This window comes from Chiroxiphia lanceolata, chromosome W (assembly GCF_009829145.1).
Source record: "Chiroxiphia lanceolata isolate bChiLan1 chromosome W, bChiLan1.pri, whole genome shotgun sequence".
Lineage (NCBI taxonomy): Eukaryota > Metazoa > Chordata > Aves > Passeriformes > Pipridae > Chiroxiphia > Chiroxiphia lanceolata.
In genome coordinates, this window is record NC_045670.1 from 13512344 (window position 1) to 13656522 (window position 144179).

Consider the following 144179-nt stretch of genomic DNA (forward strand, 5'->3'; position numbering starts at 1 on the left):
CTTGCGAGGGAGAGAGTGGTTGGTGTCCCTGTGTTTTCCTCATTGTTTCAGGCATCTTGCCAGGAAGTGATTGAAAGGCAAGGAGCACTGTCTGCCCCACTTTCCCACTGGAGGGGAGAAACTCTTTGTATTAGGGTGGATGGGTTAATAACACATTCTTCTGGAGACAAGATGTTCAGAGGGTAGGTATGCTTAAGGAAATATTTACCTTTTTTAGGTTTTACACCTTCTTTTTGTTTTTTAATAAAAGAAATAAAAATAAAGTCACCTCCCTGCCTGCCTTTAAAATAGGCTTTTAGAGATTCCAAGTCTTTATCAGACTTCCAAATGGGAGTCAAGCATTTGGCCAAGGCAATGGTGTTGTCAATGTAGGGTTGACTTTGGGTGGGGTATTAATGTGGGTGGCTCGTCTCAGGGACAGTTGCATAAGGGACTTGTTTAAGGTCACAGAGCAATCAGTGGATGCAGGAACAGAGCCCCAGCAACCCTATACCCCCAAATTAGAATCATGGAATGGTTTGGGTTGGAAGAGACCTTTGAAGGTGTATTGGTCTGGCTGAGCTGGAGTTCATTTCCCCATACTTTGCATTGGTAGCTAGAAGGGTGTTGATAACACATTGGTGTTTTGGCTACTGCTGAGCACAGCATCAGCACTGTAACATTTCTTCCTCAATCGAGGGCAAGATCCTGGGAGGGGACACAAGTAGGCCAGCTGACCCAAACTAACCAAAGGGATGTTCCATACCATATGATGTGAGTTCAGATATAAAAGCTAAGACAAGGAGCAGGAAGGCAGGCATTCATTGTCTCCAATGGTTGCCTGCTGAGGAACCATTACGTGTGCTGAAGCCCTGCTTCTTAGAAGTGGTCGACCATCACTGCTCATGGAAAGTAGAGAATAAACCTTGTTATCTTTCACTTCTCTTTTGCACATGCAAGCTTTCACCTAGATTCTGCTTCAATAAACTGCCTTATCCACACCAACGAGTTGTTTTCCATCTTTCTCTCTTGTCCAGCTGGGCATATCGGATCTGCAGAGATATAAAACTTTAGTAGACACTGGCGCACAGTGCACTTTAATGCCATCAAGCCATAAAAGCACAGAGCCCATCTGGATTTCTGGAGTGACAGGAGGATGTCAAGAATTATCAGTGCTAGAGGTTGAAGTGAGTTTAACGGGGGACAAATGGAAAAAGCACCCCATTGTGACTGGTCCAGAGGACCCTTGCATCCTTGGCACTGATTACCTCAGGAGAGGATACTTCAAAGATCCAAAGGGGTATTGATGGGTTTTTGGTGTAGCCACAGTGGTTACAGAGAAATTTAGACAATTATCTACTCTGCTTGGCCTCTCAGAAGATCCTTCCATTGTGGGATTGCTGCAAGTCAAGGATCAACAAGTGCCGACAACCACTACAACAGTATATAGACAATAATACTGAACGAACCTGTCCTAGGATAAAAAGTGTTTTTCCCCTGGAGTTAGAAAGTGGTTAACCCTGGGGGGTGGTGTTCCTGATGTGCCAGGGTAAATCAGAAGTTACATTTCGCTACTGTAGAAACCAACACATTGCAACAGACCGGAAAAGAATGAGGATGACGTGGTTAGAAGAGAGGTAGCCATGGTCTGAGTCATGAGGAGGTAGGGGCCAGCGAGTCCCGCTGGGGTCCAAGGCCCCCAGCCCCCAGTTGAGACTACGGGAGACCCAGTATAGTGTTAAAGCTGGACCGGGTCCTGTAATCAAGGACTGTGGGAGTTTCTTTACTGTCAGCAGCAGCAGAAGACACTGAAAGCAGCGGCGGAGCAGCACTAAACAGAGAACTGTGGTCAAGAGCCAAAAAAGATAACAAGCAGCCGAGATGGCCTGGAACCAAGCTAAGAGACGCAGAGAATTCTGATGGAGAGACAGAGCACCAAAACTCAGCAAAACTGTTTTGAAGGTAAGGCTGAATTACTTTCCCAAAACCCTGAAACCTCCTAGAGAGGAGGGGTGGACTTCCAAACTCTTAGGGAGTCCTGAAATGCAGCAGCAGCTAGAGAGAGATAGAGAGAAGAGCTGAGAGCTTGGAGACATCCTGAGAGTTGGACCAGGATGGAATGCGGAGGAGGTGGTCTTGCCTCCCCGCTGCTGTTGCCACGCTGGCAAGCTGAGACAGGGCAAAGGAGCTCTGGTAGGACGCTTGGGGCAAAGACTGAACTGAGAGCTGCCCTAAATGTTCTAACTCAGGAGGAGTGAAAGTCTCCAAGGAAATCCACTGATGGCTCGGGCTCGAGGGATTGGAATTTTCACAAAGTAAGAACAGAAACATTCTGAATGCAATACTTAAATCTGTTGCCTTAAAAATTAAAGACACTAACTAATACCACAGAAACTGAAATGAAGGAACTGTGACCTGAGGAGTGACAGATGGATTTTTCTCTTCTCTTCTTGGACTCTTGTTGAAGAAAAAGAGAAATTTAATCTGATGTAAATATATTATTTCATCGTAGAAGAGATAGTTAAGTTGTTGCCTATATATATATGTATAAACCTTTGTAAGTATTTTCCCCTTCCCCCAATGCTTAGTAGTTGTGTTTTGTCTGAAAAACCTCTCACACTGTGGCAAATTGTAGGAGGGGAGTTTGAACTTGGAAATTGGATTTCTGAGGGTCTCAAACCACCACAGAACTGAGACGCTGTGATCCCCATCCATAAGATGATCCGAGAGCTGGAGAGCCAAGGAGTGGGCAGTAAGACCCACTCACTCTTCAATAGCCCCATCTGGCCTGTACATAAATCTGATGGAGGATGGAGACTGACTGTGGACTATCGTGGTTTGAATGAAGTTACCCTGCCATTGAGTGCCGCTGTGCCAGACATGTTGGAGCTCCAGTAAGAACTGGATTCCAAGGCAGTGAAGTGGTACGCCACCACTGATATTGCAAATGTGTTCTTCTCCATCCCCTTAGCAGCAGAGTGCAGGTCACAGTTTGCTTTTGCATGAAGGGGTGGGCAGTACACCTGCAACGGACTGCCCCAGGGGTGGAAACACAGTCCCACCATCTGCCATGGACTGATTCAGGCTACATTAGAGAAGGGCAAAGCTCCAGAACACATAAAATACATTGATGACATTATTGCATAGAGGGACACAGCAGAGGAATTTTTTGAAAAAGGAAAAGAAATCATCCAGATTCTCCTCAAAGTTGGTTTTGCCATCAAAAAGATATTCAATTCTTAGGGTTGAAATGGCAAGATGGATGCCGTCAAATTCCAACAGAAGTCATCAACAAGATCATAGCGAGGGTTCCACCGACTAACAAGAAGGAAACACAAGCTTTTCTGGGGGCCATAGGCTTTTGCAGAATGCATATCCCTGAATACAGCCAAATCATGAGACCTCTTTACTCAGTGACCCGTAAGAATTTCCAATGGGGTCCTGAACAACAGCAAGACTTTAAACAGATTAAGTAGGAGATTGCACATGCCGTAGCCCTCAGACCAGTCAGGACAGAACCAAACGTGAAAAACGTGCTTTATTCTGCAGCCGGGGATAATGGTCCCTCCTGGAGTCTCTGGCAAAAGGTGCCTGGTGAGACCCGAGGCCAACCACTCGGTTTCTGGAGTCGAAGCTACAGAGGATCTGAAGCCAACTATACCCCCATGGAGAAGGAAATCCTAGCCGCTTATGAAGGAATACAAGCAGCCTCAGAGGTGATTGGCACAGAAGAACAGCTTCTCCTGACACCCCAACTACCGGTACTGAGCTGGATGTTCAAGGCAAAGGTGCCCTCTACACATCATGCCACTGATGCCACACGGAGTAAGTGGATTGCTTTGATTACACAACATGCCTGAATCGGAAACTCGAATCGCCCTGGAATCCTAGAAATCATCACAAATTGGCCTGAAGGCGGAAACTTCAGTTTGGCAGACGAGGAGGAAGAAGAACAAGTGGATCAGGCTGAGGAAGCTCCACCATACAATCAGTCACCTGAAGAAGACACACGTTATGCCCTTTTCACTGATGGTTCTTGTCGTATTGTAGGGAAGAATTGGAAGTGGAAAGCAGCTGTCTGGAGTCCCACCTGGCAAGTGGCAGAAGCTAATGAAGGAGAAGGTGAATTGAGTCAATTCACGGAACTCAAAGCTGTTCAGTTGGCCCTGGACAACACCAAATGAGAGAAATGGCCAAGGCTTTACCTCTACACTGACTCATGGATGATAGCCAGTGCTCTGTGGGGGTGGTTGGATTGGTGGAAGAAGATCAATTGGAAGCATAGAGGAAAACCTATCCGAGCTGTTGAATTATGGCAAGACATTGCCACTCGAATTGAGAAGCTGACTGTGAGAGTCCACCATGTAGATGCCCATGTACCCAACAATCGAGCTAATGAGGAACATCACAACAACAAACAAGCAGACTGAGTTGCACAAGTTAAGGTGTCACAGGTAGATCTAGATTGGTAGCATAAGGGAGAGTTGTTCCTAGCTCGATGGGCACATGATGCTTCAGGTCATCAGGGCAGAGTTGTCACTTATAGATGGGCATGAGACCGAGGGGTGGATCTAACCATGGACACTATTTCCCAGGTTATCCATGATTGTGAGACGTGCGTTGCCATTAAACAAGCAAAAAGAGTGAAGCCCCTATGGTATGGTGGACATTGGGATAAGTATAGATATGGGGGGGCTTGGCAAGTTGACTATATCACACTGCCACAGACCCCGCAAGGTAAGCGCTATGTGCTCACCATGGTGGAAGCAACCATTGGATGGTTGGAGACTTATCCAGTGCCTCATGCAACTGCTCGAAATGCCATTCTGGGTCTTGAAAAGCAAGTACTGTGGCAACATGGCACCCCAGAGTGAATTGAGTCAGACAATGGGACTCATTTCAAAAACAGTTTAGTTGCTACTTGGGCAAGGGAACATGGTATTGAATGGGTATATCACATCCCATATCATGCACCAGCCGCTGGAAAAGTTGAGCAATGTAATGGATTGCTGAAAACTACTCTGAAGGCATTGCGTGGGGGGAACTTTCAAAAATTGGGATCAACACCTAGCAAAGGCTACTTGGCTAGTCAACACTAGAGGCTCCGTCAATCGAGCCGGTCCTGCCCACTCAGAGTCCCTTCACACTGTGGATAGAGACAAAGTCCCAGTAATTCACTTGAGAGGTATGTTAGGTAAAACAGTTTGGGTTAACCCTCCCTCGAGCAAAGGCAAACCCATTCGTGGGATTGTCTTTGCTCAAGGACCCAGATATACTTGGTGGATAATGAGAGAAGATGGGGAAACCCAGTGTGTGCCTCAAGGAGATTTAACCTTGGGAGAAAACTAATTCATATTCTGAGTTGTATGTTGCAGGAAAAGTCACTAGACGAGGAAGACCCGAACTAAGCTGATGCTGGTGCTCAACAATGAGACAACCGTAGAAGACAAGACCTGTATAAGCGTGGGATATAGGCAAATATAAGATATGAGTGTGACGTAAAATAGTATGGAATAAGGGGTGGAGATTGTAATGGGTTTGTTATCCTCTCTGAGAGGGAATCTGAACTAGGATAGATCACCTGATGTATATTTTACCAGTAAGATATTCCATACTATGGTACGTCAGCTCAGATATAAAAGACGAGAAGGAAGTAAGGTCCTTCCTTCTCTTCCGGGTAACTGCGTGGTTGTGGATGGTCCACTTCTTTGGGGGAGAAGAGCATTTGTTGTAGGAAGTAGTCTTTGTTGTTAGTTTTTCTCTGTGTGTATAATGTTTATAATTTTTTTTCCTCTCTGCGTACACATAAAGCCACTTTTCTTGGCAGTTTCGATTTTCATAGGTTTTTTTCCCCTTCTTCTCCCCCTTCCCTCCTCCCCTTTCCCTCCGGAGGGAGCTTGGGTGCAGGCCCAGTGAATACCTGGTGTTCAGCCAAGGTAAACAATAACAAACATGAAGGGCCCTTGTGGAGTAATGGATAGGGTTAAAAGTTAAAGGAAAATAAGAATTACAGAAAAAGACCCAGCTGCAGCTTCTCAGAGAAAATAAGGTCATGATGCACCACAAAGGTTCCCCAAACCCTGATAAGCACCTGTATGGCAGATGTACCGAAGAAGAGAGGGGTGTGAAGACATCAAGGCCCCTTTTTGCAAACATCCTGCAGGAAGGGAACATGGTGACACTTTGACCGGCCGAATTTGTCTATCAAGAAAAAATAGATGCTAAGGACAATGACCCAGATTTAGCACTTATGACTAAATTCACTCAAACTCCACCCAAACCTAAAGAAATAGTATAAAAGGAAGTTGGAAATTGGGAGAAAATTGGAGGAAGATTACCATCAAAACTGCTGGGGTCAACTGACGGATTCAACCTGCTTTCCTTCCCCCACCAGGGACACCTGTGTTGGGTAAGAAATATAAGCTATGCACACTAATTACTGTTTTTAAGGACTAGAGCTTGCTTTTGCTTCATAATATATTAGCAGATTGTTTTGTTTTAGAGTTTGTGCTTGTGTCTTGCTTTATAGTATTATTACATTGTCTTAGTGTGTTTTTGTACCCAGACACTATGGCTGACAACCACAAACTTTTATTAACTTGTCACAAATTGCATTAATAAAGAGTGTTATTCTGTAAACTGTTAGAGTGAGTATTTAAAAAGGTGCTGACAGTTTTGTCGACAGCAAAATAACTCATAGAAGAGATCCACTGAGGGGTCCCCATGCTGTTGGGTTAGCCCCCCTGAACAGGGCAGTCGAATCACCCTCCGATCTTGTGAATCTGTCTGGTGAAGAGTCTCCTTACAGGATGCCAACAGACTGGTTGGACATAAGGCTTCCCTGGGGCACTAACAGACAAATAAATCTCTGTGGGTTAAGAAAATCTCCCCTCTCTAAGGGTCAGGCATATCCCCCCCTTTCATGTGACAGCCCGGATGGACAGGAAATTCTCTCTGAATGCTGTGAAACCTCCCCAAAGTAAGTGCTGTGCTGGCTGAATATTCTGTATCTGTTTCCAGGTACAACATGCCTGGAATACCTCCTTATCTTTCAAAAACATGATGGTAATCTGTTAGCAGCTCTGCATTGTCTGCAGCAGGGATCTTCTCCATTTTACTTTTGTGTTTATTTCATGACTGGCTTGAATCTCATTCTGATGGAACTGGGAGAAAATACAACAAAAATATGATTAAGCCACATGTCTGCTTCAAGCTGGGAAAATCCAAGCACAGACAAGGTAAGAAGGAAATTTCTGTGAGTCCACATCTATCATTCTGTCAGAAGGGCTAAATGATGGGAGAGGTGTCTCACCTGGCTCCTGGGAATACCAAGCCTGTTGAGATGGGATACATGCCCAAGACGCTAAATCATAACACCTATGGCACCAAGTGCAGAAACTGTTTCAATCTGGAAGAGGAGCATGTCTCTGGAAAGCCACCTGTTATGTCGGTGAGATGTGATCTCAGGTATAAAAGAAGTGGTCTGCAGCTGAGATATATGGAGGGGGGGAATAAGGAAAAGTATCAAAAAGTGGAAGTGGAAAAACAGACCATCTCCAACAGACTTACAGTAAAGCAGGAACAGACCTTTTCACCCAATGGAACCCCATTAAACTCCCATCTTGTGTCTTTCCACTCATGCTTTGGGGGACCTGCTGGACATCACTGCAAGGACCTCTACAGACAAAGCAGTGATGGGTTTCACAGGCCAACAGGTCCTTGGCCATGCAGTTGCAGGAAACAGGCTCTAATTTACTTGTGGTGAGCCTGGTCATTTACTTAGGTGCAGGAATTCAGTTATATTACATCATTACCACACCACAGGTGGTTAAAGCTGTGAAGAGTCTATTTCAAGGCAGCCACTAAAAAACCCCCAAAAAACAATATGAGGGGAAAACTGCTCTCTTAAGAGCCACTGAATATGAGGGGAGCAGCCCTGAGGCAGGTCCAGGCAGCAGCAGGCAGAGGGAGGCCAGGAAGGCTTCAGGGCTGCCTTATCTTAGCGCCACATGTTGGGAACTGTCAGGATTGCAGCAGCTCCACAGGGCCCATCCTAGCCTAGAACTAATATGCCATTGCAGGAGATGAAGCCTTGGGCAGTTGAAATCTGTTTAGAATCATTAAGGTTGGAAAAGACCTCTGAATCCAACCTTTAACCCAGCACTGCCAAGTCCACAACTAAACCATATCCCTAAGTGCCACATCTACGTCTTTTAAATCCCTCCAGGGATAGGGACTCCACCACTCCCTGGGCAGCCTGTTCCAATGCTTGACAATCCTTTTGGTAAAGAAATTTTTCCTAATGTCCAATCTAAACCTCCTCTGGCACAGCTTGGGGCAATTTACTCTTGTCCTGTCACTTGTTACTTGGGAGAAGAGGCTGACCCCCACCTGGCTACAACCTCCTTTCAGGTACTTGAGAGTGAGAAGGTCCCCTGAGCCTCCTTTTCTCCAGGCTAAACAATCCCAGCTCCCTCAGCCGCTCCTCAAAAGACTTGTGTTCCAGCCCCTTCCCCAAGCTCCATTGCCCTTCTCTGGATATGCTCCAGCACCTCAATATCTTTCTTGGAGTGAGGGCCCCAAAACTGAACACAAGATTTGAGGTGTGGCCTCACCAGTACAGGAGGATGATCACTGTCCTGGTCTTGCTGGCAACACTATTGCTAATACAAACCAGGGTGCCCTTGGCTTTCTTGGCAACCTGGGCACACTGCTGGCTCATGTTCAGCTGCTGTCGACCAAGAGGTTCAGGATGTGATCAGGGAAAAGGGGCCTGGTGAGGGCTGGGGAGCAGGCCATGATGCCCTCACAATAGCTGCAGGGACTGTGTAGTATTGCGCCCCTGAGGGGTCACCATGGCTCCCGTCCGCACCAGCACTCTGAGGGAAGAGGTTTTGCCCTCCCTTGTCCAATGAGCATTTAAACCTCGATTTAGTTATGGCTTTATTGGCTGCTCGAGGGCAGGAGGTCCGGGGGAGGAAGAGGGGTGTGTGGGTGTGTCCGTCCGTCCATCCGTCCGTCCCTTTTCAGGGCCCACCGCGGTCCCTGAGGTAATTTCTGACGGGAAGCAGCGCACTACTTTTTCTCAGCTCCCACCTGCGCCCGGTGCGGAAGGTTACGGCAGCAGACCGCGCTTTGTCCTCAGTACGGAACGCACCTGCGGCAACTCAAGCCTCCGCTCCCATTGTCCTTTCTTGATCAACCACCCCTAGCGGGCGCGTGGAACAAAGAGTGACCATGAAGCGCCGAGCCGAGCCGAGCCGTGCCGTGCCGTGCCGTGCCGAGCCGAGCCGAGCCGTGCCGTGCCGTGCCGTGCCGTGCCGCGCCGTACCGTGCCGTGCCGCGCCGCACCGCGCCGTCCCAACCCCGCCGTGCGGAGCACACCACTCCGCCAAGCTGGCAGCTGACTCCGCCTCTCTTCGCCTCGCGTCTTTTTTTTTATTTCTCTTTCTTTAGTTTTTTTCCTCCGTGTGCACTCGATTGGCGGCTCAATCCGCCAATCGGCGGCTCGGGCCGGGCCTCGGCAGGAGTTACCCAATTCTCGCTCGCTGTTTGTCAAGTGACGGATGACCAAGCCAATGCGGCGTCTCCCCGCCCACCGCTGGGGGCGGGGCAGGGCGGCAGCCAATGGGTCTGAGGAGGGCGGGCGGTTAGGTGAAAGCAGTGCTGAGGGAGCAGGGTGGCTAGGCTGCTTTCTGAGGAAGAGGTTGGTTTTGGGGTGGTTTCGGTGAGTGGCTCGGCTGCGCCGCGGGGAGGAGTGCCCCGCCGCGGGGAGGAGTGCCCCGCCGCGGGGAGGAGTGCCCCGCCGCGGGGAGGAGTGCCCCACCGCGGGGAGGAGTGCCCCGCCGGCGGTGTACGGGCTGGGGGGGCCTGGCTTGGCCTGGTCTGGCCTGGTCTGGTCCGGTCCCGCGGGGAACAGGGGTAGCTCCCTGCGCCCTCTTCCTCGCGCACCTTCTCCCCCTTTGTTGTGGTGGGGCGTTGCCGGCGCTGAGGGCGGCAAACGGGCGCGGTGGGCCCCGGCGGCGGCGGCCCGGGGATTGGGAGGCTGCCTTTCCTGGCGGGAGGAAACGACCACGGGGGGTGGGGGAAGTGGTTCCTACTGGCCGCTCGCAGGGTCTGCGTTAGAGGAAATAGGGACGGGAGGGGTGGGTGGGTGGGTCGCTATCACCCCCTCCACCCTTTACACACTAGAATAGCCCTCGATGCGGGATGTTGAAAGGGTTGGCCTGTGCCCCCAGTGTGTGTGTGTGTGTGTGGGGGGGGGGTGGGTGAGGGGAGCGGAGGAAAAAAAAAATTATGCTCTTCTTTCCTGTTCTCCTTCTTTGCCTGTTTTTTAGTTGGGTTTTTTTTTTTACAGAGGTTAGGTGTTCAAGACTTCGTGCTGATGTGGTAAAGTTAGCAAGTTGCAAAGAAGTGTTTAGGATTGCAAGGCTTCACTTCAGCCAGTGCTCTTTTGTCTGTTCGAGAGCCATGGTTGTGAAATATACACAGCCTACATTAGAGACATGTACATGCAAATTGATTAGTAGTTTTCTTCATGGCATTGATTTTAATGCTGTGGCTATCTATGCATTGTAAGATGTAAACAAACGTAATCTGTTAAGTGTGTCATCTACTTAGATAAGTACATGGGAGAAGTTGTGATAAATACAAGTAGTTGGTGTTACTGCAGAGTTGTAGAGTTCCTATTTGTAATTTTTTGTGGGGAGGGGAAGAGAAAAAGCGTGAAGTCTTTTAGTCTTCATTCTGGGGAAATAAAAGAAGGCTAAAAAGTAGGTGAGCAATGAGCTCTTGTGATAGTCTTGGAGAGCTGTTGAATTGAACAGCTGGGATTCGGACTGCAGCTTAGTCTCATGTCTCTTTGGTTTTTCGTCAGTTTTTTGACTAAAAAAACCTCAACAAGTGTGTTGTGCTCTTTTCAAATCCTTTACTAACAAGTGGATAGCATTAAGAAAAGGCTTTGCTTACTGGGTTTACCTTCAAGTATTTCTGAAAATGGTGCTAGTGAATGCTGCAATGTGTATATTTCGTGTAGGGCTCATGTTATCACTGTTCATGGTTATAAACTACTTGGATTCCTTTCCATATGTTGTTTATAGTAATAGCTTATTGGGAGACCACACATAACAGCAGGTTTGTCTTTTCTTGTGTTCCTCTCTTAGCCTGGAGAGCTCTACTTTGACTGATTCGTGACATTAATTCTGTGGGAACTGAACTCTAGTGAGAGACTGATTAGTCTTTGCTCTGTTCTCCAAACTGGAAAAAAAACCCCAACCAACAAAACCCCCTCTTGCTTAAGTGAAAGGCTTCTCTTAGAAGAACAAGGTTCCTGTCTAGACTTTCCTATGCTTTATCGCAGTGTTGGAGCTTGCGTGGTGTGTGAGTAGATTATTTGTGCATTTGTTCTGAGGCATATCTTTAAAACTTTAATGTTTACAAAATCTAGTGAATTAGAGGAGAATGAGAATGTAAGTAAAGGGGAGGTTTGTGAAGTCCCCCCAGTTTGTTTAGCGCTATCATGATGAAAGATAGCATTAGTTACAAATGCCTTTAAAAAGAGAAAGGGGAGGGTCTCATTTAAGGTGGTTTAAACTCAAAGATGAGTCTAAGCACATATTTAAGAGCATATTGGGATGTTTACTAGAATAACCTGGTACTTGCTTGTTGTTTTGCAGTTGTGTAGGTCAGACTTTGTCAACTTTCCTGCAGTTCTGTTTGATGATAAAAACACCACAATTGAAAAAATGAGGTTAAAAACATTGGTCTCTTAACCAATCTCTTCTTTTCTTCCACCCAGAGGCTAGATTCATGAACAAAATCAAATAAGTTTGAATTACACAGTGAATCTCCAAATGGAAGACCCTCCTGAGTCCTCCTCCATTTTCTTGTTCTACTTGATCTTTTGGAAGTGTTGAGCACCAGCTGATATAATTGAATTTATTTGAGCTCCAAAAAAAATCTCTGCTGCTACTAAGCTCAACTTTAAAAAACAAAACTTGTTTCCATGTCTCTAATCCCTTTCCCACAAAAGTATTGGGAGAACAGGCTTTGTAGTAGGTTCTGGATAACAATGACTGATCTCTGCTTGAGATTGAAGCGAATTCCTAGGTTTTCTTTGCATAAAGAACAGTGCACAAATTTTTTATTATTATAGAAATTATTCTAGGGCTTTCAAATGTATTCAACGCTGCCTTAATGATCGTGCATATAAATGCCCTGTAATTGAAAGCATCCATTTATGGGCCTGACTTGCTAAGTGAGCTGTAAATTCTGCTTTTCAGATTGGATTTAATGACTTTTATCATGAAGCCATAAACTGGTTGTGAACTGTGTTGAGAGACAAACAATACCTAAGCTTACTTTGCCAAAATTTTGTAATTGTTGATTTGTTAAACTGAATTGCTGCAGGTCATGTGATGGGATTAGATTTTTGTAATAGAATGGAGAGTACAGGCAGCCATGTGTTCAATATGCTCTAGGTTAGAAGAAATTGGCTACTGCAGAAAACCTTCCTAAACATTCCTCTCTGCTTTCAGTAGAGAAATTGTGGTACAAACAGTAAGGCTTCATTCCAGATGACTTTTTATTATGATGAGAGACAGCCATAATGTTAGTGTAAGCCATAAGTGTCAAGTAAGACCAAGAGGAGACTGAGAGAGCAGTTCCTGGGTCTCCTATCAGTTTAGTCTGGGACTCAAGCTAGATTTAATTACACTGGAGCAATACTAGCTTATGCAAAGTGAGCTCTGCTTATCAAGGGGGATTGTTTGAGGAACGATTTTGTTAGATCTGTATTGAAAGTGATCTTGCATTAACTAATTGTTTGGGGTTTAGTGGGGATGCTGCTAAGCTATACAGATTAAAAACTGAAACAGGTACCTAGGTACCTGATAATCAGTTCTGTGAATATTCCTGTCAAATTTAGCCCAGGAGTATTTATTTTCTAAAATAATGAAGCTGACGTTTGTCTGTTACACATTGAAAATTTTAGTCAAAATTAATGAGATGAGAAGGCCTTAAACTGCTGTAGTTTGGAGTGCTTCTTTGGTGCTTTTGTGGCCTTTTAGTTTTAAGGAGTCCTTAGTAATTAAAGAAAAACCCAGCCTCTGAAGATTTAATAACATCATGATTGTGCTTATTTTAGTTTTGTGTATGAGAAATATGAGTTTTCTCATTTGATTCATAATCAAACTTCATGAAGTGAGCAAGAGGGGAAAAAAGTCTACTTTCAAAGTAAAGCTATATAAAGGTAATAGTTATGCATAGTTTCAAGATGCATTGCAATATTAGAGCATAGTATATTTAAAAATTGTGTATGTCGAGTTTCTATTGTTTTTCAAAGTATGTATGTGGCAGTAAGTTTGAGCTTCTCCAGTATAACAAAACCAGATGTCTAATATTCATTTGTAGAGAAAGAATTAGCCCTTATGGAATTACAAAAGGCAGTTTTTGGCAGGATTGTGGGTGAAATGTTTTCTCGTCTGTTCCACTGAGTAATTTAAGTAGTGTGTTCTATCTGAAAGGGAAAAGACATGCTTTGAATTTAGTTTGAAGTTCATACAGAATTTGGGTTTCCTGCAAGTTGAGATCACTAACATGGAGGAGAACTTTCTCAGATTCCACTGAGAATAAACTGTCTCCTTGTATGGAATAACACAACCTGAAGGATCCAGAAGCAGACAATAAATTAGTTTTGTTTTTCTTCTGTTCAGTGCAAGATTGAATGCTTGTTTTATTGTTTTTCTAAGTCTTAATGACTTTGACAATATAGGAGACATGCAGTACTGCATAAGCTATGCCTTTTAAAACTTCAACTCCCAATATTGTTTAACCTAAGGTCTTGATGGTGCCTTAAGTAGATGTCTAAGTTTTATTTGGCTCCCCACCAAGTCCCCAAGATCCAGCACAAAACCTCTGGCAAAGAGCAAAAGAAAAAAAAAAACTATGAAAAGATTCAGACTAGCCGAACTATATTAAAATATATGTATTTACGTATATTACATTTATATACAGTTGAGATACTATATACAATCCCAAAAGGGAAAGTGAAGGGGGAAAAAAAAAGGACAAAACCAAAACATACACAATCAAAAACTCAGGATCTAGCAAACTAAAGAATTAGCAAAAGAATATTTTACTACTTTCCTTGAGACAGCAGAAATCGCGCTGGATGACCGTCGGCACCCTCTGCCTCCCAAGGTCCACAAGGCCTCACCAGGCCTAACTCCCCCACACAGCAGAACCGACAGCAGGGAACCTGCACCTCCAGAACCACTGGAAGGGAAGAGAGGAAGAGGTTTCTCTCTCCGTCTATTTTATATGTTGGATTACGTAAAGGAATAGGATGGAATACTTCCTTCCTTCCTTCCTGGCAACCAGGAAGGAAGGCCTAAACTCAAAACCATTACAGTAGACTATGCTTCAATTAATGTCACCTTATTGTGAAGCCAGTAATATCATGGGCATATGTGAAGGGAAAGGGTGGATAGTCCCTCACCTTCTGAAAGATCTGAAACATTGTGCAGTTGGTGAAATTGATAAAGAATCTTGTCCAAGTTCCAGGAGTAATGAAAAAAATTGCCTTTTACAAAAAAAAAATCTCAAAAATGGGACTAAAATCAGGAGGAAATGAGCTTGTAGACTCTCAAATACCACAAATTATTTTCCTCTATCTTCTTTACTCAGGAACTTAACTTCTGTCCTCTTTATTCCAGAACAACTCTTGCAAGTTAAATTCCTCTAAGCCAGAATGCTTCTAGTAAAACTAGGAGAAATCAGATTTCTTTATTTTCAAGTTTAAGATGAATAAGCAGACTGATATGAAATATGCTGCCTAAGGTTTTAGAATAAATTAGCCGAAAAGCACTTGATATTTTTGGTAGCACCAGTGTGTTTATAGTATGTTCCAGACGCTCAGGAAAGAAAAATTGCTCTTGAAGATCTTAGTCTGCTAGCATGCTGCCCTTAAGGTTTACTTCGTATTTTATGCTTAGTTATTGCTGGGATAATGGACTCAATATTTAATACTTGTTCCAGAGAACCACAGTAAAATGGAATAATAGCTGACGACTGTGACTTTAGAAGCTGCCAACTATGACACTGTTTGACCAACTATAGAAACGTGTACATCAGGAAGCAGAGCTATACTATGGGGACAGAGATAAAATAAATATCACCAGATTTAGGCAGTTTGTAACTTTTCCAGTATTAATCTGTTGGGAATAACAGCATATGCTCCCTGTGTTCCAGCAATCTAAAGAAACCCTTGTATCTCTCTGGGCAACAGTGAGTACGCCTTGAGTATTCAAAGCTTCAGTTTTAAAGCACAATCCAAAGAATGTGGAAAGGGATAAAATAGTGGAAGTTTTCTGCTATGTATTGCACTGCTGCCTTGATACTAATAGTTCACCTATAGTTGAACTCAGAAAGAGATCCTAAAAATCTCCCTACGGTTACTCAGAGTCCCTGTATGTTGATGTGTTGTAGTGGAAATTGAAAATAGTACATGGGAAGAAAAAAATCAGATTTGGGCTGTAGTGTTGGGCCTCAGTAGAAGAGAGTGAGCAAAGGAAGAGACAGTGAAAAGAATAAGCGATTGTGAAGCACACTTAAAGTCCTTAAAAGCAAAGGCTGTAAATGAGTACTCAGTTTTTTTGAGATGGTTGGCTGTAGACTACGAGGAAATCACAAAAACCATATTGCAAGGAAGAGGGGATATTACATATTTAGCATGTATTTAAATTGCAACCATTTTAGCAATGTGGAAATGTTTCATGCAGTGTTGGCAAAGATTGTTTTCTGGGTGCATTTGGGGAAAAAGCATTTTATATTTCTTTGTGGATGAAGAAAATGTACAAGGCAAAAGACTAGAGGAATGTTTATAGCAAGAAGCTAGTGTCAACAGTAACAGTGTATGAGAGGATGATTCTTGAGGAACAAAGATCAAAACTTAGATTACTGTATCAATTTGAAGGCAAAAGTTACAGTTGATTAATTGAAATGGGATTTTCTGGTCAAAAATGAGCTGCAACAGTGGCTCCTAAACCCATTACTATAAACATGGTGTCTGAGACTGGGTGGATACAGTTAGAACCCAATGCAGGTGTAGGGCTCCTCATTTTTATTTGAGCTTCTGCCAGATGTTCAGCAGTAAACATGTGCACTCTGCCTTCTATGTCCAAATTGCTCATGAGATGTAGATTTCTGTCTTTATCCTTTTTATTTAAATTATAATGTTGAGAGCTTTAGGATAATATGACCAAAAATATAAGTGAGAAGATAATCATAGACTGATAGAATTTTTCTGTGATCTTTTGATCAGTCCTTAGGCAATGTCTTTCAGTACCTGTAATTTAATTGAAGTCGTAAAGCTTTCAGGCTTGACATCTTTCCAGAGGAGCATCCCAAACTGTATGAGCTGTGTTCAGATACTTTCTTTGTGAAAAAGGCTGATGATAGCCCTCTATTTGAGGGAGGGATGTGATTCAAATGTACATAATCATGAAGCTTGCAGGTGAGATGAATACAAACAGTTCTTCAGCAAAGCTTGCAGTGCTAGTGTTGTCCACAAAAATCGGATTTGTTACCTGGTGTGCAACAAACCAATAATTACACATTTGCGGGAGACATTGATTATTTCAGAGTTGCGCAAGCCTAGGTGCTCGGTGGTATTCCACAAATCAAGCACACCAATGATCAAAACTTGTTGCTATTTATACATTTTAGCAAACAAAGGCATTAATGTTCATTGGCTACAAGTTACATAGTTCTTATTAATTAGTATTCTATGTTCTATTGATTATTTATTCTCTCACTTCTCATGCTAATTAATCCACATGCTCAGTCTTTCTCTTCTTTTGAGTTGGTGGGTTTCTTGAGTTGGTGGTCTGTGAGTTGGTGGTCATGATCTCCCCCTGCCAGAATTACCTTTACCCAGTTGGAGCTGATTCAGCACAGTTGCTGAGTTATTAGTTTCTTCCTTATCTTGGGAGTTCTGCCAAATGTCCTTGTGGCCTGTAAATTCTGCATTCTTTGTGTCCACTATCAGTGGTACATACTTCTTCCCAAGCTTTGTTAACCTCCCCTAGTTCTGAGATCATTGAAACATGTCAAGCCCCAAACCTTAACAAGGTAATTCTACTGACAACTAATTTGTCTTTCTAACACCTGGACATCACTTAGAGCTTGTTAACTGCTGTCTGTTTCATGGATTCAATCTCCCTTCTAGTTGATTAGGCTTGAAAGTATACAAAGATCAAACATCAAAGAACATCCTTTCTTAAGAAAATTTTACATATTCCACATTTTGCAACAGTAGACCACGAGGCACTTTTTGAAACTAGGAAGATAAAGAAAATAGCTAAAAGTAGTTCTTTAAAACAGTAGGCAGTTAAATTCTGGTGCAGTCTGCCACATTGTGGAGGCAGGTTCAAAAAGTGGTTAGATGAATTTGTTGACAGTGGATCCATAAATGGCTGTTAAAGGGAAGAGGTAGGAATGTAGCGTTTCATTTCCTGCTGTATAAGTTTAAGATGCTGAAGAATTATGAGGAGAATGGGCTCAGAAAACAGGTTCTTGTGCTTTCCTTGAGTAGCGTGTCCTTTTGCCATCTTTGGAGATGGAGCACTAAGTTGGCCAGATGCACCAGTCCTGACAGAGTAGGGTATTTCTTATTAATTTCTTTATTGCTACTTTTTCCTTGCATAATTTGTATTTATCCAAATTGCTCATAATTCAACCTCACTGTGCTTTGCACTGTCTCTAGGCTTGGAGCAGAGTGCCACTCTCCTGTGAGTAGTCATCACAATCAGCTGAAGTATTAAGATGAATGAAGTCCTACTTGTGTCACATTCTCTCTGCTCACCCTTTGAAAGATATGGGGCCACTAATGGAATAACTTAGTGAAATTCTTATTGATACTCTTGGCAGTCATGTGGAGGGGGGGGCAGGGGAGGATTTGCCCGACCCTTAAAGAGGGGAGATTTTTCTCAACCCTCAGTGATTTATTTGTCTGTCAGTGCCCCAGGGAAACCAAAACCCTTTATGTCTGAATCAGTCTGTCAGGTGTCCCGTAAGGAAACTCTTCACTGAACAGATTCACAGGATTGGGGGGGTAATTCAATTGCCCTTTTTTGGGGAGTGTATCAGGGGTTAATTATGCTGATACTTTTGGTCTGTGTTTGACCCCGCCACCTGTGAAAGTTTTACTCTTTCCCTGCCAAGTTATGGGAAAACAAGCACTGATAAACAGGAAAGTTGTCCTTGAAGAGAGCTTCTTGTATAAACTGTTTTAACTGGTGTTCTGTGATTGGCTAATTGTCCTCCAAGGTCGCTTGAAGGAGAGATTGAGGAGGAGGAGGATGAAGTAGCGCCCCAGTCTCAATTAAGAAAGACCCCCAAAGCATACTGCGCATGCGTTAGGGGATTTCCAAAGTTCTCACGCATGCGCAGAAGAGATGCACTTACATAACTGGGAGGTGGGACTGAGGGCCTCTGGCTGGGCGGTGCTGACCACTCCTGGGAGGTTGTGGTCACTCAGTTAATTGTATAAAAGCAGATAATGCTTTCTTGGCAGGGAGCTAGCTTTACTTCAAGGACAATGTTGCCTTTTGGCAGGGACACCTGCCAGTTTGTGAACTTACTGACTCTCCAAGGATGCAGCTTCTGCTATGGGTAATTATAGGTATGCTAGGTCGGTAGGATAACTTTATGGGCAATAGCTGGGTAGCTGGGGAGGTCGTGCTGGGGGCTTATTTCTCTCCTCCTTCCTCCCTTTTGAGTTTGTTCATTTTTGTTGGCCACCTCTTGGTAATAAATATTGGTTTTTGTTAAGCTTTTAATGGTGTTTGAGTTTTCAAGCTTCAGTATGTCTCGAACCCTCCCTAATACAGGGGAGCTGAGCCAAAAGCGTAAGGGAGACCCCTCAGCAGGCCTTCCAATGTGTTATTCCGCTGCTAACAAACTGTCAACACCTTATAAAGGATTCACTCTAACAGTTTATGGAATAACACTTTATTAATACAAATTGTGACAAGTTAATAAGGTTCATAGGTTGTCGGTGATAGTGTCTGACTGCAAAAATGTATTTAAAACAATCTAATGACACTATAAAGTAAGCACAAACACGAACTCTAATACAAAGCAATCTATCAATATACTATAGAGCAAAGCACAAGCTCTAGTCCTGAAAGCAGCATTTAGCATGCATAGAGTAAGTTTCTCACCCAGTAGGCGTCCCTATGGGGGGGAAGACAGGTTCAGCCTGTCAGCTGATCCCAGCAGTTTCGAAGGAGTCTTTCTCTGATTTTTCCCTATTTCCAACTTACTTTTATATTATTTCTTTAGGTTTAGGTGGAGCTTGAGTGACTCTAGTCATAAGTACTTAATTGGGTAGTCATCCTTGGCATCTGTCTCCCTTGGTGGACAGATACAGCATGGTCTTTGAACTACAAAGTATCACCATGTTCCCCTTCCTGCAGGATGTTTATGGAGGGAGGCTACGGTGCCTTCACGCTACTCCCCTCTCCATTGCATTCCCTATAGCAGGTGCTTATCATTGTTAAGGGAACTTTCGTAGGGCATGTTGACCATGTTCCATCTGGGAAGCGGCAGCTGCATTTTCCCCTTTAATTCTTATTCTCCTTTAATTTTTAACCCTATCCATTATTCCACACTGGCAAATCCCTGACATGGCAAAACAATACCTAGAATGAAGAAGTTAGTTTAAGCCTCCCAAACTCAGTCTGCAGCTGTGGTGTATGTTGTGATGTTTTGGTTTTGTTTTTTTTTAATAGCTACTAAGTTGTAATATTCATTGTAATAAACAGCTCTTTAAGTGTATCCCTTTGTGGTTTATATTTTTTTAAAGCTACTTTTCACTGTGGTAGCAGATCAACTGGTGCTTTCTGACAACTAGAGAAGCTGAATTGAGCACATCTGTAAGGGAATTGGTTAAAACTAAGTTCATTCATTCATTCATTCATGGCTAGGCTTCGCAAACGAAGATTTGGGAAGGGCTCTACCCACGTTTGTTACAAGCGCGTTGGTGACTAAAAAGGCCAATACGAGATAGGCACGTCCGGTTGCAAAAGGTACAGCAGAAGGACTCATTAGGTGGTATATTCTGCAAGGCACGATTCTTTCTGCGTTGTCTTTTCTCCTCGAGAGTGATCCTGTGTGCTTTCTCAAAAGCATCAGCAGCATTAAAGATAGTGTGTCTCCAGACCTCCCGACTGGAGGCCCGAGTAGACCAGTTATGTTGATCAATATGGCCACAACTGACATGTTGTTTCAGAGAGTCCTTGTATCTTCTCTTTGGGACTCCTCTCTTGCGGCAGCTGACGGCAAGTTCACCATAAAGCATGATCTTAGGGAGGCAATGGTCCTTCATCCTTGAGACGTGTCCTGCCCAACGCAACTGTGTTCTCAGCAACGTGGCCTCAATACTTGTGACTGCTGCTTGTTCTAGAACAGACATATTAGTCACATAATCTGACCAGTGAATGTTTAGGATTGTACGGAGGCAGCGTTGATGGAAGCGTTCTAGGAGTCGCAGGTGGTGGCGGTAGATGACCCATGATTTGGATCCATATAAGAGAGTAGACAGTACAATGGCTTTGTAAACACTGATCTTTGTACTTTTCTTCAGGTGTTTATTTCGCCAAACTCTTTTATGAAGCTTTCCGAAGGCACTATATGCCTTTGCTAACCTGTTGTCTATCTCTCTGTCAATCTTACCATCTGAGGAGATGAGGCTACCTAGGTGTGGTAGTTTAGTCTAGACCTTCCTTGGTGACCAGTTTGTAACCAAGGAAGTGCCCGGATTTACTCAGTATTCCCTATGATTTTTACGTAAGCCAGGGTATAAGAAGAAAGGAGGAGAGACCTTTGCCTCTCTTTTCTTCCGATGGCTTTGGAGGTGCGGGTTTCCTTGCTGTTGAGTCTGTCGTGTTGGGGAGTGAGACCTGGTAAGGCCTTGCCGACCTTGGGAGATGGAGGTTGCCGGCGGTCGTTCCAGTGCGACTTTCTGTTGTCCCAAGGAGAGTAGTAAGATATTCTTTTGCTAATTCTTTTAGTTGCTAGATCTTGGGCTATTGATCGTGTATATTTTTTTTTTGTTTTATTCCTTTTTTCCCTTCTCCCTTCCATTTTCCTTTTGAAATTGTACATATATTTCAATTGTATATAAATGTAATATAACTGTAAATATATTTTTATATATTGCTTTAGCTGTCTCTCTCTCGGTTCTCTTGTTTTTTTTCTTTTCCCTTGGTTTGAGGGGGGAGCTCTTGTGGTGAGGTTTGGAGACTTGGCAGGGAGCCAACTTCAAACCACAATACTAGATAATTAAACTGTTGGACTGATTTGAGCTCTGATTCACCGATGGTGATATGGGGATGATGGAAGACTTCCTCAGGTGCAGGTTGATAGAGAATTTCTGTCTTCTTTAAGCTGACTTCCAGCTCGAAGAGCTCAGCAGCGTCTGCAAAGCAGAATGCTAAACGCTGCAGAGCTGCTTCTGTGTGGGCGACAAGGGTGGCATCATCAGCATAAAGCAGCTCCCAGACAAGATGATTTAAGGTCTTAGTATGGACCTCCAGTTGCCTTAGGTTGAATAGGCTTCCATCAGTACGTTATCGAATGTAGATACCATCCTGATCATTGAGGTCTACCATGGCCCTTTGGAGCATCATGCTGAAAAAGATTGTGAATAGGGTTGGTGCGAGAACGCAACCTTGTTTCACACCATTAGTTATTAGAAAGGACTCAGAAAGTGCATTGCCATATCTGACTTGCCCGTGCTGATCCTCATGGAGTGAGATGATCATTTTAAGGAACTTGGAGGGACAACCTAAACGTTCCAAAATCTACCATAGACCTTTTCTGCTCACAGTATCGAAAGCCTTGGTGAGATCAACAAAGGTTACATAGAGACCTTTGTTCTGTTCCCTACACTTGCAGTTGTCTGAGAACAAATACCATGTCTGTGGTACTCCTGTTTGCTCTGAAACCACATTGGCTTTCAGGTAGAATTCCTTCTGCAATAGCGGTTATTAGTCTGTTCAAGAGTTTTCTTGCCAGGATTTTGCCAGCAATGGAGAACAGAGTAATACCACGGTAATTTGAGCAGTCTGATTTAACTCCTTTCTTCTTATACAAAGTGATGATGGTCTGATGGTAGTTCACCTAGTTCCCAACAGCGCACCACAAACTCGTGAAATTTATCATGGAGTGCATGGCTCCCATGTTTCCAGACTTCAGGTGGAATTCCATCAATCCCAGCTGCCTTGCCAATTTTCACCTGCTGTATGGCTTTAAGGGTTTCTCCTAAAGTTAAAACTAAGTATAGTATCTGGAAATGTCTGATTAGTTAGGTCTGATCTTAGAGTCTTTTGGAAATGGGAAAAGAAAGATTTATATTTGTTTTTCCCTCCGAGTATGTCAAAATAGTATGAGAGTTCAAATATGAAGAAAAACCGAAATGTATGGGGCTTCTAAATTCTTTTCTGCTGCAAGACTTTAATTTCTCAAATGTGCATTTGAAGCAGAAAGGCAAATCTTGGTTTAAAACAAAAAAACACCAGAGAATACAGAAAATGATACATAGATCAGTCTTAAAGGAGAGAATACTGCAAAATTGGACACCTCATCACAAGGAGTATTGTAAAGCTGAAAAAATGTATAAAAGCATTGAGAATGTTTGGAGGGCCCGGAAGAATAGGCAATTTACCTTGGTGGTAAATGACACCCTACTGAAGTGTTTTATGAGACTGACACTCAAAGGAGTATTCTGGGGCATTGAAAGGTCAAATTTGAAGCTAAAACCCAGGAAATATGTATATTATGTGTCAGTGAACTCCATAAATGGGGAGAACTGGTGTGTCGATAAACAGTGATAGTGATACTTGGTTGCCCACATCTTTCAACACTGAATTTAATGTTCAAGTATTATATCATCAATTGCTAGTGTTTAAAATGGGATCTTTAAAGCGAAAGAGGCTATCTTCTTTGATTTGGTCTTTTTCAATTTCTTGCATATGCTTCTGAAGCATCTACTGTTGACCTTGCTCAAATGTTGAAGTCTTTTTATAAAGCTGAGTGACTGCTGTTCCCTGTTTCAGAAACCTAGTGAGTGTTTTGTAAAACAGCAGAGGCCATGCAAGCCTCCTGTTTCATCTCTGGAGTTAGTGTACTGCATTAGGGGTCTAATGTGTTTCACTTCCAAGCTTACAAACAGTTCAGAATGTGTGAAAAATGGAGTGTAAGACTGCTTAATTTGAAATGGATCAGTTTTTACTTGGTTATCTAACTGAGTCTTTGTGGAAAGGTATTGGCACTGGTGCTGGGGGTGTGGTGGTGTCACAGGGAAGAAAGGAAGGAGGGCTATGCTTCCTGCGGCTGGAAGCTGTTGTGTTGGCTTACCTCCCTATGAAACTGTACCCCGAGTGCCCTAGTCAGTGTTTAATTTGAAAATTTTTATGATTCTCTGGTTCAGGATAGATTATTTTGAATAGCTTGCATAAAGTTACCAGTGTTAATCTTGAGTCCCTGTTAATTGGAACCTCTGTCTCCTTGATCCCAGAAAACTACATAGGGCCATTATGTCCTCAAGCAATTTCTAACAGCTGTCTGCATGGTTGGTTTGGGGCTTATATTTTAATACCTAGAAGTAGCCTAGTAGAAGCTTCAAAAACAAGATTTTTTTTTCTAAATGGCTATAATTTTTCTTTTGAATGATTTGAAGTGCAAATTGCAGCAAATGTTAAACGTAGCCCAAATTTCAGCATCTCTTCTAATATTTCATTTTATATAAAACATCCTGATCAGGTAGTTGATACTAAAAGGCTATCAAAGTTGAAAACAAACAGTTCTACTACCCAGGTGCCTGCAAACTAAGATTTCAGCTATCCTTTAATGAATTTTGAAAGACGATGATTTTGAGCACTGCCAGTTGAGAAGATTGATTATCTGTAGACCATTGAACTCTAGATTGAAAGATGGGAATAAGCTTATTACCAACTTTATGAGTAAATTTCAAATTGGTGTCCACAGTAGAACAAAAATTGGTAATTTAAAGCATGATAAACAATGAGGAGAGGCTTGTGAAATGGAGGGCTGTTGGAAGAATTCTGTCAAGCTGTCATGACTAAATGACATTCCAAACTCAATTTTGCTTGCTAAATTAATTTGGATATGGGCAGAACATGCATATATGTGTATACAGTTTGTCAATCACTTGTGGAAAATTTTAATAAATGAATAGACCCAACCAACCTAGGTGCAAAACTAGACTAAAGTTAATTTGTGTATTTTTCTGGAGTTGATTTAGCCAGGAAAGACTCGAGGAAAAATTAAATGTCTAATCCAACAGTAACCTTAGTCTGTCCTAACTGTTAAAGAGTCTGCAGCAAACTTGCATATGAACTTAATTGGTTAAGTATCTAATCACGATGCAGACTTATCTGAACTATTATCTGACTTGTTTTAGGATGCAGTGTCCTATGGCATTTGGTTAATGAAAAGTCCTAAGAAGGTATTTGTTTCATGTGAAACCTCAGTGCTAATGTGTCTGTTTTGGTTTGTGTTTTTAGGGATCAGACAGGAATCTAATTTATTGCTTGCTGAGTGTTCTGTCTGGTGAAAGTCATGTCATCCATATTGCCATTCACTCCACCAGTTGTGAAGAGACTTCTGGGGTGGAAAAAATCTGCTGGTGGCTCTGGAGGGGCTGCTGGTAGTGAGCAGAATGGTCAGGATGAAAAGTGGTGTGAAAAAGCAGTGAAAAGCTTGGTCAAGAAGCTAAAGAAAACAGGACAGCTGGATGAACTTGAGAAGGCAATTACCACTCAGAATTGCAGTACAAAATGTGTGACCATACCAAGGTAAGCGCTGTTGTGTTTGAAATTGTTACAACCACTTAAAAATAACTAAATGGATGTTTAGGCTATCTGAACAAATTATTAAAAAATCAGTTGCATGCTCTGATTCTTTACAAAATCTTTAAAACCTATTTTTGTTTTATATAATGCTTGCTTACAACTGAATCACATGTAAGTTTGTAAAGTTACAATTTCATACGTTTTCATAACTACATAGATTCCAATTTGTATGTATTCTGGTGGTGCCTGGCACAGCTCTTCATTTGTAGCACTACCTTATGCTTTTATTTAATAACCATGTCTATAATCAGAGGGGCATACTTGAACCTACACTTTCACTTTAAAAATAAAAGACTAATTTTTCCTTCAGTCATCTAATTATTTTGTTGTAGTTTCATTTAAATTGTACAAGCTGCATCAGTTCTCCCTTTTGAAGTGAAGTTTTGTCTTTGGAGGCAGACTGTCTGAAGACCATTTTAATTATTTGTTACTGGTTAATGTAAATGCTTTTTTATTTAGTAACTTGGGGTATTTCTAGAACTGCTCTTCTGCTCCTGATATATATATACATATAGGTGAATGGCTTGCATTCTACCCCTTTGACTTTCTCAACTTAATTCATAGCAACTGCTGTGTGAGGGGCAAGGGTTATGTTTGTAAGTATAATGCAGGCTGTTTTCGGTTCATGTTGTACAGAAATCCCACTAAGGTGCCTGTGCAAGCTCATTATGTGCAACATAAGTATCAAATCGCTTCACAGGTATATTTTTCTATGAAAAGGGGGTCTGGTGGCATGGAAATATTTTGGGCACTTAGCGCCTTGACACTTAAAATAATTTTTAGGGGAGAGAAACTGTATCTGGTTTATGACCTTAATTTCTATATTAGCACATTCATCCCAACTACTTTTAAACTTTGTATTAATCATAGTGCAAACTAGATTTGACTGGTGTCAGTAATGATTTCCATGTATCAAATGTGTTATAACTGTTATCTGATAATGGTTTTAATGTTCTCTGTTTTAGATTTGACACAGCTGTCTGGGAAAATCATGAGTATGCTCTGAATAAATGACTACTTTGTGTTTTCTCTTTTCTATTCACCTTTTGTTTCTAATGTTGCCCTCTGCTTGTATTTTCTTCCCTAGAGCAGTCCCAAAATTCTCTGGGTTTCCCTTCTGCTTTCTTCCTTTTGCTGGCTGGAAAACAATCGGAAATAAAATATTAGCTCTTTCTTGTCTTAGTGTATATCAGTAGACTAAGATTGGAACCTGTAGGGGTATGTATTTCTTGACATAAGATGACTATATTTAGCAAGTCTTTATCATGACAAAGACGAAATGCTTAATTGGGAGGTGTTTCATATGACAGAAGCTAAATATGCCATATAGAGATTCACTTGATATAAAATGTGTATCTTCTAGAGCTCTCCTGCAAGGGTACTGGGGCAGTAAATATTGCTATTTCAGAAGAATAATTATCAAATATTTTTTAGAAGATACAAACAGTATGCTAATATATCACTGTTTTCCTAGTCTACTTTGGGTATGTCCTCCTGCTTGCATGACCTTTTGTGTGACATAGTAAATAATAACAGAATACGAAGCTCTGTGATACTCTGTAAAGTCTCCATGTTGTGACCAGCAGTTCTTGCTGGGCTATGATGCACTCACTGTTCTCCTCTATCTTCCAGTAAACTGTAAAAAGGACTGGACCTAGGTTTTACTTTTCTTGACTACCTTAGGAGCAAACCAGTAACAAGAGAGCTCTTGAAGTGATGTTGGCTATTGTACAAGGTTTAATTTTAAATTAAGAAATGGCTTTGGTATTAAGGGTATTAAGAGATGATATCAGTGTTGCCATAATTCTTGAGTTTCATAGTTGGCTTTTGGACTGTTGATATTATTTCACTTTGACAGCAGTAGTCTGGGTTCCCAAAAAATAACAAATGTTAACTCAGTACTGTAATGACTTCTGGAGATTCTTGTTCTTGGATTTAGTAAATTAACGAAACTGCTGCTTGAGACCCATTTAATGTCTTAAAGATCTGTAGATCAGCAAGGAAAAATAATAAAATGCTAAATTTGAATCTTTTTTCTTTCCTAGTCAGCAGGAAGTTTGAGGTGCCAAGATGCTGAGATGTAGTTTTGATGTGGTAGCTGGGCTAACTTTCCAAACCTTGTTCTGCTTGGGGAGGGTCTTTGTGTTTGGTTTTGTGTGATTTTTTTAACTTGCTTTAGATTTACTTACTAATACTCAGTGTAGATATTGACAGGTGATGTGGGATGCTTCTGTTTGCCACTGTTGCATTATTCCCTCAACAGAAGTTTCAGTTGTGGTTTCACAAATTTCTGGTCCTCTTGGAGATTTCCAGAGTTTGATACAGTACTTAACTCTAGTATACTTTTTTGTCATTGAAACCTAAAGCAACTAAACACCTACAAGCTTTTCTCAAAACTGAGAGCAGCTTGGACAACGGTTGTATTAAATTGCCTCTTCAGAAATCTGCATATTATATATTACTGTATGTCATTGATAATCCTGTTGAGTTAGGATTGCTCTATTTCTATGCTGTTTGTCAAGGTGACTACATACTAAGTGAGGCTGATACTGTGTGAGCTATGCAAAAGCTGCTCATGTAGTAATTAACAGAACTTCTGCAGACTAATAGAGGTTCTGAGAAAGCAGAAGCAAACAGATGGAGTGGGTGTTGGCATTGCACAGCAGGGGTGCTTAGCTCTTCATAAGTGGGTCAGTAATCTAGAGCAGAGACTAAATAAGTACAGAGGTCCTTTTGACACTAGCCCTCTAAGTAATTTGTAGTTATATTGCTGAATCCTCCCAGCAAGCCAGTGGGATTCTAATCACATAATCCCTCTGTATCTTGAAACTAAATGTTGGTATGTGAGTTCACTTTTCTAAAACACATAATGAATTTGGTAGAATTTAAGATCCTTTCTTTATGCTCTCCTTTGCAGTTTGACAAATGGGGCACAAGAAGCAGTCAGTGAAGTAACAGAGCATGAGCATCCATTTATGTCTTCTAATGGAGCAGTTTCTTATCATGGATTATTCTGTTGAAATAGAATTGCAGAATCATAGAACAGTTTGGGTTGGAAGGGACCTTAAAGATTATGTAGTTCCAACCTCCCTGCCATGGACAGGGACACCTTCCACTAACTAAACAAGGTTGCTCAAAGTCTTGTCCATTAATACTTTGTAACTAGTGGTAGCTAAAATCCAAACCTTTAACAAACCAAACCATGCCTCATAGTGAATAGTCAAATGGCATATTCATAATCTATCTTCATTATTTAAAAAGTTGTTTCAGTGGTGACAGTACATAGTATTGGAATCCAAAGCAGGGAAACAAATAACTAGTTTCCTCATCTCAGTATTTTGGTGTGATCAGCTGTGTGGTTTTTCTATCTTTAAAAGAGTATAGATATGCTTCATGCTTTCTTCTTACTTCTTTTAAATAAAACTTACCAAATGCAGTTACTTTTGTAAAATGCCTGATAATGTACAACTAATAACAGAGTTTAGTCGGGACAGGTTTGGGATAATGTTGACCTGGACTGTTGTCGCTTCTATATTTTTAAAAATGAAAAAAAGCTAGGGGAAGGGAAGCATTGAGTTTAGACTCCTTCATGATGTCCTGTTTTCCTCTAGAGCATACATATCTGAAACCTAATGCAGAACTGACTGTGTCCTTCCTGAGCTGTAACTGGGTACATCCATATCACAGGTTGATTTCTGCTTCCATGCAAATATTTGTGTAATGTGACAACTGTATTAAGGCTTTATTTTATATGAAGTATTACTACTAAAACTGCAGAATCTGATGAAAGTTCATCAAATTTGTGAAAGCAAGACTTTGACATGGTCAAAATTCTCTAAATAAAATATGAATTTCTCTATTATACTAATGTTATTCCTTTGCTTGCTTGTCCTGCAGCCCTTTTTTCATTCCCTGCAGTGAGTTAGCACTATGGGTAAGATAGGCAGCCTAGGCATACCTTATGGCACATGTTAAAATTGTTTTCTGAAGGCTGGCTCTCTTCGTTAGTTAATATGAACCTCCATACGTGGAAGTTTAGTGCTGATCACGGTGTCTACAAAGGAGTTAGCAGAAGTAAACTGGGCAAGGAAATGTCCTGTTTAAAGATGGGACAACTCGCTTGGAACTGCTGTTTGAGAACAAACAAACCTTAAAATTATGACATTTTGATGCCTTTTTCTTCACGCAACTGAGTAAAAAGTAATTTCTAATTTAGGTCTAAAGGACATAATTTTTCTTAAATACGACTTGTGCTACTAGTTAGCATGCTTTGTTGAATTCCTTGGGAATATTTGTCGGGAAAGTGATCACATAGCTGCATTCAATAACCTAGTTTTTAAGGATGCTCTCAATCACCAGTAGAGCAGAGTTGTCAAGCTAATGTGGCTTTTAGAATAGTTTGTTTTCAAGCTTTAAGATCTTTCCCCAGAATAGGTTACTTCAGAGTATATCAATACAGAAATTCCTTTGTTCCTTCTCAGGTTAAAGCCACAGGAAATTGGTGGTTTCAACAATTACACTGGGGATAGGGAAAGTTCCTCTGGAAACTGTTTTAGGAGAGTTCCCAACATCTGCTGCTAAACTATGAGTGAATTAGCTAAGAGGACAACAGCAGACAGTTGGATTGACACGGTAGATCCTAAATTAACATTGCTATTACAGACAGAGATGAAGTCTATTTTCCCAAAAGCAGAACTTGGTACTGTCTGCTAGTTTGTAGCTGAGCTGGGATAATTTACTATTCAAGTTGGGGATGGACATTGATTCTTAATCATAGCTCACAAGTTGAGAACTGCTATGTATAAAGAATGTCCTCATGGCATATGCCATATCTCAGTCTGTATGCATTCACTTAGCTGTCAATTGGTTCTATGAATGTTTGAAGACTATAGTTGAACATCTTGAGCTTTCTAAAATATAGATATTTAAACAGTGCATCAGAATACAGTAAAGTACTATTTTTATTGCTGAGGTTACAGGAAGAGTGTGCTTGTAAATTTTTTTGTTGATTTCTCATGACAGGATTATTGAAGATGAAGCAGAGACCCCTCTGATTTTTCTCTTGTTGGAATTTCAATTAAAATAATGCTTTAGAAGAAAGCCAGAGAGATCTTTCCTGGAAATATGGCAAGGCATAGTTGAGATTTTGGGGAGTGTTGGCCAAAATTAGCTTCAAAATCCCCTCATCCTCTTTGATAGCTGGTGCTGTGAAGACTTTGAATGTGTTAACTGGAAAGGTATAGCAGGAGAATCAAATTGCCCTTCCTCTTCTCAGTTCTGTAATTATGGTGGGAGTTGAATGTTGTCTCTACGTTCTCTGTAAAAGACTAAAGAAAGTTCTTGGTGCTTTCTAAGTGTGTCACGCCAGGCTCTAGCCTCCACAGGACAGTAAGAACAGAGTGATGGTGTGCTTTACAGTGGCTTCCTTTTGTGTGTGTGACATTCCTTCATCTTGGAGTTGGCCCTGTGTGTATGCACTACTCCAGCAGCTTACTGTATGACTTCCTCTTAGTAAATGGTGTGCAACCTGAATTTCCAGCCTAGAAAACAGCCAGGCAGCTGCTTGTCTGGTGAATAGTGTCCACCTGCATTGCCTGAACATAAAATGTGAAAAGATGATCCTGTGAGAGAAACAGTCTATTTCTGAAAGTGATGAGTGCGGAGCAACTGACTTCAGGGGTGTGTTTCTGATGCTTTACAGTGTCTTTTAATCTGTGTTGAGAGTTTCTTTCAATAACTTTACAATGACCGCTTTCAACTGGTTCTGTAGTGCTATATTGTGCAGTCTGGATTAGTGTGTAGAGAGAACAAGAATGCTCTGAGAGATTCTACCAATTTCCTTGGAGCCTTTCTCATAGTTAGGGTGGCAGAAGCTGGCACCTGGTTTTCCAAGACAATCTCCCTACAAAACTATCCTAAAAATCAATTTAGCTCATGTTTTATCACAAAATTAAACTTAAAAATGAGTTAAGTGGTGGTCACTCACAAATTTCTCTGTTTCTTTTAAGCTGGTGAAAGAAAAGTCTGTTTAGACAAACTAACCATCAGCTTGTCCAGCATTAATATTCCTGTTTTATATGATTTATTTTTTTTTAATGCTTACCTAGGGAAGGAACTGGATAACTGTATGATGTCTGTGGTGCTTGTCTTCAAAAACTGACTTGAAATAAATGACTTTTTGAAGCTTTTTGTGAAAGCAGTAATTTCTTAGTAAAAAGCATTTTTGAGTAAAAATGTTTTGTGAACTGGTCACTCTTGAGGTCCTTGCTAATTGAGAGGAACCATCATGGATGGGGTTGTGACAGTGTAGTGAATGGTCAAAGCAGAATAAGCTAACAAGTTAAATACTGTCGTTCCCTTAATCCTTTCTACATAACTTCCACATTATAGCCTAAAGTTAAATTGTTTACTTTCTCCTATTTGATTCATAGTGTCAGTGTATTTCATATGTAGAGTAGGATGGAGGATTTCTAATAGCATATTTTTCTTCTACCAACACTTCCTACTTGAATGGCTGATTAGAAGCAGGCTCCTATTCCTGGTGTATCCCCCTCTCTCTGGGGAGACATTATAGCTGCTTTCCAGTACCTAAATGGGCTACAAGAGAGCTGGAGAGGGACTTTGGACAAGCGCATGGAGTGATAGGACAAAGGGGAATGGCTTCAAACTGACAGAGGGCAGGTTTAGATATTAGGAAGAAATTCTTCATTGTGAAGGTGGTGAGGCACTGGCACAGGTTGCCCAGAGAAACTGTGTCTACCCCGTTCGTGGCAGCGTTCAATGCCAGGTTGGATGGGGCTTTGAGCAACCTGACCTAGTAGAAGGTGTTCCTGCCCATGGCAGGGGGGTTGGGACTGGATGGTCTTTAAGGTTCTTTTCAACCCAAACCATTCTGATATCTGTATACAGAAGAATGTATGTGCATCGGTAGGGCACTGACCAGACACTGTGTATTACAGCAGTTGGGGCCTTGCACGTCACTCATTCTTTAGAAGATGAATTTGAAGACTTGAAACTTTCTAGCCTTCTAACACAGTGTTGATTGAAATTAAGAATGTAATTGAATGAGTTTTAATTATAAATACTAAAATATAGCTGTTAACTTGGTTTCTTGCACAGCTAGTGTTGAGGACTGAATTGCTGTAACTAAGGTTAAGCTTTAGTGTAGGCATAGTTCAAGTTATGGTATCTTATAATAATGTCATCCTGAAAAAGGAAGTCTTAGAGTATTAAAGATACTTAGGGCTACCGGTTTTAAACTTGCACATTTCAGGAAACCATGTGACTTACCCACATAATTTGTTAGAGTTGGTATGCCAAGCAGAAAGTATTGGCATGTCATTTGAGATAGGTCAACAGGTAAAAATATAAATGTGCAAGATACTTAGCCAGTAGCAAAATGCTATGTAGTTCAAAGGAGCTTGTCTCTTGAGTCAGGAGGAAAAAACATTCAATTTTGGGGACTATATTGTATACTAACTGGAGCACTGGATAAAGGCTTGGGAAATGTGGATTCTGACCTTGTTTCAGCTGCTTTTTCTCAGGTAACTGTACAAGTTTTTAATTTACTGTCATTTTTCAGTCTCTAAATTGAGATGAATTTTTGTAAGGTGTATGATAATGCCACTTCTTCACCTCAGTGGTATAAGCTGTATTATTTGTTTAGGGAGTAAGTTTAAGGTATTGTTCCCATTGGAGTATCAGTGATGTGGAAAACAAATTTATGGGTGAAAAAATGTTCTTGGCACTTGTGCAAGTTCAAGTTACTGTTGCTCCTCATTAGGATTGCCTTAATGATAAGAAGCAGGAAGAGTCAGAATCAAAAATAAGTGTTAAAGCTTGCTTGATTTTTATATGCCATTTATTGTTTGTCGGGTAAACAACTGATGCTAGAGCTGTTGAGTTTTAAGCAAATGAAAAAGAGCTACTTGTGATTACTTTAGTGACTTACCTGCTTAGTGAATTCTGATACAAAGCTCTAACTAGGAAGAATAATATCTGTATCTGATGCTTCATGCTACCATTAAGACATATTAGTGGCTCAAGGAAAATGTTGACTGTGCTTTACTGTCAATACTGAGCCCCAAATTATCTCATAAATAGTACTTATTTTTCCCTCCAATAACGGAATTGAGGCTTTAGTTGGCTTCAGTCAATTCTAAATTATTCCCTGGCTTACTGTGGTAATTTGTCTTTATATCAGGCCAACTATTCAGTGTGATCAAGATTCTTCTCCTTATTACATTCTTCTTCTGTAGAAGTCAGCCAATTTAGTTTTCTTGGTACTGTAACAAAACACTTGAGTGCTCTTTTTACTAGTGTGGATGGTTTATGACAACCAGATCAATTTTACAGAAAAAAAAATCCTGATTGTCTTGCTCGGGCAGTTAGCCTACAAAGAATTTCTAGGATAAACAGCATACTGCAATTCTTTTACTGCTGCAGCTTTGAAAACAAATAGCTAGTTAATAGGCTCCCTACTGATTTAATCCTGTTTGTAATCTACACCTACTAATTTAATATGTCTTATTTACTACTTTTTTTTGTTCACTTACTCTGACTTGGTTGCAGTGCCAATTGGTGGAAAACTAAAATTTACTGTATAAAATTCTGTAGTCTTATCATGAACAACTTTCTTTGGCTTCTGTCATGCTGCATTATTTGAAGCTGACTGGCAGAATACAAGAGAACAATCTGGAGCTGGAGTAAGTTCACATCTTGCTGCATATGCTTCAAAATTGGCAGAACAATGAGGTTGGGAAAATCCCCTTGAGCAGCAAGTGCTGCACAGTAATCTGACTTCAGCATTTGTTCAGAAAAGATTCCCCAAATTGTGGCTTTTTATTCTGAAATGTACAAGCAAGTTTTAGTAGGTCAAGAATTGAAAGTTTTCGCTTAGAATATTTGCCCATAATTGTAGATAAACTGACCATTTCTTTGGATGCTTGGGTTATCTTTTCTTGGATACTGGATGGAGAAAAGCCTGATGCAAAAGAAGCATACTCTGAGTTTTGTTTATATGCAAAATTTCAAAGTTACTGTTTAGTTGAATTGGCAAGTTACATCTCAGAGCTGGTATTTACTTCCTCTTAGTTTTGTGGGAGGCTACAAGTCAGGTTCCTCTGACATTTGAAATAATTGTATCTCATGCTGTAGTTTTGCAATTTTGATCATGAAGAAAGGCTGATGACAATTGATATGGAATCTTGCAGCTTTGTGGCATGGAAAGTTGTGTTTGGAACAGTGTTTGACTCAGGTGTTTGGTTGAAGTCTTTTCCGTTTAATAGATAACTCAAATGTTGATTTCATGGGGTCCAACTACATTTTCCAAGATTGGCTTCTGAACCTTGCTGTGTTAGTGTAAGCCCACAGCAGTGCAACCTCAAATCACCAAAGCTTATTGATAGTTCTTTACTGTCTTTCTGTAATAAATATCCCCTTCTGTTATAGTGGGAGGAACTTAAATATAAACTTAACAACCATATCGGGGAAAGAATTCAAGTGTGTCCATACTGATGAATTCAACAAAATTAATAATGAAAATACCTTTTTAGTTCCTTTGTATTTAAATTTTGAGTGTCTAATGTTCTGCTTGTCCCATGTACTGGTCTTGCAGACTGATGTCTTGTTTAAGCACAGTTAGTAACCAAAAATCAATGTTTTGCTGTCACCTATACATCTCAATTAGGTGAATATAGTAAGAGAACAGAAGGCCTTGTACATGCTGCAAGCTGCATTGGTGGCGGCTATTTTAAAAATGCTGTAATAGTCTGTTAAATGCTAGGAAGAAATTTTTACTGGAGCCATGTCTTTCATCATGTAGGAAACGTTCAGTGTTTTGATCAACAACCACAGACATTCCAATAAGGATTTAAACAGCTCTCCTTCCAGCAAGAATCCACATAACTGTTCACTTGAATGCTAATGTTCCTCAAGCCTTTGAAACTCCCATCTTTTTGTCTGTAATAGGACAGAGAGAGAGCAGGGTAACTGTCACCTCAGCAGAGGGCATATGGTGGTAGAACATGGTTGACTCCTGGTAGGTGGAGTGAGGAAGAGAAACTGTTGGATGTCCTGGGAAACTGCTTTAACGGTTGAGCACTTTAACTTGCATGTGAGGCAAGAGCGCTTGTGGGTATCATCTTGAGATGCATGTACTGGGTGTGGATCGTGAGCAAGATGCTTGAAGGCTTCAGGACTTGTCTGTGATCTTAACGTGTCCTTTCTGTCTACCTCTAGGCAGTGAAGCTCAGGAAATAGATTTTGATTTTTGTTCTAAGGGTATCCCCTGCATACTCAGATTTTCTGTCAACAGTATCTAATATGGGATCCTGTGTTCTGTTCTGAGCCTGAGGAGAGCAGGGGCCTATAGTTAGACACCTTGGCTATTAAGTTGCTTTCTTGATTTTTGCTTTAGCATGTTTGCTGCGATATTATATTGCCTTATTTGTTTTTGCTAAGTTAATTTTAAAAATAAAATACTACTTTCTTGTATCAGAACAGTGAAACTCTTCAAGCCTTTTTATGGCTTCCTTGGTAGTTGTGAATTTTCTTTATTTCTCATAAAATATGGACATTGCTGTGAATGCTGGTAACATCATTGTCTGACTTAATTTTGTATTTAATTTTAGCAAAATGATATAACAGTGATGGCACCACTACCATTCAGTTCTCTTCCCCAGTATATTGCTTGGGAAAGCTTCCTCTATGGTTCAAACCTTAACTTCATTTGAAATACTTTATAGGAAACACTAAATGCCTTAAAGAAACTTGATGTTTCTTTAAATTTTCATATCCCTCATTTTTAGAGATAGTCCCTTGTTTAGAACACAGATCAAGTTCAATGTATTCTGTTTACCCATTTTCTGCTAGGTGTACATGGCTTGGGCTGCAGCAGGGATCATTCTGGTTGTAGTGCCATCCTGGGTTACTTGAGATGGGTGTATAATTTATAGGGGAAGCTGTCCAGAGGCAGCTTCAGCTTGAAATGAGGTATTGAAAGATCTTATAACTGTTGCTCCAAGAATAATCATTTTGCCAGTTAGCATATTTTTCAGAGAATGTGGACCAGGCAAATGTCTTGCAGAGCTAAAATATCACATATTTTTTTTCAACTGTCGATCAGTTGCAAAGCAGCACATGCATGTGGCAGCATTAGCTGCTCATCCACTTGGAGGATGACTTGAGTACTTGAGAAAAATTATTTGACTTAGTGTGTATTGGGTCTGGCTGAGATGGAGTTCATTTTCCCATAACAGCCCTCACAGTGCTGTGCTTTGCATTGGTAGCTAGAAAGGTGTTGATAACATACCAGTGTTTTGGCTACTGCTGAGTAGTGCTGTCATAGCATCAGCACTGTCTCTCCAATATTCCCCCCCTCATCATTATGCTGGAGATGGGCAAGATCCTGGGAAGGGACACAAGTAGGCCAGCTGACCCAAACTAACCAAAGGGATATTCCATACCATATGTTGTCAGCTCAGATATAAAAGCTGAGGAAATTGAAGAGGAAAGGGGACCATTCATTATTTGCAATCTTTGCCTTCCAGAGCAACCGCTCTGCATGCTGAAGCCCTGCTTCCTGGGAAGTGGCCAGACATCGCTTGCTGATGGGAAGTAAAGAATAAAATTATTTTTTTTTCCTCTTTGCTTGTGCGTACACAAACTTCTGCTTTTGCTTTAGTAAACTGCCTTATCTCCACCTACGAGTTATTTTCCATCTTGTTTCCTCTCCCCTGTCTGGCTGGGAAGGGGGAGTGATAGAGCAGCTTAGTGGAGACCTGGAATCCAGATGAGGTCAACCTACCACAGTCCTTTTTGGCACACAATGCGGGGCGAGACAAAGGCAGTTATATATATTGCATGCTATAGTAATAGTAGCCATCGAGTAGCAAGCTCCTGTGCGGAACACAGAGTGTCAGCTGCACTGCTTATCACTTTATTTTGCCAAGTTTAGGAACATACTAATATAAACAATGGCTCTGTGCTTTGCCCTTACGCTGATGGCCTTGTCATGCTGGGTGAGCTATCTTCTGGGGACGATGAGGGAATACATCTCCCTCTTCCTACCTGGGACTGATGTGGATGGTTTTATAATGCAGGTTCCCATGGTCCTTGTTCATCCTTATGTGAACTGTTTAATAATATGAATTAATACTGTTACCATACCATGGGGTTTGTGGAATCTGGTCTCATCCTGGTGTAAGAGAAAACAAACTTTAGGTGAGGAGATATTGAAATGTGCCCTGAGGCTTCCAGTTCCTGGATGGCAGGGTGTGTGGAGGGATTTGGACAGGTTCCAAGGGTGGCTAACACCTCCCATTACCTGAGACTTCACACCTGAACAGGTAATCAACCCTGGCAAACTGATGCATCACATGATGTAAGGGTGCCTTGCCTACCCCAGTGAAACCCAGCAACTTCTCACCCGTACTGGGGCCTGGCCTGTCCCTATTGAGCCACAGTTCAGTACTCTCAGAGGACTGTAGTGGAGGCAGGGACCCAAACTGCGTTGGAGGACACTGACTGAAATAGGGACTCAAACCACAACTACAGTAATTGCCCCAGTAGTAAAAAAGAAAAAATGGATAAGGCAAGCTACAGGTCCATATCATTGATTAGTAAGGGAGGAGGAAAAAGAAGGAGAATCAGGAGGGAAGGGGTCAGATCAAGAAGCCCATCCTTCAACAAAGACATTGAAAGGAGCAAGACAAATCAAACAGGAAACCAAAGTTACCCGGTCCCTGACCTCATCAGAACTCCGAGACTTGCAAAAAGATTACAACTGCCAACCAGGTGAGCAGATTTCTACCTGACTGCTTCAGTGCTGGGATAATGGGGCTGATAGTCAGCAAGTAGAAGGTCCTGGAGCCCAACAACTGGGATCCCTTGCTAGAGATCAGGAAAGTGAAAGAGGAATTGGAAAAGAGGCAGCAATTTGCAGTCTCTGGACATGGCTCCTCTCAAGCATGAGGGCGAGATATCCATTTAAGGAAGATTATGTGAACTCCCCAGGAAAGTGGACCACTGCAGATGAAGGTATCCAGTACTTGAGAGAATTAGAAGTGGTGGAAGTCATCTATAGCAATCTAAAAAGGGATAACATCCCTAAAGATTCAGAGGATGTTCCTTGCACAATGGCCATGTGGAGGAAGGTGGTTCAAAGCACCCCTGCATCATATTCCAGCAACTTGGTAGCATTGTGTTACCTGCAAATGGATACACCAACTGTAGAGATGGTGTCCTCCTCGTTTCAAAATGTAGAAGAAACTCTGGGTACTTCCACATCCCTATGGGTCAGCACCTCAGCTGTCAGGGACAGCCCAAGAGATCAGTCCTCTCCTGCCCCGGTCAGAGGGAAAGGAAGCCCCAAGCGCAGGCCACATGGCACACTCTGGTTCTGTGTTACCAGTGGGAAGACATGAGGAAGTGGAATGGTGAATCCACCTTTAAACTGAAAGCCTGTGTGTTTGAACTGGGAGGGAAGAGAGCTGTTAAGAAGTGGTCACCCAAGAAGACTGTCAGTGTAGTTGCCGCAGAGACCCAAGAAGGCAACCGGTGGTTTTCCAGACATAGAAGAGCTGAAATCACCTCCTCTGATCCTGGTGAGGGGACTTCTGATCTTGCATTGTAAAGGTCAGACAGTGAATACTCTGACCAGGAATAGAGGGTCGCTGCCTTCGACCAGGAGGAGGAAAGGGATGACTGGGCATACTGAACTGTGTGGATTTGATGGACTGGCACATCAGACCCACAGAGGTATAAAGCTTTAGTAGACACTGGTGCCATCAAGACACAGGAGTGTAGAACCCATTTGGATCTCTGGAGTGATAGGGAGATGCCAGGAGTTGTCCCCTGTTAAACTGACCTCAGCCTCTAATACAGACAAGTGGGAAAAGCACCCCACTGTGACTGGCCCACAGGCCCCTTGTATCCTTGGCTTCGACTACCTCAGGAGAGGGTACTTCAAGGATCCAAAGGGGTACCGATGAGCTTTTGGTGTAGCTGCTGTGAATACAGAGAAGATCAAACAATTGTCTATCCTGCCTGGCCTCTCAGAAGATCCCTTCATCATGGGATTGCTGTAAGTTGAAGACCAACAAGTGCCAATTGCTACCAGGACAGTGCACCAGCAGCAATATCGCAACAACTGAGACTCCCTGCCTCCCATCCATGAGCTGATTCATCAACTGGAGAGCCAAGGAGTGATCAGCATGACTCACTCGCCTCTTAATAGTCCCATATGGCCAGTGCAAAAGTATGATGGAGGGTGGAGGTTAACAGTAGACTATCATGGCCTGGATGAAGTAACGCCACCACTGAGTGCTGCTGTAACGGACAGGTTAGAGCTGTAATATGAACTGGAGTCGAAGGCAGGTAGGTGGTATGCTATAATTGACATTCCCCATGCATTTTTTTTTTCTCAATTTCTTTGGCCGCAGAGTGCAGACCACAGTTTGTTTTCACATGGAGGGGTGTCCAATACACCTGAAATTGACTGCCTTGGGGTTGGAAACAGAGCTCTACTATCGGTCATGGGCTAATTCAAACTGTACTGGAAATGGGTGATGCCCCTGAACATCTACAATATATTGATGATGTCATTGTGTGGGGCAAGACAGCAGAAGTGTTTGAGAAGGGGAAAAAGAATCATTCCGATTCTTCTGAAAGCTGGGTTTGCCATAAAGAAAAGCAAGGTCAAGGGACCTGCACGGGAGATTCAGTTCTTGGGAATAAAATGGCAGGATGGACACTTCATGTGCCTATGGATGTGGTTAATAAAATAGCAATGATGTCTCCACTGGTTAAGAAGAAGGAAACACAAGCTGTCCTAGGCTTTGTGGGTTTCTGGAGGATGCACATTCCAGGTTATAATCAGCTTGTGACCCCCCCTCTATCAAGTGACTCGGAAGAAGAACCATTGCGAGTGGGACCTTGAGCAACAGCAGGCCTTTGAGCAGATCAAACAGGAAATAGGTCGTGTGATATCTCTTGGGCCTGTTTGGATGGGACCAACCATGCAAAATATCCTCTACACTGCAACTGGGGAACATGGTCTCAGCTGGAACCTCTGGCAAAGAACATCAGGAGAAACCTGAGGTTGACCATCAGGGTTTTGGAGCCAGGGTTATCAAGGATCAGAAACCCACTAAACTCCAACTGAAAAAGACATATTAGCAGTCAATGAAGGGGTTTGAGCCGCCTCAGAAGTCATTGGGACAGAAGCATGTCTCCTCTTAGAATCATAGAATCATCAAGGTTGGAAGAGACCGATGAGATCATCCAGTCCAACTGTCTGCCTCCTAATATCCTATTATTGAGAGATGCCTCTGTCCAAATAAAGGTGCAAACGAGATCGTATGCCAAAGTCAATAATACAGATTTTATTTAACAATAAATGTGAGGTTGAGAGACAGAAAAGAGGAGAGATATCAAGCAGAAGATAGTTGCCACCCGTGGTTCCAGCCATTTCCCATTGGTCCTTCTTCACCCTGTGCTTCTTGGTGGTGGAGGTCCCAGAGTTGTTCTGGGGGTACCGCCTTTATACAGTCCAGGTTCTGGGTATCCACAGGGTGGTTGCAGATGCCCAATTGTCATTAGCTACTGCCCCCACACCATGAGTCTCAAGGATGGGAGTTTGGACATCAGCCAGGAATTTGGGCTAATTCCCTGAAGCCAATCTTTGGGTTGGAGTGATTGGAAAAGTTCTGATGTTTGATCAGAAAGACATATCTAATTCCCACCAATTCTGTGAAGCCGTTTTTGGCACTTCTTGGACTTGTAAGTTCTCTGAACACATACCTGGTCCATTTACTGGGGGCATGTACCTTCAACTAGGCTGTCTATCCGTACAAAATTTTCATGCAAAATACAAAAAAACCTCTCAAACACATCCTTTCATCAGGCCCATATTCTCTTTCTCCAGGGGATAGAGTACAGCTTTGTTGTAATTTAATCCTGACACAAAACAGAAACTGGCTTTACTGTTGGTGTCATAAGTCAAATTAATTTCCTTTCAAAAATGTAGTTGTTATCCCTGTTTGGGTTTTTTTGTTGCTTTTTTGGTTTGGGGTTGTTTTTTTTTTTAATTTCAGAGGGCAAACTGCCCTCATCACATTCCTTTACAATTTCTGACACAGTAAATTGCACCCACAACTGAGAAGCATCTGTGGTGCAGAATGTGCTATAGTTACCATACTGATTAGCATAAATAAAAGTGAGGTAAAGTTAAAAGCCCTTAGGACACATGGTAGAAAACTTAATAGCACATCAGACATGTTCACGTGAGAATACAAGTCTGATTTACTTAGGAAAAACTCACTCCTGACAGGAGAATCTCACTGTGCTACTGTCGCAGAGGGAATAGAAGTAACATTTTACAATGTTATGTAACATGTTTGGTTCCATAAGTGGTTTCAGGAAGAGTTACCTGGGAGCTGGCAAAAGGCTTTCTTATATTCTATCCATGTCCCATTTGTGGTCCATCGCTGTCCCTCCTTCTGGACTAGGAAGGGAAACTCAACCATTTTCCATGTAACATTTTTTTTTGTTTAGTTCACTTGTTAATAACTCCAAAACATTTAGCCAAGTCATCATAAATCTAAAGCCTTCTGAGGCAGAACTGGGAAGGTTAATACATATTCCTTGATTCCAAATATGCATAAATCCTTGTACCAACTCCCAGGCTAAATTTAGTCAAATTCCCTAATTCTCAAGTGGTTGAGACAAAGTTATACATCCATAAGATAAAAGTAAAAGCTTTTCCCACACCATTTTTTTTCCAGTAGAAAGGCAAAATAAACTTAGCAAAAAATCAAACTAACAATACATAAAATGGTCTGTTTTATATAATCCTACTAATATTTGGTCTCCTAACAAGTTACAATAAAAACACAAATCACAAAAAGTAATAAACTGGTAATGCAAACAATTGTGGGGGCAGTTAAAAGTTTCATCAGTTCCATGCAGCTCAATCTCATCTGTTAGCAGGTTCCTATAAAAAGAAAAGTGAAAATTTGGCCTATGGCAGACTAATTATTAAAAAGAAGGAACAATCCATCAAGTGTTGATTTGGTTCCTGTATCTTAACACAAAAGTAACCAAAAAGTTAAAAGGGCCTAAGGCAAAAGTGATTATTATATCTCCCTGGCTGTTTTCTGTGAGCCTTCTCATGTAAAGACACTGGCTGGTCCCCCCACTCTGAACTGGTTAAACCAACTAGTCTGGGTTCTGGAGGGGCTGAGGGGACCAAAGCCTTGGACTCCTGAGGGGAGTTGTCCCTAGGGGATGACTCACGTCCTTTGATCTTCAGTGAGGGTATGCTGGTATCATTCCTAGAAAAAGAAAACAATGCAAGTCTCGGAGGGGTTGGTCCAGACAGGTTACCCCTTAGTGGCTCAAGTTGTTTAACAGCTTGGACTTGATGTTTCTCAGGTGGAATCTCAACCTCTATTTCATGAAGTGCTTGCTCCACTGCTGTTGTTGCTTCCCCTACCTTTTCAAGGGAGTCTCCATTAATTTCACATCTGGAGGGGGTGAGACTGTTTATAAAACTTCAACAAGCACAGCATGTGCGATCATGGATGAATGTTTATACCCCTGTGTAGATCTGTTAAAGGTGTATTGCCCTCCCTTCCAGGGAAGCGCGAATTGAGCCTTGTCATGTTTCCGGCATGGAATCATAAAAGACATATCTTTTACATCTAGTGTTGCCATCCACAAGTGGGACGCTCTATGAATGTGAGTTACCAGTTCCACAAAATTTAGCACAGCAGTGGTTAAAGGTGCAGTATTGGCATTCAATTGCCTGTAATAAACTTTAAACCACGACTGTCTGTTCGGCTCTTTCACTAGCCAGATAGGAGAATTAGAAGGGGAGTGTGAAACCACCCTGTCAATGCTGAAGCATGTGGGTGCTTGTATTGTGGCTGTTAGGTTTGCAGTGTTGGGTACTGCAGCTGTTAGTGGAACCAAATCAGCTATAACTTCAGAAATTCCATTTCATGCTGCAACAACAATCTGGCACTGTGATACACTAGGAATCCTTGAATCAGGTAGTGCAGGTGCTGTGCAGAGCAAGTGCACTGCAGTCTCTTGATTTCTTTTAGAATTAAGGTTAGAAGACTTCTGCTTCTCACTCAGGAGCCATAAATTAACCTCAGCAGTTTGGCAGATAACACTTGCTCTGTTTACTCCAGTGATTTTAACTCTGCTGTCCGGGTCATATACCCAGCTTCTTGGCATCCCACTGCATTAATACTGAATGTTGCACTCCTGTACCTATTAGAAATTTTATTAATTGTTGATGAGAACCAACTGGAAGCCGAATGTATGGGATGCATTGATAGGATTCCACTTGCTGGATTTCAGTCTCACCTGATTTATGGCCAAACTTTGATATCTCAGTAGCCATATACGGCACTGTTTTAGTAGCAGTTTGCTGACCCTGACAATCATATGTGGTTTCAGTTTTAATTAGGGGTTGTAATGTTACTTCCCCATCATCAGATGTCAATGCAAACATTGTTTCGCTCTTTATCAGAACAACAGACCCGTTCACTGTCTCCCAACTCCTCCACTGTTCACTGTCTCTCAACTCCTCCACTGGACACAAAAAATCTGAGTTATGAAACTGTGTTTCTGAAAATGTTACAGGTTCTACATCCTGCAATTCTTCCCGTAAGATTCTCTCTCTCATGCGTATCCCAAAGCTCTGCTATCAGTGGAGGGGCATGGGACAGATAGCTCACAGGCCAATTTGGTCGGCAAAATGTTCGTTTATTACAAGAAGAACACTTATTATATACTGCTGCTACACCCGGGCGTGTGATTCTTCTTCACACAGCATTGGATACATAAGAGAAACATACTTTGTTGTCCACTGCTAATTGGACCACAACAGGTGTCCATATGAGCTGAGGGCACACGTTCACCCTCTTGAAACTCCACCTTAACTTTGGCAGGGAGCCTTCTTTGTTCTAACTTCAAAGGCTGAAACCATGTTAGCTACACAGTTCTTTTTACTGTCTGCACCCAGCCATGCCAAGGTAAGGTTCACAGAAATGCAGAGGAAATTGTTCACACACAATCTTTGTTCTCCCAACACTCCGCCTGAAGCTTTCCAACATGATTGTGCTCAACAGCAAGCAATGCCTCCACCTGCAACCTCTTTTTGAGCTGGGCAACAAGCAGCGCCTCTGCGTGAAACCTCTTCTCCTTTTCTACATTTAACTGATAGTGCAATTCTTTCACCGGATCTTGTAAAGATAGTATTATTTCATCTTCAGATTTCTGAGTAACTAATTGCTCCTTTTGTGCTGCCTTAAAGGCAGCACCCAAAAAGGCACATACAACTGATTTACCTTTTTCTGGTCATAACCCTCTTTTGGCTAGTGAACTAGTTATGCGGTCTGCTGTTGCCTGCTCATTATCCCAATTTTCTTGTGCCCACTTCACCCCTGGGGGAAAGGGGCAACTAAAGATATTTTCAAGGAAAGACAAGAAAATGTTTTCTTTACATTGACCACCCTGGACAGCTGATTTCCCTAAAAGTTCCCTCAGAGGGAACCAAAATTTCCCACAGAGGAACCCATGATTTCCCTCAGAGGGAATCCATGGCAACATTTCTAAAAGTTCCCACAGGGGGTACTACCAAATTTCCCTCAGAGAGATCTGTACTATTGTCAATCTGCACTTTGGGTCAGAGAACAGTATCCTGTCCATGACACCAATTTCATGTTAAGATCTGATTAGTGAGATGCCTCTGCCCAAATTAAGGTGCAAATGAGACCATATACTGAAGTCAATAATACGAATTTTATTTAACAATGAATGTGAGGTAGAGAGATAGAAAGAAATAGAAAAGAGGGGGGGGAGAGAGAGAGAGCAAGAGCAAGCAGAAAATAGTCACTACCTGTGGATCCAGTGGCATCCTGTTGGTCCTTCAGCACCCTGGGCTTCTTGGTGGTGGGGGTCCTGGAGTCATTCTTTTGAGGGTACCACCTTTATACAGTCCAAGTTCTGGGTATCCATGGGGTGTTTGCAGATGCCGTTCCCATAACTTGGGGTGATATGTGTATGAGCAGTTGCTTCCTTTTTTACAGTTTGCCACAATGGGAATTTTTGTCTGGATGTGTTGACCAGGATGTGCTAACTAGATCTTGCCTCTGCCAGGCCTGGAATTAGCGCCTTCCTGTCACGATCCCCTCCCTTCTGTGCTTATTTCAAGTTCCCGCTGCGGTGGTTTATGGCAAGTTTCTTCTGCAGCCTTGACAGGCAACTGTGCTCTTTAAGTCCTTACACCACCTAGCACTACCACTGTAACCACTAAACCATATCATCCAGTGCCAGATCCAGACACCCCTTGAACACCTCCAGGGATGGTGACTCCACCACCTCGCCAGGCAATCTATTCCAATGTCTGACCACCCTAACAGTGAAAATTTTTTTCTAATATCTAATCTCAATCTCCCCTGTCTCAGCTTAAGGTCATTTCCTCTAGTCCTCTCACTATAGACATGGCAGAAGAAACCAGTTCCCACCTCTTTACAACCTCCTTTCAGGTAATTGTAGAGAGCAATGAGGTCCCCCCCGAGCCTCCTCTTCTCTAAACTAAACAAACCCAGCTCCCTCAGCTGTTCGACGTTTTCTAGATCCTTCATGAGCCTTGTTGCCCTTCTCTGGACAGGCTTCAGCACCTCAACATCCTTTTTGAAGTGAGAGGCCCAAAACTGAATGCAGTACTCAAGGTGCAGCCTCACCAGTGCCGAGTACGGGGGACGATCACTTCCCTAGTCCTCCTGGCTACACTATTCTTGATACAGACCAAGATGCCATTGGTCTTCTTGGCCACCTGGGCACACTGTTGGCTCATATTGAGCCAGCTGTCAAACAGCACCATCAAGTCCCTTTCTGCTGAACAACTCTCAGACCACTCCTCCCCAAGCCTGTATTGTTGATGGGGTTCCTGCAACCCAAGTGCAGGACCCGGCACTTCGCCTTATTGAGCCTCATGCAGTTGTCCTTAGCCCATTGGTCAAGTTGGACCAGGTCTCTCTGTAGAGCCTTCCTACCCTTAAGCAGATCAACACTTCTACCCAACTTGTTGTCGTCTGCAAATTTACTGAGGATGCACTCGATCCCCTTGTCCAGATCATCAATAAAGATGTTAAACAGGACCAGCCCCAAAGCTGAGCCCTGGGGAACACCGCTAGCAACTGGCCACCAACTGGATTTAGCTCCATTCACCACAACTCTCTGGGCCAGACCATCTAGCCAGTTTTTGTATAATGTGGGCTTTGACTAGCATGATGCCATTTGTATTTCAGGTTTTATTTGCCATCTTTCTAGTGCTACCACTTCAGTAAAGGGGAGGCTATGGACTGAACTCAGTGCCTTTTAACTCCTTTACAAGTTGTTCTGCTTTGAAGAAGAAAGTGGAACTGCAGTTATGTGTGAATTGTGACAATATTTAGCAACTTCTGTATAGAGTTTCTGGTACTTCATATGTAAATATCTTTAAAATGGTTCTGATGATGTGCCACTCACAAACCTGGGAATTGTGTGGGAGAACAGTAATTGACATGGCCCAGTGATGGGGAATGTTCTAGCTGCTTTCTAGCATAAATGATCATGTTCCAGGGCATGGGAATGTTTCTGGACAAAACTTATGAGTACAGATGTTAATCCTCGATTCTCCTAAATTCTTTATGGACTAAGGCATAAAGGACTCTTCACATCACAAGGGGTTTTAGATGCTTCAGAAAGGTAGAAAGGAGAGAATGCCTCCTATTTATTTTGGGTCACTAATTCTGTACTCCTGTTTCCCCTTCAGATGGTTTTAGTGGTTGTTTATAGTGGTTGTTAAAACATCTTTCAGAATGCAGTCTCCTTTCCAGCACCAACTTTCTGGCATGAGTAGGTGTGTCTGCCCTCCATCGGGCTATTGCTCGCGTATGAATGAATATATTGTGGTCTTTCATGGAAGTGCTGTGCATGAAGTATGCTTTTTAGGGTTGTGAGGAATTTCATTCTGATTTGGTGTGCATGTGTGTGAATATTAAGAGCCCTAGTTTATTGTCTGGGTGATGTAGTGGGGGGGGACAGTCTTGCATCTCAGGCAATGGATCTTTTATGTGAGCAGGAGACTGGAGAGACCACTTTATTTCACAGAATCACAGAATATGCTGAGTTGGAAGGAACGCACAAGGATCATCGAGTCCGACTCCTGGCCCTTCACAGGACTGTGCCTGAGAGTATTGTCCAAATGCTTCTTGAATTCTGTCAGGCTTGGTGCTGTGACCACTTCTCTGGGGAACCTGTTCCAGCACCCAACCACCTTCTGGGTGAAGAACCTTTTAATAATATCCAACCTAAACCTCCCCTGACACAACTTCAGGCCATTCCCTCAGGTTCTGTCACTGGTCACCACAGAGAAGAGATCAGTGTCTGCCCCTCCTCTTCATCTCATGAGGAAGTTGTAGACTGCAATGAGGTCTCTCCTCAGTCTCCTCCAGGCTGAACAGACCAAGTGCCCTCAGCTGCTCCTCATATGGCTTTCCCTCAAGGCCCTTCACCATCTTTGTTTCCCTCCTTTGGACACCGTTAGACACCAGATCAGTTATGGAGTCAGAACCACCTTGTGGGGAGTGTGTGTGTGTGTGTGTGTGTGTGTGTAGGGGAAAGGGATGGGTTGAACCTCACGGAGGTGAGGTGGCATCTTATCCCTGGAACCCACATGGGGAAGCCCCGGAGTAGCTGTCAGTCACAGACAACCTGGGAAAACTATAACACACCATACCTCCTGGAGACCCTAAACCAGGCTCAGATTGTCAGGGACAGTGAGAACACTGCCCCTCACCCTGACCTGGAACTCCAGAGTGGCTGGTGGGTTAGAGGCCCTGCCTGGAGGGATTGACCATAGGGACCAGAGCAAATAACACCATAGGCATGTGTTTGCCTTGTGTCGCGACCCTGCCACCTGGATGTGTGAGAGCTGGTCTTCTACAAGGTTCCAGTGGTATCTCTCTCTCCCTCTTTCTCCTTCTCTCTTCTTGCTCCCTCTGCTTCTCTTTCTTTGCTCCTTTCTTGATGCTTATGGTGGCTTGGAGCTGGAGGGATTGGATCTTGACTTAAGTGTTGTGGATTGGTTGGATCTTGACTTAAGGGTTGTAGTATATGCTGAGTCAGTATTGTGGAACATTTTTGTCTAGCTTGCGCAGTGTCCTTTTCGAACTTTGACCAAGTTCCCTTATTTGGTCCCCTAAATTAATAAAGAAATCCCTTGGGAACAAGTCCATGGCTTATTCTCTTGACACTATCTCAAGGTATTAAAGAACCCTATATCTATATATTAAAGTAAAACTCCTAGCTAAGACCTTGAGCCGGCAGCTCCCAGGGCTGGAGTGTTACAGACACTCTCTAATAGCTTAATATCTTTCTTATATTGCAGTGACCAAAACTGCACACAATATTCAAGGTGAGGCTGCACCAGTGCAGAGCAGAGTGGGACAATCACCTCCCTCGACCGGCTGGCGATGCTGTGCCTGATGCACCCCAGGACACAGTTGGCCCTCCTGGCTGCCAGGGGGCACTGCTGACTCACGTTCAACTTGCCATTGACCAGGACCCCCAGGTCCCTTTCTGCGGCACTGCTTTCCAGCATCTCATTCCCCAGTCTGTATGAACAGTCAGGGTTGCCCCATCCCAGGTGCCAAATCCAGCACTTTCCCTTGTTGAACTTCATATGGTTGATGATTGCCCAGTCCTCTAACTTGTTGAGGTCTCTCTGCAGGGCCTCCCTGCCTTCGAGGGAGTCAACAGCTCCTCTGAGTTTTGTGTCAGCTGCAAATCTGCTTAGTATCCCTTCTAGTCCTACTTCCAAGTCATTTATAAAGATGTTGAAGAGCACAGGGCCCAAGATGGAGCCCTGTGGAACCCCACTAGTGACAGGTCGCCAGTCTGATGTTACCCCATTTACTATTATCCTCTGTGCTTGACCCGTGAACCAATTGCTCACCCACCACATGAAATATTTATCCAGTTGTGTGCTGGATATTTTGTCCAGAAGGATCCTGTGAGAGACGGTATCGAAAGCTTTACTGAAATCCAAAAAGATTACATCAGTGGGTTTCCCTTGATCAACTAGGTGGGTTACCTTGTCATAAAAGGAAATCAGGTTTGATAAGCAGGACTTTCCTCTCATGAAGCCGTACTGGCTGCGACCAATGACTGTTGTCTTTCAGGTGTTTTTCAATACCTCCCAGAATAGTCTTCTACATAACTTTACCAGGCACTGAAGTGAGACTGACTGACAGGCCTGTAGTTTCCAGGGTCCTGCTTCTTGCCCTTCTTGAAAATTAGGACATTCAACAGCTTCCAGGCAACTGGGACCTCTCAGGATTCCCAAGACCACTCAGAAATCATAGAGAGAGGTTTTGCAATAACATCAACCAGCTCTTTGAGGATTCTGGGATGAATCCCATCAGGCCCTATATTCGTGCTTAATTAGATGCTGCTACCTTTGGTCTGTGTTTGACCCAACCACCTGTGAGAGTCTGTTCTTTTCCTATCAAGTTATGAGAAAACAAGCACTGATAACAAGAACTTCGTCCTTGAAGGAAACATCCTGTATAAACTGAAATTAATTGAGACCTCACTATTGACTGACGGCCCTCCAAGGACATTTGAAGGAGAAAGTGAAGAAGAAGATGATGAAGTAAGCCCCCAGACTCATTTAGGAAAGACCTCCCGAAGTGTAGCACACAGGCGTGGGGAAATTCCAATGCACACACACATGCGCAGAAGGGGCACCACTTACATAACGGGGGGGAGGGACTGAAGGCCTCTGGCTGGGTGGTACTGGCCACACCTCCCCAGGTAGATGTCACAAGTTAATGGTATAAAAAGCAGATAACTCTTGCTGGGAGGGGACTCAAGCTTCACGTGAAGGACAACGTTGCCTTTTGCAGAGACACCCGCTATCTTGTGAGCCTGCTGACACTCCGAGGATGCAGCTTCTGCTATGGGGAATTCTAGGCATTCTGGGATCGGTAAGACAACCTCGTAACACCTGAGTGAGTGGGGGGGTCATACTGAGGGCTTATTTTCCTCCTCTTCCCTCTCTCTCGGGTTCTCGTTTTGTTGGCTACTTCTTTGCAATATATATTGTGTTTTGTTGAGCTTTCAGTGGTGTACTGGTTTCAGTTTCGGCATTCTCCCAGCTATAGGCCCCATAGATTTGTAGGAATCCAGCTGGAGCAGCAGATCCCGCACAATTTCAGGGTCAACTGGGAGTTGATCATTCTTGCAGTCATGGTCCTCCAGCTAAGGGCATGTGATAGTTTTAGTCTAGGCCTTCCTGGAGACCAGCTTGTAACCAGGGAAGTACCCTATGTTCCCAGTATTCCATGCTATTCTTTACGTAAGCAGAGGTATAAATAAGGAGAGAGAACGCTCTCCCCTTTTCTCTTCTGGTGGACTCGAGAACGGCAGGTCCCTGCGGTTGGTCTCACTCATCTGGGAGTTGAGGCCTACAGGGCCTGTTGTTTCTGCTGATTCCGGGAGGTAGAGGGTGCTGGCAGTGCTTGACGCAATTCTGCTATCTCAAGGAGAGTAGTAAGATTTTCTTTTGCTAGTTTTTATTGACTGTGCATACCTACTTCGGGTTTCTTTTGTGTTTTTGTCCCTTTTCCCTTCTCCTTTTGGGGTGTTGTTTGGGGTTCTTTTTTATATGTACATAGTAATTTAACTGTATATAACTGTACTATACGTAAATATATATATATTTTAGTATATAGTTCTGCTATTCTGGGTTTTTTCATAGTTTTTTTTCTCTCTCACTCTTTGCCAGAGGCTTTTCGCTGAGTCTTGGGGACTTGGCGGGGAGCCAAATCAAAACTAAGACAGGGCACTGAGACCCCCTTGGTCCATCATCCACATTGAAGACAGAGGCAAAGAATGTGTTAAACACCTCTGCCTTATCTCTGTCCTGTTTGTGAGGTGACCATCCTCATCCCATAACAGGCCGATGATATTTCTATACTGCCTATTGCCATTAATATGTTTGAAAAAACTCTTTTTATTGTCCCCCCCATTTCTGGCAGCTTCAACTCCATCTGAGCTTTGGCTGCATGAATTTTCTTCCTACAGTGGCAAGCAGCATTTCCTCAGATGTTTCTTCCAGTCAACAGTAAAAGCTATTTTGAGCTGACTTTATTGATCATACAGGTTGATTTCCTGCAGGCTCTTCTGTGTTTGTTTGTGGATTATTGGAGTTGAGTATAGTCCTAGTGTAGATGACCTAGTAAAATATTTATATTAATCCCAACTCTAAGCAGACATGCATCCTGGAAGACAGCATGTCATGTAAGCTGCTGAATATTGGAGCAGTTTTGCTCTAACTGTTCACTTTTTTTCTCCCTCCTGGCCTGCCCTCCCTCTGTTGTGTCCTGAGCTTCATTGCAACCTAGGACTCCATCGCACAGTCACTTCAGGATACTGTTTGTCTTTCTGCAGATTATGAAATATGGTGTCAGCTTTGATAGGTTGAATATTTATAGAGAGAAGAGGTTACCAATATAAAATACTGATCCTGTTCATCATGTTTTGTCAAGGACTGTGAAATTTTACTTTTGCATGTGCTGTCTTAAGTCTTGTGAAGCAAATGCATGGCATGTCCTGCTTACACCAGTGATGCACCCCACAATGTTGGGAATGTGTAATCTGTGTGACATGTCAGCTTTGGAGCACTGCTTTGTATTAAGGATCCATTGCTCAAAGGTAGTGAGTTGTGTCAATTAATATGCAGCAGGCTTTGTGTCTGCTGATTGTTCTTCTGATTTAATATTCGTGATGGTCTGTCTTACCAGCAGTAGTGGTGCATATTTAAGGACACAATACAGTGTTGGGATGCTCCCTGGCATCCCACAGGCTGCCTATGTGTCTTCAGGGCAACTATTTCAATCCTTATGCAACTTCTGGCAGTCTATCGTCCTACAGATGTCTTAGGAATGTGAAAAAGAGAGGCTGTAGGCTCTGCTGATGCAGTAATGGTCAGGATCCCTCTTGGCCTACTCTTTCTAGAGAGCTGTGACGCTGCCTGTGTCTGAGATGGATGTAACTTGTTCAGGACACTTGGCTCTTTGGAAGAACTGGATCTATATCAGAGAATGGACCTTCTCGTCTCACACCGCTGCTCTCTATTAGACAAAAAGTTCTCTAGTACAAGATTTTACTTGTGTCCATAATCAGTAAAATGTCAAAGGCTATATTTTATTTAACAATTTTATTTGTGATAAATGCAGGCTGCTGCCCACAATTATACTCTCATTCCTCCTTTGTAGTGCTCATGTAGCTCTACAGCGAATAGAAGTGATCTGGATGAAAAGTAACTCTCAAAACATAAATTTTCCACCACGTGTGTTCTGTAGTCAGATAACCAGTTTATTAAGTTGCTACTCAATTGCATGGACATTTCAGCCTCCTTGGAATGGCGTTAAATGAGGTGTGTGGAACAGGCAAGAAGGGGACAAGAACCATTAATTCCCTTCATCGATAGCCTACACTTATGTTTGTCTGCTCTTGTTTCATAACACTAATGAATTTTCCCTGTGTAGGGAGGAGAAATAAAAATACCTACTTCCCTTAAACACTCAATCCAAATTTATGAATGTTTAAGTCACAACATCTGTATTTAAAACCAGGAGTTTGGTGAACTTGGATTCTTTTAGCTATTAATTTTAAAGGGAATGTAGCAACAAGTCAAACTTCAGGCTCTGTAATTAGGAAGTGGAGATGTAAGTTGCTTGTGAACCAAATTCTCTTAGTTTCTGAGGTGCGAAGTTTTCTTGCTTTATTTAAATCTGACGCTGCTTTTAGTTTGTGCCTATGACTGAAGGCTCCTTTTTCTTTACTGTTGTGATCTTGTCCTTGAATCAGTTTGGTAAAGAATTAGTTATCTCTCTTTTCCTCCTCCTTGATTTAGCAATTGAAGGTTTGTTATCCTATAGTTGAATCCTAAAATACTATACTGTAAAACTGTGTTAAACATTCTGTGTTTTGTATACTGTGGAAAAGAATATTTAGTTCTTTAATCAAGGAGAGTACAGAAAACAGTGAGAAGTGTTAGCTACAATGTACTTTTCTTCAGTCTGAATTTCCCTGTTTTGAGAAAAGCAGCAAATTAGTATGTGCATGGAGAATGAGATTAATGCTTAAGTGGTGGTACCTGAAAGTTAGATTGTGATGTTCAGTTTAAGATACACATGGCATTTGTTTGAAGTCTTAGGGAAGCTTATGTTTAAAAACAAACAAAAAAACCCAAACCCAGAAACTATCCTTTAAAATTAATTTTTTTAAGAGCTAGGCTGAAGAAGTTTTGCCTGTTTTAAGTAACACTACAACTGTATTGACTACTTAAAAGCAGAGAACTTGTTCACCTTTTAAAAACATTTATCATTTACTTTGAATCACTTGTTCCATTTTGATAGCCTCCTTCATATAGAAAATATAGCATGAGATGTCAATCTAAATTCAAGTCTAACAATGCTCTATCTTCTATGTGAGAGGAAGTATTCTGTACATTTTTCCATGTTTGACATCATGGTGTTTTGAATAACCATGTTCCATATTCATATCAATTTTTTGATTTTGTTTTCAATTTATGCACAGCACTTGCTCTGAAATTTGGGGACTGAGTACACCAAACACGATAGATCAGTGGGATACAACAGGCCTTTACAGCTTCTCTGAACAAACCAGGTGAATATTCTGCCCTCTCTTGCATCATAGAAATCTTGTGGGAGGGATTGGCTTTGGAGGGTCTGTAATGGGATGCTTTAGCTATAAAATAGACTAAAATGCTTCCTAGGCCTCTCATGGTACAGCATTTTAAAATATTTGCTTGCAAGTGTAGAAATCCAAGTGTTATCAGCTGATGTTTTGACCAATGAAACTAATTCTGCAATATTCATTTTTTCACACCAGTGCTATTGAAAGAATGGGAAGACTTGTTAAATGCAAGCTCTAATGTGATTTGGTATTTAAATTAACAAAGTTGGGAAACTTAATTCTTTAGACCTAATCTTGCAAAGTGATTAAGCTGCTTTGTATGTCACAAGCTTTCAGTTAAATCTTGCTAATTGGCTCAGATACGAGCTACTAAAGAATTGTTTGTAAATTCTTCAGTAGTTAATGGTGGGCAAATTCTAAACAGGGTCTTTATTTTTTCATGTCACATTACTTGATTTGTGTACTGAGGTTTGTCTCCCATCCCATAACAATCATAAACATCTGCATTTGTGTAAGCATATGCAGTCTGTCTTAAAACTAGCAAAACGTTTTCAGCTGGTAGCAAGGCAGATGAAGTCAAGAAGATAAACTGTACAGCCCTTGAAAGAGGTGCATTCATGCTTTTTGCACTACAGTTATACTGCCATGTGGATCACTTGGGCAGCTGACTGCTTATAGGCTTATTTGCAGTCCTGTTGGAATTCTTATACTTAAAACCATAAAGCATCTATGCCATAGCAAAACCTTGATGTGTAGTAGTGGAAGGGACCATTAAGTGTGTGATTTTATTTATTTTTTAACAACTCTGTTCTGCATTTAAAAAAATATATGAAGCAATCATCCGAAATACTTGATTGAATGTAAAGTGGCTTTTAATGAATTCTAAATTCACTGGCAATAATTTGAGCAACTCAAAAATAAGAAACTACTAGATATGATCATTTTTATCACATTTGAAGCCTTTTAACAAAAGTATAAATGTCACTAGCAGTGTCAATCCTCTGAATTCTGAGAATGAATAAACCACCCATCTCGTGTGTACACTGTTGCTTGAGTGATTAAGAGACAACATGCAGTCTGTAAATACTTCTCAACATTTCTCCCCTCTAGATCTCTCGATGGCCGTCTACAGGTATCTCATCGTAAAGGATTACCACATGTTATTTACTGTCGTTTGTGGCGCTGGCCAGATCTTCACAGTCACCATGAACTTAAAGCAATTGAAAACTGTGAATATGCTTTTAATCTTAAAAAGGATGAAGTGTGTGTAAACCCTTACCACTACCAGAGAGTGGAGACACCAGGTAGGAAGACTGCTTCTGACTTTGTATAGCATCTGAACATACTTGATAAGCATAATGTTATAAGTGAAAAAGAAAAAGATGATGCTTTCTCTTGCCAAAAGTACAAGATTCTTAGAGATACAGATTTTGAGAATACCACCCTTATAGTTTTTAATAGTAAAGTTACTGAAAAATCTTTACGAATGTGGAGATACCTTTACCCCGATTAACATTTCCAGGACTGCTAGCAGTTTCCAGATGGCTAAATAGGACCTGGACTGAAAAGGAGAACAGAGATGATTTACCTTTGCTAATGTGGAATAGTCTTACTCAAGAGGCACTTCAGGAATCTGTTTCTTCCACTGACTAGTAGTACAATTGTAGTATTATCAGTACTGAGATTCAGAAAATTTCAAAACATCTGAAGAGATTGTTAGATGGTTTAGATATATTTTTTTTTCCTTTTAACTCACACAAGTGTGTATTTTGAGGGTCTTACTAATGCTTTGAATTTTACTTTTCCAGTCTTGCCTCCTGTACTAGTGCCACGGCACACTGAGATTCTAACAGAACTGCCGCCTCTTGATGACTATACCCATTCCATTCCTGAAAACACTAACTTTCCAGCTGGAATTGAACCACAGAGCAATTACATACCAGGTATTTTCTTAACTCTCACTGTAAACAGTACATTTAACATTGTACCACTGAAACAAAGATGGCAATTTTATCCTCCTAAGTGATCAAATTAATTGCAAGATGCGCCAATAACTTAGATCTAGTTGATTTTGTGTATTAATTACAATGGAAATACCTGAACACTGCTGTTTGCAGAACACAATCCTGTGTGAAAGCATATTGCTTACTTGGTTTCAATAGCTTATTTAAGATTCAGAATGCTAATGAGTGAAAAATAGACCTTTCAGCCTGTTTTACAAACATATAGGGGTTGCCAAATGCTATGTATTGGAGATTGAGTAGTAAACTGCTGCTCAGTCTCACCATGTGTAGTCTGGGGAGAAAACTAAGTTGCAAATCAGTGACTTAATGTTTTGATCTGTAGTTCACAATCAGTCAAGGTCTGCTTTGTGTATTTGTTACTGTGTGCACAGTTTTGTCTTTTTAGTATGAAAAAACAACCTAACAATATTGAACTCAAAGAATTCCTTCTTTGCCCCCTTCTCCACCCCAAGACTAACCTGCTATAGTGCACCTGAAAACTGGTAGCTTTATTGAAACATAAAATCAGTGAATTTTGTTTCCTGTCCCAACTTTGTGTTTCCTATCCCTTCAGGAAGTTGCCCAGAGTGTAAAACCAAGTAAAGCTGAAGTTTTCTCATAAATGTTTAATGCAACTATGTTATGAACAAGCTGAAAAATCAGATCTGGACTCTCTTGAAGAATAAAATTACTTGAAACTCAAATATGTGCGATGTAGAAACAGGATGTTGCTTCTGTTTTCTTTAAATGTATCCAAGAAATGAAATGACATTAAAAAATGCAATAATTTGTTTTTATCTGTTTAATCTGGGCCCCGTTTGTTGCCACCCAGGGACAGCAGATCTTTAAAGAGCAATTTAAGGGGTTAGAAGTTGGTGCTGCTTTCATAACTGATGTATGCTTTTTTTGACTCAATCTGAGGGCTTTTGGTAGCATTTCCTAACAACTTACTGGAAAGCCACCATTTGCAAATCCAATGCTATGGAACTGAGCTAAAGCAGCTAGGTAGTTAATTGCAGGAAGTATGTTCAAGGTGATTGTGGGTATTCACATGATCTTCAAATGTTTATGCAGCTAACCACACCTTACCTCCTTCTCTTTGTCACTGACACCCTCCTGTTGTATTCATGGCATCTTACTTTATTTGACCTCCACGACTTAATCTTGAACACTCAGTTAGGTTCTGATAAGTCATGTGTGTCTTGACAACCTACTTCAGAGAACCGTTTTCTTAAGCAACAGGCCAGACTAACAACAGTGGTAGCTTTGCACCACAATACCGTCTCAGTACATGATCTACAGAGAGGTTGGTTTCACTTACAGATGAGAAGATGGCAATTGCGAAGGTGCAGGATGGCTGCTGGGACTGTATGTTCCCTTTCAGGTTATGGATGTGCTCAGTTGCATTCAAACACTGCTAAGAATTTTTAATGCTGTACTTGAGCATTTATTTCCAGCTGTGGTGGTGCTCAACCTCTGACCCTAAACTGTATTAATAGTACTAGGTGGAGGAAATCTCTTTTCAGAGAGATATTAGTTAGGGAAAATAATCTATGCCAAAGACTCTGTATTAGCAACTGGAAACAGGGGGCATGGGTTGGATTGGAAATGGTTATTGACCTTTTACCATGGTTGTAGGCTTAACTATAATGTATGATTTGGAGAAGGGTAGAGTCCACTTTATCAAAATGAATTCAATAAAAATGTTCAAAATTAGTATGATTTTTGTTATCATACTTCTTGATAGTGAAGATTTCCCTTAATTGTCCTTTTAAATTATCATTTGAATTTTGTCACATCTATATTTAGCACACTAGCTTTACAGAGTGAACCAAAGATATAATTCTTTTGGTTAATTATTATTTAATCAACTGACTTAATCTAGTTTCCTCTCACTGACTTCCTTCTGATCTTACTGTATTGCTGTAAATCTCAGACATGATATTTGATATAATTTGATTTTAATTCTTAAACAAAAGACTTTAAATTTCTGCTGTTTGATAATAATGTAATTAAATGTATTTAATCCCTCAGATGTCTCAGAGACAATTCTAAGGTGATTGTAGAGATAGTTATCTTCAAACACTTTCACTAAAGAAATCTGGGGTTTACCTTTAATATATAGAATCATAGAATATCCTGAGTTGGAAGGAACCCATAAGGATCATTGAAGTCCAACTCCATATAGGAAAAGACATTTGCCCAGTTCAAAGAAAATTATTTCCTGAAAAGCAGTTGGTTAACTCATCTGGATTACAAAGTAATTTTGAATGGAGGAAGGGAACATACATACTCTTCTGGGTTTTGAAGATATTTCTGTTGAATTACACACAGTTTCTAGTATCAGAATGCTTCAAACTTGTTACTGAGTTTACTTTGGTCTGTGAAACTCCATCTTTAAAGAAAGCTAGTTAAAAAAATAGATGATTGTTTTAATAAGTAATAATGATAATAGAGCTTGTGCAGTGTAACTAGTTAAATAATATAGCTATTATTGACTGAAATCGACTGTTAGATATTGAAGAAAAATGGATTCGAGGTGGGGACTGAACTGAAAAGTAACCTTCAAATCTAGCAAGGAAGGGTATCTGATCTGATGGTTATACTACATAAAGATAGCTCACATGATTTTTTTCTTTTGTGGAAGTCACCAAATTTTTTTTTTTCATCTAATTCTACTAAAAGTGAAAGCTGTTGATTACAATTGCAAAATTGTTGCTCATTGTAGTGAAAGTATCTTGTCTTAAATGGAACAAACAAGGATTATCTGTTAATTATATAACATATTTGAACAGTTGACTGGCATACAAGAGATGATACATTTTACATAGACAATTAAGGCAGGTAATGTATTTGAAGTCCTACTGGAAGGAAAAAGGGACAGCAAAATGACATTCTAATAAAATATTCAGGTATCATATGGAGCTCATGAAGATTTAAGAACAAAAACCCCAAATGTTAAATCTTAAAAATTTCCCCAGTCATTGAACCAATAGGTGGATTTTTTGTTTTGATAGAAACACCACCTCCAGGATATATCAGTGAAGATGGAGAAACGAATGACCAGCAGTTGAACCAAAGCATGGATACAGGTAACAGTATTTTCAAAACTTGGAATTACTAGCTGTGATCCCTCTGCATAGCAGCATGAATTCAGCCCAAGAGATGATGGCAGTTTTCCTCTGTACAACCTGGTGTTTTCTGTTTAAAATATCACTTTCAGTCTTTAGTAAACAAATTAATATTTTGCTAGGGGAATGCTTTTAAAACATTCTGTACCATATTAAGTACATTACGTGTTTCATAACAAAAGCATACAGGTCTAATTAAGTCTTCATCAGATTTTAATAGCTGATTGGTTTTAACCATCCCCAACTTTACCTTCTGGAAACAGGTTCATTGGCCTAAACAGATGCTGCATTTTGAGAATCTGTCTCTTAACTCTGGCACCTTATCACTTCTGCCATGTTTCAAATCAATTCTTGTATGGAAGGGTCTATGAAAAGAGTAGTAGAAACATTGCGCATTTGTGCCTTTGTATGAATTTCTAGATAATGTGTTTGGCTTTAGACTTGGACAAAGCACAGTTAAATATGCTGGATAAGAACCTTCTGCTATGTGCTGGCAGACTTGAGTGTGTTTGATTAGCTAATGTTAGCAACCTTTTTTAGTTAGTTGGAATCAACTTCACCAGTTTCTGTAAGAACTGCAATATTTTCCCACTATGTGACAACAGGTACCTTAATTAAAAAAGCCTGATATCAGCAATCATTGTAGGAATGATTCTGTGCAAAGCCTCTTTGTATTTTGTCTACGAGTGCACAAATTGTGTTGGAGAGTTCATGTTTTTCTAAATTTTTTCCTTCCTCCTTCCAGGAAAGAATAATCTCAAATGAGGAAATCCAACTTGTTCTTCTAGAGATAAACCCTCTCCTTTGAGAATAGAGGCAATATCTTGCTTGTCTCATCCACTTTTTCTTAGCTTTTTTTCCACTGAATTTGGGAAGAAGTCACTACCTTCTCACTGGGCTGAAGCACCTCTCTTATGAAGACAGGCTGAGAGAGTTGGGGTTTTCCAACCTGGAGAAGAGAAGGCTCCAGGGAGACCTTAGAGCACCTTCCAGTACCTAAAGGGTCTACAAGAGAACTGGAGAGGGACTTTTGACAAGGGCATGGAATGATAGGAGAAGGGGGAATGGCTTCAAACTGACAGAGGGCAGGGTTAGATTAGATATTGGGAAGAAATTCTTTCCTGTGAGGGTGGTGAGGCACTGGCACAGGTTGCCCAGAGAAACTGTGGCTTCCCCATCCCTGGAAGTGTTCAATACCAGGTTGGATGGGGCTTTGAGCAACCTGGTCTAGTGGAAGGTGTCCCTGCCCATGGCAGGGGACTTGGAACCAGATGATCTTTAAGGTCCCTTCCAACCCTAACCATTCTATGATTCTATGACAAGCACATAAATAAAGTTATGTTCACAGAGTGTGCATGAAGTGAAAGCTCTGCCAAATACAACACTAAGATGTTAATTGAGTCTTTATGAGGAGAGGTAGGTTCCCATGAGTCTGGAAAATTAAATGCAGTCTTAATTCACAATAAGTGTGTGATATGCTGGAAAAGTGGTGTTAGGATTTCTGAGGTTTCTTATTCCAAAGAATTTCAGTGTAAAACTATATCTAGATAATGGTTATACCTACCTATCTGAAATAATCTGTATTGCTTCAACAGGATCTCCAGCAGAGCTGTCTCCTAGTACTCTTTCTCCAGTTAATCATAGCCTGGGTAAGCTGGAAATACTTTTAATTATTTCTCTATGTGTGGTGACTCTCTCTCTATATATATATATATAACATTAAAAATGAAAATGTACTTAAAAAAATTAAGAACTGTATTAGGAGGAGACTATTTGGTTGGCTTGCTGATGATGAACATAATAGGGCTGGGTTAATAACTTGTTAACTACTACTCTATTTCTATAACTGTTGAGTTCCTAGCAAAGAGAAAGAATAATATGGTTGTGTGTGCAGGACTAGCATTTATAAAATAAATACTTTAAAGGATGTTAGCCAATCCATAGTGCTGCCCAGACTTGCTGACTCCCTTGTATATGTGTTCTGTTGCTCTTCTCATGCACTGTTTGACCTGTAACTGCAACACAGTCGTTGCTCCCACATTAGTTGCCCACCTGCTTTGATTGGGTGCCATTGCTATGTATTTGTATAAATGCCTCAGGAAGATCAGATTCCCCTGGGTTTGTTTAAGGAATGGTGACAGAAAAATGCTGTTCAGAACACTAAGTAATTAGGGTAGGTAAAAAGGGGAAACAGCTCAGGAAAAGCTGAAGATGCACAGGGAAGATACTGAGCTCTCATAGGGGAAAGTAAAAGGAGCTTAGAACTGCTTTTCGATAAAGAGACAGTATAAGATCTAATGTAATACAAGGAAACATCATTTTCATATTAATATTTTTTTCCTTTATGTGGTTCAGTGTTTGATAGTTTAATCTTTTCTTTAACATTGCCAAAATGTTTGCAAGTTATAGAAAAGCAACAGAAATATCTCAATGTCTGGCACTCACAGCAGCATTAGTTTAATCATTTTGCCGAGCAAAATACAAGTACTGAACTAAATGAGCTGTGGTCAGATTAGATCACTCCTTCTTCCCCTCCTTCCCTTGTGTGAAAGATTGAATTCCATTCTGTTTACTGGGGTAGATAAAAATGACAGCAAGCAAAATATGATTTGAGGAGACTACCTCTGTCATTTCTGGGAGAGACAAATAGCAGGGCAGATAGATTTATTTTCAGCCTTAAATTCTGTATTAAGCTTGTTTTTTAATATTTTTTTTAGACTTGCAACCAGTTACTTACTCGGAACCTGCATTTTGGTGTTCAATAGCATATTATGAATTGAATCAAAGAGTGGGAGAAACCTTCCATGCATCCCAGCCTTCCCTGACTGTAGATGGCTTTACAGATCCTTCAAATTCAGAACGATTTTGTCTAGGTTTGCTTTCCAACGTAAACAGAAATGCTACAGTGGAAATGACAAGGCGACATATAGGTAAAGATCTCTGATCTTTAAATATTTAATTTCATTTTAGACATTACATTATCTGGAATGATCCAGGTAGGAATGATCTGGAATGATCTGGAATGGTGTGTTGGGTTCCTTTTGCCCTTGTGCAGCCAGCCATAGAACTTCTCTCTCAGAACTTGTCAAGGAGAGCTTGGTCTCTCTTGCTAAGAAGTGGAAAGACAGAGAGGTTGCTGCTTCTGAAATTAGGGAGAAATATAGCTTCTGTTACCACATCCTGTTGCAATTGGGAAGAGATGTAGTGATGGCTAGAGCTGAAAGGAACTCCCTTTCCTCTATCAGTAGTCACTAAGCTGGTGACAGCAGCAGTCACACAGCTGTCAGGCTGCAAGCGACACAGGAAGAAACCACTCAACTGTATGGGATTTCTGTTGCTCACATTGCTGTTCTCTGCCTTCTGGAAAAAGATGATGTACCAAAGTATCCCAAAGGGCAGGGTTTTGGCTTTCAGGCTCCCTGTTGGACTGCTCTGTCCTAGGTAGCATTTATATTCAGGGTTGCTTATAATTGAAATTTAAACTTTAATTACGAAATATTAGCATGTTGCTTGGTTTATTCTAATTTATGAAACACAGAATGGACATTGGTAATACATGAATGCTTTTCTGAAATGGGAAAAGCTGCAGTCGAGATAACATGCTGTTTTGACATGATTAAGATTTTCTTTGTAATGGTTAGTCAAGAATATTGTTTTCCACAATGCAGTGTCTTGACCTTAGGTTCTTCAATAAACTAGCTTTTTTTTCCTGGATTCTTTTATTTAGCAACATTCGTGAAGGTTTTTTGTTTTTATTTTTGGTAAAAATTTCAACCTCTTTAGTAGAACTTTCTGATTCCCTCTATGCCAAATCCAAATGCTTGTGTAATAAAATTTTAGATGTGCAGAAGCCCAGGCTATGCCTGTGCTAACTGATCAAAATGATCAATGATGAGGGAAAGCAAAAATGTAAGGAGCTCTCACTTTTTTTAATAGAGCAGCTCACATTTTGTTTGAAAAATTGTTTTAAAGAAACAGGGGAATAGAAACTACGGCCTTTAAAGAACCTGTTAATTGTAAGTGATATGGGGATGATGGAAGACTTCCTGAGGTGCAGGTTGATGGAGAACTTCTGTCTTCTTTAGGCTGACTTCCAACCCAAAGAGCTCAGCAGCATCTGCAAAGCAGGATGTTAAACGTTGCAGAGCTGCTTCTGTGTGGGCAACAAGGGCGGCGTCATCAGCATATAGCAGCTCCCGGACAAGATGGTTTAGGGTCTTGGTGTGGGCCTTCAGACGCCTTAGATTGGCGAATCAGAGCTCAAATCAGTCCAGCAGTTTAATTACCTAGGTAGCCTCATCTCCTCGGATGGTAAGATTGACGGGGAGATAGACAACAGGTTAGCAAAGGCATACAGTGCTTTCGGAAAACTCCACAAAAGAGTATGGCGTAATAAACACTTGAAGAAAAGCACAAAGATCAGTGTTTACAAAGCCATAGTGTTGTCTACTCTCTTGTATGGTTCCGAATCATGGGTCATCTACCGCCACCACCTGCGTCTCCTAGAACGCTTCCATCAGCGCTGCCTCCGTACAGTCTTAAACATCCACTGGTCAGATTTTGTGACCAATACATCTGTTCTTGAGCAAGCAGCAGTCACAAGTGTAGAGGCCATGCTGATGAGAACACAGCTGCGATGGGCAGGGCACGTCTCAAGGATGAAGGACCACCGCCTCCCTAAGATCTTGCTCTATGGTGAACTTGCCACTGGCTGCCGCAAGAGAGGAGCCCCGAAGAAAAGATTCAAGGACTCCCTGAAACAACATCTCAGCCTTGGCCTTATTGATCACCATAATTGGTCCACTCTGGCCTCAAATCGGGAGGCCTGGAGACACAGCATCTATAACGCTGCGGAAGCCTTTGAGAACACACGCAGGATCACTCTCGAGGAGAAAAGGCAACGCAGGAAGAACCGTGTCTTGCGGAATACACCATCTAAGGAGTCTTTCTGTTGTGCCTTTTGCAACCGGATATGTCTGTCACGTATTGACCTCATAAGTCACCAACGTGCCTGTAACAAATGTGGATAAAGCCTTCCCAAATCTTCGTTCGCGAAGCTCAACCATGAATTATAAGTAGTTTGAGAGATCAATTGTACATTACTTATATTCTGCTAGAAATAACCCATACAGGTTTTTTTCCACTTAAAGAGAGAGAACAAAATCACAATTTAAAAGTGAACAATACGGTTTCTTATGGGTATTTTTTTGTAATAGGGCTAAATGAAGTATTGTTGGTTTTGTTAAAGTAGTACAGAGAAGGGGTATGCAGTGGGTTATGAAATAGTGTGGGTGCATGTAAGCAGAGAGTGTCGAAATGGTACACTGTGTTTTCCTCTTTTGTCATAGTGGCCTGTGCTGCTTCACATACAATTCTTTAATACTAGCACAAGTTTTAATTCTGTTGAATCTAATATTTTTATTTCAATTTTGGTATTTCTTTAAGTGAAAAAGTTATTTGGTGGTGAACACTGCTTTCTAACTTGGATTTGGTTACAAACCACTACATGGTTAGAAAATTCTATCTCACTCTTGACCAAAAATTATTCTGCTTCTCCTTCAAATATTGTGTGTTCATGGGAGAAAAATGCAAGTTAATTGTGTTCTACTCCTGCTACAGGTGTCAGCCCAGCTTTGTGGTCCTGTAGATAATTGGTTTCTGTTGTAAAGAAAGAAAAACCTTGGCCTTCTCTGAAACAAAATACTCTCGCTTGTTAATCTGCTTGGGTCATATAATAACTAGAGTTCCTTTGAATTCTGCTACAGGAAGGGGAGTACGTCTCTATTACATTGGTGGAGAAGTTTTTGCTGAGTGCTTAAGCGATAGCGCGATTTTTGTTCAGAGCCCCAACTGTAATCAAAGATACGGCTGGCATCCTGCAACTGTGTGCAAAATTCCACCAGGTTAGTAGCCTACCAAAGGTCTCATGGGAAAATATTCAGTGAATGTATTCACTGGACATTTGCTTTCCTTTTCATAGTTTCTTCGTAGTTTTGGGCTTCTGTGTAGTAAACGCGAGTATTCATTGGACTTTTTTTCTTTATAGGATGCAATCTAAAAATCTTTAATAACCAAGAATTTGCTGCTCTTCTGGCTCAATCTGTGAATCAGGGTTTTGAAGCAGTTTATCAGCTTACTAGAATGTGTACCATAAGAATGAGTTTTGTTAAAGGATGGGGAGCTGAATACAGGTAAGAAACTTTTGCTTTTAATTTTAGAGCTAATTTTTCTTCTTTCACTAATGCACTATTTCTGTCTGGTTTGAAAGTTGTACCTACAGGCTTCTTACTGTTATTGTAGATATGCTGTCTGCAAGTTGTGTGGCTTTATTAATATAATAAATAAACCACACGACCCGGTTGGTTGGATTCCCAAAAACCAAATCCGTTTATTGGAAGCAAACAGCACCTTTTATATGCACTTCAAAACAACACGTGATTCTGTTAGCCAACCACCATGGGACTTGCCACTGCCCATGTGTATTAGAGTATATTTTGGGGACTACATCTCCCAGGATGCCTCATCCAGCATCCCTAAAACACGTTCCCCACATCTCCCCCGGCTTTATTATTAAGATGAATCATAGAACAGTGCAAATAACAGAACAGTACATTTTTAAACCTTGTAAAACCTTTAACAATTACCATTGTATCACAGTGACCCAACTCACTGCTTTACCTTGGTTCTTCAACAAACCTAGTTATTTGAATTTTTATCTCTAACCTTTTGAATTTGTTTGATATAAACTTGAACCTTTATTTTCTTAAGGGTTTGTGTGTAACTGGGATAAACAACAACTTTATTGATCTGAGGGTTTTTTATGTAACTGTGAAACTTCTCTAACTAGGATGAACAACAACTTTATTAACTTGAGGGTTTTGGCATAACTGGGTAGAACATTGATTTTACTTTTCTAAGGGTTTGCATGTAATTGGTAGAAGCATCAACTTTATTTTTCTGAGGGTTGTTTATAAAACTGGATGGTACTTATGTAACTGGGAACCTTTATTTGTCTAAGGGTTTGTGTAGAAAAGGGAAAATTCAACTTTACTTCAACAACAGGGTTTATTGGGGGGTAAACGTCATGAACTGAATTCTTCTAATGTGACCGTGTGGCTGAGGTAATGTTACCTTTTTAAGGCTTAGTGTTTAAAGTGCTTGTACACTCACACAATTCTCTTTCATTCACTCATACACACTCACACCGGCGGCTGCCACTCTCTTTCTTCACATGCGCACTTATGGCTTTTAATAAGATTCTGTATTTTTGCCACATTGGTCATTTTCAGTAATAAACATCAGTTGTGCGTCTCTGTCTGCAGTTTCTTCAGTTATCATTTTGGTTCTTACTGCTACTGTGAAGGTGTATCTATGTAGGGTTTGACACACCTGGAGGGAATCCATTTTAGTTCTTTACCTGTAGATATACATGCATACCCCCTTCCCCATGTCACAAGGTCTACCGGTCCCATCCATTGCCCTGATATTAGGTCTTTTATCATGACCAGTGGTTTGGGAGAGGAAAATGCCCGAGATCTGTGCCGTCTCCCACACCCGCTTTTCTCTGCACTGTCACAACCCAAAAAATTTATGACACATTGCCCCCCACAGATGCCCCCGTGGGCCACAGACGGACCCCCCCCCCGTCTTTTGAGCATGTCCTCTAGGGCATGGTGCACCCTTTCCACCATGACCTGTCCTGTGGGTGAGTGCGGCACGCCTGTGGAATGAGAGATTCCCCAGTCTGTCAGGAAAGCCCTGACCTTTGCTGAAATGTATGCCGGGCCGTTGTCAGTTTTTATCTTTTTTGGGATCCCTAGTGTTGCAAAGCAGTTAAGCCAGCGCCTTATGGCATCCCTTGCCTTTTCCCCAGTGTGTGCGGTGGCAGTTATGTATCTGGAGTGCGTGTCGACTGCAACATGAACATATTTTAACCGACCAAACTCTGGTATGTGTGTGATATCTGTCTGCCATACCTCATTAACTATTAGTCCCCCGGGGTTAACTCCTTCCTGGGATGGCACTGGAGTAATTTGTTGGCAGTCTGGACATGACATGACCATGTCTCGAGCCTGATTGAGGGTGATTTGAAATTGTCTCTTCAGAGAATGTGCGTTCTGGTGGAAAAAGGAATGAGACAATTTAGCTTGCTCAGGTGTCCTAGGCACTGCAGTGAACATAGCTGCTGCATCAGCCCTTTGGTTCCCATCTACTACAGGCCCCAGCATTTCTGTGTGACCTAACATGCATTTATGTAGAATTCAAACCTTCTGTGGTTAACAAGAACCCATACAGTACGTATTTCAGCAAGTAAGTGTGGATTAGCAACATCTCCAAGGAAGGAAGCCTCGAGACGTGAAACCAAACCTGCTGTATAACATGAATCAGTAACAATGTTAATTGACTGATCAGAAAACAGTTCAAAGGCAATGAGAATAGCTGCAAGTTCTAGGACCTGTACCGAACCATGGCTTATGGTCTGTACCTCCTTTTCCCACTGTCCTGTAGCAGGGTTTACCCACGTCACTGCAACCTTTTTGGACCATCCTGATGCATCAGTAAAAACTGTGAGACCTTTTATTGACTGGTGTTGACATCTGCGTGTGGCTTTTAAGGGTAGGTTACCCATTTCTGCCCAAAGTCTGTACTTAGGATAGTGAGTAGAAATGTCACCGTCATAGCCTGCCAAGGCTGCCTGGAATCTAACATCTTAGGCCAGTAGCCAGTCGAGGTTGCCCTTCGTTGCTGGGATTTAGATGGTCTCAGAATCCTGTCCATCCAACTCCTGTAGACGTCCTCTGCCCTTAATGACAAGCTTGACAAACATTTAATCAATTGTCCACACAACCTATGGTGGTGAATGGGGCAGAAACAACCACTCCAGGACTCTCAGTGGACCTGATTCAGCCTGGTCCCACTGAAACAAAACTGCAAATGGTTGGAACCTGTTAGGAACAAGTGCAAGGCAGGTGTGAAGTTCAGGATTTCTCCTTCTGCCTTGTCTGCTCTCAATTGCCTGAGAACATGTCTTTAATGCCTGCTTTGCCTCTGTGGTCAGGGACCGACTAGATGTCAAGTCGGGATCGCCTTTCAGCAGCTCAAATATGGGGTGCAGTTCCTCTGTGGTCAAGCCTAAGATAGACCTTAACCAGTTGATGGCTCCTAAAAGTTTCTGCAAATCATTTAAGGTTAAAGTGGCCTTTACCTTAATTGTCAGTGGCTGGGGTGAGATCTCCTGCTGCGTTATCCTCCATCCAAGATAGGTCCAGGGTTGAGATCGTTGGATCTTCTCTGGAGCGACCTGTAACCCTGCTTCTTGGACAGCATTAGTAAGAGCAGTTATAACAGTTTGTAACTCAGTCTCATTGGCCATGGCGACCAAGATGTCATCCATGTAATGGTAAATAATTGCTGAGGGGTGAAGCTTTCTGACAGGGTGGATAGCCTTTGCCAGAACAGTCTGACAAATCCTTGGGCTATTTCTCATCCCCTGAGGCAAAACAACCCAGTGGTATCTCTGCATGGGCTGTGTGTGGTTCAAAGCGGGGATGGAGAAAACAAATCGTGGTGCATCGTTGGAGTGTAGAAAAATGGTGAAAAAACAGTCCTTTAAATCAATTACCATTAAAGGCCATCCTGCTGGAAGTATAGCAGGTGAGAGAAGTCCCGGTTGTAATGCCCCCATAGGTTCTATCACTGAGTTAACTGCTCTTAGGTCATGCAGCATCCACTACTTGCCACTTTTCTTTGGTATGCAGAACACCGGAGTGTTCCACGGACTGGAAGTTTGCACTATATGTCCTGCATCTAGTTACTCTTGGACTAGATCTCTTAGGTGAGCAAACTGTTCCCTATTCATGGGCCATTGATTCACCCATATAGGGTCATGAGTTTTCCATGTCAGCTTAATTTGTTCTTGGAACGGCTGATCAATGCCCCTCACTGAAAATTTTGAGCATCTCCAGTTGCAATTTGCATGACAGTGCCAAATTGGCCTAGCACATCTCTTCCCCACAAAGTGCATGGAATAGGAGCAACAAATGGAGCTACCTTGGCAACCTGCCCCTCTGACCCCAACACTGTGCGTATTTGTGCACTCTGCCTAGGCCTCTGCATGCCTCCAACCCCCTGGATAGTCGAAGCAGGAAAAACAGTGGACCGGTCAGCTGACCAGTCAGTGTCTTTAACAATTGTAATGTCTACTCCTGTGTCCACCAAGCCTTTGAATCTGCGTCCATCTATCTGACAAGTCATCATTGGTTGTGCCACAGAAATGGGTTTTGCCCAGAATATTTGAGGCTCGCCTGTGCTCCCGAAAACCCTTGAGCCCCTTTCCCCCTCCTCAACCGGTGACATGCTGTAAAAGGGGATTAGTTGGGCAAGCCGTTGTCCCTCAGGTATGTAACACTGGAGTCTATGCCACTGACAGTCTGACACGGTGAGAGACAAACAAACCCATCCTGGTGGTTGACGATCGTCCTATTAGAAGGGCATGGACTCCTGGGCCTAAAGGTCCCCAAACCCCTATGGGGATCAACACTACGGTGGTAGATGTTAAAGTTACTGGCTCTCTGGAGGCCAGGTCCAGCCCAACACTGCCTGAGGTGGCAGTGAGCAAATCGCTAACCTGTTTTCTTGAACCGTATTAATTTGCTGAACCAGGGAGCGCGGCTTTGCGCCCCGTCTGCAGTTTCCATGATGGGAAGGGTTTCTCCTCAGGTCAACTCGACCTCGACCTTCATTAGACTCCCGCTTCCCATGGTGACATTTTTGGCATACTGCTGAGGGGGTTTTTTTGGGGGAGTCCTTATAAAAATGATCAGCAGTGCCACATTGGTAGCAACTGCCTCTCCCTCTTGCCCCGTCCTGTAATCTCAACTGGACGCTTAAGGCTGTAGCTAGAGAGGCTGTGTGATGTTTAACTGATCTGACACCCTGACACGCTTGGACCATTTCGACTATTGTGCAGGTTTCCCTTTTAGGGATAGTCTGCAAAACTCGCTTACAATCCGGGTTTGAATTCTTATAAGCAAGCTGCCTAAAAAGCATCTCTCTAGCATCTTCATGTTCTATTTGCCTGTTTAAAGCCACCTGTAGCCAACTGAGGAACTGGGAGAAAGATTCATTCGATCCCTGAAGGACCTTTGTGAAGGACAAGTTGCTATCCCTGTCCGTGCTGGGGAGCTTTCTTATCGCCCTTAAAACCATTTTTGCCATCACCTCATATATCTCCCGGGGGTAGCCTGTCTGGGAATCAACTACCGTGTAAACCCCCTCTCCTGCCAAATGATTGCAAGTCATGCCTGCCTGTGAACTGCCTGGGTCATTTGCACACGCTGCGCAATTCTCCCAATAGTCTGTTAACCAGATGCTGTACTGAGTTGTAGTTAAAACCATCTTCAACAGCATCTTCCAATCATGAGGTGTAAATACATATGTGGTGCTCAATGTCTCCAAATACGAGAATGTATGAGACGAGGAAATGCCACTTTCTTAAACAATTTACCTCAGTTCCTTGGTCACCTCATAGGGCAAGCTTTGGAACTGAGGGTTTTGGTGCAGCCGGTATATTACTGGGCATGCATTAATAACTTTCCAGTCTCCCATCCGCATTGCGTACTCGTGGCATTTTTCCCACCGGTTAACCGACACCCCCGCACCTGTACTCTTGCCCTCGCCTGGAAGAACCACTGCCGATTCCTCCTCAGCATCCTCTGATGCCTCACTATCTGCGACTCCAACATACTTGGCTCCCGGCAGTAGCATGCCAGAAGGTGCCGTGATGGGGAGGCACCCTCCCCCGCTCACGCAACCGGGACAAGATGGCTGCAGGACCGGAAGAGATTGCTCAAGTTCTGGTCCATTTCACTCGCAAGATGGTTGCACCCAGGTCACATTTCTTTTGCCACATGGCCACGAGTCATCAGCGACAAGAGGGGGTGAGTTGTCTGGGTTCCCCTCCCCCACGCCGTGACGGGAACCTACAAACCGCCCCTGTGTACTGGATTCACGATTTAAAATTCCCACCCTTTCTCCTCAGCTCATGTGCACGCCAAAACCAGGACCCTCACCGTAGCTTACATTGCTCCCCCCCGCTCCTGCCTGCACGAAACCCAACCCAAGTCCATTGTTAGGTCCTCCTGGGTCACAAACGGTTCTCCCCCACCCCTGCATCTGTTCCTGGTGTCTGGGGAATGTCTGCACCTAGTAACATGGGTGGGGGGTGCAAGAAAATGTGTGTTAGGGTCTCTGGGGGGGGGTTCTGCTTTTTTTTGAGTGATCTACAGAGCGTCCATGACTTGCGTTCAGGCAGGAAGACATTTAGAGGCTTCTGTATCGCCTAACATAGATCTTTTTCTCATAGTCCTGCCAATTTTTTGCCAGGTGTTTATATTTAGAGCTCCTACGAGCAGCAGTCCTGGCGCAATGATTTTTATCCGCTGGAAGAGTTCTGTTATTTCTGTGCATGTGATCTCAGTGGGATATTGTCTTAGCAAAAGACACATTGCTTCTGCATCCCTTTCTATGTCCTGAGAAACCGAATTCCCCACACTTTCTTTACCTTTTTTCTTCGCTACTTTCCTCTCGCGTGTGTTTTCTCACTGCTTTCAGTTCTCGCTGCTTTTGATTTTCGCCACTTAGGCTTTCAGCACTTTCGGTCTCCACTGCTTTCGACTTTCGCCGGTTTCATTTCCCACAACTTTCAACTTGAGTTCTCCACCTCGTTTCTCGACTTTTGTTCTCCGCCTCGCTTCTCCTCACACGTGCACCTTCAGTTTTTTCAAGCTCTGTTCAGTAGTGCGTCCTCCAGCCACATTCTGCGCTGAAATTTCAACGCTTTTATTGATGTCTGGCTTTTTTCCAGGATGTGTTCCTGAGCTTTAGAACAAGCTAGTGCAAACTCAACCGCAATCTTCCTTGCTGCAAGGCAGTCTGATTATCCCTGTTTCAGGGAATGCCCCATGTTGCGGGCACCAGATGTGGCTTTATTAATATAATAAACAAACCACATGACCCGGTTGGTTGGATTCCCAACAACCAAATCCATTTACTGGAAGTGAACAGCACCTTTTATATGCACTTCAAAACAACATGTGATTCTCTTTTAGCCAACCGCCATGGGACTTGCCACTGCCCATGTGTATTAGAGTATATTTTGGGGACTACATCTCCCAGGATGCCTCATCCAGCATCCCTAAATACGTTCCCTACAAGTTGAACCCATATTTTCCTTTTTCTTCCCATTGCTCCAGCCATCCCCACAGAGCATTGGCCACCATCCATGAGTCAGTGTAGAGATAGAGTCTTGGCCACTTCTCTCGTTCAGCTATATCCAAAACCAACTGAACGGCTTTAAGCTCTGCAAACTGACTTGACCCACCTTGTCCTTCAGTCGCTTCTGCAACTCGCCGTGTGGGACTCCACACGACTGCCTTCCATTTTCGGTTTGTCCCTACCATGCGACAGGAGCCATCCGTGAAGAGCGCATATCGCCTTTCATCTGCTGGTAACTTGTCATATGGTGGGGCCTCCTCAGCCCGTGTCACCTGCTCCTCTTCTTCTTCAGAGGATAGTCCAAAACTCTCACCTTCTGGCCAATTGGTGATAATTTCCAGAATCCCAGGGCGATTAGGATTCCCTATCCGGGTTCGCTGCGTGATCAGAGCGATCCACTTACTCCATGTGGCATCGGTGGTGTGATGTGTAGAAGGAACTCTTCCCTTGAACATCCAGCCCAGCACTGGTAGTCGGGGTGCCAGGAGGAGCTGCACTTCGGTGCCGATCACTTCTGAGGCAGCTCGAACTCCTTCATAAGCAACCAGTTTCTCAGTTGGTGTATAGCTGGCTTCAGATCCTTTGTATCCCCGACTCCAGAATCCCAGCGGTCGTCCTCAGGTCTCCCCAGGCACCTTCTGCCAGAGGCTCCAGTAAGGACCATTCTTCCCGGCTGCAGTGTAGAGCATGTTCTTCACATCCTGTCCTGTCCTTACTGGTCCAAGGGCTACCGCATGGGCAATCTCCTGTTTAATTTGTTCAAAGGCTTGTTGTTGTTCAGGACCCCACTGGAAATCATTTTTCTTCCGTGTCACAAGGTAGAGAGCGCTTACAATCTGACTGTACTCGGGGATATGCATCCTCCAAAAGCCCACAGTGCCTAGGAAAGCCTGTGTTTCCTTCTTGCTGGTTGGTGGGGACATGGCTGCTATTTTGTTAATCACCTCCGTTGGAATTAGGCGGCGTCCATCTTGCCACTTCACTCCTAGGAACTGAATTTCCTGAGCAGGTCCCTTGACCTTACTCTGTTTAATGGCAAAACCAGCTCTTAGGAGAATCTGGATTATCTTCTCTCCTTTCTCGAAGACTTCCCCCGCTGTGTTCCTCCATACAATGATGTCGTCAATGTACTGTAGATGTTCTGGAACCTCGCCCTTTTCCAGTGCAGTCTGGATCAGTCCATGGCAAATGCTGGGACTGTGTTTCCACCCCTGAGGCAGTCGATTCCAAGTGTACTGCACACCTCTCCAAGTGAAAGCAAATTGTGGTCTGCACTCCGCTGCCAAAGGAATGGAGAAAAAGGCATTGGCAATGTCAGTGGTGGCATACCACTTGGCTGCCTTGGACTCCAACTCGTACTGGAGCTCCAGCATGTCCGACACAGCAGCACTCAGGGGTGGTGTGACTTCACTGAGTCCACGGTAATCCACCGTCAGCCTCCACTCTCCGCTGGACTTACGCACTGGCCATATAGGGCTATTAAAGGGTGAGCTAGTCTTATTGGCCACCCCCTGGGTCTCCAGGTCACGGATCATCTTATGTATAGGGGTCACAGAGTCTCGGTCGGTGCGGTATTGCCGACGGTGCACTGTTGCTGTGGCTATCGGTACCAATTGTTCTTCAACCTTCAGCAGTCCCACAGCAGAGGGACCCTCTGTGAGACCAGGCGAGGTGTTCAACTGTCTAATTTCCTCTGTCTCCACAGTAGCTATGCCAAAAGCCCAACAAAGTCCTTTTGGGTCTTTGAAATACCCACTCCTCAGGTAATCTATGCCAAGGATGCACGGGGCCTCTGGACCAGTCACGATGGGGTGTCTGTGCCATTCCTTCCCAGTCAGGTTCACTTCAACTTCCAGTACAGTCAGCTGTTGGGATCCCCCTGTTACCCCAGAAATGGAGATGGATTCTGCCCCTACGTATCTTGATGGCATTAAAGTACATTGTGCGCCGGTGTCCACTAAGGCCTTATATCTTTGTGACTGATGTGCCAGGCCACCGAATCCACACTGTCCAATAGACTCGATTGTCCCTCTCCTCTACCTGGCTAGAGGCAGGGCACCCCTAGTCCCGGTCATGGTACTCATTGTGCTCTTCTTGTGAGTATGACCTGGAGGTCCCTTCAAGAGGATCAGACGTATCATCATTCCTGTCCCATCTGGAGTCTTGCCCACGAGAGACTGGAGCAACATTTACCCTTGAAGAGTTCTTTGTGGTACTTGTTCCTCTTTTCAGTTCACGTACCCGGGCTGCTAAGGAAGAGGTGGGTTTCCCATCCCACTTCCTCATATCTTCTCCATGCTCATGGAGGTAAAACCATAGATTGCCACGTGGAGTGTGCTCTCTCTCCTTAGCAGGGGGAAACTGGCTCCTAATAGCAGAGACTCTTGTTTGTCCTGGCACAATATGGAAGATCCCTTCCTTAATTTCTTCTCTTAGCTTCTGGTGTCCCTCTTCAATCTTCTCTTCCAGGCTTCGGACATGTTCGGCCAGTTTGGTTTCCACAGATGAGACGTGGGCTCGTAGTGGGGCGGTGACAGTGTCTTCATAAATCCTGAGTTTACTAACCAACGCGCCCACCTTGTCCTCTCCTTCCCTCCATTGCAGCGTTGCTAAGTAGCGGGAATACATTTCTGACCCGAGTCGTGCAAACTTTAACCACATCTGGGATGTGCACTGTACACCATCTGGACTTTTAGGGAATCTTTCATCCTCTGAAAAGAACTAATTCTCTTAAGCACCGGATACCTTGTTCCATCGTGTTCCACTGTCCTTGCTGTACGTGGAGGTCCTCCTTACAAAGGTATCTCTCCCTCACACTGGACAACAGTCGCCGCCAGAGGCTGAGAGTTTCCTGCCTCCTTCCAATCCCCTGATCAATGACTACATCTCGAGACAGGGATCCCAGCTGTCTGGCTTCACTCCCATCTAGGATTGTATCGTTAGCTGCGGCATCCCAGATTCGGAGCAGCCAGGTCAGAATGGACTCATTCGCCTGTCGTGTGAACTCTCTCTGGAGCTCACGTAACTCACCCAGGGATAGGGACCGAGTGATTATTTCTGACTCTGTCTCCTCTGGTGGATGTGAAGGTCCTGCCTCTTCATCATCATTTGCTATACGGACTGATTTAGTCTTTGATTTCCTTTTCTGGACAGGGGCGACTGCTATTGGTTTGGGTTGTTCTTCTGGCTCGTCGATGGTTTGTGTGGACACGGTGCCGGTTGATTCATTTCTTTCTCCCTCTGACTCAGCCGTGGTTTGGGTGGACGTGGTGCCTGTGGATCTGCTCCTTCTCTCCTCCCCCTGACAGCACTGTACCATGTCAAGTAGTGTCCGGTAGGCAGTGGTCAGGGTCCAGCAGGTTGCTGTGAGCTGGCCATCTCTGGAGCTGCCAGAGCATTTTCCCTTCACCAGTCTTATCATGCTAACAGGATCCTGCAGTTGTTCAGGGGTGAATTTCCAGATCATTGGAGGAGAAAACTTCTCCAAATACTGGCCAATGTCCTCCCACTTCCCGTGCCACTCAGCATTATCTGCTCCCAGGGCAGGTGTCCAAACAACCTCCCTAGAAGGCCCTGTTCTGACCCTAAACATGGTGTAGACAGTACAGAGCAGACAAAGCAACACTAACAATAACATTATGCTGTCCTTAACATCAAAAGGGAACTCAATATTTTCAAAAACTGTTGTAGCAGGTCTGAAGGGGAAGAAGGAGGTGAGAGGCTGGAAACAACCATTCCCCCCTGTTTCCCCAAAGGGCTGGGTGCGATTTTTAATGAGGCCCCAGAGGTAGCAACCCAAACCAGGACAGGCAAACAGGACTGAATACACATTTACAATGAAACTCATTGCTTCTGATGTTATGATGACATAAATATAGTAAACTAATAAAGCAATTTGGATCCCTCTCCCTGGTTTTAAAAAGAGCATCAAAACAGGCAAATAGTTCCCCATATGTGGAAATATGAACATGCTCAGATACAACATCCACGTGAATGCATCAAACAACATGGTGATCAGGGAGTTTCTATATCCAAATAGACAAATGCTTAAAATGAAATTGTGATTCTGACTTCTCTCTCTCTGTTGGACACCAAAATTGTGCTGGTTTAAAAGTTTACCAGCAGAGGAAACCAAACCAACTCAAAGAGAGATTACAAGTCAGAATAACAATTTAATAAAATAATACAATAAGTACGACCACACAGACAAGCAACAGGCACTAACCCACAAAGCCCAAATGTACAACCCAGCACCCCGGGGCACAAACAAAGCAGTGCTACCTGGACCCCCCCTTCAGTCCAAAGCAAAGGGAGAGGGGAAGAACCTGCTGGTGGGAGAGCTGCTGCAGTTCAGTCAAAAAGTGGTGATTGTAGTCCAGCCGAGGGTGGTGGTGAGCTGCAGTCTGGTTGAGAGCGATGAGCTGCAGTCCTCCTCTGGATCCCACGAGTGGTAAAAAGGTTCCGAAACTCCAGGTTTATATACTCTCCAGTTCAGGCAGGAATGTTCAGTCCTCCCCTCAGAGCGAGGAATTCCATAAAAGGGTGTTTAGTCCTTCCCTCAGAGTGGGGAATTCCATGAAAGGGTATGAGGGTGCTCATTCCATAAAAGGGTATGAGGGTGCTCAGGAACATTCCCCCTCACACACCTCTTCTGACAACAGTTTCTGGGAAATGGCATGGAGGGCTATAGAATACACAGTTTGGGCTATACCCATTCAGTGATGAATCGGTCCCAGCTGTTCTAACCAGGACATGCTGCAGTTGTGATTAAAGCAAGAAAAGGTTGCTCCTGCAAACACAACCTTGAATTTAAATGAATGTAGTCTAAATTGTCAAAATAAACCAGGAAGTACTGTAAAATCCATCATTCTTGTTAGAACTTCTGTGCTTCATCATTATGTCAAAAAAGTTTCTCATAGAACAGGCTTGGGCAAAGCCAAAGCATTAATTAAATTTTATGTGTATGTGCATAAACTTACAGGTATGGCAAGGTGGTACATTTTATTTATAAGCTTATAAACTTGGTAGACAAAATAGTTTACAGTTTTTTGCTCAACACGTTGGCTTGGATTGAAGTAGAAGTTCAGATCAGAAGTCAAGTGTTCACATTATCACAGGAACTATTCAGGTCTAGGATCATCTTCTGAAGAGAGTTCAGTAGAGGTAATTACAGCAAACAGTGATATGTGAACTGGAAATCTGCAGGTAGAAGAGACTGAGTTTTATTAAGTTCTACCAGTGGTAGTGCAAAACCAGGGTCATTGAACTGAACCAGTTATAAAATTCTGAGGAAGTGTGTTATGGAACACATTGTAGGAGAGTTAACAGTGTTGGAATTAATGAACTGAAAGGATTCTAGACTAAATGGAATTATATTTCCTGTGGTTTAGATTGTTCTTCTATTGGATCACTTTGTTTTGGCATAGGCATTTGGGTCTAAGATAACAATGTTTTTTAGAGTGCTAAGAGTGCACAGACCCCAACTGCTTGCTTCTCCTAGAAAATGTGAAACCACAGACAACTTTAATCTTCTCACTGACTTAATCTCTCTGCCTTTTCAATTCCTCTGTTTATATAAACAGATTTCCTTAAAGCAAAGGGTTGTAGTGCCAACAGTAAAAATGAAGGGGCTGGGTGTGTCTGACTAATCTGCTACCTTTGAATCTTAATGCCTTTGTACTTTGGCTTTGGGAAAGCTAGAATTACTAGGAAAAACTGGCTTAACAACAGCAGTCTTGCCAGTCTAGTTTGGAAAAACTCCCATGCCTGGAGTGGGTACAGTGAAATAACAGGATTTCTCAGGCAGAGTATGTCCAATACTGATTTTTTTACTTTGGAGATGAGAAGGAAAGTTTTTGAATAACAGGTCTCTGAAACAAGGATATATAGGAGAGTGAATGAAGCTTTTTTGATTATCAACCCTTCAGCTTTAGTGAGACTTGCTATATGGTGTTTCATTAAGGGCTTCTATTGTGAAAAATTATAGGCAAATTTATATAGAAGACAAAGGAAACAAAATTTTTGCTTCAGTTGTTTGTGTGAGGATGTTACAGTACAAAACATGTAGAAGTGTAAGATTACAGAAAATCGGAGATAAAGTTTAGTGTTCCTTTGAGATAGCATCAGTTAGCACAGTATATACACACACTGTGTTTTGACATAGTGTTTCTGACAATATCTGTCAGTTTCCTTATACATTTATCTTGCCATTTGCTCCAAAAAAACCAGACCTTATGATCATCGTAGCATTGTGCTGTTTGGCCATGCTGATAGTGCAGAGGCAAGGGTTTCTATTCTGTATTTCTCAGTAGTTGTCTACAAAATTCAAACCCATTTATGCATGCAGACTCTTTGAAGGTTGCGATGCAGCTGCACGCAACTATCTGTGACGGGAACACCACATTGGTTGGACAATCTTTTGAATTTCTTTTTAGAAGTAAGGCTCTTGGTGTGGTACTTGAAGCAAAGGCTGCAGTTCTTATTATCCAGAGAGGAATATTCCCAACATATTATGGACAAGTATGTAATTATTGATATGTTTTACAGATGTGGAATGTTTTGGAGATTTTGGGGAGTTTTTTCTTCAAAGACTGTCTGAAAAAAGTTTAGTAACAGTTACGGTAATGGTTGTGGATTTTTGTCTTTCTGTATATGAGATATAGATGGAAACAGATTTGATCGTATGATGAAGAACTTTATGGCAGCTAAAGCTGCTTTCTGACTTCCCTATTCCTTATTTTCTAGGCGGCAAACAGTAACAAGCACTCCTTGCTGGATTGAACTTCATCTGAATGGACCTCTACAATGGTTGGACAAAGTATTAACTCAGATGGGCTCCCCTTCAGTACGCTGCTCCAGCATGTCGTAAAAGTCCTTCCTCTGTTACCAGTGGGCTAAACATCGAGTCCAATCAACAGACTTAATATAACAGTTCATCTGTCATAGTACTTGTGTGTGGTCCCCATGAACTGTTCACCATCCAAAAATGTTTTGTAAAAAGAAAAAAAAAGAAAAACAGCACTTGAGGTCTCATCAATTAAAGCACCTTGTGGATTCTGTTTCCTGTACTCTGATACTAGATGAAAATTTAGTGTATAGAAATGCCTTCTTCAGAAAGAAGATGGAACTGTTCTCAAGACTCTTAATGATGTTTTTATTGGGTATATAATTGAGTGTCCTAATAGTTTATCAATAACATGAATAACTAAGTAAATGTACAGGTAATGTATCATGATCTCAAATATCACAGTATTGTGCTGTTCTACATTTTAGTTCCCATAAATAGTTGTTTGGATTTTTTTGATTGGGGCAAATCTCATAAAATTCCAAGACCCTACTCCATTATTCTTTTATATTTTTTATATAAATAGGTTTTCGAGTTGTCCTAAACATAAAAAGCAGACTTTCTTTGTAGAAAAGTTCATCTTTTTGCTACCTTCTTAAAGAAAAAGAAAATCCCTTAATTGGAAGGGAAAGAAATGTCTTTAAGATTTCACAGATGAATCTCAAGACACTTTATATACCTAATGGGGCCTAAAATCAATTAATATTATAAATTCCGAGTATCCATCACACTAGGAATATACTTTTCCCTACTCATCTGAGTTGATGCATCTGGTGCCAGAAGTATTGTTGGCAGTTGTGTAATTTGTGACATTTTTTGTACCTCAAATCATCAAAGTCAGTGTTTTTTCTCATGGAATGAGAATTTACTGTAACACTGGATGCTGGATTAAGTACACAAGGTTATTGGCTTACCCCTTACATCTGTATTTTTTCATTGAACAGATGTCACTAAAAATCATTAGGTTGGAGCCAAATACCTTGAAAAATCCTTTCCCAAGGTAAACTACTCTTTTGTATAGGTTTTAAATAGATGCAGCTTCTTAACATATTTCAGTAACAAAATTTAAATTTTTGATCTGCGTGACTTTGTATAGCTTACTTGCATACCAGATCATACACATTCATTATGTCATAATGGGTCTTGTTATTAAAAGTAGTTGCTTCTGCAAAACCTTTAGGATAGTAGTTGCTGAGGTATGACTGGCAAAGGAGGACTTCTAGGCTCTTCATGACAGTGCATGTTATGGTGAACTCTTGGACACTACAGCTGCACCATATTGAAAATATTCTGAAATATATTCTACAAATAAGCCTGGGTTGGGGATGGATCGGGAAACTATAGAAGGATTATTCTGACTTGAAAAATATGCATCTTACTAACGAGCTTGTGATCTAGCTGTCATTCTTCTGTTATTGTGGCAGTAGCAGGCTTGCCTTTGTCTGTTTTCCCATCATTTCATCCATTACACTAGTACTGTACTTTCTAAGTACAGCTAGTGATAGCTTTGAGAACAAAAATATGGCCAGTGTTACAGCTTTTAATCTGTTGACTGAATTGATGATTGTGATGGATATTTTTATGCCATAATGACTAGGACATAGAAGCAATACCAAAAATCAAACCTTGAAAATGTGTGCCAGACACCTTTCAAAAATTGGCAAAGCAGTTACCAGTTTATGCTAGTTTTACCACTAGACTAATGTATTGGTAGAACTTGTGAACCTCAGAAATAAGCTTCATATGTGTTGCATTTGCCTAATATGTGAATACACTAATAAAACTTTTAATTCTCATGATGGTTGGGTTTTTTTATTAATTGCTGTCTATATTTTCTGTTGAATGTTAGGAGTCATTCTAACCCACCCAAATAAATGGCACAAGTGTCCTGCATGTTGTGACTGGAAAGGTATAGTTAAGATGTTAAAATCACTTCTCATATAGCTGTTGTGGAGGTTCTGGATCTGTGTGTGTTTAGTGACACAGACTTTTACTCCAGATCAAGTTTATTAAAGCAGTTGCTTTTTCCTACCACAATCAAATTGCATCCTACTAGCTCAGATGTTTACTTTCACCTGTGAAACAGATAAGAGCGACTTGGCTGGGTGAAAGACTCCCATTGCATTTATGAGCAGGTTACAACTTGAACCAGTTGGGTGACCTAATTCTGTAGTCCCCTTACCGTGAATTTCTGTATGTGTTCTTTCAGTTATGACAATATATTTGCTTTGCCTTGAGCATTGTAATTAATAACCTTGACTATACTCCCTTTTTGGTGTGCACTTCCAAGGAGTGTACAAGGATACTGCAGATGTTATCTGTGGACCTGTGGTGCTGCTTGGGTGCAAGGCCATCTCAGTCTGTGTAGAAGTCACTTTTTTTTAACTTCTGTTAGTACCACTAAAATATTGTCTCCTGGAATTGCTGTTTCAGCCACAGCACAAGGGAATTTATCTGCATTTGAAACGTTTGCTTGCCTATATTTCATTTAAATGCCTTTGTCAGTTCTTGAGTAACTTTAACCTACTCCTGTTTCTTAATCCAGTGCTTTTCTGACTTATCCCACTGCTGTTCTGCTCTTCAAAATATGACCAGTGCCTGCTCAAGCATCTTAATGTGGAATATCTGTGGTACGTGAGGAATGCGACTTCATCCCTCTTCTCTTCTGCCAAAGTACTGATGTCCAAAGTACAAATGAAAAGTGAATTTTTTTTCAATGAGGCTGTTTGAACTATGATTCTGTGAGCCTGGGTTCTGATCTCTCTCGTCACTAGCCCTGTCTGAGCTTGATTTTCATAGTATTGCCAAAGCCAAGTAATCAAAAATCAGATAGTTGATGTAAACACCCAGGTGTAAAAATTATTTTTGAGTTGCCTTTTGGCAACTTGGGTGCACCGAGCTGAGATTTCAGAACCCTTCCCCTCCAAATTAAAACCTGATTTCATTTTGACATTGCTCCAGGGCTGAGGCTTTGAGAACAGTGTCAAATACCTGGACTCTTGTGGCTTTAAATTGTGAGAACTGATAGCAGAGCATCTTCTCTGTGTATTTCCCTCTTCCTTTAGTGCATGTTTCCTATTTAGGTGGTTGTTATGGTTTAGCTAAATGAAGAAGATTTTCTTGTGGAATTTCTTCATTTCATCAGTGTGGTTTTGGAGGACTCAGGGGACACCTCCCCTCTCTTCCCCCATGTGGGGAGGGGGGCAGGGAAGGGTGAGGGTCCCCACGAGAAGTGTCACAAGAACTTAGGAAGAATAAAAATTGCTGGAACCATCAAAACTGTCTCTCTCTGGCTTCTGGGGCTATAGTTCAGAGGCAGTCACTGGTCACTCACTGCCTGGACCTGCCTCTCTGCCGGCCCCCCCGTGCCTCATGCCTCCTGCCTCGCTGCTAGCTCCCATGTGGACCTGCCTTGCTGCTGGCTCCCCCATGCCGTCTGCCTTGCTGCTGGCCCACGTCCCGGACTTGCCCTGCATCCCAGCTCTGTCGAGTGGGGGTTCTCCCATTTGTTACCACTGCCACCAGCGCCTCTGCCCGAAAGCCACTGTTTCCTGCCAATTAGAGCCCTGCCACTACCGCCTCAGAGTGTCACTCATAGTTGCCATCGCTGCCATTGCCTGCCGCCATTACCCACTGCCGCTGCTCACCCCGTGCCACTAGGGCCGCTAGCGCCACTCCGCATACTAGTACTTCCCCCCCCAACCTTGCTCTGCATGTGACCTCTGTCAGGATTGTGTTGCCATCTCGGCAGCATAGACTGAAAGAGTGGGCCAACAAAAAGAGGTGGCCAACAAAGCAAATAAACCCAAAAGAGAGGAAGGAGGAGACAAATAAGCCTTCAGTACAACCTCCCCAGTCACCTAGTTGTTGCATATAAAACTATCTTACCATCCCAGAATGCCTATAGTTGCCCATAGCAGGAGCTGCATTCCCGGACAGAGTAGGCTCACAAATTGGCAGGCGTTCCCGCCAAAAGGTAACGTTGTCCTTGATGTGAAGCTTGCTACCCTCCAAAAAAGAGCTATCTGCTTTTTTTACAATTAACTGATTACGTCTGCCCAGGCAGGTGTGACCAGCACCGCCCCACCAGAGGTTCTCAGTCCCACCCCCTTGGGTGTGCATCCCTTCAGCGCATGCGTGAGTACTTTGGAATTTCCCTTCCACATGCGCAGTATGCTTCAGAGGTCTTTTCTAATTGAATCTGGGGGGGTTACTTCATCAACTCCTCTTCGGTTTCTCCTTCAAATGTCCTTGACAGATGATGAGCCAATCACAGAACACCAATTGAAACAGTTTATACAAGAAGCTCTCTCTCCAAGGACGAAGTACCCATTTATCAGTGTTTGTTTTCTCATAACTTGGCAGGGAAAAAACAAAACTTTTACAGGTGGCTGGGTCAAACACAGATCAAAAATATCAGCATAATTAACCCCTGATACATTCCACCGCATGGTCTGCGGTTGGACCATGACACTGGTGAATGACTTGAACAGCATATTGACAAAGTGTCATCTCCAAAAATGTAAACAACATAACAATTGAGTAACAGCAAAAAATAAAGACAATAATATAATCATGTGCATCCCCAGTGAGGAGATCCAAGTGGGTTACCATGATCATTTACTTGAAGTCAACAGTACTTGTGATAATCTTTTCCCAGTTGGCAGACCTAGTTCCCAAGCTTGGATAGATGAACAGGTGTGTCCAATCGTATGGGCTCAGACAACGCAATGAATCTCAGGAATTTCTGTAAAATATAAAGTCTAGTACAACAGCACTTCGCATTTCAGAAATTTTATAATTTGGATTCATCTTTTATAGTATGAAGTGATTGACTGCCTGTCACAAATTTATGGACCTATTAGGAGCCATCACAGGCAATGTATATCTGGAGTTTGATGCAACACCAGACAACATCCTGGTCTCACCAACCTCTCCCACAGAAAGTTTGCACTCTCTGTACAGATTCCAGGACTTATCGGGGGTAAACCGTCCTGCCACAGTTTACCCCAGACTGCAGTCAATCCCCCTCCACCTCATGGAGTGATAGTACAGGTTATCTCTTGCCTCCATGCTATAGAAGAATTTTTTTTCTTTTTTTCTTTTTTATCCATTAAAACCATTTCTGCACTTAACTAGAATGTTACCAGCTCATCACAAGAAAATTGCAGGCATGATGCGAGCCCGAGCCCATAGGGAGGTCCACAAACATCAGTCCTTCATTTGCAGTCTGGGCCGCCCCCAGATCCACGTGGGACTGCCTCTGGATCCGCTCGGGGCTGCCCCCGGCAGGGAAAAGGAGAGGGGGAGCTTCATCGGCGTGATTTGCGCCCTCGTGGGAGAGGAGAGGGGGACCTTGGGAGCACACAGAGGTTTGCCACTCCTGTTTGGGGGAGGGGAAGGGTGTCGGGTAGGCCATGGGGGTGCTCAGGCTGACGGGAGGGTGGGCGGGGCAGCCCTGTATGAAGTGTCGCAGGTGAGCAGTGCATGGGAAGATATGTGGTAACATGGTGGGGGGAGGATAAGGTCAGAGGGATAGTGGATTCTTCTGGGGGGTTGGGGGTCTCGGCCAGGTTGGGGCCTTGAGAGGTACCCGATCCCCAGTTGGGTATGGGAGAGGGAACAGTTTGTTTCTGACTCACCCGCAGTTACTGTCCAGGTTCAGTATGTGCTGGATATATTTGTTGCATCCTGAAAGGGTGGTCAGGACAAAGGGTTGTTCCTGGGTATTTCCTTGGGATTGAATATAGATGGGTGGCAGAAAAGCAAGGAGTGAAAGGCTTGCCCTAACCGTCTTAATGGGATAGAAGCCTGTGTACCCCTATGCAGTTGCGAGCTATGCTGGCCATGGTACATCCCTTCAGTAGGGTCGCCCATGCCAGACAGTTCAAAACCATAGGGTCAGATAAAATACGTCCATGGGCAGGATGAGTTCGCTAGCCTTCTGGCAGTCATCCTAGCAGAAGGACAACTCTAATCCCAAACCCGGGCAGATGGAACTCGTTTAACCCTGTAAGGTCATCCATCTAAGAGAAGGATGTTCTAATTAAGCCTTCGTCCTGAGGACCTCGCTGCCACCGTCCAAGCTCGCTCGGCCCTGGCAGATGAACCTTAGGATTAAAGGGTGGGTCCAGTTCTGCGCATGCTGCATCTCACCTAAAAAAACCATTGCACAGGCTCGAAGGTGATATCCACATTTGTAAAGCCCTGTAGTGATGGGCGAGGGTCGAAACGGCAGATGAAAGGTGCACTGGAAGCCGCAGATTCAACCCTGCATACAGGCAGTTCAGGACATTGGTCTTTAGAGACTGATCGGAGATGACAGTCTCTTTGGGCAGCACCCTGAACAACCAAGCAGTCTTTTCAAGGACAGCACTGCTTGCTCCACTCAGAGAGGGGCCTAGAAAAGGTGGCCTAAACAAAGCTCATCTCCCCCTTCACCCGGTTGGTTAACCACGGCCAACGGGCATCTTCTAATCATGTGGTCACACAAAGATCAAGAGACAAAGGCATGCACCTGCCTCCAAAGGTGTACCCAAATTGACTCTTGCATGCTGGAACATAAGAACCATGCTTGATACTGCAGATAGTGGACGTCCTGAGCATTGTTCTGCCCTAATTGCCCAGGAACTATCACATCTCAACATCGACATTGCTGCTCTCAGTGAAGTTTGTCTCCACGAGGAAGGCAGCCTTAGAGAACATGGTGCCGGTTACACACTCTTTTGGTCAGGTAAACCCAGAAATTAAAGGCATCTCTCAGGAATTGGTTTCATGATTAAAAACTCTATTGTTCCTAAATTCGAAAATCTGCTGACAGGTCATTCTGACCGCATTATCTCCCTACGCCTTCCACAACACAAAAAGCAACATATTCTCCTCTTTAGTATATATGCCCCAACTCTCCAAGCTGACCCTGCCGAAAAAGATAAATTTTACACCGACCTGCGCTGCCTTACCCAAAAAGGTTCCTGCAGATGATAAGATCATTATCCTTGGTGATTTCAGTACCAGAGCAGGAAAAAACTTTGAAGCCTGGAAAGGAATATTAGGCAAGCATGGTGTTGGAAACTGCAACGATAATGGTCAACTTCTGCTAGAGTTCTGTGCGGAGCAACAGCTCACCATCACTAATACTATCTTTCAGCAGAAAAATAGTCTGAAGACAACCTGGATGCATTCCAGATCTAAGCATTGGCACCTCATCGATTATGTCTTGGTGTGACGGAGAGATGTCCGCGATGTCCACCATACCCGCGTGATGCCTAGTGCAGAATGCCAATCGGACCATCGGCTTGTGCGCTGTAAACTTTAATCTTAAGTTCAAACCTAAAATGGGGCAGTATCCCAAGGAGGACACTCCAAGTTAACAATCTCCAATCAGCCACAGTGAGAGACAGATTCCAGGCAAATCTTCAAACTAGGCTCGAAAACCATTCCATAGATTCTACAGATGCCTCTCCTGAAACACTTTGGCGTCATATCAAAAACAGCATCCTGCAGTCCTCTGTAGAATCCTTAGGGTCCTCCTTCAAGAAGAACAAGGAGTGGTTTGATGAAAACAATCATGAGATCCAGGAATTGTTGAGGAAGAAGAGATCTGCTCACCAAGCACACCTTGCACTGCCATCCTGTCATGTAAGAAAAACAACCTTGTGTCTTGCATGCAGCAAACTCCAACAGAAACTCCATGACATCCAGAACAAGTGGTGGATCAATTTAGCTGAAAAAACTCGATTATGCGCAGATACGGGTGATCACAGAGGATTCTATGAGGCCCTGAAAACATCATATGGGCCTACATACCAGGTCCAAAGCCCTCTACTCAGCGTTGATGGGCAAATGCTTCTGACAGATAAAACCTCCATTCTGAATCAATGGTCTGAACACTTTCAGACTCTTTTCAGTACTAGCCATGTAGTTCAAGACTCAGCTATTCAGTCCATCACACAGCAACTGGTGAAGAATGAATTGGACATTGCCCCCACTTCGGGAGAAACCCTTAAGACCATACAGCAGGTGAAAACTGGCAAGGCAGTTGGGGTTGACGGAATTCTGCCTGAAGTCTGGAAACATGGGGGACATGCACTCCATGATAAATTTCACGAGTTTGTGGTGCTTTGTTGGGAACTAGGCGAACTACCATCAGACCTTCGAGATGCAGTCATCATCACCTTGTATAAGAAGAAAGGAGTTAAATCAGACTGCTCAAATTACCGTGGTATTACTCTGCTCTCCATTGTTGGCAGAATCCTGGCAAGAATACTTTTGAACAGACTAATACCTGCTATAGCAGAAGGAATTCTACCTGAAAGCCAATGTGGTTTCAGAGTCAACAGGAGTACCACAGACATGGTGTTTGTTCTCAGACAACTGCAAGAGAAGTGTAGGGAACAGAACAAAGGTCTCTATGTAACCTTTGTTGACCTCACCAAGGCTTTCGATACTGTGAGCAGAAAAGGTCTATGGCAGATTTTGGAACGTTTAGGATGTCCCTCCAAGTTCCTTAAAATGATCATCTCACTCCATGAGGATCAGCATGACCTAGTCAGATATGACGATGCTCTTTCTGAGCCCTTTCTAATAACCAAGGCTGCGTTCTTGCACCAACCCTATTCACAGTCTTTTTCAGCATGATGCTCCAGAGGGTTACGGCAGACCTCGATGATCAGGGCAGTATCTACATTCAATATCATACTGATGGAAGCCTATTCAACCCAAGGCGACTGGAGGCCCATACTAAGACCTTAAACCATCTTGTCCAGGAGCTGCTTTATGCTGAGAACGCCACCCTTGTCACTCACACAGAAGTAGCTCTGCAGCATTTAACGTCCTGCTTTGCAGACGCTGCTGAGCTTTTTGGGCTGGAAGTCAGTTTAAAGAAGACAGAAGTTCTCTATCAACCTGCACCTCAGGAAGTCTTCCATCATCCCCATATCACCATTGACGAATCAGAGCTCAAATCAGTCCAGCAGTTTAATTACTTAGGTAGCCTCATCTCCTCGGATGGTAAGATTGATGGAGAGATAGACAATAGGTTAGCAAAGGCAAATAGTGCGTTCAGAAAACCCCATAAAAGACTTTGTCAAAATAAACACTTGAAGAAAAGTACAAAGATCAGTGTTTACAGAGCCATAGGGCTGTCTACTCTTTTATATGGATCTGAATCATGGGTCATCTACCGCCACCACCTGCGACTCCTAGAACGTTTCCATCAACGCTGCCTCCGTACAATCCTAAACATTCACTGGTCAGATTATGTGACTGATACATCTGTTCTAGAACAAGCAGCAATCACAAGTATTGAGACCATGTTGCTGAGAACACAGCTGTGTTGGGCAGGACATGTCTCAAGGATGAAGGACCACCGCCTCCCTAAGATCATGCTTTATGGTGAACTTGCCACTGGTTGCCCCATGAGAGTAGCCCCGAAGAGAAGATACAAGGACTCTGAAACAACATCTCAGTTGTGGTCATATTGATCAACATAACTGGCCTACTCTGGCGTCCAGTCGGGAGGTCTGGAGACACACTATCTTTAACGCTGCTGATGCTTTTGAGAAAGCATGCAGGATCACTCTTGAGGAGAAAAGACAACGCAGAAAGAATCGTGTCTTGCAGAATATACCATCTAAGGAGTCTTTCTGCTGTGCCTTTTGCAACTGGACGTGTCTATCTCATATTGACCTTTTTAGCCACCAGTGTGCTTGTAACAAATGTGGGCAGAGCCCTTCCCAAATCTTTGTTCGCGAAACCTAGCCATGATTTGCAGTCTTGCCAACCAGCCTTTCAGCATAGGACTTTTCTTCTGCGAGGCCCAGCACCTCACATGTTGTTATTTCACAATCACATATATTCTTGTGTAGACTCATAAACCAAAAGGTTTCTGTCATATGCTGATTCCAAATAATTCTTGCCACCTGTTGTAACACTACTGGGACAAAACACATACAAATATGAGCACTGCAAAACGATCAGTGTCTGATTTAGAATCTCCAAACCACACCGTTCTGCCTGATCTTCACAAACATCGCTGGTGTGACATGAACAGCACAGAAATGGATCACTCTATACAGCGCCTCAGGATTTTACAAGTTCTATAGTTTTCCATTGTCTTCTTTCCCCCCTTAGCGACACGTCTGACCCATCCCAGGAGACAAAACCAAGCTCAATTGCAGTCACTCTGCACACAGCATCACATATTTCCTTCACATCCTGAAACCGGGGCTTAGCTCTAGCCTTTACCTAACACTGCTGCCAGAACAACTTGGTAGCACACAGTTCAGGAATAATATTCCAATTCTGATTGTTGCTTACCAGTAATACAAAACAAAACATACAGATTGTTGGTGCAACTCATATAAGAAACATAGATTTTCTTATTTCTGGAATAGTAGATCCAGGAATCCGTCGGGACACGAGACCTGCTATGCGAAAAAGAATAACCAATCCATTTTGTTATTCAAGATACGTGGCCTGCACTGAATAGGCTAATGCAGGAGTAGTCATGGTTGTGGTAGCTGCATCCTCCCAGCCCCTGACCAGGCTCACTGAGAACCACAAATGACAAACAAGGATCACCTGAAAGGCATTGTTCATTACACGAATCACAACATCAGGGGTGGACAAGAAGACACACAAGAGACAGGTACACGATAACTGAGTCATTACACCAATTAGTAAAAGTTAGTAGACACAATGAATCATATTTAGGATATGTTTCCTTCCATGTGACATTCAGACTGGTCTTGTGCTGCTCAGCATTCACTGATTTCCTTCCAGAGTTCTTGATAGCCAGCCTCTGCATCTGCAGAACTGGCTCAGGTCATATCATGATAAGGTTTCATCAAACATGCTGGAAGCCAGCAGGGTCCTGTGGGAGACAAAACACAAGCAAACCCCCCTTCCCATACTACCAACTTAATATCTACTTGGGATGTCATATTGCCCGTCCTCGTTACAAAAGTATAGTTTTATCAAGTTAAGGTTTTGTTCTGTTCTTGTTCTTTCTCTTCTCTTGTTTTTATTTTCTTTTCCTTGGTTTTAACAGTTATACTTTCAAGGAATCTGGCCATGTTCTGGGTTCGTGAGGATTCTTAGGAATCATAAATCTTGAGACATGTTTCATTTTTCTGTTTGTGACCCCAACCCACACATGCCCACTGCGTGACTTGAATGACCACCACGTGAACTGAAATTGCTATGGCTTATTAATTTCATGCCAAATTTCCAAGAACCTAAACTCACAATGACTTTGAGGCTGGCAGCTGCTGTTTCACCGCCTCCACCAGGGCCATTAAACTCCATATCACCTAACACCCTCAGGGGACAAAGTGTCACTGGTCCCATGCAGGTTAATTCACAACATACAGAAGAGTCAAAGCAACTGATTTTTCACAACTATCATGAAAAAACAAAGCTCCTTGACTGCATCCCAAGAAGTGCTTAAGCTAATTAAAAGTTAATTAATTGAAGTCTCTAATTGGTTACTCTTTACAGAGTTTGCTCCTAAAAATCTAGCCTTTCTGGAAGGCACAGTTGGGTCTGGAGGAGGCCCTGCTGCTCTGCACCTTCAGAGGGGAAACCAGGTCTTGGGTGCTGCTGGATTCCAGGGATCAGACGCCATCAGCCATGCCACCTTGACAAACATTACCAGGAACCTACTACAAAAGTCTCAAACACAGCTTAGGTATCTGCCTTCCCCCTTTTTTTTACTTTTTTTTTTTCTCTGTCTTTCTTATCACTGCAGACCTCTGCTGCTGTTACAACTCGCCCTCCCTTCCCCCAAGGAGTGGAGAGAGAGAGAGTGGCCAGAGCCGTCTGGTTTTTTTTCTCTTGACTCGCTACAGTTCCTGCTGCCCAACTCCTCCGCCTCCGGAGGGAGGAGGGGGAGAAAAACGTCCAGGAAAACAAAAAACGGCCAGAAGCTGCTTTTTATCTCTCTCCTTTTTTTTTTTTTTTCCCTCTGCCTGCTGCAATTTGCTGCTGGGTTCCTGCCGGCCCCCCTGCAACTCCGGTGGCAGCGGCCTGGGCAGGTGTAGCCCGGCATTGGTGGAAGCCCCCGCCCCTCCCGACAAACGGAAATATAGTCCTGCGGAGAGTGATTCTTTCCCCCCCCCACGAAACCTTGGTAAACTCAACAAGAACACAGCTCGGCGGCCCGGGGGGGGGGGGGTTGGAATGCCCTTCACCCGGCAGGTCTTGACCCTGAGTGCAGCCCGGCGCATCCGCAGGGGAATGCTCCTCCCCCGGGTCCCGGTTTTGAATACAGCCCGGCGCGTCCCCAGGGGAATGCCCCTCTCCCGGGTCCTGGCTTTAAATACAGCCCGACGCGTCCCCAGGGGAATGCTCCTCCCCCGGGTCCCAGGCTCAGAACACATCCGGCATGGCCCCGGGGGGAAAATGCCTCCCCCCCCCGGGTCCCAGACTATGAACACATCCCGGCATGGCCCCGGGGGAGAAAATGCCTGCCCCGAGTCCCGGTCCTTGCTACCAGAAACACAGAGCCCAACGCAACTCCACAGGGAAACCTCTTCCCCCGGCGGCCCCAGGGTCAGCAACCCGGCACCGGACTTGACTCCTAAACGATCCCTGAGTGAATATCAAAACTCCTGTGTCCACCCGGGACACTTCGACGAAAGGAGTAACACCACGACCCCCATCCCGGAGTTTAAACACCACGTCCTCCACCCACAGCTCCCTGACACACTCACAAACACTAACATTTGACTCAGAGTCTTGTTGGATGGACTCTTCCCAGTTTATGTGCTGGACGTAACATTCCACGGCATGAGATATCCCTTTGGCATATTCAAGTCAACCCTCCTGGCTATGTTCCTTCCCAGCTTTCTTGTGTACCAACTCTCTAACAGAGCAAGAAAATACTACAGGACTATCAGTGTCATTCTCATACTGAATCCAAAACACGGCACTGTAACAGCTATCAGTAAGTAACTTAATTCTATCCCAGCCAAAACCAAGTGTATCACAAGGACACCATAGACAGAAGATGAAGATCAACAGAAGCACAGAGAGTCAACCATATTCTGTAGCCTGCCCCCCTAGCCTGATTTTCTCCAAAACACAGCAGTTCACAGGCTATGCATCCCACCTGAGAATCCTACTTTGTCCTTGGCAATGGTGTGTTTCGTGTTATGTCATCCTCGTCACCAAAAATGTATTAGGGAAGGGTTCGGATCATACTGAAATCTGAAACCATGATACCATTGAAAGCTCAACAAAACTGATATTTATTACCAAGAGGTGACCAACAAAACAAATAAACCCAAAAGAGAGGAAGGAGGAGAAAAATAAACCTTCAGTATGACCTGCCCAGTCACCTAGTTGTTGCATATAAAGCTATCTTACCATCCCAGAATGCCTATAGTTACCCATAGCAGGAACTGCATTCCCGGACAGAGTAGGCTCACAAATTGGCAGTCGTTCCCGCCAAAAGGCAACGTTGTCCTTGATGTGAAGCTTGCTACCCTCCAAAAAAGAGTTATCTGCTTTTATACAATTAACTGATTACATCTACCTAGACCAGAGGTTCTCAGTCCCACCCCCTTTGGGTGTGCATCCCTTCAGCGCATGCATGAGTACTTTGGAATTTCCCTTCCACATGCGCAGTATGCTTCAGAGGTCTTTTCTAATTGAATCGGGGGGGGTTACTTCATCAACTCCTCTTCAGTTTCTCCTTCAAATGTCCTTGACAGATGATGAGCCAATCACAGAACACCAATTGAAACAGTTTATACAAGAAGCTCTCTCTCCAAGGACGAAGTACCCATTTATCAGTCTTCATTTTCTCATAACTTGGCAGGGAAAGAACAAAACTTTTACAGGTGACTGGGCCAAACACAGACCAAAAGTATCAGCATAATTAACCCCTGATACAGGCATTGCGAGTAAAAGTGGAAAAAGAATAGCAGTTTTGAATAATCCATTTGTGTATTGGGTATAGAACCCCTAAGACATCATGTTGATTTATTCCTGTTTATTTGGCATATATTCCTGCATACATAGGTGTTAATCTTTAAATAGGTTCTAAAACCAAGTTAGCTGTGGCTATTTTTCAATTCGTAACTTGGATCTGTGGGGTGGTAAATTCAATGCCTATAAGTCTCCTTTGGAATGTGTTTTCAGGGTTGTTTTCCTACCCTAAACTAAGCTGTTATCCTTGGAGGTTTAGTGGTAATGGCACCCAATCTTGGGGAGAACTGCAGGGTAGTGTTTTTTCCCAGTCCTTCACCCATTTCTCCTTCAGGTCCACCACAACAGTTTTTGAAGAGTTTAAATGCCCTCTAGATGTTAGAGATACCTTGCTCTGTGGTATGTTTGGCAGTTTGCATTATTATACTCAATCTTATTTATGAAGTTAGGACCAAGACCTATTGGGAATGTGTCCAGAAACCTGCCCTAGGAATAGATAGTTTCAAGTGGCATGGGTTGTGGGAGGACATGAGTAGGTTCTTGGAGAATGTTTCTGCTCCAATGAAGTTCACCCTTGAACAACTGCAGGACCCTGTCAAGGTGTTGAGATCGGTGAGGGAAAAGTGCTGTGGTAGATCTATGGAGGGGCAACTTGTGGTTACCACTGCCTACCGAAAGCTGCTTGACAACTGGACAAACCCATTCTGACCTTGTTGATTCGAGTCTGAGATCTTATGGGCAAAGGTGCACTGCTTGACAGTAGCAAAGCAAGGTATTTAGGAGGCCTTTCTCAGGATGTGGGTATTGACCAGGGGTTCATAAGGGAGTTAGAACCCCTTCATCTCTGGACATGGCTATTCGACATCAGATCAGTAATTATTGGGTTGGAACCACCTTGTGGGGATATATGTGTGGGGCGGAAGGGCTAGACCAGGCCTGCAGACACATGATTTGCAACCTCATGGCAGTAAGGCACATGTAAGGCCTGCAGCCAAGATGGACACCGGGGTCAGCAGCCACATGGCACTAAAGCCACATGGATGAACTGTCAATCAATAAGGCTGGTTTGGTAGCCACACCACACCCCCGGAGCCTCTGAATGGCTGTAGCACCCCTCACTTTGGATAGGGGGAGAGTGAGTGGTCAGTGAACCAAAGGTCGCGCCTAGAGGGAGTGACCACAATAGCCAAAGTATAAACAGACACGCACGAAGTCTCCATCTTGCCTTGACCTGCTGTCCTCGAAGATGCCAAAATGTGACCTCTTAGTGGCAATTATATTTTTCTCTCCTCTGTTTCTCTCTTTATTCTTTCTTCTCTAATATCTCTTCCTTTACTCTTTCCTTCCTCTTATGGGTAACTTAAACACCTATTTTCTGGACATTTAACTTAAGTTGTGGGTATTTCACTTAAGTTGTATGGGATTTGTGTTTGCTGGGTACAACAAAGATTCCCTATTGTTAAGTAATGCCTGCTAGCTTGAAACCCCGAGGCTGTATAGATCAGAGCTCAGAATGCTGCTTTGAGGGAAGCAGGGAAGTCCTTTTGTTTCTAATAACCTGTTGTAATGCTTTTGTGAAGTTGTATGTTGCTCCTGTAAAACCCTTTTTACCAAAATGCCTATTTTCTCACCAAATTAAAAGAAACCTCTTACAGGAAAAGTGTATGGCTTTTTCTCCAGACATGAACTCAAGGTATCAAAGAATCAAAGACTTTACAAGAGTTTGTGTGGGCAAAATCTCTTGAAGTCTGAAATTAAAGTGTACACCCGGTAAAGCTTGGAGCTTCTAGACTGGGGTGTAACAATGCCTTTAAGATGCATAAGAGAGAGGTTTGTTTACAGAGACGACCTGCAGGGGCATCATCTTTGCACTTGGGAGACCAGGGAAAATGGGATCCGATGCCTGAGAAAAATGGGACTGTTAGAGATACTTTTCACAAGGGACAGGCAATCCAATTGCCACCCCGACAAGGTCAAGTGTACATCACAGATGTGGTGGAACCTTGGATGCGCAGGGCCAATTTCCAGGCAACAGTACACTGGAAGGAAAACCAAGAAACAGTGGGTGCCATGATGAGTAAACTCAATACATATAATGAGATTGTCCGTGCTCTGTTATGGGCCCATATCTCTTCTGTAGAGAAATTAGTGGAGGACCTCCGGGTACTAACTGAGGAAGTTAAAAATGACCACAAAAAACTCAGAGAGGAGTTTAAACAGAGCATTGTCCATGTCTCACCAATGCAAACTGAGGCCCCTGCTATATGGAACAGGTGTCTCCCAGCAAGGGAGAGGAGGTGCACCACATGGGGAAACCTGTGACTTTTCCTATGTGAACATGGGGAAGACATGAGTAAATGGGATGGAAAACCCATCTAAGCTGTATCAGCACGGGCACAGGAGTTAAAAGAAAAAATGACCAGAGGCAATTCCATAAGGATGGATGTAGGTCCAGTCTCCTGTGGGCAAGCCCCTAGACAGAACCAGATGGATAATAACATGTCTGATCCCTTGGAAGGGACTATGTACTCACAGGGAGAAAGCCATGATTACCAAGGCCAGCATTAGAGGGGCCCTGCCTCTAGCCAGGTAGAGGCACGGGATAACTGTGTCTATCAGACTGTGTGGATCTGATGGCTGTGGGGTGAAGTCGCAACCCCACAACTGAAGCTTGAAGTTAGTGAAAGCTCCCTTAACAAAGCAACACTTTTACTTCAAGGGGGGTCGAGTGCTCAAGACAAACAGGAGACGCAGGGGGGGCAAAGGGCAGGAAAAGGTGAAGAAGGGAAGACAAAAGGGGGTACCCCTGCCCCCTGCAGAAGTGGTTCTGTTGCCTTTATGACAAATAGAGTGTCCTTGTTCTACGAAAAAGGTTGAAAATTTCCAAGGTAATATCCTGTCCGTTCCCGTCATATTTGTCTTTTGCATGGAGAGTTGTACAAGATTTACAAGTTAATATTAGTAAATATGCCTTAAATTCCCTTTAAGTTATGAGACTGATGAGAACTACACAACCAATAACTATTTAAAATGTGTGTGTGAGTGACGAATGACTGAGGTGACCACCTAATGACTGGAAATAGACTGTGTGAAAGAGAGAGAAGCTGCATGAAGGTGTAACTGTGTAGATTTAAAAATACTTTCCGCCGGTGTCAAGATTTTAAAGAGATGTGTAACATGATTCTGTTGAACCAAAGTGAGTCCTTATTCTGGATGGTAAATGAACTCTTCAAATTCCCACCATAAGTAATTTGATGTAGTGGTTTGAATCTTGTTTTCCCCCAGAGGCTAAGAAAAATGGTAAAACCCCCAAGGGGTGGAAACCCCTGGAAGTTTTGAAGTTCTGTCCAATGGGCACTCCTGCGAAATGTAAACATACCACAAGCAAACGGAAGAGAAGAGTTGTAGTTTTGGTTGTTGTTAGAAGGTGGCCATGTTGTAGAACCACGAGGAGGGGACTCTGAGCCCCTCGGGGCCTCTGGGGCCTCCTAGCCCCTGACTGGGGGGGACTGCAAAGACTTGGAACAGTGTTAGACTGGACTAAGTGTCTGTAGTATGCCGGGAGATGTTTTCTCCGTGGGCGCAGAGTAGCAGCCGGCACTGACCAGGGAAACGGTGGCAGAGAACCAGGACAGATAAGAACTGAACCAAACAGCAAACGGCATGCAGCACACTGAGAGAACTCCTGGAAGGTGAGTCCATAGGAAGAAGCCCCTTTCCCCTTTCTTCTTCTCTCAGTGAGAGGGGGGAATCTCCATTTCGACTTCTCCCACGCACCAGGACCCCCACGTGACGACCTCCAGAGCCCAACAGAGCCCCCTGACGACCACCACAGAGCAACTGCAGGCTCTGCTCCTCCAGAGATCCAACAGCACCCCCTCCTGATCATGGTTAGAATTGCGCCAAAAGGCGAAAAATACTGAACTGTTTTTGGTGGGAACCTTGGGTGCAGGATTGTTGTTCGGGGGTTTTTTGTGTTCTTTTGTTGTGCTACCTATGCACATATATCCTTTAATAAAGGGCTGTTATTTTTATTTTCTCCATATTTCCTCAATTGGAGTCTCTTAATTTCAGATTTACAATTGCTTAGAGGGAGGAGCTTAGTCTTCCTCATAACTCATTCTCCTTAGCAAACACTTGAGTCTCTTTAAACTGAGACTGTTTTCCCAGGTGCAACACTGTACACTTGTCCTTCCTGAACTTCATAAGTTTCTTATCCTACTCTTCCAGCTTATCCAGGTCTTCCTGGCTCTTCCTTCCACTTCCCCACTCGGTTTGGTATCACTGGCAAACTTTGTCAGGGTATACTTGATCCCATCCTCCAGAATCTATATCTTCATAAAAGATATTAAACAGCATTTGGCCCAATATTAATCCCCAGGGATGTCTCTTTCTGAATTAGATCCATAAAACAGAGACTTGGAGCACAAGCTAAAGTGGTCTTTCACTAAATTAGCATAAGGCAGATTTACTACTCCTCAAGAAAGTAGGGATAGTGGAGGATCCCAAAAGATATGGTGTGCTACTTGACCTCATACTAAAAACAAGGAAGACCTTGTTGCTGATATGAAGGTTGGGGGCAGCCTTGGCTATAGGGACCATGAGATTGTAGAGTTCAGTATTGAACGAAGAGGTAACAGAATAGAGAGAAAGATTACAAGCATGGACTTTGGGAAAGCTAACTTTAGCTTCCTTAGGGATCTTCTTGGAAGAATCCCGTGGGAACAGGCCCTGCAGGGAAGAGGGGTCCAAGAGAGTTGGTCGATATTCAAGGTTCACTTCCTCCAGGCTCAAGAACAATGCATCCCAACGAGAAAGAAATCAGGCCAAGGGGGCATGAGACCTGCATGGATGAATAAAGAACTCCTGTCATTACACAAGTATAACCAATAAATACACGGGAGATGGAAGCAGGGTCAGGCCACTTGAAGGGAATATAGAGAGGTGGTCAAGGTAAGTAGAAATAAGACTAGAAAGCCCAAGACCCATCTGGTCAAGGATGTCAAGAATAACAAAAAGGGCTTTTTCAAATACATGAATAACAAAAGGAAAACAAAGGATAAGATAGGCCCATTAGTAAATGGAGAGGGGAGCCTGGTAACAGAGACCTGGAGAAGGTAGAGTTACTGAATGCTTCCTTTGCATTGGTCTTTACTGATAAGACCAGCCCTCAGGGATCTGTCAGCCAGGAGACCAGGGTAAATGAATGTTGGAAGGAAGACCTTCCCTTAGTCAAGGAGGATTGGGTTAGAGAACACCTAGGCAAATTTGGCATCCACAAGTCCATGGGCCCTGACCAGGATGCATCCATGGGTACTGAGAGAGTTGGTGGCCATCATAGCCAGGCTGCTCACGATCATCTTTGGAAAGTCATGGAGAGGTGTCTGAAGACTAGAAGAAAGCTTCACAAGTAAAGTTGTCCTGTTGTCCTGTTTTGGTGCAGCTTTTCGATCTCCACTGAAATTGAACAAAGTCATCCAACCCATTTACCTTTTTCAGGTAACTTCCTGGGGAAATAGCATCACCCAAAGGGACCATAAGACATATGAGGATGGCTAGGATCTGTAGTTTCTGTAAAATATTGTATTCATGCTTAATTAGATGCTGTTACTTTTTGGTCTGTGTTTGGCCCAACCACCTGTGAGAGTCTGTTCTTTTCCTGCCAAGTTATGAGAAAACAAGAACTGATAAATGGGAACTTCGACCTTGAAGGAAGCATCTTGTATAAACTGAAATTAATTGGGGCCTGACTGTTGACTGACAGCCCTCCAAGGACATTTGAAGGAAAAAGTGAAGAGGAGGATGATGAAGTAAGCCCTAGACTCATTTAGAAAAGACCCCCGATGTGCAGCACACAGGCACAGGCGAATTTCCAATGTACACACACATGCGCAGAAGGGGTACCACTTACATAATGGAGGGAGGGACTGAAGGCCTCTAACTGGGCAGTGCTGGCCACACTTGCCCAGGTAGACATCACAAATTAACTGTATTAAAAGCAGACAGTTTTTTTTTTCTCGAGGGAGGCAGTATGCTTGACATTGAAGACCATATTTTCCTCACAGGGATGCCTGCCAACATGTGGAGCCTACTGATGCCCTGAAAATACAGAAGCTCATTATATTGAGAATCTTGAACGTTTTGGGGTCAGTGTGTACTGCAGCTGTGTAAATAACACCTGAGTGAGTGGGGGGTTGTCTTGGGGCTTGTTTCCTTTTCCTGTTTCTTGGTTTCTCGTTTTGTTTGCTACTTCTTTGTAATAAATGTTGTTTTGTTGAATTTTGATCAGTGTTAATTGTTTCACCCTGGTAGTCTCCCTGTGTGCTGGTTTAAAGGTAAACCAGCAGGGGAAATGAACTCAACTCAAAAGAGAGATTATAAGTCAGAATAACAATTTAATAAAATAATACAATAAGTATGATTATACAGACAAACAATTGGTTTTAACCCACAAAACCCAAATGTATAACCCAACACCCTGGGGCATGAACAGAGTGGTGTTCGTTGGGCCCCCTGAGTCCAAAGTAAAAGGAGAGGGGAAAACCTCTTGGTGAGAGTGCTGTTGCAGTCTGGTCAAGAGTGGTGATTGCAGTCTGGTGGAGAGTGGTCATTGCAGTCTGGTTGAAAAGTGGTGGTTGCAGTCCAGTCAAGAGTGGTGGTCTGCAGTCTGGTTGAGAGCGGTGGTCTGCAGTCTTTCTCTGGATCCCACGAGTGGTTGAAAAAGTTCCAGGACTCCAAGGTTATATATTCTCCAGTTCAGGCAGGAATGCCCAGTACTTCCCTCAGGGCGGGGAGTTCCACAAAAGAGTGTGAGAACAGGGAAGCACTCTCCTATCTTGCAGACCTCTTAACACCTAGTTTATAGCCTGAGGAGTCAGGTTGCTCTGGGCAGAAGGTGTAAATAGTCTATTGATACCAGTTTCTGGGAAATGGCATGGAAGGCTATAGAATACAGAGTTTTGGGTTACACCCATCCAGTGATGAACTGGTCCCAGCTGTTCTAACTAGGACACCCTGTTACAAATATAAAACTAAAACATAATGATATCATTCCCTCAAATAACATTTATTTGCAGGAACATGTTCCCATTTTTCTTGTCTGGATTTAATCACTAATACCATATTATCTGTTCCAATGGCAATGATTTTGACTGGCTTTGGTGGGTCACTGGGTTTTTGGACCCAAACCTTAGCTCCACTATTCAGTTGCTTAGTAGATCCAAATCCTTGGTTCCCTTGAACTGTAGTTATTTGTGGAGCTTCCCCCTTATTTCCTTAAATTTTCAACATGGACAAGATTAACATTTGGGCAATCAGGTCTCATGGTTGAATTAAAATGCCTTGACCTTCACTATTTAACAAAATCACATCAATTTCCCCTTGATAATCTGAGTCAATGATGCCTCTGAGTGTCTGAATGGCTTTAATTGCTAAACTGGACCTTGGGGCTATCAAACCAAAATAGCCCGACAGAATATATATTCCAGTATCAGTATCAATGACACAGATGTTTCGGGTGTTCAGTCTATACATTTGCAAAGCATACAAATCTCATCCTGCAGCATCTGGAGTTGCAGGATAAGGTGCCAAAGCTCCCTCCTTTATTTCCCAATATGTGAGGGTTTCTACTACTGTTAATGGTTTTATTTGCAAATTAGGAGTAGTCATCCTCATCAGAAGGCTTTCCATTTCCCCAGTGGGTCTTTTGTTCAATATCTGTAGCGCTTCAGATAAATGGTCTCTCCATATGTTTAATTTACTTCCCCCCAATTTCCTTAACTGTTCCTTAAGCAAACCATTCATTCGTTCAATTAATTGTGGATAATGTGGTATATGAAATATCCATTGTATGTTGTTCGTATCAGCAAATTGTACTTTCTGATTTTTAAAGTGTGAACCATTGTCACTCTGAATTTGCAAGGGTATTTCATAATATAAAATAATCAATTCCAGTGTCTTAATTGTGCTGTCTTGGGTTGCTCACCTACATGGATGCACTATTAAATATTCAGAGTATGTGTCAATGGCTGTGCACACATATTGACAATCCCAATGGACCAGCAAAGGACCTATATAATCCATTTGCCAAATTTTCCCCAGTAATTTTCCCCAACTTAATTGTCTTCATACTATGTGCGTTGCTGTTCTTTGTTGTACATGTTGGCAGATGGGACAATGGACTATCACCATTTTAATAATGTCCAAATTTATAACAATCCCGCGGTCTTGGACCCACCTGTAATTGACTTTTTCTCTAAGATGACCACATTTCTGGTGTGCCCATTTGGTCAAACTCATCTGTTGCATGTGATGAGGTGTAATGGTTTTGTCTAGGCCTTTCTTCCTGGCAACCAGGTCGGAACCAAGGAAGTATTCCATCCTATTCCTTTACATAATCAAACATATAAGTATGAGGGGAGGAGAGACTGAGCCCTTCTTCTCTTCCGGTAGACTTGAAGAAAGCAGTTCCCTGTGGCTCCTCCAGCTGTGGACGGTGTTGGGCCTGTGGTTTGTCAAAAGGCCTCTGCCTTCTTTCCGAGTTTGGAGGGAGATGCCGTGATTGTGGAGTGGACTGAGACATTTCTGTTCTCTCAAGGAAAGTATTGAGATTTTGTTTGTTCATTCTTTATTACTTGGGTATATCTGTTGGGGTTTTTTTCTGTTTTCAGGTGTTGGGGGTTTCTTTCTTATGTGTATATAGTTTTTGTAATTGTATATAAATGTAATATAAGTGTAAATATATTTATATATTGCTTTAGCTCTCTTATTTCAGTTGTCTTGGTTTTTTTCCCTCTTTTCCCTTGGTTTTTGGGGGGGAAACTTTTGCTGTGTTATTGGGGACTTGGCAGGGAACCAGCTCCAAACCACCACATGAGGATCTTCCACCTTGACTTGGGAGATTTTGGTTTGTCCATCTTCAACAGAATTATTCCATCATTCCAAGGTCTTGGTTCTACAGTGGGCATCTATGTGAAACACTGTGACTCAAGTTTGTTTGATGAACGTCCAAATATCTTTCCACAATTCCTTTCCCCATACTTCTTTGGAATAAAGTTTCCAATTACGTTTGGCCCAAGTTGAGAGCCAAGTAGCCAAACCATTGGCAACTGACCATGAATCCGTAAAAACATGACATCACCCTAGTTATTCTTGTTTAATTGCCATATATACAGCATAGAATTCAGCATACTGACTACTTTTGCCTTCATCTGTAGTGACTTGGTGTTGCTGTTAAAGTCGAGACGGGCAGAGCGACATAGAATCTTCTTTCAAAGCAGGGACAGGATTACGAGAAGGCTGTAATCACTTTATTGTAACAGGTTGCAAACATTTATACTTTTCACACATCACACATGTCAACTTTCTATTGGTGCCTTTCATGTAAACATATGAATCCGAAAAATCGGTCCAAGAAACTGCTCAGAGACTTTTTTATCTTTAAGCAGCAAGGTATTTGTTTATTCAACGTTGGGAGCAAGCCAGCTCGCGCTGGACAAACTTGCTCAAAGGCTTCACACAAAATCAGCATTTTTATACAATCTTCAGATGTGATTAAATGCATATTCAAGTGATTACAACATCTGTCTATGCATATTAATAATAGGCGGAGTATAGGTGGAGCTCAGGCGGGGCTTGGGGCGGTGCTTCTCTTGGCCCTCAGTTTTGGTGGGTCTGGGGGCTTTAACTCATCTTCCTCAGCCTAACTCCTCTTCCATTGTTCTTGACCCGCTCACTGAAGCCTGGAAAAAGCCCTGGCTCCAGGCCTGTTTCTCCTATTCAAATGTCTACCTGATCCTGTTATATTTCTAATTTATTGCCTCTAGGCCTATTACATGTTCTTGTACTATTCTCTTAAGCTTTTGGTCCATTAAGTAGAACAGAACGAGCACAGATCGTTTTGGATGTTGGTAACTTGTTAGCAGGCCCAAATTTCTTAGTTAACTCTTTTGGGCCTAACCTCCTGTTTCATTCCCCCCTTTTTGTTTAGAATTTACGAATTCCTTCGTCAAGTTCCAATGGATTTTGATAGGTATTCATCACAGCCCACATTATCTGCATCCTACTGACCATGATGCTTGATTTGTATCATAGCTAAACAGTTAAGACCAGTAATAGAATCATACCAGCTCTTAATACCAATATTGGATGTATCAAATAGTGAAACACTTGTGATGCTGTAGGGGAGTATCTTGTAAAGATGTCCCACCAGTGATGTTCTCCCACTTTTTCCACTTTGGTTAAAACAGTTTTTATGCTCTCAGTGTCATGTTCTACTTGCCACAGCATTCGTTTAGTCGTTCTGTTTACTTCTTGGACCAGTTTTTCTATATCAGGATGTTTAAGCATTGCTTTAGAAAGATTAATGTTCATTCCTATCTGCAATTTCGGCACATCATGATACATTATATAATCAGCTTCAATCTGTTGTCTAGTAGTCACTAGAATGATATAATCAAAGTCACAGCCTATTATTTTAGTAAAACAAAAATTAATACCACTCACTACTTCATGACAAATACCTATGGTAAAATTAACACAAAAGATTCTAACACATGCACATCCATTTCCTATGTAGTAGACTTGTGATTGGGTTTTAGCATGGGGAAGCATTTCAAAGATACACACACACTATCTTCAGCATCTAAGCATAAATCCTCATTTCCTACTACAGCATTTTCACAGATATATCCTAATTGTCCTGTAGGAATACATGCCTCAGGACTGACTGACTACCACTTTTTCTTGGTGTGATCATAACTTGCCCAAACATTATGGTCTATGGGTCTGACAATTACATTTTGGTGTATGGCTCCTAATGTCAAAATAGGAAAGATGGTCTTTTCTTTAGCTGCACTTGATAGTGAGTACATAAGCTTCAGTTTGTTCATGTTGAGGATTGTAAGTGAAGTTCACTAACTGCTACCACGTTTGGTAATTTTTCTCAAATTGTGTAGTGGAACTGTTTCTAGCTATTATTTCTCTTACCTCCTGTGGTAATATTCCTGAAGTTCCTTCTCTTAGTATTCGTGCAGCTACAGACTGTACCCACTGTTGAGTTTGGAGACATTGTATTGCAAGTGCAAACCTTTTATGGATGACACCAGCATAGTCAATAATCTTGGTGAAATCTTTTGCAGTGTGATTAGCTACTAATGTTAACAATTTAACTGCCAGTGATTGTGTTTCTGCCAAAGTGAGCAAAGATGATCTTAAAGGGACTTTGAATTTTCCTAGATCAGATGTGACAGTATTAGTTTATTCGCTAATACTTCTTGATCGGTATTTATAAACTATGGTGTTTAATACACCGAATCCTGTGCCAAACCATCCAGTTACATCTCTTTGAATTCAGGTACGAGGGGATCTGGCCATCATCTATGCACACCAACCTTTAAGGTTTTGCTGAATATAGGGCTGACAATCTTTTTGTATGTTTGATATGTTTACTTGAAGGTTTATTCGAACCCTCTTCAGTGAATATGTGGGATCTAACAACAGCTTCTGCTCATTTGAGTGTCTAATCATGTAAGGTCCAGCATAAGTTAAATTGTGGACACTCTCACAGGCTAAAGAAGGTGGTGGTGGTCTTAGTCAATGGGGTGGTAGGAGATTTGCTGGTTGGAAATCTCCTGGTTATATTTCCTTCCTTGAATGTCCACTGACACATCACAGAAACTGATTTATCTAGAGTGAAGGTGTGCCAACATTGATCAGCCACTAATTACATTTCACAGTAACGTCAGTTTTGGGTGACCATCTAATCTGTGTCTATTAAAACACTTGCACTGTATGGGGTACCAGGATTTTACCAATTACTCAGTACCCTTGTTCGTTGGAGGACTATAACAGATGCATTGTATTGGTTAATTTGGTCTGGCTGAGGCAGAAGATCAGGTTGTAAATAAAATAATAGATCAGAGACCCCATTATAGACCTGAGACCATAATGAGTTCTGGGTAAGGGTTTGATCTAACACCGGTGTACTTATCAGTCCAAAGATCAGTATTGAGGAGGCTTGATAGTAGATGATTCCTCTCCCGAGGTCCATGCTTCCTCTGGAACCCTCTTGACTCGAGAGTAGTGGATCCACGTGGGTTTCTCTTTCACCCAGATCGCTGTGGAGGTGGTCATCAGCACCTGGTAGGGTCCATCCCACTTTTCTCGTGGTGGATCTCCTGAAAGATTCTTAACGTATACTCAATCACCAGGATTGAATGGATGTAACTTACAATCAGGCTGCTTGGGTTGGTGTTCTAACACCACTATAGCATTTTTCTGCAATTGTTTCCCTACAGCCACAACATAATCATATACATACTGATTACTGATTTGATCTAAAGCTTCACTATTCACAGTTTGCATCATGTAGGGTCTACCCAACAGATTTTCAAATGGACTCAGTGTCTCTTTTGACTTGGCTTGACCCTTAGCCTAATTAAAGCAATAGGTAAAGCTTGATACCAATGAAAATTTGTTTCTTGACATATTTTAGATTCATCTTTTCTACTTGCCCATTTGCCTGGAGTCTGTAGGGCATATGCAGTTGTCAGTTGATTTTTAGTGCTTTACTTATTGCTAGTACAATTCATGCACGAAAGTGTGAACCTCTATCTGAAGAGATGCTCTTAGGCATTCCAAACCGTGGTATAATCTCATTCAACAAGACTTTAACCACTCCTTTTGATTCATTTTTTTCTACATGGGAAAGCTTCAGGCCATCCAGAAAATGTGTCAGTCAAAACTAAGAGATAACAGGACCCCCCCTTTTCTTGGGAGCTCAGAGAAATTAATTTGCCAAATTTCACCTGGGAAATGCCCTTTACTTATTGCCCTTTGGTGTATTTTTTGTTCCAGCATTTCAGACAAAGTCCACATTGAGATGTGACTTACTCTATTGTGGTAAATAAATTTGGTCTTGCTACTCTAGTCCTTAAATGCTAATAGAGTGAGTCTAAGCTCCAATAAGTTTTATCATGTTTTACTTTTACAAATTACCACACTAATTTCTCTAATAGTATTAACTGACCTGTTTTTAGTTAACCTCACCCATTGTCTGACACCTTACCTTCATTTTCATGTATCCACTTATAATCTGTTTCTTGATATTCTACCTGTTGATCTGTGTCTAGTTCTTCTAGCACTAAAGCTGTTACTGGTAGTTCTTTACTTCTTGCAGCAGCTAATTCAGCTTCTGCATCAGCTTTTCTGTTTCTTATTTCCAGGACAGTGTTACCTTTCAGGTGTCCTTGGCAGTGCATAATTGCCACCTGAGAGGGGAGTTGTACAGCTTCTAATAATCGTCGAGTTTCTTCAGTATATTCTACAACTTTTCCTTGAAGAATTAAAAGTCCTCTTTCTTTCCAAATTGCTCCATGAGTGTGAACTGTGCCAAAGGCATATTTGAAGTCAGTCCAGGTGTTAATTTGTTTTCCTTCTGCCAATCCTAAAGCTCGAATGAGAGCCATCAGTTCTGCTTTCTGGACTGAGGTTCCTGCAGGCAAAGGATTTGATTTGATTACCTCAGTAGTGGTGGTCGCAGCATACCCAACCATCTTCATACCTTGTCTTATGAAACTGCTGCCATCAGTAAACCGGTCTTCTGCATCCAGGGGTGGTTCTTCTTTAAGGTCCAGACAGCTGCAGTACACTGCTTCAGTGATTTCCAGGCAATCGTGCGTGACAGGTGCAACCGAGATTCTTCCTTCTAGGAATGAAGTTGGGTTAACAATGTTAGTCACCTGAATGGTTATGTCATCTGATTCAGCCAGGATTACCTGATATTTCAGAAACTGGGAGGGTGACAGCCAATGATTTCCTTTCTGTTCCAGTACTGTAGATACTGTGTGGGACACTAACACAGTCATTTTCTCTCCCATTGTAAATTTCCTGGCTTTTTCTATATTTGTGATCATTGTTGCTACAGCCCTTAGGCAGGTGGACCATCCTTTGCTTACTTCATCCAATTGCTTGGAGAAGTAGGCTACTGTTCTTTTGTTGCTGAGCCAGGACCCCCAGAGCCATTCATGCGAGAACAAACAAAAGGGTTTCCTTACGTCAGGCAATCTCAATGCTTGGGTCCTTATGAGTTCTCATCTCAGTTGTTTGAAGGCTCCACTTGCTTCGGGGGTCCAGATGAGGTTGCCCTTAGTGATTTTCAGCAGGTCATATAAAGGTTTTGCAATTAGCCCATACTGATATATCTATAAACAACACCAACCTGTCATTCCTAGAAAGGCTTGAAGGTTTCTCACCATCTGTGGTTTCGGTGTCTGGCAGACAGTTTCCTTTCCAGTTGTCCCCAGTGATCATTGTCCTTCAGATACTTTGTAATCCAGGTACACCACTTGTTTCTGCACCGGCTGTGCTTTCTGTTGAGAGACTCGATACCCATTTAAGTCCAAAAAGTTTAAGAGGTTAGCTGTCCATTGAACACATTCTCCTTGTTTTTCAGTAACAATCAATAGATCATTCACATATTATAAAAGTACACCCTTTCCCGGTGGTGACTGCCATTGTTCCAATTCTTTAGCTAATTAATTCCCAAAATTGTGGGAATATTTTCAAACCCTTAAGGTAACACTATCCAAATGAGCTGAGTTTTCCTTCCTGTGGTGGGATTTTCCCACTTGAAGGCAAATATCCTTTGACTTTCCTGTGTTAAGGGAAGGCAGAAAAAGGTATCTCTTAAGTCTAATACTGTGAACCAAATTACACTTTCTTTTAATATTGTTATAGGTTTGCAACAGGTGCATGTATATTTTAGCTATTTTATTTACTGCTCTTAAATCCTGAACCAACCTATGTGTTCCATTTGGCTTTTTGACTGGTAAAATTGGGGTGTTGAAATCTGATTCACACTCTACAAAAAGCCTTAATTTCAAAAAGTTATCTGTTATTGGTTCAATTCCTCTTCTATCTTCCAGTCTCAGTGCATATTGCTTCCTAATTACTGGGTTTACTCCTGGCCATAATTCTATTTCAATGGGAGCTGCCCTTTTCGACTTTCCTGGTGTTTCAATAGCCCAAACTCCTAGGTATACCTGATTTAAAATTTGATTGACATTTGAATTACCCTGGCTTGGCTTCACATAGCTCATTGCTAAACTCAGAGCTGCTATTAATTGTTCTTCCTTTACCTTAAGTTCAATTTTACCTTGTTTGAATTCTATTACAGCTCCCAGATTTTCTAGTAGGTCTCTGCCCAATACGAGTTTGGATAAATTTGGTAAATACAAAAACTTGATGCATTCCCATTTGTTTTCCAATTTTGTTCAAAAGAAAGCTTTTCTGATTGGCCAGTGGCACCCACGACTTAAACATATTTATCACTTTTAGGTATTAATTCAAAACAGAAAATGTAGCCCCAGTATCAATTAGAAAATCTAATTCTTCTTTTTTGTTCCCCTAGCTTAATTTTTACCAGTAGGTCCCCTAGGCACTGGCCTGCCGGCTCCCCCCTTCACTCAGTATTCTGTAAGCAACAACAGCCCCTCCTATGCCTGTATTTCCACTTGTTAATTCAGGGCATTCTTGCTTCCAGTGTCCCTCTTTTCTGCAATATGCACAATGGTTCTGACCCAGCCTTGTCTGTCGGGGAGGTAAACCTTACATCTGTTACACAAGGCTCATACATATAACTAACAGTTGCAAAACTGACAGATCTTAATTCTAGGTCTTATCCAAACTGATGTGCTTATAGTTAACTTTTCAGCACTACCTCTCATATAGTAACTCTTAGCATGATAATACCTTTAACTATATGCTCCTGGATGTTTCAAGGTAAGCAAGATGTATCAGGTACACAATAACAATATTTGGCCAAATACAAACAAAACCAGACCAGACCAGAGGGGATATTCCCCCGGGAGAGCGTCCTCTCCCGTGTTCCCTGCGAGACAGTGTCCCGCCTCGACTCATGGGTTTCCAGAACCAGAATAACCAGACAAAACCAGATACAAATACCTTTTATCAATAGGCAGTGTTCTTGTCCAGCCCCCGCAAGAAGCCACCGAAGAAGGGAGCCCCTTCGGGTAAAAAGACTTACCCGAGGGCGCCCAAGGGGGTCCCGTCCTCCGAGGGATTCTGCAGCCGGGTGGAGAAGGTGTCCTGCCGCGGTCGCCAAATGAATCCGAAAAATCGGTCCAAGAACCTGCTCAGAGACTTTTTTATCTTTAAGCAGCAAGGTATTTGTTTATTCAACGTTGGGAGCAAGCCAGCTCGCGCTGGACAAACTTGCTCAAAGGCTTCACACAAAATCAGCATTTTTATACAATCTTCAGATGTGATTAAATGCATATTCAAGTGATTACAACATCTGTCTATGCATATTAATAATAGGCGGAGTATAGGTGGAGCTCAGGCGGGGCTTGGGGCGGTGCTTCTCTTGGCCCTCAGTTTTGGTGGGTCTGGGGGCTTTAACTCATCTTCCTCAGCCTGACTCCTCTTCCATTGTTCTTGACCCGCTCACTGAAGCCTGGAAAAAGCCCTGGCTCCAGGCCTGTTTCTCCTATTCAAATGTCTACCTGATCCTGTTGTATTTCTAATTTATTGCCTCTAGGCCTATTACATGTTCTTGTACTATTCTCTTAAGTTTTTGGTCCATTAAGTAGAACAGAACGAGCACAGATCGTTTTGGATGTTGGTAACTTGTTATCAGGCCCAAATTTCTTAGTTAACTCTTTTGGGCCTAACCTCCTGTTTCGCATATATCAGGTTATACACGTCATCCTGCTATTGATACACATAGATCAGGCCATCAGGCCATCCACATGTCAACCTGCCATTGGTACTTTCATGTATGCACACACCAGGATTGGTTGCAAACTAGTAAACACAGTTTTTGTCGAGTCATCCTGACTTGTAAAAAGTACAGGAAGTCCATTTCTGTCTTCCATCTTCTTCTTGTCTGAAAGTTGCCCACATTCTTCTGCATGTTGTGTTCTCCTCCTTTCAGGGGTATACTGTAATCCGGTTTATGTCCACTGCTTCGTCAATAAATGTCAGGCTGCTGACAGGCTTGCTGTCAACCCTGACAACTTGGAACTTATTCTGGGACAGGTTATAAGCTACTGCTTTCCAAAAACATTTCCCACTAAAATATTTAACTGACCCATCAGTAAACCATGCATGCTTCCTTTCTTGTTCTGTCAGTCGGTCTAGGGGCTTTCCCCATTTTACCAGTGATTCTTGCTCACTAAGTAATCTACATTTGTTGGTTCATTCACAGGGCCTTTGGCAACTTTTTAATGAACCGTTGCTACTGCCCCGACCCCTACTTTAGGTCTGTCTTGAATATACCATTTCCATTTAATTATGCTGGCTTCCTGTGCGCCTTGGGTGAACTTTTTACCCACTGCATTATCAGGATTTCAGGTCTTAGTACCACATCATGCCCTATTGTCATTTGTTCTGTTTCCAATAAAGACCAGTAACATGCCAATAGCTGCTTCTCGAATGGGGAATATCTCTGTCTGGCTTTGGGTAATTTCCTATTCAAAAATCCTAAAGGCATTTTCTTCCTACCCTGCTTCTTCCAAAGGCTCCAATTGGCATAATTATCATTTACAGAAACATTAAATTCCATCTCTCTGGCTTGTATTGGCCTGAGGTCCAGAGCCTGTTGAATTGCTCATTTAACTGTTTTAAATGCTTGTTGTTGCTCATTTCCCCACTCAAATTCATATTTCTTTTGTGTTACTTTATATAATGGGGCAAGTATTTGCCCCAAATGAGGAATATGTTGTCACCAAAAGCCGAATAGGCCAATAAACCACTGGGTTTCCACCTTGTTTTGTGGGGCAACAAAATCTAAAATCTTCTGTCTAGCCCTGGGCAATACTTCCTGATGACCCGATGCCACTGAATTCCTAAAAATTTGGGCAGGTTCCTGAATATAGTTTGGATTAATTTACCACCCCTTTTCATATGCTGCAATATTGTCTTATTGTTCTTGTACTTCCTTCTCGTTTTCTCCCTGAATCATTATATCATCAATGTAATGTATCACTTGTACCATCTCTGGCAATGACAATTCATCCAGGTGTTCTGCCACAATTCGATGGCAGAGGATGGGACTATGGAGCCACCCATGAGGTAAGCAGATAAATGTATACTACCTACCTTGCCAAATAAAAGCAAACTGATCCCAATGTTCCTCAGCAATGGGTATTGTAAAGAAAGCATTAGTTAAGTCAATTACTGCATACCAAGTTCCAGGGTGTCACTGTATTTTTTCAATTAAAGTGTCAGTATCTGGTACCACAGCTGTTAGCAGTGGGGTATATTTGTTAAGCTTCCTATAGTCTACTGTCATTTGCCACATTCCATCACTCTTTTTAATAGACCATATAGGATTATTAAAGGCAGTGATTGTTGGTTTCAACACTTCTGTATCTAATACAGGTGGGATTTGTACCAGAGGCATTTTAGCTTTCATAACTGGCTGAGTTGATATATATGTCCTGGTTCCAAATTGATACTTACCATCAGGTAAGTGTAAGGTCAGCCCTTTTAAAATATTAATTCCAATTATATATTCAGGGACAGGAACAGTCATCACTGAATAAGTTTGCTCTGTCAGATTGCCAGTTTTCATCACAATTTTTGTCTGTACCGCTTCAATTTGTTTGCTACCTAATCCTGTAATCAAAACTTTTTGTCCTTTAAACTGTTTAGGGTTACTGTAAATTATCAACAAGGGCATTAATCATTTGACAAGACCTATTTTTCCTCTAAATTTGAAGCTCCACGTGAGGACAATGGTCTTTACTTTTCTAACAGGTTTGTTCAACCCACGCTGCTTATATAATCTCCACATCTCATTAGTGGGGAGCCCATCAATCTTATCTCGGGCCATCCCATCTTTCAACAAGGAAGTAAACATTTCCTTTCAAGAGAACAGATTTTCTTTCACCTCACCATTCCTGTTATCACCTCTCCCACTTTGTTTGGGTCCCCATTCCCCCAAATCTCCTAACTGCTGGATTTTTTCTATGACTTCTCCTATGGAGTTTCCTGTTTCATTTATCAGTAAAGTCACTTTTAAATGCATGTGGAGCAGTCTTAATAATCCTATTTCAAATTGGAGCTGATACCGCATTTTACAGTATGGTGTCTGCATCCCCTATAGAAACAGCAGTCTTCATTCCTTCCTCCTTAATACGCTGAATACAATCCCATAGAGTATACCAAGGCCAATCTGCACCAGGTCATTCCCCTTCCATGGGGTATTTCCTATTACAACCTTCCACCACTACAGTCAACAAATTAGTCTCTCCAACTGTGCCTTGGAAGGCGTCCTGAACAAACAAATCAGAACTTAACATTACAAACTTCTTACTATCTTCCAAGTCTAATTTAATCCCAGAAGCCCCAAGATCATGCAACTGTGAGATGCTGGATCCGAATCTCACTGAATTATTGATATGGGTTGGAACCAACTCACTGTGTGTGTGCATGTGGGGAAGGGTTGAGTGTAGACCTGCAGATACATGGTAAGGTCTACACATAAGGCCTGTGCTGAGTGACATGGCAGAGCCTGAAGGCAAGGCCTGCAGCCCATGCAGCACATGGCATCACTGAAGGCCTGTAGCTGGGCTGTCAGTCAAGGCAGACCTGCCTGGTAGCCTGCCCACACCACACCCCTGCAGCCTGCGAATGGCTACAGCACACCTCACTCTGGCCTGGAAGGCACTGACCAGATATCCTGCCTGGGAGGGGAAACTGAACTCTATAAATACACTAGATTCCACGCAGTCTCTCTCTCTCTCTCTCCTTCCCTCTCGTCTCTCCTGCAGCCTGATCCATGTGAACCATCAGATTTTGTCAGTAACCATTTTTTCCTTTCCTCTCTCTCCTTCTCTCTTTCTTCTCTCTTTCTTTATTCCTTTTAATCTGTTTTCTTCTTTTACTCTTTTCCTTCTCTTGTGGGTAACTTAAAACCAATGAATTGTGTTTTACTAAAACTAATATATTGATCGTTTTAGTGGGTGTTTCCTGTGGAATGGGTCTTTGTGCTGAATGTTTTAGTGAAATGCTTTTTTCTTGGTTGTATTTTACTCCTGTAAAAACCTTTTGCCAAAATATCTTATTTTTCTCACTAAATTAAAAGAATTTCTCTTGAAGAGTGTGTGACTCTTTCTCCAGACTCTAATTAGAGGTTATAACAAACCAAAAGACTTATAAAAAGTCTTAAATAAAAATGTAACTACTCTAGGTAGCTTATAGCTTAATCCAGAGTGTAACAGCGGCCTAACTAGCCAGGAAATTAAAGACTGTCCAGGTTTTTCTTTAAATCTATCCATAATATCATTAATTTCATACTGAGTAAAATCTTCTATGACATGCATCACTGGATAACCATTAGGGTCACCTTCCACTTTCCTTTATACTACTGGCTTTGTTTCAGGAAACACTTCACCCTCCAAACTACTGTCTAAATCAACTGAATCCCAGATATCTCCATCGCATGTTTCAGGATCCCAGTCTGTCCCTGCCTCCGCAATCACAGCATGCACTTTTTTCCTATTTACTTGACCTCTTCGCTTTCAATATTTATATCGACCTACCCAGACAGCCACTTTTTCTGCTACTGTTACCTAAAAGATTCAGGAGAAAAAAAACTCCAGGGCAATTTAGATAGGAGGTAAGATAAGGGAAGGTTTTAATGAAGCCTTTCAGGCTCTGGGGTTACAAGTCACGCACGCGCACTGCCCCCCGACCCAGTGTTACAATTTTATAATAATGTCCATCCAATCCCTGATTTGTCCACCCCCTGGCCTTTGCCTTGTTCCACCCCACAACCTGCCCCTTGGGAATTGAGTCTGGTGGCGTTTTGGGACCCTTTCTTCCTCATCTTCATCTTCTTCAGGGCACACTGTCCTTGGAGCTTGTCCAAAGTTCTGGGTGATATCTGGTGGTCCAGGCCAGGGAGCAGATGTTCTCAAACAAAATGAAGGCCTACCTTGAAAAGAAGACTAAATATGCTACTGGAATTTAGGGGGACTTGATATGGGGAATATGGAATCGGGTAAGAGGGTTGGGTGTATGTGTAACTACTGTGCTAAAGGGTGAGACAATAAATGCAGCTGCTTCTAAAATCTACATAACTACTTCTAAAACCCATAAATTAAAAATCAAGAATCAAAAAACCAAAAAAAAAAACTTAAGGCAACACTACTATTTGATAAGTATCTGACTTGCCCATTAATAGTCGATTTTGGCATTGCAACATCACTATTTTCCCCTGCAATTCACCTATTTACTTCTCCAAATCAATCTTATCCTTACCCTTCTGTTCTCTCTGTTGATGCTGTTTTCAATATGCAGCCACCAAAAACCATCCTCGTCTCCCTAGAGCATTCACTCTTTTCTCTACTGAAACCTTTTGTAAACATTTCACTACATCAAGGGGTTCTACCTCCTTCAAACAGTTTATTGGTGATGAAGAAATGGGACTGCACACACAATTCAGTTTTGGGATTTCTCTGCAGATCTCTTTCTCCGTTTCCCGTTGTAGTGGGTTGACCCTGGCCAGATGCCAGGTACCCACTAAAGCCACTCTCTCACTCTCCCTCTGCAACTGGACAGAGGAGAGAAAAAAAAAACCAGCAAAGAATTCATGAGTTGAGATAAGAGCTGGGAGAGGTCAGTGACTGATTACCTTCACGGGCAAAATAGACTCAAAGTGGGGATAGTACTTAAATTTATTACTAACAGGATAAGAGACAAAGAGTGAGAAATAAAACAATCTTAAAAACACCTTCCCCCACCCCTCCTTCCTTCTCAGCAGTGCAGGGGGACGGGGAATGCGGGTTAGGGTCAGTTGATTCTGCTACTCAGGCAGAGGAGTCCTTCCCCTGCTCCCATGGGGTCCCTCCCATGGGAGACAGTCCTTGATGGACCTCTCTGGCATGAGTCCATCCCTCGGGCAACAGTTCTTCCCAAACTGCTGTCCTGTGGATCACTTCTCCATGGGGTGCAGTCCTTCACGAATGAGTTGTACTGACATGGGTCCCCCACAGGGCCACAAGTCCTACCCAAGAAAAATCTGCTCCAGCATGGGTTTCCCTCTCCATGGGCTGCAGGTCCCCAGCAGGACCCCGCTCCATCTTGGGCCTCCCATGGGATCACAGCCTCCTTCATGCATCCACCTGCTCCAGTATGGGATTCTCCATGGGCTGCAGGTGGGTCTCTGCACCCCAATGGTCCTCCATGGGCTGCAGAGGGACAGCCTGCTCCAACACGGTCTTCACCACGGGCTGCAGGGGCCTTACCTCCAGCACCTGGAGCACCTTCTGTGGCTGTTTACTTTGGTTGAACACCAGGTATCTACAGTCTCTGCTCAGTTCCCCAGGGGGAAGGGGAAGGAGGGGAGGGGAATGAAAAAAAAGGAAAAGAAAAAGAAACTACTCTGGGGCTGCTAAGGAAAATTATTTATATTTACACAAAGACAGAAAAAACTATAAGAAATATGCATACAAAGAAGAACTAAAAATAAAGATACTTCCCACACAACCGATGCCTTTCTTCCCCCCAGAGGAACTGACCCGAAACTGCTTTGCTCAGTGCCCAGAATAGAAGAGAGAACTCTCGTCCTTCCGTCTCTTTATATATCTGGGCTGACGTAACACAGTATGGAATATCCTGTTCCTCCTGGGGAAAGGAAATGTCATTTAGCTACACAAACCCACTACAATCTCCACCCCTTATTCCATACCATTTTAGTTCACACTCATATCCATATTATTTGCCTACATCCCGTGCTTTTAGGGGTCTTGTCTTCTACGGTGGTCTCATCGTTGAGCACCAACATCAGCTTAGTTCAGGTCTTCCTCATTGGTGTCTCATTTCCTGCAACATATAACTCAGAATACGAATTATTTTTTTACTAAGGTTAAATCTCCTTGAGGCACACACTGGGTTTCCCCATCTTCTCTCGTTATCCACCAGGTGTGTCCAGGTCCTTGAGCAAAGACAATCCCACAAATGGGTTTGCCTTTAATTGAGGGAGGGTTAACCCAAACTGTTTTACCTAACATACCTCTCAAGTGAATTAGTGTGACTTTGTCTCCATCCACAGTGTGAAGGGGCTCTGTTTGGGCAGGGTTGGTTTGATTGACAGAACCTCTAGTGTTGACTAGCCATGTAGCCTTTGCTAGGTGCTGATCCCAATTTTTCAAAGTCCCTCCACCCAATGCCTTCAAAGTAGTTTTCACCAATCCTTTGCATCACTCAACTTTTCCAGTGGCTCGTGCATGATATGGGATATGATATACCCATTCAATTCCATATTCCCTTGCCCAAGTAATAACTAAACTGTTTTTGAAATGGGTCCCATTGTCTGACTCAATGCGATCTGGGGTGCTGTGTCGCCACAGTACTTTCTTTTCAAGACCCAGAATGGTATTTTGGGCAGTTGCGTGAGGTACTGGATAAGTCTCTAACCATCCAGTGGTTGCTTCCACAATGGTGAGCAGATAGCGCTTACCTTGGCGGGTCTGTGGCAGTGTGATATAGTCAACCTGCCAAGACTCTATGCTTATCTATGCTTATCCCAACGTCCGCCATACCATAGGGGCTTCCCTTTTTTTGCTTGTTTAATGGTAGTACATGTCTCACAATCATGGATAACTTGGGAAATAGTGTCCATAGTTAGATCCACCCCTTGGTCTCATGCCCATCTATAGGTGGCATCTCTACCCTAATATCCTGAAGCATCATGTGCCCATCGAGCTAAGAACAACTCTCCCTTATGCTGCCAAATCTAGATCTACTTGCGACACTTTGACTTGTGCAGCTCGGTCTGCTTGTTTGTTGTTGTAATGTTCTTCATTAGCTCAATTTTTGGGTACATGGGCGTCTACACTGTGGACTCTCACGGTGAACTTCTCAACCCGAGCAGCAATGTCTTGCCATAAATTAGCAACCCAGATAGGTGTTCCTCCATGCTTCCAATTAATCTTCTTCCACCGATCCAGCCACACCCACAAGAGCATTGACTATCATCCATGAGTCTGTATAGAGAAAAAGCCTTGGTCATTTCTCTCATTTGGCAATGTCCAGGACCAATTGAACGGTTTTGAGTTCTGCAAATTGACTCAATTCACCTTCCCTTTCAGTAGCTTCTGCCACTTGTCGAGTGGGACTCCAGACAACTACTTTCTACTTCCACTTCTTCCCTACAATACAACAAGAACCATCAGTGAAGAGAGCATAACGTGTTTCCTCTTCGGGTAACTGATTGTATGGTGGAGTTTCTTCATCCTGATTCACGTGTTCTTTTTCCTCCTCATCGACCAGACTGAAATTTCCACCCTCAGACCAATTTGTTATGATTTCTGATTCGGGCACGCTGTGTAATCAAAGCAATCCACTTGCTTCATGTACTGTCAGTGGCATGATGGGTAGGAGGCACCTTTCCTTTGAACATCCAGTTCAGCACCGGTAGTCGGGGTGCCAGGAGAAGCTGTACTCCTGTGCCAATCACCTCTGAGGCTGCTTGTATTCCCTCATAAGCTGATAGGATTTTCTTCTCTGTGGGGGTGTAGTTGGCTTCAGAACCCCTGTAGCTTCGGCTCCAGAAACAGAGTGGTCAGCCTCGGGTCTCACCAGGCACTTTTTGCCAGAGGTTCCAGGAGGGACCATTTACCCCCAGTTGCGGAATAAAGTACATTTCTCACCTTTGGTTCTGTCCTGACTGGTCCAAGTGCCACGGCGTGTGCAATCTCCTACTTAATCTGTTTAAAGGTTTGCTGTTGTTCAGGCCCCCTTTGGAAATCATTCTTCTTAAGGGTCACTGAGTAAAGAAGGCTCACAATTAGACTGTATTCAGGGATATGCATCCTCCAAAAACCTAAAGCCCCCAGGAAAACTTGTGTTTCCTTCTTGTTAGTTGGTGGAGCCATTGCTATGATCTTGTTGATGACTTCCGTTGGAATCTGACAATGTCCATCTTGCCATTTCACCCCTAAGAATTGAATCTCTTTGTCAGGTCCCTCTTTGTGATGGCAAAACTGTCTTTGAGGAGAATCTGGATGATTTCTTTTCCTTTTTCAAAAACTTCCTCTGCTGTGTCCCCCCATACAATAATATCATCAATGTACTGTATGTGTCCTGGAGCTTTGCCCTTCTCTAATGTAGCCTGAATCAGTCCATATCAGATGGTGGGACTGTGTTTCCACCCCAGGGCAATTGGTTCCAGGTATATTGCACGCCCCTCCACGTGAAAGTGAACTGTGGTCTGCACTCTGTTGCTAAGGGGATGGAGAAGAACGCATTTGCAATATCACTGGTAGAGTACCACTTTGCTGCCTTGGACTCCAGTTTGTACTGGAACTCCAACATGTCTGGCACAGCGGCACTCAATGGTGAGGTGACTTCATTTAAGCCATGATAGTCCACAGTCAGCTTCCATCCTCCATCAGACTTATGTACAGGCCAGATGGGGCTGTTGAAAGGTGAGTCTTACGGACCACACCTTGGCTTTCCAGCTCAGATCATTTTATGGATGGGGATCACAACATCTCGGTTTGTTCAGTATTGTCGTCTATGCACTATTTTAGTGGCCGTTGACACTTGTTGATCTTTGACTTGTAGCAATCCCACAATGGAAGGATCTTCTGATAGGCCAGGCAGGGTAGATAATTGTTTAAATTTCTCTGTAGCCACTGTGGCTACACCAAAAGCCCATTGATACCCCTTTGGGTCTTTGAAATATCCTCTCCTGAGGTAATCAATGCCAGGGATGCAAGGGGCCTCTGGACCAGTCACAATGGGGTGCTTTTCCCATTTGTCCCCTGTTAAATTCACTTCATCCTCTAGCACTGATAATTCTTGATGTTTCCCTGTCACTCCAGAAATCCAGATGAGCTCTGTGCTTTTATGCTCTAATGGCATCAAGGTGCACTGTGCACCTGTGTCTACTAAAGCTTTGTATCTCTGCGGATCTGATATGCCAGGCCATCGAACCCACACTGTCCAGTAAACCCTATCATCCCTTTCCTTCTCCTGGTCAAAGTCAGGGCCTCTCTATTGTTCTTGGTCAGAGTATTCACTGTCTGATCCTTGCATTGCACAATCAGAGGTCCCCTCACCAGGATCACAGGAATTGACCTCAGTCTTTCTGCATCTCAAAGGTCACTGATCTCTTTCTGGGACCTCTGCATCAACTATGTGGACGTAGGTTTCTTCCCTTTTAATTCTCATACCCGAGCTTCAAGTTTATAGGTAGGTTCACCATCCCACTTCTTCATGTCTTCCCCCTGGTCACACAGAAAGAACCATAGTTCACCACATGACCTGCTCTTGGGATTTCCTTTCCTTCTGGGTGGGGCAGGAGGAGACCAAGATCGCTTTCTTAGGCTGTTTCTGCTGCAGTTCTCACATTTGGGGCATTCGTGAGGCCTCTCCATCCTCTCCCCAGTATGGGAGAGGGTTAGAGTTAGGGTTAGGGTTGGTGGTGTCGGAGATCGGAGCTTTCTCTGAAATCTAACTTGCTGACCAGGGAGAGTGAGGAGGTTTCCATACCTTCTGCTATATTCCGTATCCAGGCACACATCATATCCCCATTTGGTTCAGTCATCCTTGGATGATATATTGTTATCAGGTAGTTAACATATGATTGAGGGGCACTTTGAATTACTTTTCTCCACATGGGTAGCGTGCAAGAGACACTGTCATAGGTTTACTTGTTCTAAAAATCCATGCAGAAATTTTCCTTTCCCCTGTCCCACTGTAAAAGAAAGAGTTTGAACAAGGAGGGGGAAGGGGTAATTAACTGTATGAAAGAACTAGCTAGCAGACCTGCATTCCTGGTTGAGAGCCCTTCTAAAAAACTGCAGGGAGGGGGGAGGAGTGTTTCTCCTCCTCTCCTTACAAATGGAGGACACTTCACTTTTTGCCTTACTGGAGGCAAGATGTGTGTGTGTGTTGGAAAAACTTTGAGGTCATTTTGCTTTCGACCTGGTCATCTGGTTGCTCTCTGGCCTTGGTTTGCCCTGTCTTCAGCTCGAATCTGCTCAGAATTCATCAGAGAGTTTGTGCTCACCGACAAACAGAGGGGGAGTCCTGTCTACAGCCAACCGCAAATAATGGGAGAGTCCTGTCTACAGCCAGCCACAGAAACGTGAGTTTAGTGGGAAAGAAACTGCCCTTCTTTTCTCCTCTCCTCCTCGGAGGGCGGAGGAATCTCCATTTTTTTGGCTTCTCCCTCACACCGGGGTCCCCACGCAGCCACCACCAGAACTCAACAGCACCCCCTGCTGACCAACACCAAGTAACTGCAGGCTCTGCTCCTCCAGTGATCCAACAGTGCCCTCTGCTGACCAACGCAGTGCACTGCAGGCTCTGCACCTCTAGTGATTCACCACGATTAGAATTGCACTAGAGGACAGAGAAGTATCAGACTGTTTCCTTTTTGAAGGGGACTTTTGAGTACAGGATTATTGCTTAGCTGTTTTTGTGTTCTTTTGCTGTTTTTTCCAATAAACATATATCCTTTAATAAAGGGTTGTTATGTCTTCCTTTCTCCATACTTCCTCAATTGGAGCCTCATAATTTTGGATTTACAATTGCTGAGAGAGAAGAGTTTGGTCTACCTCATAACTCATCCTCCTTAGCAAAACACTCCAGTCTCTTTAAACTGAGACAGACACTTTCTGGATTTAGGAAGTGGTGATCTCCTGGGTCACAATAAATGATTTCTAGCATGGCCAATTCCCACAGGTACTGTACTCCTTTCTCTGCAGTAGTCCACCTTCTTGGAGAGCTCATTAGATCTTCCTTAAATGGGTACCTCTCTCTCACAGTGACGAGGATCTGGAGCCAAAGACTGCTAATAAGTCTCTCCCAATTTCCTGTTCAATTTCACGATCTCGGGCAATAGATCCTAGTTGCCGTGCTTCATGACCTTCTAACAGGTGACTACTAACCTTGTTATCCCAGCATAGGAGCAGCCAGGTAAGAATTCGTTCACCAGGCTGGCGGCTGTAATCTCTCTGCAAGTCCCGAAGTTCTGATGGGCTCAGGGACCGGATAACTTCACTCTCCTGTCTAATTTCCTCTCTGATTCTCTCACATGGAAGTGTTCCCCCTCCCTCTGATGGATCACTGGCTATTTGTCCTGCCTCCCCTTCTTCTCTTGGAGGCACAGGCGAGGTAGATCCTTCTTCTCCTTCTTCTCCTTCTCCTTCTCCTTCTCCTTCTCCTTCTCCTTCTCCTTCTCCTTCTCCTTCTCCTTCTCCTTCTCCTTCTCCTCCTTCTCCTTCTTCCTCTTCCTCCCTTACTAATCACAGAGGTAGACCTGAATATCTCCTTACCCATGTCTTCCTTTTCACTACAGAGGCAATAGTGACCTCAGATGTCGTGGTTTGGGTCCCTGTCTCAGTCATAGTCTTTTTAGAGTATTGAACTGCAGCTCAATAGGCACAGGTCAGGCCCCAGTACAGGGTGAGAAGTTGCTGGTTTTGATCAGGGTAGGCAAGGCAGCCTTCCATCAAACGACATGTCAGTTTGTTGGAGTTGAATACTTGTTCTGGTGTGAAGTCCCAAGAAACAGGGGGTGTTAGAACCTGCCTAAATTCATCCACATCCCTTGCCACACAGGAACTGGCCCATTTAGAGAACATCCCAGTAAATTCTCTCTCGAAGTTGGTTTTGTCCTAGCACAAGGCAACAAAAGCAACACTACCTTCCCACTCCCCATAATGTTTTAAGAGCATTGGTTATGAGCAGTAATCTAGCCAGACAACTCAAGTAAGGATTAGTAAGGATTGTGGGTGCTTTCATTACCTCATTACCAGGCCTTCTATGTCAACATTAAAAAGGGAAAAAAAATTGTTTTCCCCTTCTATGCCCTTTAAGGGGTAAGTTCCACATCCTATCAAAACTGTTAGTAAAATTACAGGGATACCCACTAGAACTGGGCAAATTGCCTTGTTTTTGTTATATGCTCCCAGGTTAGCACAACAAACAGATAAGTGAGGCAGTTGTTCTATAAACAATTTTCCCTTGGCAGTCGTCCCAGGTTTCAGGGTCAGGAATGTGGTTGTTTACTTTGACCGAACACCAGGTATCTACAGAGTCTCTGCTCAGTTCCCCAGAGAGAAGGGGAAGGAGGGGAGGGGAATGAAAAAAAAAAGAAAAGAAAAAGAAACTACTCTGGGGCTGCTAAGGAAAATTATTTATATTTACACTTCCTCGATTGGAGCCTCTTAATTTTGGATTTGCAATTGCTGAGAGAGAGTAGTTTGGTCTACCTCATAACTCATCCTCCTTAGCAAAACACTTCAGTCTCCTTAAACTGAGACAATAGGGTTTCGGGAAAGAGGGGCAAACATTCCATTCATAGTTAGGATTAAAGGGTCCAGGAAACACAGGAAGATATTTTTCTTCAAACAGCTAAACAGATATTTCTTTATCACAATCACAAGGCAGATGGGGTAAAAAGATGATAAAGGGATTTACCATGGAACCTGCAAGTCTGTTTAATTAAAAGATGGTGTAAGAATCTCGGGGAGTAAATGTAAACAAGCTTTCCTTGTCTTTGTTTAAATTCCATGGTTTCTGGTTAAGATCATTTTCTATCTCTACAGTGTCATCAGATATTCCTGACCCAACACATCGCTGTAGTCCCCTCCCCCGCCACCAAAACCCAACCACAGAAACCCACTACGCCCTTTTATTCATATTCTTTTGTAAATAGTACCTGGTGTTGTCTTTTAGTTAACCAGAATTCCCAGGATCTTGCTAAACTGGTGTTTTGATTCCACCCATCCACATTCGTATAATGTTATGACTGTTTTCAGTCACGGTAAATACCATGCAGACCATGCAGACCGTTAAGCAGTGTTCCACTTTGAGAACACAGCACTGTCTTTGTCAAAACACCAGTCAAGGTCAACCCTCCTTTTTGGTTCTAATTAAATGAACGCAGGTGCAGGTTGACTCAGATTGTTCCCACATCTCCCCCTTTTTTGTTTTGACATGCAGGGTTCACTGCGAAGAGGGCCAGGGTCTGGACTTCTTGTCTTCAGGTTTGTCCTATACCCTTCCAGGGGACTTGAAATATTAAAAACAGACAAATTATTTAAAAACCTGCTATTGATGCTGACATATTACCCAATACACTGGTCACTGTATGCACAGCCTGAACTGAATGGGCCAATGCAGCAGTAGCTATGGCTGCGGTAGTTGCCATGATTACTGCAGAGATGATAAAAGCAATTAGCCATCCAATGATGATGTAGCATCCAGACAGGGTTTGCACTGCTCAGCATTCATCGGTCTCTTTCTGGGAGTCTTTAAAGGACAGCTTCTGCTTTCACAGAACAGGATTGCATGTCAGGTCTGTCCAACTCATGATAAGGTTTTACCAAATGTGTTGGAAGCCAGCAGGGTCCTGTGGAAGACAAAACACACACATACCCCCTTCCCCATGCTAACAACTGGATAGGACCTTTGCATTGAGTATCTTCTTGTGGGGTTTTGTACAATACTTATTGATCCAAATTCAAAAAATTAAGGGCAAATACAACTTTTGTCTACTGGGGTGTCATATTCCCCCTTTTTTTGTTTTAAGAGTATGTTTTTTAATACAGACTACACATTTCTTGCACCTGGGATAGGTACAGATGATAAGATTACGTTCACAGTTAATGGTAATTGCACCATCTCCTGCAACAATTTATTTGCTGGCAAGGAAAAAGAAATGTTCTCCACAAAATCAGCTAGGTAATTTGAAAACATTTAGCCAGCCTCTCGCCCACTAATCCCTACTAGGAGAGACAGTTCTGAACAGTTGCAGGGGAAGAAGGCGGGGGAGGTGAGGGGGGGGCTATGCCTCCCCACAGGTCGCCACCAGGAGTAAAACGTAGTGGCTGCATCTTTTTTTCTCTTTTTTTGTTTTTTCCTTTTTTACCCTTTTTTCTTTTTTTTTCCCTTTTTTCCCTTCTTTTTTCTTTTTTTCTTTTTTTTGTTTGTTTTATGTTTGTTACATTGTTTTCTATCAGTTGTATTTTCAAGGGAAATTTAAACACATATCAAAACAATCTCCATGTACATATTTTAAGACAACAAATAATCTGGCATAAATCAATCTGAAGTTTTAACATTTTTTCATCAATTTTAGTATTATTCTTAACTTTTTTCTTCAGATGTCAATTATGGCATTGTGTGTGTGTGCATCTATCTACTTGTACACATGTACATTGCCGAAGTAGCCATGTTGTAGAGCCACGAAGAGAAGTAGCAGGAGCCCCACTGAGGGCTGGTCCCCCCCCAGCCCCCAGTTAGGGGGCTACAGAGACTTGGAACAGTGTAAGACTGGACTAAGTATCTGTAGCTGAGAAAGCTGAGAGTTCTTCTCCACTGTGAGCAGCAGAAGCGAACAACATGGATGGTGATTGGTTCTCCAGGGAACACTGCCCTGGCACCCAATCACCTCTGAGCCCCCTCAAACTCTCAAGGGGAGCCAATTTCAAACCATGACAACTTCCACCCCCCGCTTCTGTGAAAAACCATATATCACAACAATTCCAATACTCTACAACTAACATATAACCTAAAATGAAATACAACTCCTTCTACTGTACATTAGCACAACATTACTATGAACTTAACTCTATATCAAGTACTTACATTACAGCTAAGGCTCTACCTTATCAACAGTGGTACAGTTTGTTATGTCTGAAAGTTTCTCTTCGTTATGTCAACAAGTCTGTTTTCTACCCACAGCCAATCAGATTATCCGAGTCACGGCACCAAAAAATGTGTCAGTTTGAGGCACATTAGAAATGCAAAAATCCAATTTCCAGGCTTTCCCCCACCCTTTCCCACAATTTATCCTAACACCAGAGAGAAACTTTCAGGATAGAGGTTTCTATAGGGGAAGGGGGAAGTACATACATTTATTTACACAAATAAATATACTGTACAAACTAAAAACAGCTATATATATATATATTACATTTCTGTCTGTCAGTCCTTTCAAGTCCCTCCTTTTAACTTTAGTCCAGGACCAGCCTTCCAAGACTGATATGTAATGCAGTCTCTGTCTTGGGAGTGTTCTGGACTCCTGAACACTCCCTAACCAACCTTCAGCTGTTTGCCAAAGTCCTTTCTCCTTACGAAGTCCAAGAAAGTAGCTTTGAGTCCTTGCTCTTCTGCTGCTGTGTGATCTCTCTCTCTCTCTCTCATACCTCGGTTCATAGGCTGCTGCAGTGTAGTTCAGCTTATCAAGCATCTGTGTCCTGGAATGTTGATTCCTCCTTCGGGTTTTCGGTTGTCCTCCATTTAAATCACTGCAACGACATCCTCCGGACCCCTCTCTCTCTCTGGGATCTGTCTCCAATTCTTGCCTGGGATTTTTCTCCCCAGCAATCAAACCTCCTCCAGCCCGTCCACTTGGTTCTGCTCCAATGTTGAGCCTCGCATCTACTCTCACTAAACAGCGAAAGGGAAAAACAGCCCTCTTCTGAAGTTTGGCTGGAAAGGTGGGGGGAAGGAAGAAGAGGACCTGGTCGCAAGGCCTGCCTCTCTCTCTCTCCCACTTACCAGTTGTTTGTGAGTCGCATCCCTCACAAACATGCACTCATTTCAAAAGAAATAACAACCCTTTATTAAAAGATATATGTATGTTGGTAAGAAAAGTGACAGAATACAAAAAAACTAGACAATAGTCCTGTACCCAAAAGTCCCCTTCAAACAAAAGAAAAAGGTCTGAATACTTCTCTGTCTTTTAGCGCAGTCCTAATTGTGGCCTGCAGGGGCGCCATTGGGTCACTGGAGGTGCAGAGCCTGCAGTTCATTGTGTTGACCTGCAGGGGGCGCTGTTGGATCGCTGGAGGTGTAGAACCTGCAGTACCCTGTGGTGACCTGCAAGGGGCGCTGTTGGACTCTGGCAGTCACCACGCGGGGAGGGGATCTGGGGGGTGGTCTTGGGAGAAGACAAAAAAAAAAAAAAGAAAATGGGGACCCTTCCCCCAATGGAGGAAAGGGGAAAAAGAAAAGCAGTCCACCCCCAACGGAACTAACTGTTATTCCAAGGTGACAGTGTCTCAAGGTTCCTCTTCTCTCTCCCTCAGTGAGCACCGAGTTCTCTGATGAAAACACAGTAGGCTTCGGCTGGGGTCACGAGGCAGTGTGCAAAGCCAGTCGAGACCAGTGATCGGTTTCACCAGGACGAGAAGCCGGAAAAAACCCAGCTTCCAGGGCTTTTTTCCTCCAAAGAATGCCCGCACACAGACTCTACCTCCGTTCTACAGAGCGAACTCGGCAGCCTCCCCTCTCCCCTCTGAGGAGTGCCAGCAACCCCCCCAAAAACTCCTCCCCTCTCCCCCCAGCCTCTGATGGGTCATTAGCTAGGAATTCAGCCAGATCTTTTGTAAAGCTAAATGACTCCCTTCCCCTCACTCCGTTTTTTTCTTACAGTGGAGCAGCGGAAGAAAAACTCCCCTATGGGATTTTATAACCTATAACATTATCCACCCCTAATTTTTCTTTCCCATGCTACCACACTTTATCAGATTAAGTCTTTGAACTTCATACGTACATGCATTATTCTAACTATGTACACATCCACTAATAGGTAGATGCAAATACAGATACAGACACAGAGTTATCTGCAGAGTCAGATACAGAGTTACAGCCAGTTCACCCGAAAATAAGGTCCCCTTGAGGTCTACACTGGGTTTCTCCATCTTCCTTCATCACCCACCAGGTGCAACCAGGTCCTTGGGCAAAAACAATCCCACAAATGGGTTTGCTTTTGCTCGAGGCAGGGTTAATCCAAACCTTTTTCCCTAACATACTCCTCATGTGAATCACTGGGACCTTGTCTCCATCCATGGTGTGAAGGGATTCTGATTGGGCAGGGTTGGCTCGGTTGATGGAGCCTCTGGTGTTGACTAACCATGTAGCCTTTGCTAGATGTTGATCCCAGTGCCTGCATGTCCCTCCACCCAATGCCTTCAGGGTAGTTTTAAAGAGTCCATTATGCTGTTCAACTTTCCCCACAGTTGCTGCATGGTATGGGATATGGTACACCAACTTGATGTCATGCTCCTCCGCCCAGGTGGTAACTAAACTGTGCCTGAAATGAGTCCCATTATCTGACTCGATGTGCTCTGGGGTGCCATGTCGCTACAGGACTTGTTTTTCAAGGCCCAGGATGGTATTTCGGGCAGTGGTGTGGGGGACCGGATGCGTCTCCAGCCATCCAGTGGTGGCTTCCACCATGGTGAGCACATAGCACTTACCTTGGCGGGTTCGTGGCAGTGTGATGCAATCAACTTGCCAGGCATCCCCATATCTATACTTACTGCAACGTCCACCATACCATAGGGGCTTCAGTCTCTTAGCCTGTTTAATGGCAGCGCAGGTCTCACAGTCATGGATAATCTGGGAAATAATGGCCTTGGTTAAGTCCACCCCTCAGTCTCGTGCCCATCTATGGGTGGCATCTCTGCCCTGATGGTCTGAGGCATCATGGGTCCACCGTGCTAGGAACAACTCTCCTTTGTGCTGCCAGTCCAGATCCACCTGTGACACCTTGACTTGTGCAGCTCGGTCTGCCTGTTCATTGTTGCGATGCTCCTCATTGGCTCGGTCTTTGCACACATGGGCGTCTACGTGGAGGACTCTCACAATCAACTTCTCTGCCCGGATAGCAATGTCTTGCCAGATGGGTTTCCCCCTGTGTTTCCAATTGGCCTTCTTCCATCTGTCCAACCATCCCCACAGAGCGTTGGCTACCATCCACGAGTCAGTGTAGATGTAAAACTCTGGCCACTTCTCCAGTTCAGCAATGTCCAGTGCCAACTGGACAGCTTTGAGTTCTGCGAACTGGTTCAATTTACCTTCCCCTTCAGTAGCTTCTGCAACCTGTCGGGTGGGGCTCCATACAGTTGCTTTCCATTTACGTTTCATTCCTACAGTGCGACAGGGACTGTCAGTGAAAAGGGCATAGCGTGTTTCTTCTTCTGGTAGTTTATTGTATTCTGGGGTTTCCTCAGCCCGTACCACCTGCTCTTCTTCATCTGCTAGACCAAAACTCTCACCTTCCAGTCAGTTTGTGATGACTTCTAGGATCCCAGGGCGATTCAGATTTCCAATATGGGTGCGCTGCGTGAGCAGAGCGATCCACTTACTACATGTAGCATCAGTGGCATGATGTGTAGAGGGCGCCTTTCCCTTAAACATCCAGTTCAGCACTGGTAGTCGAAGTGCCAGGAGGAGCTGTTCTTCTGTGCCAATCACCTCTGAGGCAGCTTGTACTCCTTCATAAGCTGCTAGGATCTCCTTTTCTGTTGGGGTGTAGTGGGTTTCAGATCCTCTCTAGCTTCGGCTCCAGAACCCAAGTGGGTGTTCTCGGGTCTCGCCAGGCACCTTTTGCCAGAGGCTCCAGGAGAGACCTTTATTCCCAGTTGCAGAATAGAGTACATTTTTCACATCTGTTCCCGTCCTGACTGGCCCGAGAGCAACAGCATGGGTAATCTCCTTTTTAATCTGTTCGAATGCTTGTTGCTGTTCAGGGCCCCACTGGAAATCATTCTTTTTGCGGGTTATCAGATAGAGAGGACTTACAATTTGACTGTACTCCGGGATATGCATCCTCCAGAAACCTATGGCACCCAGAAAAGCTTGCAATTCCTTCTTGCTGGTCATTGGGGCCATTGTTGTGATCTTATTGATGACTTCTTGCCATTTCGCCCCCAGGAACTGGATCTCTCAGGCAGATCCCTTGACCTTACTCTTTTTTATGGTCAATCCGGCTCCCAGGAGGATCTGGATGATTTTCTTCCCTTTCTCAGAAACCTCCTCTGCTGTGTCCCCCATACGATGATGTCATCAATGTACTGCAGGTGTTCTGGAGCCTCACCCTTCTCTAGTGTGGCCTGGATCAGTCCGTGACAGATGGTGGGACTGTGTTTCCACCCCTGGGGCAGTCGGTTCCAAGTGTACTGCACGCCCCTCCAGGTGAAAGCGAACTGTGGTCTATGCTCTGTTGCTAAGGGAATGGAGAAGAATGCGTTCGCGATGTCAATAGTGGCGTACCACCTCACTGTCTTGGACTCCAGCTCATACTGGAGCTCCAACGTCTGGAACAGCAGCACTCAGCGGTGGGGTGGTTTCTTTCAGGCCACGATAGTCCACAGTCAGTCTCCATTCTCCGTTAGACTTACGCACGGGCCAGATGGGACTGTTGAAGGGTGAATGGGTCTTGCTGATCACCCCTTGGGTCTCCAGCTCACAGATCATCTTATGGATGGGGATCACAGAGTCTCGGTTCGTCCGGTACTGCTGGTGATGCACTATTTTGGTGGCAATTGGCACCCCACGGCAGAAGGGCTCTCCAAGAGACCAGGCAATGAGTTCAACAGTTTAGCCACCTCTATCTCCACAGCAACTATTCCAAAAGCCCATCTATGTCCCTTGGGGTCCTTGAAGTACCCGTTCTTGAGATAGTCAGTGCCCAGGATACATGGGGCATCTGGACCAGTCACAATGGGGTGTTTCTGCCAGTCTTTCCTGGTCAAACTCACCTCAGTTTCCACCATGGTCAACTCTTGAGACCCTCCTGTCACCCCAGAAATGGAAATAGTCTCTGGTCCCACATGTCCTGAGGGCATTAACGTACACTGAGCTCCAGTTTTCAATTGTGTCAGAAGGTTTTTATGTTGGATTCTTGTCTACTCACTCTTGGTTCTGGTGTATTTCATTTGCAGTTAAGACATTTGTCTACTTCTGCACAAAAGTTGTTTCCATGACTCTCAGTTTGAATTTTGGTGGTACAGCTTTCAGGAGACCGGTTAAAGGTACGACTTGCTGGAACAGACTATCTGTAAACAGTTAACTTCTGACACATTGTTAGTTTATATTTAAAATAAAATAGTACCCCTCCCCTTACTGAGTTAGGGTAGAAATATTCATTCACTGGTTATGAGCCTGTGACAGTTTTAAAATACAGAGGACGCAGGGGTCAATAGATAGTTTCTTTTTTAGTTTTGTTTCTTGGGGACAAATTAGTTTTTTCTTTTCAGACCTAGATAATTTTCTAGTGTCCCCTCTCTTCACAGAAAGAACACTCACCATTTGCTTCATCATGTTGGTAATAGTATTTCTAATTTTGTGGTGTATACTATGTTTGTAGTATTCTTGGTAATTACTGGTGTCTGAGTGTGGTTTTAACATCTCTACAACACTCGCACCCACCGCAGCTGTTTGCGTGGGATCAGCAGTTCCAGGGGAAAGGGTCACCCCCCCCACGCCAACCAGTACGAGCGGGGGAGGTCCTACAGTCTCATTTATTCGCTTTGCCCTTACCTTTCTCAAAGCTCCCAGTGCCTCTGCTATGACTCGATCTCTGGTCGCATTTGTTATGCCTAGGGCAGTTCTCGGAATAGTAGGGGTAAGGCTGGGTCCCGTCACCTCCGCAAAGTCAGTGGCCTCAGCCTTCTCTTGTGCTGCCGCGCCCAACAGTTTTATAGTTTTCACAGTACTCGCGTCTGCAGTCCCTGCTTGGATTACACTAGCAGGGATCAAAGCCTTCTCATTAGTTAAAGGAACAACTGGGACTAGCTTTACCTGTCCCCGTCTCACTGTGCTAGCCACGGTCTTAGACTTCGGGATCGCTTCCTGCTCGAGTCTCGCTCTCTCTGTCCCCGGGTCTTCTCCTCCTTTCTCGCCTGTTAGTATAGCTGGGACAAACTTTGTTTGGTTTTGCCCTGTTACGCGCATTCTCACAGTACCAGAAACAGGCAACACCTTTCTTTTCACAGCGTCAGCCAACTCCGTTGTCGTGGTAACAGTTGTTCTTACAATTGCTTCACCACCCACCGTACTCACTTTCTGTTTTCTATTCTGATACACTGTCCAAACTATATCTAGTAATTCATCAATATCTCTTTCATTGCCACCTGCCTTTTGCAGTTTTCTCTTTATATCATTTGTAGACTGTCCCACAAACAAGTATACTAGGTGTTTCTTTCCCAGATCTGATTCTATGTCAATGTCAGTATATTTCCTGATGACATCCTTCAGTCTATTCAAAAAATCTGTGGGTGACTCACTTGTCTCTTGTCTGACCTCATAGATTTTAGACCAGTTTATTTCTTTTGTCTTTGCCACTACAGCAGTACAGTCTGCTGTGTTCGCAGCAAACTCTGGGGTCTCTCCTGCACTCAGGGCATGCAGCTCCGTTTTTACAGTTCTCATATCGCTATTGCTACCGATAGAATTAATGGCTTCTGCACCCATCTGCGGTGCTGGGTTTCTCGGTTCCACAAACACACCTACACCTACACCTGGGGCTCCTGCCACTTTTGGGGCCGACACTTTCACCTTACTGCCACCATCAGAGTCAGTGACTCCTACACCTGCCGCCATCACTACACTGGCACTGTGGTTCCCGCGGCACTTTCGCCGCGATCTCTAAAATCTCTCTTGTTTCCACAACAGATGTTACCAAAAGCAACTCTAGTAAAAGCCGACTTTTCAGACTCTATAGTTCTTATCCCATCACTGATACAACTATCAACTTTAGTTCTCACTTGTTCTGTTACTCCCGCGCTCACCTCTGCTGTTACCATGGTAACCTCGTCTCCTCCGGCAAAACTGCCGGCAGTTGCAAGGCTACGGGCAAGGGGTTGCTCTCTCCACGTTCACTGGAACAGGCAGGGGAGGTCCCGCTTCCATTGCCCCCCCTGGGGTCAGGAGTCTCTCTTACTGTTACTCCTGTTGCGACCAAACTAGATATTATCTCTGAGTTAGCTAGCCCCGCAGCATCTGCATAACTCCTGCTCTGTTCTGCTGCGCTGAAAGCAGTTTCAACAAAAGCAGACCTTATCTGCACCACTGTTCCTACTCCGGTTAAACCAACAGCCTCTGTTCTATTGGCTATACCGACAAGACTCGCTCCCGCCGGCCCCGAGTCAACTCCTCCGGAGACCCCAATTCCTCCCGGTGAGGCCAGACCCACACCAGGGAGTCCTCCAACAGCTCCTGCCTGTCTGGCCCCTGCCCATGCAGCAGGAGCTGGTCCAGGGGCTGCCACTCCTGCAGCTCTGGCTCCCCCCGGGCTGTTTTCTCTTCCATCAGGTGACATTAACATATTCAAATCATCATTCCCTGTGTTTTTAAATAAAATTCGTGGGACAGTAGTCGTCTTAACTCGACCTTTTTTCCCTTTTTCTAACTCCATTTCTGATTTTTCTGCCCTTTCTGAGCTTTCGTTTCTCTTATCACCTTCTCTCAATCTAGGACGAGTTAACAGAAACATAAACAATTCTGCATATCGGATCTCTTCCCACTTCTGTTCTACATTAAGGAGTGAAATTAATTTTAACACTGTGTCTAGCTCAAAAGAACCAAATTCCAGCCAAGTCACTCCTCTCATTTGTCCAAATAAAGGCCATACACTTACAGACAGCCCACAAAGTTCTTCCTTTTTTAAAATCGTGTTAGGACCGGTTAAAATCTTCCAATGTTTCAAAACCAAACTCAGGGGGGATTCTTTAGGAATCTTAACCTTCGAATCTGCACAACCCATGATTGCAAAACACAAACAAACCACAACCATACACTATGATTCGAACTCATTACTTCAGGATTACAAAGCTGTTACTGTAACCTCTTAGTCACTTAACTACTACCAAACCAACCTGGCTCCAGAGCCAACCCGGCCCCTCACAGGATCGGAGCACACCGGAGGGCATCCCCTCCAACTGAAACAAAACAAAACAGCCCTAGGTTGAAAACTGCTCTGACCTGGACTGGTGAAATACCCTTTTGCCAACTGGAAAGTGACTCCCGTAACTATTATGGGCCCAAGTCCAAGTTCCTTTCCAGTTTTCCTGTGTTCCCTATCTCCCGGAAACACAAAACTCTTCCACAGTTGCCAACCTTAAGGCATCAAAAGAGTGGATTTGTTGGAATATTTAGTCCAAGGAAGAAGGTCAAGATTTAATAAAGGAAGAAGTTGTTACCAGTGGTAAACAGAAAGTGCAGCAGAATAAAACACCATTATCATTACTGAATAATTTATATCTTGATCTGAAGCAAAAATTAATCAAAGATTTGGAATTCCCTTTGGTAAGACAAAATTTATTTATTATTTTAACAGAGAAAATAGCAATCAAATTTAATCTTTCTTGTTGTTGGGTTTGTGGGGGACCCCTAATGACTGAAGAGTGGCCTTGGATAAGTACTGCCCTAAGTGCGAAAGAAATACTTAAATGGAATTATACCTTTAGCAACAGCAAAATAAGTCAGCCAGAAGGATGGGTATTGAGTTTTACAACAACTGGGGTAGATTGTTTGCAAAGAATAGGAATCCCTTTTTCACAATCAGTTGGGGATACCCCCTGTAAAAGAATCTTAGGTACAAACTCACTGGTAAATATGTTCCCTGAGCACCCAAGACTTATTGGACTGGCAAAAACACTTCTGACTGTAGATGGATAGGAAGTTGGAAATTGTACAAATGCAAAGGAACAAAAATCCTTTTTCAGGGATAAGTGAAATTTCAAAGTTCTGGGAGAACATAGATCATATCTCTGAAGAATTTCGAAAAACACCGGATGGACTTTTTTGGATATGTGGAAAAAGAGCATGCACTCTTCTCCCAGGAAAATGGACAGGATGCTGTACCCTGGGGTCAATACAACCTGAGTTTTTCTTGTTATCTTTAGAGAAGGAGAATGAACTGGGGGTTCAGCTGTATGAAGATTTAAAATGGGAGAAGAGGACAATTGGAAGAACTCAGGGATGGGAGAAGGGTGAATGGTCTCCTCAAAGAATCATAGAGACACATGGCCTGACCACATGAGCATATGATGGGAGCTGGGGTTACCAAACTCCTATTTACATACTTAACCAAATAATACGATTGCAAGCAGTAATTGAGATAATTACTAATCAAACTACACAAGGTTTGGAGTTACCGGCCCACCAGCAAACCCAGAGCAGAGCAACCATATACCAGAACCGGCTGGTGCTAGACTACCTCTTAGCAGAGGGAGGAGGGGTGTGTGGTAAGTTTACTACTTCAGACTGTTGTTTGCAAATGATAATGGAGAAGTAATAACAAATATAGCGACCAATATCTGGAAAATAGTCCATGAACCAGTGCACGAGGGGTAGTGGACCAATTTATTCGGGAAAACATGGTGGAAACAGTTGGGTTTCCTTCTTTTATGCACCTTTGCTGGACTGTTATTTCTGCCTTGTTTAATTCCGTGTTGTATAAGATTAATCCTTAGTGTAGTCCAAGGAATGCACCTGACCACCATACCGATGGACTCGAAGGACAACACACTTGGTAACCCTGAAACGTGGAAAATCATGGTCCTGTGCCCCGGCTCCGAGTAAGTGAAGAATAGGACTGAAAGCACTGAGAATTCTAACCGAATGGGAATGATCTCGGAAGGACAATAGGAACATCTAATATTTAGCTTGTAATAAAACCATGAATAAAAAGAAAAAGGGGGAAATTGTGGGGCTTGTCCCTCCCATTCAGGGTGTGCTCGAACCTGGTCATGAGTTCGGTGCACCCAGTGTGCTGTTAATAAAGTTTTTTGTTTCACTTTATTTGTCCCTCTCTGAAATTTTAATTGGAGATATTTCTCACACTAGTGTTCTCAGCTTTTGGAAATAAATTTTCCTAAATCCTTCACTACTTGGTATCTGGGATTACCTGCGCATAATCTTTCTTCACATGACCATACCTAGAGCATTGACCAGGCACCCTGGTGTGGCCAAATATGGAGGTCACAGAACAGCTGCACACGTTTCCTACTTTTTTCCAACATATAGTCATAACAACTATATACTTTATCAAATACACTTTGTCAAAGACATACTTTATCATGTTTCTCATAGTCATGAGCAGGGGTCAATTCTCAGTTAAATTCTCATCCATTACAAGCAGTGTCCCCCAGGGTTCTATACTGGGCCCAGTATTATTTAACTTGTTCATCAATGACTTGGATGAGCGCCTTCTCAGCAAGTTTGCTGATGATACAAAACTGGGAATAGTGGCCAGTACCCCAGAGGGCTGTGTGGTCCTTCAGAAGGACCTTGATAGGTTGGAGAGATAGGCAGAGAAGAACTGTCTGAAATTCAACAAGGGCAAATGCAGGGTCCTGCGCCTGGGGAGAAATAACCCCATGCACCAGTACAGGATGGGGTAGCACTGTAGAGAAGGACTTGGAGGTGCTGGTGGACAACAAACTGTCCATGAGGTAGCAGTGTGCCCTTGCGGACAAGAAGGTCAATGGAATCCTGGGATGCATTGTCAGCAGGTTGAAGAAGATGATCCTGCCCCTCTGTTCAGCCCTGATGAGGTCACATCTGGAGTACTGTGTAGTTATGGGCTCCACAGTACCAGAGAGACATGGAGCTCCTGGAGCATGTCCAGCAGAGGGCTACAGAGTTGATCAAGGGTCTGGAGAATGTCTCTTATGAGGAAAGGGTGAGGGAACTGGGCCTATTCAGCCCTGAAAAAAGATGACTGAGAGGCAACCTTATCAGTGTCTATAAGTATTTAAAGGGGGGATGCCCAGAGGATGGAGTCAGGCTCTTCTCGGTGGTGCTGAGCAATAAGACAGGAGGCAACAGGCAGAAACCGATGCACAGGAACTTTCACCTTATGAGAAATAAAAATATGGGTTTTATTACAAACAAATTTTAGAAAACTTATAGGTATATCACTGTGGGAGGCTTGTCTAAAGGCACAAGGGATGTGCCAGGCAGAAAAAACCAAGAGAGCATGCCCCGACATAAGTAACCTGGTTGGTTAAAGAAGTCACATGGTGTTAAGGAATAAAACCGCGCCGAGTTTGAAATAAACTTTCTTTGTCCCACCACCCACAAGGAGCTGTATTTCTTCCTTGTTATACAAGGACTGCGTCTGCTACACATGGTGCACCAAACACGGACTCTTTTAGCTTATATTAAGCCAGTTATTTAACCTGGATCAGGTATTACAAGTGGTAGATTCCGGCTATCAAGTCTATTATTTTGACTTGGGAGTCTTTTAACCACAAAAAACGTAGACATCTTTAAAACCGTTGTCTCAGTGGTGTCTGAGAAACGGCAAGTTAGTTTAGCGAGCTCCAAAAATATTAGAAATAGTGCACGATAGAAGAAGAAGAACGAAGAAAAGAGAAGCCGAGAGGTCAGAGCAGGCAACCAGACAGAGTGGAGAGGGTCCAACGCAACACCAAAGCCGTGAGTCCAGCTGGAAGGCACCCCACACGGCTAGGACTGCTCCCTGAGCGGCAGTGTGTCCGCAGCTTGGAGACCCGGGCTGCGGAGCACCTTAAAACCGCCAGGGGAAGCCCCGCCATTTGTCACAGCTCGACCAAGTGGTAAAAGCGGCTCTGCCGCTGCCGATTGCTGCGACTGGGCCACGTGCGCAAAAGCGGTTCTGCTGCTGCCGACTCTAACACCCTCAGCCACCGTCAGACCCCTGTGGAGCTCCGTTTCAGTTTTCTGTCCAGCAGAAACTGCCGCGGCTCCCTGCCTGCTTGCCGCCTCTGACCGGCTCTGCGCCGCACTTAAAAGCCCGTCGCGACCCCGCCGCCCTTCCCCCCGCGCGTGTCGCAGTGTACAACCGCGGGGAAAAGGCCGAACCACGCACGTGCGCTGGCCGCCCCCTCCCCACCGTCCCAGGGACCCGCGCTGGGAGTACCCGTCTAACGGAACCCAGCGCCGCCTTAACATCGCCGGTTGCCCCTGCCGAACCCGCGCTGCGCTCAAAAGCCATGTGGAAAAGCAGAACCCCCCACCGCAGCGCCAGAAAACCCCGCACCGCCCAGCAATCTGCGGGAACCCTGGAGCCGCTGCCGCCACCCCCGCCGAGCCTCCTGCGCGCCGACCCTGCCCCGCGCAGAGCCACCGCCACCGCGGACGCCCGTTTGCTCTAGACAGAACCCGCACCCACCAGCCGCCGGCGCTCGCCGTCACGTGACCGACGCCGCTGCCGCCCTGTTTGCCCGCGCCGCCCATCCACCGCCCCCCTGGCCCGCCAGCGCCAAGCCAGCGCCTGCCGAACCCGCTCCGTGCCAGGGGCTGCCGCTCGCCGCAACCGCCCCCCAGCCGCGCGCGGAGCTGCCCACGCCGTCGGGCAACCCCGCACCCCCCCGCCGCAACCGGAACAGCCCGCGTCTCGCAGACACGCCGAAGGAAAAAAAAAAAACCGCAGAAAAAAACCCTCCGAACACGTGTGCTCCCAGCCGCCCGGAGATAAGGTAAACATAAGACGCTCTGTCTCCATAGAAACCTCATGAAACATTGAAACACTGACTTTACTGCTAAAATCTTACCACATTCTAAATCAAAACACAGACACAGGCGATTGCCAGCCTTTGCAACATAAAATCAGTTTACTCCGTGATAAGATCTACCCTGCACAAGTCACAGGGAGGAACGAAACAATTAACCCAGACCCCACCCCCCGCACACACTGCTACCAGCAGCCAGTCCGTAAGCATGAAGGGGGGAGGGAATGCAACAGTTTATGAGCTAAAGTCAGGATCGGGACCCGAAACCCGGGAGAGTGTGAGTCGCTGGGAAGGGACAGAGACTGTCATGCAAGGTCCCAGCCCACGGGGCCAGAGCAGGCAACTCTGTTACAGCGAGGGGGGTAGTAATCCAATGTACTCACCGCCCCACGCTGCAAGTGAACAGCGACCATGTGTCTCAGCGTGGCGGCAGCCATATTCCCCGCCACACGGACCGGACCCTGACCCACAGAGACCCGGGTTCAAAATAGGAGGGGGGGAGGAGTGGGGAGATGGGGAGGAGGGAACCGAGATAGTTTCACCGGGAGGCAGTGAAGTAGCAAACGGAGAAGTATCAGTTGATAAGTGTGCCACACAATTGGAGGACAATGTGTGGCTGGCCGATTTGACCGGGGATGCAAATCATAGCTCATTAGATATACAACTAAATACCATAGAGAGATATGCGACGTAGTAGCCAAGTAAACCCTAAAAGCTATGAAAAACACTCTCACTACAAACCAAGATAATTACTTGTCCCCCATTAAAAGGTTACAAGGTTGTACTGAACCAAATTTGAGATGTTTAGACCAGCTGCAGTCTGCTTTAAACAAGCAAGTTGAATACAATGAAGCCAGAGAGATGCTGTATAAGCACTTGGTTTTTGAAAAGGAAAACACAAGCTGTGAAAGAGCTTTGTAGAACCCTCCTACAGGGGAAAACTGCAACATTATTGAACTGGTTCAACCCTACCAAAGAGTTAGCTCTGAGAAGCACCAACCTGCCTCTTTAGCTACAACCTTAGATGCCCAAATAAGAGTACAAAAAGAAGCCAGACACACAGCTAGTTGTGTTAGATGTGGAGACACGGATCACTCTCAGAAAGATTGCCCTTGGAGACCCCTAATAGCAACATTTCATAAGCACCCTAGCAGCAGAGAATGAACTGAGTTGTACCAAGGGTGCCATAAGCAAGGCAAAGGATATGCTGCAAGCATCATACTGCTTGTAATGGCATTGCTAGCTGTAATCCTTTTTAGCACCACTTTTCATGTGCAAGAAAGGAAACAACTTAAGGCAAGCCACAATATGCCAATAACCAGCCCCCAAAATACCCATGTACTCTGCACCCCCAAGAAAGGTGACAGGTGGAAAACACTGCAAATGTTAAGAGCAGAACAAGCAGTCAAAAAACATGCGGAAACCTTGCAGCTTGAACTGCCCCTACCTATAAGGCTTCCAGCAAATTGGTCACTAGTGGTAACTGGTTCAAAGAACTATTCCTTTACCACCCTCCTTCACCCTGAGGATGCCCAGAGGTTTTTCTTTCCCATCATGGTTTTGAACATGCACAACCTATGCAAAGTCACTGCTGGGCTGTCCTTCCTCAGGAGATGCAAAATAACCCGATAAGGTATCAAACAGCCATAATACATCATTATGTAGATGACACATTAATAACCACAGCCACAAGAAATGAACTGCCATTCATTCTTACTGCTCTAAACAAAATTGTCCAAGATCCAGATCTTCAGATTGTTTCAGGAAGGATCCAGCAACCACAACTCTGGACTTGCCCTGGACAGGAATCCAAGCAGCAAAAAAGTTCTCCACAGCTGATACAACTCGAGGTAAAAAACACTTTATATTTACACGAGTTGCAGAAGCCTCAGGGAGCTGCCAATTGCTTAAAACCTGTTTTAACCATAACCATAGGGGACCTACACCCTCTCTTTGTGTTGCTAAAGGGGAGCTCCAACCTAAAGTCTGACAAATCTCTAGCTACAGAGGTGAACCAAGTGTTAGAAAATTATACCAGGGTGATAAAAAGCAGACAAAACAGGAGAAATCCTGAAAGGCAAATCTACCTAGTTCTTGTTTCCAGCAGGTATGAACCATTGCAGTTTTGTTTCAGTGGGATCAGACTGGCAAGACCCACTGCAAATTCTAAGTGGCTCTTTCTGCCACACACCACCTAAAAACTGTGTAACCTGTTAATGAGATGTTTGAAAAGCTTGTCATTTAAGGCAGAGCACGACTGCGAGAATTGGACGGAAGAGATCCTGCCTTTACCAATGTTCCAGCTTTGAAGGACAATTTAGATAGGATGACAGCTGAGGATGCAGGATTCTAAGCTACCCTGACAAGTTTTGGTGGTAATATTTCAATCCATCTCCCTAAGCACATATTGTGGGCAGACATCAATAATTTACCTTTAAGAGCCTTCACACATGCATCTAGAAAAACACAGAATACTGCAGTGACTTGAATAAATCCTGCCACAGAACAGTAGGAAAAACTACAGGCCATGAACCAAGCTTCTGTACAAGTTCTGGAACTGACTGCCATTTATATTGCCTTGGGAAAATTTCTGAACAATCCTCTAATGTTGTGACTATGTCTATTTTGCTATAAGGTTAATACCCCATCTTGAAAGTTAATTTCCTTGAGATATTGTTAACCCTCACCTGTTGTTTGAAATGCGTTCTGTTTGGTTCCTGTGATTTACAGAAGGTATGATTTCTATACAAATACACACAAAATCACATGCTGACAGGCCACAGCCAATAACTGACAGAAACTGAGAAGCTGCTAAAGCAACAATGTTTAACACCACACCCATGCCATCTCAGGAAAGCATTAACCCTAAAGAGTTAATGGCAAGTGAGATCTGGCGAACAAATATATACATCTCTGAATTGGACATATTGAAAAATGTACATGCAAATAGATACACATCCACAAAACATAACTGCCACTGCATCCACTAGACAAAACGCAAGAGTGTAAAACACAATTATTTAGTTGCTTAGCAACCTTGATGCTCTAAAAAGGATTAACATTAATAATAAAACAGCTACTTCCTATCAAATAGGAAAATTCTCACGTCACAAGCATTCCACACTAACCCATAAGACAAGCAAAAGCACATCACACATTGAAACACATACTAGATTAAAACAAATGGGGAGAGAATCTGTGTAGCCAGCAAGAACATCTGTAAAAAGCTATGTATGTTATCAATTTTTTGAATTGTGAGAGTGCTGAAAGAAACAGGTCTGAAAAGCAGCACAAACCTCAGGTGTTTGTCTCTCCCAAGCCACTAGTCATGGTAAAAGATTTGATTTCAGGACAATGGACAAGATCCCTAGATTTTATGACATGGGGAGAAAACTATACCTGTGTAGTTACAAGAAAAGAACTTAAGCAGATTTCTTCCAGGTGTGTAAAACCCTATTCAAGTACATGCCCACAGCAGCAGGAACCAGAGTAATGCAGAAGTTTGAAAAGAGTTATGTTTATGTTTCAGGTTTACATTAGGAAATGACCAACGTGGTAAAACGCAGTCTGTAAAATATGCGTGTATGTGTGTGTGTGTGTCAGTGACGGTGACCACCGATGAATGAAAAGAGTTGTTTGACTGGTCAAATATTAAAACACAAAACACCTCACAAAATAACATTACCTCCACCACAAGGTCAATTTAAGAGAATTTAGTTTTACTAAGCTTATACTGTTTTTTAAATAAAGTTGAATCTCACAGTTATAAAAACTCTCAGATTATTAAAGTTATAAGTTTATACACGGTTGAGCTAAGGCCCTAAGTTAATAAAGTTTTCCCTCCAAGTTGCACTACCCTATAGGAATACAAGAAGGTTTTAAAAAGGTTTACAATAGAAGTATAAGAAACCGAGCAAGCGATGTGCTAGATCATTGCGAGTTTCGGCAGTTTACAATGTTCTGATTGTTTGGATTGTTGTTTTCACTGTTGTTTACACTGTTTTTGTGACTTCTTTTAGATATTTAGGAGAGGGGTGTTGTGGGAGGCGTGTCTAAAGGCACAAGGGATGTACCAGGCAGAAAAGCCCAAGAGAACATGCCCCGACATAAGTAACCTGGTTGGTTAAAGAAGTCACATGGTGTTAAGGAATAAAACCGCGCCGAGTTTGAAATAAAGCCTCTTTGTCCCACCACCCACGAGGAACTGTATTTCTTCCTTGTTATGCAAGGACTGCGTCTGCTACATATCACGAAGTTGTAAGGTACCCAGTCCCGCTTGGGCCTGGTGTCAGGGCTCCTTGTGGCTAGGATAGGGAATTTTTAGGCAAATATAAAGCTCCTAAAAATGAAAACCTTTTTGACCATTTGGCCATTTTTGAGCACAGAGACCTCTCTCCATGGGCTGAGAACAAAGGAGGATCCATCATTTTGACAGGGGATGCCTTGCAACCAATCAGGAGGAGGGGAACATCCCCCTTTTCAGAGAAATAAACCTTTTTAGGCAAAAATGAATATATTAAACTGACCTGAAAGAGTGGGATTTTGTAAAACTATAAAATGCATGAAATTTAAACACAAAGGGTCTTTCCTCTTGGGGAGATTGGTGAAGGTGGATCCAGTGTGTGCTGCAAATAAAAATTTCCTTGTTGTTACAGTTCCCTTGTTTCACAGGTAATTGAATCTTTCTGAATTAAATAATGAAAAATTTCTCACAATTCTGGTGGCCCGTACAGGGAACAAGCGCCCCCCCACTCCAGTGGGGGGCCCCTGCCCCTAGGAAGCGCGCTCTGCTTATTTCAGCAGTCCAGGGACTCCGACCCCCCCTGGAATGTCTGCTGCAAGAGACTCCCGGAATGGAGGACTGTGAAACAAAGGAAAGCAGAAGGAAAACCAGACGGAATCTATGGAAAAACGTTAAACTTTGTGCCCAAAACCCAGTAAGGAATGGAAGGATTTATTTTAAAGATTTTACTGGGCGGTTGGGGAAAGGAGTGAGCGTGTGTTTGAGATGTACCTGGGGTAGGGAGGGAGAGCAGAGTTTTGAAGTACCACGTTTCCATTCTCCTGTGACGGAACTGTCCCGAGAAAGAACGAAGCGATTGTTGTGTCGTTTGAATGAGATGCTCCCTGGGGTAAAGAAGTGGGCTGAAGCAAAAGAATTCTCCTTGTGTCTCCCCGGTGAGAGAAGGGTTGTGGGCAACCCCAACTGAATAAGGGAATCCCTGCCACTCCTGTGGCCGAAGGGGGAGTTAGAGGCTTCCCGGGGAAAACAAAGGCAAAGACCACGTGGCCCATCTGGGGAAGTCGCAGCACCACTCTGCTGCTGGAGGGGGGGGGTGGGGGGGTGGGGAGATGGGATGTGTGATGGGGTGTGTGTGTGGTGGCCAAGAACCCTGAGCAGTACAAAGGCGGGGAAGAAGACACGTGATCTGTCTGGTGAACCATTGAACTACCCGACGACTAGGCAGGGAAGGGGGAGGTGGCCAAGAGCCCCTGGCAGAACAAAGGTGGGGGGGAAGACATGTGACCCTTTGGGAAGCTGTTGCATTGCTGCCGAGGGAAAGTAGGGGTGCTTAGAGGCTCAGTGATGCAGCAAGGGGAACGCCGTGGGGCTCTGTGTGGAGGTCCCCCCCCTTGAGATTGGCAGTGGCAGAGACTGGGGTTTGGAGGGTCCCCGTGTGAAGTGAATTCAGAAAAAAAAAAAAGAGAACATACCATTGTGTCTGTGTGAGGGTAGAGTAGTTAAACATTCTTGTGATGGGGGGGTAAAGTAAGTAAAGAGGCTACGGGAAAGAAAGGAGAGAAGATGTCAGGAAAGACCCCCCCAGTATTCCTCACGATAGTCCCTTGGGGAAGATGTTAGATTCCTGGGGTGAGACGAGGGGGACACGGAAAGGATAAGACCACCATGATCCAGTATTGCACGTACGAATGGATGAACGGGTCAATAAGGCAAGACCATTTCTATTGGCCCCAATTTGACTCATTTGAGGGTTGGATTTGTCTACGTAAATGGGAAAGAGCCGGTTAATCCAAAGGAAAGTGAATATGCTGGATGCTGGGTGGGGTCTATAGGACTATTTCCAGTCTCTATAACAAATGGAGTTAATAAAAGAAAAAGAAGGGTCCAAAATGGACCCCCTTAGAGAATCTCCCAGAAAATCCTCCTCCCTATAATCCTGAGGAGGATGAAGGCAATGGAGCACGAAGCCCAGACACAACCCCTCCTCCAAGCCCTCCCCGGACACAAGAAAGGACCAGGAGAGAACGGGAGTTAGAAGCACCTGAAAGGTTCTATCCCCTTAGAGAGGTTCCAATGCAGGGAATACAAGGGAGTGTGGGACATGTAAATGCCCCACTAACCAGCTCTGAAGTATAAGAATTTTGAAAAGAAATGAAAAAATTGTTAGAGGACCCATTGGGTTTAGCTGAAAAATTTGATCAATTTTTAGGCCCAAATATGTACACATAGGATGAGATGCAATTTATAATGGGAATGTTGTTTTCAGTAGAGGAAAGGAACATGATTAGAACCGCGGGAATCCATATTTGGGACTGGGAGTACCCTCAGGGGACAAATGGACAGGATGGAGAAGAAAAAATGCCAATAGCATGCCCAGATTGGAACCAGAATTCTGACGGGGAAGACAAAATATGATTGATTATCGTAATTTCATTATTAAAGGAATTAAGGAGGCAGCCCCTCGAGGATACAATAGGGCTAAGACTTTTGATGAAAAGCAAATCAAAGATGAGTTGCCTTCTGAATGGTTAGAAAGATTAAAGAAAAACATACAACAGTATTCGAGGGTCCAGTTGGACAGTCCAGCAGGGCAGCAATTGCTGAAAGCCTTTTTTGTGACACATTCATGGTCAGATATTAGATGGAAATTACAAAGTTTGGAGGACTAGAATGAGAAAGATATGAATGAGTTATTGAAGGAAGCTCAAAAAGTATATGTTTGGAGAGACGAAGAGCGGGAAAAGCAGAAGATTCAGTTAATGATAGC

General features: G+C 43.3%; 1 protein-coding gene and 1 pseudogene across 2 annotated transcripts; one reads left to right on the top strand and one right to left on the bottom strand.

The window, feature by feature from the left end:
* Positions 1–24568: 24568 nt before the first annotated feature.
* Positions 24569–79132, top strand: LOC116780033 (mothers against decapentaplegic homolog 2-like). 2 transcript variants are annotated; one of them, XM_032674537.1, is made up of 10 exons: positions 24569–24860; positions 53586–53675; positions 54816–55009; positions 55514–55648; positions 58726–58800; positions 60435–60488; positions 61557–61769; positions 64605–64742; positions 64886–65030; positions 78859–79132. In XM_032674537.1, the coding sequence occupies exons 1-10, from the start codon at positions 24625–24627 to the stop codon at positions 78980–78982; spliced, it is 1404 nt and encodes a 467-aa protein (XP_032530428.1). In that variant the 5' UTR covers positions 24569–24624; the 3' UTR covers positions 78983–79132. The 2 variants fall into 2 exon arrangements, with proteins under 2 accessions (XP_032530428.1, XP_032530429.1); XM_032674538.1 differs by lacking the exon at positions 53586–53675 and having other exon boundaries at positions 24625–24860; positions 78859–78982.
* Positions 79133–109840: 30708 nt separating this feature from the next.
* LOC116780020 lies at positions 109841–131101 on the bottom strand (annotated as a pseudogene).
* Positions 131102–144179: the final 13078 nt, after the last annotated feature.

Bases quoted from the DNA above. Each gene is read 5' to 3' on its own strand.
- LOC116780033 (XM_032674537.1), top strand. From the start codon at position 24,625: ATGTCATCCATATTGCCATTCACTCCACCAGTTGTGAAGAGACTTCTG. The intron at 61,770-64,604 runs GTAAAGATCTCT...ATTCTGCTACAG, and splicing joins AATGACAAGGCGACATATAG to GAAGGGGAGTACGTCTCTAT. The intron at 64,743-64,885 runs GTTAGTAGCCTA...TTTTCTTTATAG, and splicing joins TGTGTGCAAAATTCCACCAG to GATGCAATCTAAAAATCTTT.